The sequence below is a fragment of the Fringilla coelebs genome (genome assembly GCF_963513975.1).
Source record: "Fringilla coelebs genome assembly, chromosome: 6".
NCBI classification, from domain to species: Eukaryota; Metazoa; Chordata; class Aves; order Passeriformes; family Fringillidae; genus Fringilla; species Fringilla coelebs.
In genome coordinates, this window is record NC_140034.1 from 36173404 (window position 1) to 36295299 (window position 121896).

The 121896-nt window shown below is 37.6% G+C and overlaps 4 protein-coding genes across 6 annotated transcripts; 2 read left to right on the plus strand and 2 right to left on the minus strand.

The window, feature by feature from the left end:
- The first annotated feature begins 10267 nt into the window (after positions 1-10267).
- PTGR2 (prostaglandin reductase 2) lies at positions 10268-27453 on the plus strand. 2 transcript variants are annotated; one of them, XM_084208373.1, is made up of 10 exons: positions 10268-10303; positions 15254-15322; positions 16505-16623; positions 17664-17855; positions 18768-18938; positions 19883-20092; positions 20498-20619; positions 21823-21910; positions 22647-22686; positions 23934-27453. In XM_084208373.1, exons 2-10 carry the CDS (start codon positions 15286-15288, stop codon positions 23996-23998), a joined length of 1044 nt encoding a protein of 347 aa, XP_084064499.1. In that variant the 5' UTR covers positions 10268-10303; positions 15254-15285; the 3' UTR covers positions 23999-27453. The 2 variants fall into 2 exon arrangements, with proteins under 2 accessions (XP_084064499.1, XP_084064500.1); XM_084208374.1 differs by lacking the exons at positions 10268-10303; positions 15254-15322; positions 16505-16623 and adding an exon at positions 16937-16979.
- A 146-nt stretch (positions 27454-27599) lies between these two features.
- TMEM62 (transmembrane protein 62) lies at positions 27600-47900 on the minus strand. Its single transcript, XM_084208372.1, has 14 exons — positions 47505-47900; positions 43600-43711; positions 42577-42714; positions 41487-41532; positions 40132-40273; positions 39809-39933; positions 39553-39675; positions 38547-38702; positions 36914-37073; positions 35218-35331; positions 34171-34255; positions 32546-32650; positions 31692-31810; positions 27600-30793 (listed from the first exon to the last, which is right to left on the minus strand). Exons 1-14 carry the CDS (start codon positions 47664-47666, stop codon positions 30467-30469), a joined length of 1914 nt encoding a protein of 637 aa, XP_084064498.1. The 5' UTR covers positions 47667-47900; the 3' UTR covers positions 27600-30466.
- Positions 47901-50592: 2692 nt separating this feature from the next.
- On the plus strand, positions 50593-110772 carry UBR1 (ubiquitin protein ligase E3 component n-recognin 1). Of its 2 annotated transcripts, none has more exons than XM_084207031.1 (47): positions 50593-50749; positions 62118-62374; positions 63647-63725; positions 65046-65156; positions 66480-66610; positions 67617-67758; positions 68296-68358; positions 68655-68778; positions 70459-70566; positions 71016-71104; positions 71811-71909; positions 72596-72753; positions 73739-73838; positions 74112-74240; positions 74485-74665; positions 75534-75595; positions 75811-75921; positions 76906-76971; positions 77082-77183; positions 77784-77847; positions 78259-78383; positions 79303-79355; positions 80347-80449; positions 80976-81024; positions 82559-82713; positions 83617-83716; positions 85368-85477; positions 86126-86215; positions 87767-87954; positions 88071-88276; positions 90565-90658; positions 92962-93114; positions 93551-93648; positions 94225-94318; positions 95717-95865; positions 98196-98251; positions 98558-98654; positions 99866-99933; positions 100769-100919; positions 101759-101846; positions 102523-102656; positions 103850-103958; positions 106028-106084; positions 106561-106638; positions 107295-107465; positions 107606-107707; positions 108145-110772. In XM_084207031.1, exons 1-47 carry the CDS (start codon positions 50669-50671, stop codon positions 108284-108286), a joined length of 5277 nt encoding a protein of 1758 aa, XP_084063157.1. In that variant the 5' UTR covers positions 50593-50668; the 3' UTR covers positions 108287-110772. The 2 variants fall into 2 exon arrangements, with proteins under 2 accessions (XP_084063157.1, XP_084063156.1); XM_084207030.1 differs by having other exon boundaries at positions 50618-50749; positions 67620-67758.
- Positions 110773-115391: 4619 nt separating this feature from the next.
- On the minus strand, positions 115392-121626 carry LOC311155478 (photoreceptor outer segment membrane glycoprotein 2; the record flags this gene model as incomplete). Its single annotated transcript, XM_084208703.1, has 3 exons — positions 115392-115658; positions 117079-117325; positions 121046-121626. The coding sequence occupies 3 exons, from the start codon at positions 121624-121626 to the stop codon at positions 115392-115394; spliced, it is 1095 nt and encodes a 364-aa protein (XP_084064829.1).
- Positions 121627-121896: the final 270 nt, after the last annotated feature.

Sequence of the window (121896 nt, forward strand, 5' to 3'; positions counted from 1 at the left end):
CATTTGCTAACACCAGGTTCCGTTGCTAGCCCATGGTACTCTCTCATGAGGATTCATCCCTATTCCATCACATAAATAAATTACAGAACAGCAAAGGAACATACGCCACACTGGGAGACACCAACATGTATAAATAAGACATATGTGACAGGCAGGTACCAAATACAGAGGATAATCTGCAACCACATAATTACCCACCTTGATGACCTTATCTGTCCCTCTACTCCTTAATCCTTCTTTTCTGTCACTCCATGCTTGCCTCTGCTGGCTGTTTGCATTGGTACAAGCCAGGCTGCAGCTTCTTCTGTCATCACCATTACACTGTAGCATTTTTGCAGTTTTTATTCTTCTCAGATTCACAAGCAAGTTGCATCATTCTGATTTCCATACCTGGAATCCAGTAGTATTTTGGCAGTCCTCCATGATTCCTTCCAATAGCAAGTTGTGACCTGCAACAACCAGTTGGTCTGTTTATCTCTGTGATCTCTGAATATTTCTTATTTTTTGCATAAAGTACACTGCATATTCTATTACAAGGAAAATTAATTCAGTTACTCTCTTTATGTTTATTAGTACAAATCTCATGATGGAGTTTGTTCTTTTTTTCCTCACCTTATTCTTTTTTAATACAAAATTTACAGAGTTTTTTTCTTGTCAATGGGTACCTTAAAAGGCTTGTACTCGTAGTACAATATACAACAATTTTTTTCCATTTCTACATAGGGCATAAATCACAATTTCATAGCAACAGCCCTACTTAGAATGTGGTATTCCAAGGCAGAAATGCTTCCCAAGTACAGATGTGGTTATGTGATGCATATGGTCCACTGAGCATTTGAGTGTTATTTATGTTTTCTGTTAGCCAACAGAAACACAGATCCTCATGGCTGCCACAGGACTGCCAGCCTGAAAGAAATGCATCGATTCCAACAGGAGGCAATGAAGTTTTTTTTATCAGTGCATCCCCGACATTTTGCAAGTACTCTCAGAACCCTCCCCTCCTACACATTAAGGAGGATGTTTCCTCCCTTGCAAATGCTGCTCCTCCCTCATCTTCCCCCACGCCCACTGCTGCAGAGATTTCTCCAGCTCCTTGAAGCCACAGTGCACTGAGAATGCAAAGGGTATTATCTGGAGGAGGCTAATGTAACCAAGATCTATAGTAGAAGCTCTAGGAATACACATGATCCATGAAGGCAACCATGGGGATAGTGTTCAAATACCAAGCTTGAGTATTCTCTGCTGGATTTACCATAGTGTCTGTTTATATGTACTTGTTAGTTTCTGTACTCTTTCCTCATACGTACGAAAGAGGCATCCTCCAATAGCACTACTGCTTCAAGCAATAAAAAAAAATCAATCACTGTCTTTTTCTCAGCAGAATCTCTTCCCCACAAGAAGTGTTTTGAATATGTTGTCTTTTTTGTGCTATGAACAAGAAACAGCAGAAATCCACTGTGCTCAAGGCAGGGAATAGCAAATCCACTGTGCACTAACAATCACCATAGAATCATGACACTGGGCTTCACACATCAATGTACATCACAGAAAAGATGGAGTAAACTTCCAGAGTTTCTCAAGAATGAAGTGGTTCAGGAAATTTGCATCCAAAAACTGCAGGAGGAAAAAAACTGCCAAACTAAGAAAAAAACCAAAACAACCCTTCCCAAAAAACCACACAAAACACCAACCACAGAGACAACCCCCAAACCTCCTCTTATCTTGAAACTATGAATAGTGAGAAAAATTACCAAGTTATAGGGTCATTATTCTTAACATCTGTAACACTAAGAAAACAAATGTTACTGCTGTTCATTTCAGGCAACTACAACAGTTGGATGTTTGGGGTGTTTTTCCTTTTGGTGGAAGATTAGTGGAAGCTCTTGAAAAGATGTATATTGGCTGAGGAGCAGAAGACATCAGAAGTTCAAAGCAACACAGAAGACAACAAAGAGAACTTCATAACAACAAAACTGTCACAATTCAATATGAAATCTGATTTTCTAATTGCAGAGTGAAGCTTTACTGTGCAGGAAGCACACACAGAAATTGATATGGCCATAAAAAATTAGGTAATGGAGTTAAACAGAAGCATATTTCTGAGAGCATTGTTATTAAAAATTACAGCTCTCTCCTACTGCATGCACTTCAGTCTTAGATTCATCAGCTCTCATTCAAATATTGCCAGCAGACCCTCAGCTACAATTCTGCCAGTTTGTTCCAGAGAACAGCATCCAGACTTCATTTCTCTGACATCCAAACAAAATTCTGTCAGGTCATTTCAGCCTCCAAATTGTAGTGCTTGAAACAATGAGTAAAGGCTACTTGTAGGAATAATTCCACAAGTTCCCTTGGACAAGTTCACCTCTCACAAGCTCCTTGATTTGTAGACCTGGTATCTCCATCTAGTCATGTATTGCTATAATTAAAATACTCAACATTTTTGTCAGAACTAAGATATAGCCTATTTATTCCTGTCAATTATCATACATGATTATATTTAAAATTAATGTGACTTGCAGTGCTCGCAAAGCCAGTATCCATTAAGTGATTTAGAGGTGTGTGCTGTAAGTACTATCTTGCATGGCACAGCACAGAAAGCTGCACAAAAAAAAACCAGAAGGAAAAGCATCCAAACAAGCTCTCATTTCCTCAATAGATGTAGAAACAATGTCCTCGAAATGCCTTGAGAGACTGTCATGCAGGAATGGCAGAAAGCCTCTTTACTGCCTACCAGCTATTCTGGGTAAGGCACAGAACGCAGTTATAATCTGAAGCCAGTTTTGCTGAGCTGCCTCCGCCCTTCCAGTTACCAGTTGTTGATCACTCTCTAAAAGACAACCCTCACAGTTGTCCTGCAGCTGTTTAGCAGAATGAGAAGAGTTGTTGTCTAAGTTTCACATGTTCAATAAAATACTTTATCACCCATGATAAGAAGGGCAAGTACAGTCTCCTAGAATACAGTAGCTGGCACCGTTAATTCTGTCCAGGCCAGTTGTGCTTACTGATCCCTCTTCTTTTCCTGAGAGGAAACAGCTGAATGTCTCTGTAAATGCTCATTCCTAGGCCAGAAGAATACAACAGCTGATTTACTGATATCATAGGCATTAATAATTGACTGATAACAACCAAGTGCTGTAAATTTCCAGAATGTTCACATACTGAATGGATGAGAAGCTTTCTACTAATATCCAGCAGCCCTGAAACAAGCCCTACACAAAGCTCCAAAAATATGCCTTTGGTTATCTTGAGACTTTGCAAATCTACATAGTTCTCTTTGACAAACCAGTACTTGCTTTTCAGAAATAGCACTGCAGAAACATGATGCTAGTGCAAGAAAAGTTCCTTCAGAAGCACCTTCCTCCTCATTCATTTTCCTCCTTGTTTACACCTACATTTATTCTCCTTTCATCAGCTTGCATCTTTATCTACATCCCAAATTTGTTTTTCCACAGTTAGGTTGGAACTCACAACATGGATTTTTCAATTCTATTTGATCAAGGATTAGCATACCAAGGAGTCTTACAAGGAAGCTACACTACATATACTGTGTATTACTTCCCACAGCCCTATAGAAAACCCTCATATGAACAATTTTTTTTCTGATTTTAGAAGACCCATTTATTTTTATGTTTCTATAAGCTATTAGCATTGGTTCTTCCAGCATTAGGGCGCATTAATTAAAAACACAGAGCAGTTTTCCAATTAACTTGAATTTCAGTTTTGAACAGGAATACAAATACTATGAAGTGATCTGTTAATATTAGGATTTCACTATGCAGCCCAGACTGCCACCCACTGCTGCCACTTGGTCTGATGCAGCAATCAGTAGCATTTTCAACAAATGGTGCTCATATGTTTTCTGTCATTGATACAGACAGAAACACTTGTCTTGACCATTTGCTGTCAGCAATTTGAAAGTAAAGAAATTTACCCTAGCACAATTCAAGTTTGATAGTGCAAGGATCATTTTGTGTTCTGAATGAGTCATTTGAGCTTCTGTGATCACATTTCTTCCTTTACCACATTTTTCAGGATGGTCTAGTATGTTAGAATCTCACATAATGCAGCTTTAGTTTATAACAAACTCAGTTCTTTCTAAATGACAAATTTCATTTTCTTTTCACTAAATATTGCAAATTTCCATGCACATAGGTTGTGAAACAAATAAAAATAAGGGATAACTTGCATTTAATAACTTTTTTCCAAATTTGGCAGTACATTTTAAACAAACTGGAGAATCCAGCAGTAAGAAGAAATACTTACAAGCTTATCAGTATTCTTTATTTAAAAACCCTTCAATCTTTCCTGTTTTGAATTACAATTTTGCACTACAAGGCATATACAACAACTACAGGCCATAACAACAACATTCTAATTTTAACTTTTCAATGCTGATATTTGATACTACATTGGGAAAATTCAAGGTCTTTTTGTTGTGAAACAGACATCTTAGAGTACGACAGAGACAACAGAGAAACCATACTTATATTAATATTCACTGGTTGCAGATTTCAGAAAGAGTACTAGTAGAACCTTTTTTTTTTTTTTTTTAATGTGTAACTGGGAGATATCATTAAATGGAAACGGCACACAAGGCAATAAAGAAAGAAACCTCCTACACAGACGTAGGATGCTTATCTAGCAGTGTGGTTCTAAAATAGAAGTTCTTAATTTCCCCAAGTGTGCAGCAGTAGAAAATGAAAGATGTGATTCTGACATGATGCTGCACAGCAACAAGATAATTTTCATCTACATAACGCTTGGATCATTTATAAAAATTAAATAAGTAGTTACACAAAAATAGTTTAAGTTGCAGTTTAAGAAACTGTAACTATCAAAATAAAGACAACAGGAAGATCATTCTCTTCAGCAAACACTTCAGTATTTTGTTTCTTCCCTTAAGGATGAAGAATAGGCTCAGACAGATAAGGAACCAAAATCATGAATAAAAGTTTATGATGATCAAATAGTAATAATCAGTATCAGATTAAACTGATAACACATTGTACTCACTTTTTATGGTATTAGAAGTTTTTCTAAATGGTTAAAGTTTTACCAAATGGTTATAGATCAGGCCCAACATTCATGGGAAATACTTTTGAACCTGTGTTTTCTTTAGAGAACTCAAATCTCAAGGTGTGTTATTGTAATATGATATTTTTCTTTATTTACAGAAGAAGTTTTTTACTTTAAAATGAATGTGATTCTTCAAGATGTGTCTTACAGATAGTCTTCTGTGTAAAACTATGTCAAAATCAGTAGTTTTGACTAGCAAAGTATGTTTATAGAGCAAAGCTTCCTTACCATCACAAAAATTGTTAATGACAGAGCAAATCCAAATCCTTCCTATATCCTTTGTCCTGTCAGAACCCAGATGAAGGTTTTGAAATAATGACAAAGATGGGTTGAGACATTTCCAAACATGAAACATCAGAAAACTGAGTTACAATTAAAAATAGCAATTGTTTCTTATCTGTATACTTACCTGTACAGATGAAGCCCACTTTGTGGTTAGGCAGCAATTAGCATCAGAAGGCATTAGTGTCATATGACATCTTAGTGTCACCTGCAAAACTTTCCCACCAATATCCCTGCCTCAAGCTAATGCTCAGTCCATAAGTGATACATTGTGGAGTTTGTTTCTTTTCACGAAAGAGGTCCTGCATAAATAAAACTTGCAAAAGCAGAATTAACTCAGAAGTGGATGGCATAACTTGAGTTGGATAATAATTTGCTCTCTCCAGCTGTCTACCCTTCCTAAAATCTTCAGCCAACAGGGAGTTGAGCTGGTCACAAATCACCTTTAAACTGGCTCCACAGCATGGAATGTCACTCTGACATGAAGTCAGCTGAAGAGCTCAGTTCAATCTCAGCAGCTGTCTCAAGCTAAAATTTTTCTATTCGTGTATTGCATCACTTGCACTGATTCAGAGTCACTGCCAGCAGCTGTGTAATGACTCAAGGTGTTACTGTCCTCTCCTGAAGCTATTGCATCCACAGTTTTGCTGCCAGAACAAATCATCTGCAAACTCCTAAGCTATTTCATGCAAAGGTACATGGATTAGCTCAAGTTACACTCAACAGCACTTCATGCTGGTGGCTGACATTGCATCAAGTGAACAGGGGAGGTTTCACATTGTCTGGTCTCCTGGCTCAGCAACAAGGGCAAGAAACTTAACTGAAGTCTAGTAAACTAGTAGTTTAAAAAAACAGAAACATCTAATCTACCAGAGATGACTTGGCAATAATTTTTCTTATGCAGCCTGAAATGGTGCTTTAGAATTTGTAGGATAAGCAAACTGGTTTTGTTACCCAAGAATATGGGGTTCAACTGAGTTCTTCCACAAGGCCTCTTTATCAGTGGAGAAACACACCTTTTCTCAAAATACCTCACTTCCCTGAAGAATAGATTAAAAATGTTTCTCTTACTTTCTGTACCCTTTGAAAAATGCTTGTCCCCAGCAGAAGATGACATCTTACTTTCCTACCATATAAGAGAAATACTACGTCAAAAATAAAGATTTAAATTGTGCTGAGCATTTCTATTCACAGATTCCATGAAGGATGTTCCTTGAGAGATCTCATAGACAACTTTGCTCCCTACACATGCAGACTAAAGAATCTGCTGTCACTTTGAGCTCATGCACACCCCAGGAAATTTTTACAGCCAAAACACACCTGCATTTCAGTTATGTAAGCAACATCTGCATTATTCATCTAGAGAGATTTAAAGACTACTTTTTATGGTGACATTAATTAAAAATAATAAAGAAAATGCACATATCTGCCAAGAATGAGCTACCCATGAACATGGCAATGTGTAAGAGGAGAATTATTATGGCCTATACTCATAAATATGACCCATGAGCCCAGCAAATCCTGGAATTAAGATGACTTTGTACTTTAAAAACATCTAAGCCTCACAGTGTAGGCAGAATATGTAAGTTTGTTGGTTCTATATTAAGAGCAGGTAAACATGAACAAACAGGTGGTATGGAGTCAGACATAGTCAGTTAATCTTAAAGGATGGGGGAAAAGAAGAAAGCCTCCAGACTTTGCTTTTTGAGTTCTATTTTAACTATTAGTTTTGGCTTCACTGAAATTGATGGCAATATGATATTAACCACTCTTAACAAGACAGCTGTTTCGCTTTTACACTTTGTCCAAGCTCACATGTGATTTTGGGAGCCAATGACTTTTTATCTACCAGCGTCTTTCCTCCCTCCTCTTTGTTTTAAAAGGATTAGATGGGAATATTTTTATCTCACCATATGGTGAGATAAAGAAATGTTTTTTTCTTTCTCAAATTTGCCTGAAGTTGGTCAGAGGATACCCTGAGGATCTGTTCAGTGATGTAAGGCTCCCCTGAATGACATTCCCTATTTGGGTAGGCAGCAGTGATTTGTTGTCCAAGACCACAACCATCCTCCATTTCATCTCTGCCCCATCTCTGACTGACTTTAAAATTATCACATCAATGTTCATTTAGACTTGTTTATAAGTGGTAGCAGCTGTTAATATCTCTTCTCTAACAACTATTGCACAATGGCCGGCTTGCATAGACGGTTTTGTTTCACATGTGGGGTGACTTTGTGCAGCTTAGTTGAGTCTGAGATGAATCAAGCTAAACCCCAAAAAAGCATTTTTAGGGTGGAAAAATAACCACAAGCCAAGTCAGTGCAGAATAGCTCTTGCACTTTAAATTCACACCTAAGTTTATTTTACAATAGCTTCACTTAACAAGTACTTAACAAAAGAGACAGGGAGGGGTGTGTGTGTGTGCATGACCATAAAGGTTAAACAGTAAACTACAGATGATTGCTGCAACTATCTCCACGCCACCCTGTGCCAGGCAAGTGAAAACAGGGTTGTACAGAGATTTTGAAATACTATTTTACGTGTTTGGGTTAAGGGTCTTAAGGTTTTCTTCGTACTTTTATCAAACACCAGAAGTTGTGTTGCCATTATATAATACGGGTGTAAAAATATATGTACATGTGCCAATATACAACATATTTTTGTCTTTCCCCACTTTCCTTTCAATTATTACTACTCATTGAGATACACAACTTCTAAATGAACAGAAAGTTCTCCAGTAATACATTTCATAATATTTTCCTATTTGCTCATGTAGTGACCTGTGACATTATTTTCTAAATGAATTATTTTTGTAATTGTGCTGCTCTTTTCTTGCACAAGTAGGAGGCAAGTCAGTGCTCATTCTTTTGAATGTAGGCCTCCTACACACAAGATGTGCCCATTTGAAACTCTAAAGATGATTTCAACCCTGATGACTTGCTTTCAGTGCATTACACCTGCAATCAGTGCACCTGTAATGCAGTCAGATGATACAAGTTGGGGAAAAAAGCATATGGAAGTATAAATCCCCTTATTAACATACTTAGTTTTTCCCCCTCTAGACTATTCCAGTTCCAATGATGTCATTTCAACTAATGTGAAATGCAAAGTTTTGTATATTATGGTGGAGCAAATATAAATCATTCACTTAAAACTATATTACAGTGCTATGGGTCAAGCTATGACAGAAAGGTTTTGCCTCACTTTATGTGAGAGGCAGAGTACAAAGTCATCAGCATCATCAGTCTGGAAGAGTTTTTCCAGGCTGAAGCAGTCACTTCAGGCTCCACAGTAATTGCCACCAACTCAGTGGCCACTTTACAGACCTGTCTGTCCTTACAGCACAGTGAATCACTACAATACAGGGCAAGTACACAGAGTAGTCATGTCAGGCCATACCAGGACCTAAGCCTCATCCCAGGAAAGCTCTGGGTCTTGCTACAACATGTTTTTTAAGGAAAAAAAACATCTTCATCTGTATTCAAGCACAGAAATAGCAAATATATTGTAAATATATTATATTGCACACAACAGCAGCTTCAGTGGAATTTTAGGAATAGCTATCAAACAACCCTGTATTGAAGCGATGAACAAAATCTCATCCACTGGAACATGAGAGGAGCAAACATCTCCCACTGTTACATGAAGAAACTGTGTCCTCATAAATACCTTATCCTGTAGGGGGATATAATATAAGAAAGTAAAGATAGTGTAGAAAATAATCTTACCCCGAAGGAGTTGCAGCTGGGCCAATTAGCAAAGATTAGGAACAGGCCTGACTTGAACAGGCCACAGCTCTAACCAGTGAGAAGAAGAGTGCTATAAAAGAGTGGGCTGGCTGGCTGAGAAGGGAGCTGGAGTCAGCTGGCCACTTTGGGAAGACGAAAGAGTTGGTGCTCTGAGGAGCTGCCCACAAGAAACCCCAAGAAGGTATGAAACTTTTGTGATTAGGAGACAACAGTATGGAACCCCTGCAATAAGAGGACAACATTCTCCCGGTACCTCAGCTTGATAAGGCCAAGTGCCAAATCCTGTACTTGGATAACAGCAACTCCATGCAGCACTGCAGGCCTGGGGAAGAGTGACTGGAAAGCTGCCTGGAGGAAAAGGACCTGGGGATAACTGGTTGAGTGGAAAGACAGCAGCCACTGTGTGCCCAGCTGGCCAGGGAGGACAGTGGCATCCTGGTGTGTATCAGCAACAGCGTGGCCAGCAGGACCAGGACAGGGATTGTTCCCCCACGCTCAGCACTGGCAATATTGCACCTTGAGTCCTGTGCCCAGTTTTGGGCCCGTCACAACGAAAAGGACATTGAGGGGCTGGAGCAGATCCAGAGAAGGGCAATGGAGGTGGTGAAGGGTCTGGAGCAGAGGTGTGATGTGTGGCTGAGGGAGCTGGGGGAGTTTATCCTGAGGAAAAGCAGACTTGGGGTGGGGGGATAACCTTATTGCTCTCTACAATTACCTGGAAGGAGATTGTCGCCGGGTGGGGATTGGTCTCTTGTCCCAGGCAGCCAGCAACAGGGCAAGAGGAGATGGCCTCAAGCTATATCAGAAGAGGTTCAGGCTGAACATTATGAAGAACTTCTTCACTGAATGGTTTATTAAGCATTAACTGGACTCTGGCTGCCTGGGGAAAGGGTGGACTTGCATTTTCTGGAGGCATTCAATGAACTGTATGTGGCACTAAATGTCCTGTCTAGTAGACAGGGTGTTCAGTGAAAGGTTGGTCTCGATGCTCTTGGAGGCCTTTTCCAACCTTAATGATCCCGCGTGATTATGCGATTCGGAGGACATCCTGCCGCGGCCCCTCACACCGCCACGGCCGGGCTCGGCCCATCGCCGCTTTAAGGGCGGCCCTCCCCGCCGTTTCCCTGTTTAAGGTCGGCGCGCGTGCGCGGGGCGGGGCCGGGCGGTCTGTGGGGCGCTCGGGTCGGCTCAAGGTGAGCGGGGGCTGCGGGCTCTGAGGGGGTGCCGGGGGCGAGCCGCGCTTCGGCCTGGGGGGCGGGGGCTTGCTAGAGCTCGTACTCTCCTTCCCAGGAGTTGTATCCTTAGGGAATAGCACCTCCTCCCTGCAGGACAGGCGGGGGCACAGGTGTGGAAGAGGTTGGAAGAGGCTGCTGTCATTGCCCGGTCCCTGGCACGCGAGCTGGAATCGAGCTTTCCTGAGCCCCCTGATCAAAGCGCACCCCGGGGCGGTGGAGGCATTGCTGAGGAGAGGAGCGGAGCCCACCGCAGCCCCGGAGCACCCTGCAGGACTGAGCCCTCTGCGCTGACACTCTGGGTTCTCTCCTGGGCTGCTCTGTCTGCGGCTTCCGAATCTGGTAATGACCCGCCTGCAAGGCTCTCTCCAGGGACTCTTCCACCTCTGGCAGCACTGCTTGCTAACTTGGTCTTTGGGCCTGCCTGGCAACCTGGATAGTCACTAGGCTCTCTGAGACGGCTCTCACGTGGGAGCCTGCGAACTGCATTATAGGCTCCTCAAAAAACCCAACTGGTGATGCTCCTGCTGTCCTGGGAGCAATCTGCATTCCTTATGTGAAATTCTTCCAAGAAGGAATAGGCCTTTTATATATAGACCATATACAGATATGGCATTTTAAACAGTTTTCAGCAACTCTAACACAGTGCAACTACTTTGTGGAAAAAATAAAGTTCAAAAAAGTTCTAAAAAGCTTTCTAGTTCTAAAAGCTATTAGGTTTTTTTGGCACCTGAATCTGAAAAAGTAAAGTTTATACAGTCCTATTGTAGGTAGATATTAATGAGTATCCTTACTGGAACTTTTGATTTGTAAGTCAGTGAAATCTGATAAAAAGCTGAAAGATATTAGGCTTCTTGGGGATATAAAAAAAGAGATGGCTGGATCAAGATCCTGTTGTCTTTTTTTATCTGCTTCTTTCTTGGAGGAAAGATTGGAGCCTGCCCTCAACACTTACAGTGTATGAGAAAATCCACATGAAGAAAACACTATGGGAGAGACTTCTTATCAGAGAATACAGTGATGAGACATGGAACATTAGGAAACCTAAATTCATTGGTTCCGTTCATGAAAGTACTTAGCTTTTTATGGCATGTGTTTTTCTCCATTCATGGCAGTTGGTATTGATTCTGCCTTGCCATTAATTAACATTCATCAAATGTAGGGATCTTTAGTGGGGCTGGTGGAAACTTTGGTGCTTGATCTGTTATGTTTGCTTTTCCATTTCCATTTAGCTTGCCTTGCCAGTTACAGTTGTCTCCTCTTGTTTTTTCACCAGTCATTCCCACCTCAGTTTGCTTGGTTGTCTCATTCATTGTTCCCACTTTCTTCAGTTCTCTCTCCCCATTCTGTTTCGCTCTTCTCTGCATTACGTCTGGCCATTAAGTTGCTATTCTTGTCATGTTTCTCTCTTCTTAATGATTCCTAGTCCCTGTTCTTCCCATCTTTTCTTCCTGCATGTTCCTTATTCAGAGTCATTCTTGAAGTTTCTTTCCTTGAGTTTCCTTTGAGGATCCTTACTCCAGCCATTTTGACATCACAGTTTCAGAGGACTTCTAAATCTTTTTCTCTGCTTAGATTGCCTGTCTTCTTCCTCCTTGCTGCCTGGGCCTGGTACAGGACTACCTGTTTTTCCTTTTGCTTTTTAACTAGACTGCATCTGGCATGGGCTGTTATGACTTGGAAGCAGGTGACTTGTTTTGGCAAGAGTATAGGCAACTGAAAACTCTGCCTTGTGGGCAGTCACAGAAACAAGAAGTTCTGGGAACCAAGCCCAGGGCAAACAAACTGGAGCATTTTAGCACTGAAATTTATTTAACTTTTTAAAAGGAGTTGTCACGTGTCTCTGAAACAGTGGGGAAAGAAAGGCAAGGGGAGACAGAGATAAGAGTAAAACTGGGCTGAAACATACTTGAGACTCCCCTGAAGGTGCTGCTGTTGTGCTGCCTAATGCTCCTGATCTACTCATAGGGTGGATCAGGTGATTGGCATAGCACAATGATGTTAAAATTTGGAATTTTTTACTCTATTTGATTTAAAGAGTCAAACCAACTCAGATTGGTTTTGTTTGGAAAAGCTAAAAAATAATTGTGTTGTCTTTTTTAAAAATAGTCAAGAACATCCTGCACACTGGCACTATGTGTGTATTGAAAAGAATTGTGTGTATGGTACAAATCCCTTTTATTTCACTTTTTGAAGAAAATCTGTTCTCTTTTTCCAAAAGTTCTCTTCACTGTACAGTGCCAGAAGATGGTGCCTCTACTTATTTTCTTTACTCACTTCTATATTGTTTGCAATGTGAGGAAAGTTTGATTCTTATTGTGTTACGGTGTAACTGTGACCATTTGCTTGTGTAATGGTGTTGCTGACTGCCACTGTAGGTGCAGTCTTGTTTAGAAGTAAATGTCCATCTGCAGTGTTGTATTTGCTGTGGCAGCTGTCACAGAATTAGTGACAATTCAGTTGCCAGTTTCACTTTTTTGTCCTCCCACTCACAGTATCTGGAAGATCTTAAAATTGAATCAGTACATGGGCTCCTCAAACAAAAGCTGTGAAAACAAACTGGGAAATAAACAGTGGTTTTGTTCCTTCAAAATGTCATTCAAAGAAGTCGTCTAAACTTACATTGGATAATGTTTCTACTCACATCTATCTATGCTGCTCTGTATTGTTTTGTCCTCCTTTTAGTATGTTAATGTTGTGGATTTTTTTTCTTTATATAACTGGGTTTTTTCCCCCTCTGTATAATCACAGAAAGCAGGTATTTCAGGAGCATGTTAGTCACAATAAAAATGATCTTCATCCTCTTGTTCAGACTGGGGGTTTGTGCTTGCATAATACACATATTTCGTTTTAGGCTAACAAAAATGGAGTCGGCAGTTTTGACAGCGGACTGCTCTGTAAGGCATGAGCTGTTCAGCAATTCTGCCTGCTCTGTGTGGTTTAAAAACAGAGGCTCAAACCCTCAGCCTCATGGGTGTTGCTACTATATATTGATGAGTGATGTGCCCAGATTTCATGTCAGATGCTGTTGGTTTATATTCACTGCATTGTTAACTCATTATTTCTGTGCAGAGCAGTTTGATTAGTGGTTTTAAACTTCAGCTGAGTTGCAAACGTGTGTAAATCATTTACTAGAGCAGGCTTGTCCTTTTCAACTGCGCTGCGCACATCTGACAGTTTATGAAATGCTCCTTGTATTAGCAGAAATTCTCAGATGCTAAATCAATTGCTCTGGGAATAACAATTGTACTACTTGAATGTAATTTTGTTGGGCAGATCTTATCAGGAAGAATTTGGAGTTTTGTTCTGAAAAATATTCTGTAAAATAAATACAGAGATATGTGCCCATGGTCTCACAGGAAGTCTATAGCTGAGTATAGTGTTGAACCTAACATCAGCCAAACTTTCTCTTAGGCCATCCTTCCTGTTAGGGTTTTACATTATTTATGTTCTAGAGATTGTATCAGTTGTGTGGGTATAAAGATGGCTTTCTATTTCACTTTTCAATTGTTAAGTCCTTAATTTTCAATGCTCATTTTTGTTTATAAACAGTAAGTAGTAATCTCATCAAAGTGTGGAGGTTTTTCCTTTTGTTGTAGACTGTTGTTTTACACTGTTTTGTCCAAAGAACTCTGCAGGTCACTTGTTTTTCAGCATTTTGTGATGCTGTAAAGACACATTTGAGATTCATTCCTTGTAGTGTCCTTAGGTGTTGAAATACTGGAAAAAAATTCACATTTCCCAAATAAGTAGCTTTTCAAGTGCAAACACAATAAAATGTTAAAGCTTGATCTGTTTCTTTAACAAGATACTTGTGTTTTGAGTCAGTTTTTGAGTGTGTTTTTGAGGGGAGGGATGGCTAGGGATGTGCACCTTTTCTCCTAATAACTTTAGTTGTTTTGTAGCATTCCCGACTGTAGTTCTTGATAGTTTGTGAGTGCTGTTATGTAAGCACTGTAGAGTACAGACAGAAGGTTCTGTATTTTGCAGTGTTCAAAAACAAAGATGTTGGATAAGTGGTGATGAAGTACTCTTTCTAGGCTCATCTTTTAGGTTTGCTCCAATTTGCTGTTCTTGTCAGCAAAATAAGCATTATGACAAAGATGTTAGCTATCGTGTTTCATTCTTTAATGTCCTTTGTATGGAGGTTGGTTATTTATGGCTCTTGGCTGAAAATAGTAGTCGCATTTTCATTCTGTATTAGATATGAAAGCATGTGAGACACTGTTTTTTCTCCTGTTAAATCAGGGTAATTTCCTCTTAATAACTTTGTGTCTCACAGGTGCAAAATCACAGATTTGCAATCCTCTTTTAAAGCTATTGAAATTCAAGGAGAAATCTTTCTGTAGAACAGATTGAGTGATGATCTCATTCTTTCTCATCTCTGGGCGCTGCTAATAGAAAGAATTTGCTTTTTCTTACAAAATATCTTACACAACAATATCTTTTTATCATGTACCTGCAGACTGCTATTCTGGTGTGCCTGCCTGCCTTTTATTGAGCAGCACCTGACTTTGTGTGCAAAGCTGCCTCTGTGTCGGATAGGTGGAAACAGGGTGTTCTCAGACAGCACAGGACAGCTAATTAGACCCTTCTCCTGCCTGGTAAGGGTGGTGATGGTCCTACAAGAAGCATGGTGCATTACAGTTTTCCTTCTTTCCAGTAGGTGTTACTGTGACATTGTATCAGGGCGTTAATAAGATAAACAGGGAAACTTCTTATTCACGTGTTTGTGTATTTTATGCTTGAGGTTGATTTATATGATTCTTTATCTCTTCCTTGGGCATGGATGCTGAAGTTGGGGAAGTCTGCATTTCAGCCCCAGTTTCCAAATTACTGAGCACTTTGCCTCATATTCTTTTTTCAAGAAAATGTGTATTTCAGGCCTTCAAACAACATTTTCTTTTGTAGAAATCCAGTGTGAAATTGCTGCAAAAGCAGAGATGATTATACAAAGAGTAGTGCTGAATTCACGGCCTGGTATGTATTTATCTCCTCTAAAAAAGCAATATGTTTGTTCTGATTGCCTAATGCTCCAAGATTGTGGGGGTAGAAATAGACACTAATTTGAGATAGTGATATTTATATATCTTAATATTGTATGCAGCAATAAAGTTTAAATAAAGTGCATTTATTTTTATATAAATTTATCATTTTCCATTAATATAAAGAAATATGTTTTTAATAAATTTGTCTGCATTTATTAATAAATGTAAACTGTATTAATATAGATGCATTTCTATTAAATATATAACATATATTCAAACTGCATTTTTTAGTCTGTATATGCGGATTTCTAAACTGCTGTGTGAGAAAAAAGGGTTAACATGCAGTATATGAGAACTCTCAGTGTAGAGGCTGAAAGTGAAGAAATATTAGGGCACTTGACTTTTTAGTTCTCACATTTATTCTTTTGGCATTGTGAGAGATATCTAAAATATTTTGTTACTCTTAAGTTTTGTTTCCTTGTAGTAAATATTGAATCTTTTGCTCTTCTCATGTTTCATAGTGTTTGTTTTTATGTTTACACTGTTGAGGTTTTGTTTACTCTCTTGTTTACACATTTGCCTTGTTATGGATCAGCACAGTATTTTGAGTAGTGAGTTCATAAATCTGGTGTAGAAGACATTAAGTTTTGGAGGGAATATTGTATGCTGCTTAATGCTAAAATAGTTTTAAGTGTTAAGAACTATTGTGTTACCTGCAATTAAGTCTTTCAAATGGTGCAGCAGGAGCCAGCTCTAGCTGTGCAGTCACTCTGACCTAAAATAGGCAAGGCTGTCTGGCTGTCTCAGTGCTAGTAGTTCCAGTTCTCTGATTGATCTGCTGCACGTGGTACCAACCTGAAGATGAAGCCTCCAGTTCTGGGGTCCTTGCTGCAATTTTATGGGTGTTTCTGGGAAGCTTTAATGTAAGGAAGTCTCTGTGAAGGGATGCCCTTGTAGAATGTGCATGGGCAGTGGCTGCAGTCTGTATTCCCTCACTCTTACTTGAGTCAAAAGAGGCAGAAAGGTGAGAGTAGTTGGTTGGAGTTTTACACCGGAGTAAATATATAACCTAATTTATTCTAAAAAAGACTACCTTAAAAAAAGGCCTAGCCCTATTGATTAAGGAAAGTTCTATATGGATTCATTTATTTGTTTAATTCTAATATAACTCTAGGTAAGAATGGAGTGCCAGTGGCTGAAAACTTCCGACTGGAGCAAAGTACAATAGCAGATACAGTCCAAGCGGGACAAGTGCGTGTTAAAACTCTCTATCTCTCAGTGGACCCCTACATGGTAGGTGATGGACTTAGAGCTAAGCCAGAAATTGTTCTTTTAAGTACCTTCAAATCTGTACCTGTCAGGGTGGTTAACACCAAATTTACCAATTACAAAAAAAATGTATATCTAGTATAACTTAGTAATCGTATTCATTCTGATGGAGTTATATTGGGAAGGAATTTGGCATTAATATGCTTGGGATATATATAGGAATATGACTTTATTGACTAGGAAGAGGCTGTAAGCCATTATAGATTTGTTAATATCAATTTTTTTAATGAACTTGGCTTTTTTTGTATTTTTTTTTCCAGTCATGCAAAATTACAGAAATCATGTGGTTGAGAGAATTGTGGGTTGAAATGGAAGTGAAGGTAGAAGAACCAGACAGATACGGTCTGTAAAAGTTTGCTATAGAGAGAATTCTGATCATTTATTCCCTCCGTAGATGGTGACAGTAGGAAAAAAACAGTCTAGATTTCAAGAAAGTACATTTAGCTTGAGACAAGTTTAAGAATCTTGAAATACAGGCTGTAGCTACATGGGAAACTGCAAAGAAATTACGCCCCATTATCAAGATGTTGCATTAAACAGATCTTTGTCAGGGATGGTCTACATATATTTGAGTGCTCTTCAGTGCACAGGCATAGACTTAAATGACTCACAGGCATTCTTTTTCAATCCTTCATTTCTAGGATTCCTTCAGTTGAGGAATGGCATTTGTAGGGTTCTCATCAGACCTGAGCCAGTCATTGTCAGTCAGACCTGAGCCAGTCATTGTCAGTCGTGCTGGTGCCTTTGAGCCAATGTTTGTGGAATGTGTTGGCTTTGGTAACGCTGCTGGAAGAGATCAGGATGGTCCATTCTTCTTTTGTACTGAGCAAACAAGGAGAAAGAGGGATCTAAGAAAAGATTATGAATACTTGGGGCTTATTGAGAGATTTTTTGAGTAGTACTTTGTGTTTGAAGTTCAGAACGCATCTTCATCCCCCACCCAGCTTGAGCTAGTAAACAAATTGTGTTCCACCAGAGCCTTTTATTAAAGCCTTGTCTTTCAGCGTTGCCGAATGAATGAGGACACGGGCTCGGATTACCTGCAGCCCTGGCAGCTGTCAGAAGTCGCTGACGGTGGGGGCATCGGGCTAGTGGAGGAGAGCCAGCACCATAACCTCGCTAAAGGAGACTTTGTAACTTCCTTCACTTGGCCCTGGCAGACAGTTGCAATTCTTGATGGAGACTCAGTACAAAAGGTAATTGAAATACAAAGCCCAGGGTTGTGACTGTTTTTTTCCTAAACCCTTTTTTTTTTTAGCCCCAAACATATTTTTTTTTTTTTCCCCCAAATAGCTTCTAATGACACTATTTTTTTGTGCAAAAGAAACATACTTATTGAAGCAATCGGCTCTCAAAAGGCAGGTCAACTCATAGGTGCCAAGAGTTATATAAATTTATTTTTTAATAGCAATTTTGCTGGTTAATAGACAGGCCAATATTATTTTAATTGTTGTTGTTTAAAAAGAAATTTCTCTGAAGCTGCTCCGATAAATAATTTGCTTAATTATTTTAATTCTAATGAACTTTTTGTTCATGAGAGTGTAACTGTAAGACATGAAAGACTTTAGATATATTTAATCTATTTTTCTAACTTATGTTAATAAAAGCTTTTACCTCAGGTTTTACATTCACATAAGAAAGGGTATTCAATATTAAGTTGAAAGTGCATTAGGGATATTTTGTTGATTGTTCTCTTGTAACAGAATATTACTGTGGTTTGAGAGTTTATACTTTCCAATAAACTCCTTCTTTTAGGACTCTTTGTTACTGATCTGCAAACACCATATTTGATAAAATGGTGCATTTTTCTCCTTTTATGCTGGCATAGAGGTAGTTCACCATTGTTGGAAACTTATCTCCCAACTGTTTTTTAACACTTCCATAATTTAATATTTGCGAGTTACTTTATGTAAAAACTTTTTCTAAAACCACAGAGACATAACACTTTTGTGCAGACTTGTTGTTAGAGTAGAGCTAGAGATAGCTCACCCTTACCAGTTTTACCTTGCCTGGTAAATATCCTGAATTAGTTTTCTACCCTCAGGCAATCAAAGAGCAGAACCTCACTTTAGAAACAAATGACCTCCTACCTACTTTCTGTTCCCTAGCTGGTGCCACAGCTTGTAAATGGACGCCTTTCCTACTTTCTGGGTGCAGCTGGCATCACGGGACTGACGGCCCTGTTGGGGATCAGGGAGAAGGGACATGTGGCTGCAGGTGCAAATCAGACCATGGTGGTGAGCGGAGCGGCCGGTGCCTGCGGCTCTTTGGCTGGCCAGGTAGGTGCAGGCTTGGGGCATACAAACATGCTCTGTTAGCGAGTTTTCTCTTCTGAAACATGCTGGTTATTAAATATACAGATAAAATCTTTGTAAACGTGAGCAGGTATAATCCTGTGGGAATGGCCAGTTTCACAGATTTGGCACACACTCTCACTCTGAAAGACTTGACATGTGAAACTCAAGTTTCATGAAATAGGGAGAGGAGAACACAGATGGTGGTGATTACTTGTTGCTAGCACAGGTAAAATAGATGGTGTATATATACATGTATTTATTATATGTTTATATGGTAGCATGCCATCCCAACACTGTATTGACTGGAGACTTTCATTTTTTTCTCTATTAGAAAATAGTAATGTGGTGAACCCTTTGTGTTGTGTTCCATGACATCCTTTGTGTTTTGAGATTTACAGTCCTTTTATCCTCCTCCGCTTTGCGGAACCTGTTTGCAGTGTGTATGTGTATATCTACAAGTATCTCTCTAGATATATATATACAAACAAAATTGAAATTAAGCAAACTTTAGACCTACTGATAAAGAGAAGCTATGAAGAAACAATGCATGAGCAAATCTATGAAGGTTGTATTTAAATCAATTATTGTCTAATTTTTTTTTCCTTTTATTAGTTGTGTTAAGGTACTTGGCAGATGGTAGTTTTGGCAGTCATTGTTGATTCCACAAACGTAGTCTTCTGCAGTCAGTTGGTTTGAAAAGATGGCAAATTGTACCTGCCCTGTGTGTAGTTGTGAAGAGGGAGTGACAAGAAGCAGATGTGTCACATGAGATGGGAGTGTTTGCTGCCTAGGGTTTAGTCAGATGGGAATAATAGGACCCCCTTTCTTGCACTGGAACTTTTATGCAGATGAATGATCTAATTCGTCTTTGGGGGTTTCGGTTGGTTTGCTTATGTTTTTGTTTTTTTTAAACTGTGTGCCTGCAGATTGGCCGTCTGGAGGGCTGCTCTAGAGTGGTGGGGATTGCTGGCACAGATGAAAAGTGCTCCATTTTGGTCCAAGAAATGGGGTTTGATGCTGCTATCAATTACAAGAAGGGGGATGTGGCAAAACAGCTACGTGAACTCTGCCCAGGTGGTGTGGATGTTTACTTTGACAATGTTGGTGGTGACATCAGTGATACAGTTATAAGTCAGGTGATTATTCCAGCCGTCAGGTTTTTTCTAGTCATTCTCCAATGTCTGCATGCCCAGCTTTCAATTAATTAATACTGGAGTCCAGCCTGTAATACAGCACAGCTTTCCACTTCAGTGATTGGCTTCAGGTGCTGATTCTGGGGGCCCACAGTAAGATAACAATTTCCTATATTCTTTCTATTAAGTGCCTTTTTAAATTACACTAGGCTGTATAGCAGTTATTTACCCACTATTGCCTTGCATTTTTACCTATTTTAATGTTGTCAGAGGTTGAATGCGACTGCATGCAATTCTCCCGCTCTTACAGGCTAGTGAAAATTTTGCAATAACATCTATTGCATCTGAAAAATTTAGTTTCTGAGGCTGAGGAATGCTATTTTTCTCCCTTTATGCTCTCCCAAACAGATGAATCAGAACAGCCATATCATCCTGTGTGGACAGATTTCTCAGTATAACAAAGACGTGCCTTATCCCCCTCCACTGCCTCCTGACATAGAAAAAATACAGAAAGAAAGGAACATCACAAGGTACATTTCTCCCCCAGAACTTGTGACCAGGTTCCAGGTAGATTATTCATATGGTCTTTGGAAGATAGTCTGTAATCTGCAGTAGCTACTTGTAATTGGAACAGAATGTTGCCGTGCCTAAAATAGAAAATATAATCATGGTATCAGTAGATCCTTTCTCTTACATTTGTCTTTATCAGCATAAAAAAAAATAGGAAAGGATGTTTTTATATAGAATCAGATGTCAGTCGCTACATTTTGTTTGAGGTTGCTTGATTCAGTCCTTTAATCCTTGAGAATTCTTTAGTACAAGGGAAGGTCTTGCCATAGTTCTGTTCTCAGATGTTTTGCAAAGTGCCTTCTCTCAAAATGTTGTAGTTCAGGCATAAGGATGCAGCTGATGCAGTGATTTCATTGAAATTACATTTTTAGTATTTGGGGGTTTATTATGTGTGTGTGACAGATATATATGGGTAGAACATTTTTATTATGTTCTGACTCTGTGAATTGTTGAATTTCCTCTTATGGTTCAGATGGAGCTAAGGCAGAGATTAGGAGGAGAGTCTTAGATTTTTCAGTCATTGCATTTCAGGACATTTGGGAGATTTCTGTGCAAATCAATTGATCTCTCGTAATTAAAATCTTTCCTAGTCCCTCTTACTGTTGTCTGCCCTTTTAAAAAATGGATAAAATTAGTAAAGTACACCACACATAGTAGAATGCAGTGGAGAATCTAGTCAGTATGTCCCTACAAGTAATTATCATTTTTAATGATAATTTCCATTTCTCAATTGCTATGGAAAGCCATGACAGCAGGATATGCAGAGTTGTGGGGAACCTGAAAGTTAAGTTATTCTCACCATCTGGTTGCAGGTTCACTAATTATTCTCCCTACACCTGAAAAAAAGAAAAAGGTAAAAAGTAATTGGAATTTGCTCATATCATTTTATGGTTATTTACTTATTCTGGTGATATTACTTTACTACTCAATTTTTATTACTCTCTTTTCTGATACTTGAAGAAAATTTCCTAAGACTGATGTTACTGTCAAGCTCCCACTGCAGGAAGTTGTCACAACAAACTGGCAAGGCCCTGAGCTACATTTCTTTATGATTTGTGCTCATAACCCTTCAATTTCAGGCTGTTTTCTGAAAAGATTTTTAAAGATTATCAAGGACATTGATCAAAGTTTCTTAGACCAAAGCTCATTATTTTCTTTCACAGGGAAAGATTCTTGGTGTTGAACTACATGGACAAACAAGAAGCTAGTGTATTACAGCTCTGCCAGTGGATCCAAGAGGGTAAACTGAAGGTGAGAGCTTCCAGGTTTTATCGATGGCCTTTGACACTATCTCCTGCTACAAGAGCACTAATTTCTTTGTCTCTGGCTCTCTTACTGTGCCTCAGGATTGAACTGACCTTTTAAAAAATGTGTAAGTATAATTGAAAGATTATTAGGTAGTGCTGTTTTAAAAGGTACTTGCTGAGAATGGTCTGACTGTAGTATGACTGACTTCTCTGATTACATGCTGCTCATGTCTGTATTCTTTATTTCAGAAGAGGGTGCAAGTGCTTTTTTACTTAAAGATTCAGACTTTCAACAAAATTCAAAAAAAGTACTTTCAAATACCTGATGAGTTGGGTCCTGAATGCTTTTGAGGATCTTGTTAGAAGTTTTACTTCAAGCTTTATAAATCGCCATTTATTACTTTGTAATGAGTATGTGCTTAACTGTGCCTTCCCTGTGAGGTTTGTCTGAATTACTTTTTGCTTCTTCAAGTGATCAGTAATTTTCCTGGGAAGATACCAAGACATGAAATTTTGGTAGGGGCAGGGATCTGATTGAAGAATTAACCCACCTGCAAATTTATGAGAAAATATTCACGCCTTTCTTGATGAAAGAATCTGGTCCAAACAGAGTCCTGTCTGTTACAGCAAGAGAAGTCTTTAGATTTTGGTGGCTTCTTTGGCAGTTTCTTAGCATGTTTCTAAAAAATGTGAAATCCTCTTCTCTGCAGAAAACTGAAAGGACTTGTTTGCATTCACAGGTCAGAGAGACTGTGGTAGAAGGCTTAGCAAACATCGGTGGTAAGATATTTACATCATTTATGAAGAATGACCTGATTATATACAATGGCATTAGAAGTTAGCTACCTCCTTTGTTTAATTTGTCAGTTTAGATTTTTGTATTTTATAAAAACATTATTTTTGTTAGAATAACTTTTTCACTAATTATTAGAATGTTTCGTAAGAGAATTATTGTATATCTAAAAATAATTTAATATAATAATAATTTAATATAAATTTAGATTTTATTGTTGTTGTTTTTAGTACTGAGGGGAATTTATTCTTAGACTGCTATCTTAGCAGCTGGTGATAATCATCCTGATCTTAGAAGTTTAAATGCTGCCCCTTTCTTTGAATTTGTGTGTAAGGAAATGCTTTCTAAAAATCCTTGAATTTATACTTCAAAAATACAATATCTAACACAAGTTATTGGATTTGAAAAAAAAAAAATTAAAATATACAGAAGAAAGGGTAAAGCATCTTACTAAAGAAAGTAAAAATTAATTTATTTTAATAGAACAAAGTGTTCTGTAGTGTGTTCAAAGTATCTGTAACAAAGGAAATACAAAAATGAAGGGGGTCTGGTGACATGAACCATGTGAGGTGTTTTAGAAATGTGTCCCCTTCAAGGAAGAGGGAAGAGTGTGATTTAGTCCTTTTAGCCATTATTCCCACAAGATTGAAAACTAGTACAATTAAGTGATAACTAAATCTCATAGATTTCAATTTATTCTAGTCATTGCTAATTCCTCCTTACTGGTATACATCTGTATTTTGAAGTAACTTGGTCAAATATATCAGTCATATATCATACTTTCATACTTTGTTTACTCAAAGATACATTCTTTTGTACCAGCTTTTCCTACTACTGTACAATATTTATAAACATTTTCTTTCATAAATGTTTGTGTGACCCACAGCATTTGTGAGCTGTCCAATCATGTCTTCTCTTTCCTGTTTGTGTGACATATCACAAAAGCAGCAAATGTAGTCTTTAACTTGTATAGCATCAAACAGTTGCTTACAGATAATTCTTTTTAAATTACACAAAGCTGCCCTTAGTAGTTTATGACAGGCTAGCTTTTTTTTTTTAATCCCCTTCTTAATTTAACACATAATTAAAGATAAATATGATTAGGTCCAAAGTGGTGTCTCTCCTTTTTTGGGAGCTGCTTAATACATTTGCTTCTACCATTTTTGGTTTCTTTTTTAGAAGCTACTTGGCTTGTTTTGCTTGGCATTAACTTATTTCATTATTTCTCTTTAAGCTGCTTTCCAGTCCATGATGAATGGAGGCAATATTGGAAAACAGATCGTCTCCATTTCGAAGTAAAAGTATTGGTTCGAGAAAAATAATTGCATTCTGTCTCTAAGGGTGGGCAAGTTTTTACTTATACTAATTTCCTCTTCTTAAATAAATCATGAAGTTGTTCTGTCTGTACTGAAAGCAGAGATTTTGGGATGCTAATAAATTAAATTGAACTGGAAATAGCAATGCAATAATTGATACTCAAAATGAGTAATAGGTTCTTGACATGATTTTGACAGTTGCCACCTACAGCTGCAAATATTTCATGGGTGTGGTTTAAAAAGAACATCCTGTGTTGTCCCAAGCACAGGAACATCACCTGGTTGGTGTTTGACAGCACTTCACACACCAAGGTGGCGAATTCCTATTTCTTTATTGCATTCTGTACAACTAGGAAATTGGGAGGCAACTGACAAAAGTCTGGCTCATCACCATCAAAACTTTACGCTATTTGCACATTTTAGCAAACAAAGCCACCAGCAGTCATTGGTTACAATTGATCTAGCTTTTTCATTAATTAGTACTCAGACCCTTATTTGCCAGTTATATCTCTTGCTTTTCATGCTAATTATTCCACATGTGCACTTCTCCCCATTCCATTTGGGGATCTGTTTTAACTTGGTGGTCAGGGCTTGGTAGTTTTGATCTCCCCTGCCAGGATTACCTTTCCCACAGTTACTGCTCAGTCCTGCTGACTTCACTCCAAGGGCTCTCATCCAGACAGCCCAATTATTTTGGGATTGTGTTCCCTTTTCCTTAAAACAGAGGATTAGCCATGCCTACAAGTTTCACCATGCAATTGCTTAATCATAACTGCCTAGCTATAGGTACTGATTAACAACAAAAGGACCTGCAAATTTTGATTCAAATCTTGAGGAAGTAAATATCACAATATTTGCTGAAGAGCTACTCCAGAGTGAGCTCATCTCTGGCACTGAGAGTTGACATACCTTCATGAGTAATTGTCCTCTAGACAGTTATTTTCACAACTGGAACAAAATATGATAAAATTATAATATTCCCAGCACTATTATTTTTATAGGAATTGCTTAGTAATCCACTTAAGTCAGCAGTCTATTAAGAGCTGTGATGTGAGGGGTGATTCAGAGTGAGATCATGCTGAGATACTGATTCCTGACCATAATAAAGGCAGCTTGATTGCAGTAGCATTCTGGTAGTTAGGTAAGCTCTGGAGGGCAGTACAGGCTCTAGCAGCAATAGTCAAAATGGCTTTAAGAAAGAGATGGGGACAGTCAAAGTAAATCTCACCCTCATAACCCCAGTTTGCTATTCTCACAGAGGTATTCCTTTACTTGTGAATCCTGGTTCATGTCACCTCTTAAGAATAAAAAGCCAAAAGGAGAAGATTCTTTAAATTAGGTGAAATCACTTATAAAAATTACTGATTTTTTTCATCTTGTCCTAATTTCTTGAGATTTGTAATAGTGTGGTTCTTCAGCTGTCATATATTTTGTATTGTGAGAGGTGTCATTTAACAAAGGGTAACAAATAACTGGTAAGAAAAAATCCAGTATGCTTTGGAGGTTGCTTCTCATGGTAGTTAGTCCACGTGCCCAGTCTTTCACTTCTTTTGGGTTGATGGGTTTCTTGAGTTGGTGGTTGTGATCTCCCCATGTCAGAATTACCTTTATCCAGTCAGAGCCAATTTCAGCACAGTTGCTGAGTTGTCTTTATTAGTTTCTTCCAGATGTCCTTGTGGCCTATAAACTCTGCATTCTTTTTGTCCTCTGTCAGTAGTAAGTTCTTCCCAAGCTTTGCTAACCTCCCACTATGCCTGAGATCAAGTGTGCCAAGCCCTAAACTTTTAAGAGGCCAGCAAGTACTTTGTCTTTAACACCTGGGCATCACTTAGAGCTTGCTTGTTAGCTGCTTCCTGCTTTGTGCGTTGTATCTTCTTTCTTGTTAATTAGGCTTGAAAATATATAAATATCAAATAACATCCTTTCTTAAGAGAATTTTTACATAATTCATACTTTACAACAATAAGGCAAGACCTGTAACTCCTGGGCAAATGGTTAATTGTTTCTGTCTCTTGAGATGTCAGCATCATAATCAGTCTCTTCTCTTTTATCTAATTGTCTTAGTTTTTCCCTTTATTGCATTCCATGTTTTTTAGGTCAAGCTGTTCTCCTTTTCCCAAAACAGACCCATACATCTGTTTCTTATCCCCATTAACACAGCTGGTGGTGTTCCTCAAACAGGATTCAGTACCTGCAGTGTAAAGCCAGTCTCTAGCCTAGAGCCAAGATATTTGGTTTATTTCATGTTTGGGTACTAGGTATTAATTCCACAAAGCCATCTTGGAACGCATGCATTTGCCTCTCTATCTAATACATATTCATTTTTACTCATAATTGACTAGTATCATATTAGCTAACTAGGTCTGCATGTGCATAACTGCTCATCTTTTGAGTCAGTGGGTTTCTTGAGTTCCTAGTCATGAGCTTGCACTTCCAGAATTACTTTTTCTCTAAGGACACCATTTCTGAGCCAAAGCAGTTCACCATCTTGTTTATCTTTTGATTTAAGATGGGCCCCTTAGAACCTATTGGCTGGGGTCTTGTTTCTTTGTTCCTCTACTGATCTCTTTAGGTCATCTTGACTTTCTGGCATAATCCAAGAATTTTTCCATGTACACAGAACAGCAGCTCCTGTAACTCACAAAGCACTGGCACAATTTCTAGGAAACAAGTACATCTTTTATTCAAAAAGGTATCAAGGGAAGAGTCATACAAGCACTGACTAATAGTTGCTCATGCTCAATTACTGATGCCTATGACAAATTCCTAATGCACATGTGCAAATCTGGCTCCAGTTCTTTATATTATCATTTACACAGACACATTTTGGGGGGGGGTGGGGGGATGTCTCTCAGTATTACAGTAATCAAAAGTAATTCTAAGTTACATTTTCCTTCTATCAGCTAACAAGTTGCTATATAACCTTATATTCTGTTACAGTTTCTGCTTGAGCCTCTTTGAAAAATTTCTTCTTAACTAAATAAGGATTTATAGTATTCTGTTCCTGGGGCCTCTTCACATAGCATTCTATTTCTGAGGACTCTTCCCTGCTCTTTCTCCAGCCCCCATTGTTATGGTTTCAAAACTGACTTACAGCTGCAAGGGGCTTTTTATGAACATTTATGCATTTCTATCTTCATGTGACGTCATGACCACAGTAAGGAAGTTCAGCTGCAATCTTTATAAATAAGCATTTGCAAAGTATAATAAAATGTAAGCAGTATTGGGCAGAGACACCTTTTTTCCTTATTTTTGGTTAAGCCAATCTTCTGCTTTGTGTTTATTAGTATTGCTGTTGTCTGCCCTATATTTCATTTTCTTCCCTTCTGCTTTCTTCCCTTCCATTTTCATCCCTTGCCTGGTTTTTTTTTTGGTTGGTTTGGTTTTTTTTAGCGCTAAACTGTATAGTTAAATGTCAGGATTTCATGCAAAATGTCACCAACACCATGAAAAGACCTTTCCTGCTCAGACATAAATGTTTCTTACTGCAGTTTATGGTAGTGAAGAGACCTAAGGCAGATGCCTTTCAAATAGCTTAATCTCTTCATTCACTATTTTAATGCATTGATTGTGGAAGAAGAAAGTGCTGGATTACTTAGTCCTGTTTCTAACATTGCTCTTTTCTTTTGCTATACAACTCTTCTCTCTACTGGCTTCTCTTCACAGTGCAAAATGTTTATGTAATCCACAAATAGATTGTTAGGGGAGAAAAGATCACAGATGGCATTATCCCACAACTAGAAATGGTAGCAGCAGCTAGAGTAAGCTTCAAACTGAGAAAATACTTTGTGAGACAACTCAGAACTCCTTAGGAAAAGCACAGAAGGAAGCAGAAATGAGACCTGATGTTTTAGCCACACTAACACAGAATTTTGCAACCAGAAGTATAGATTCAAAGTAGTAAGATAAAAAGTAGTGAAGTTCAGTTTTAGTACTGGACTCTGGTCTGGGTAGAGTGATGATAAGAGTGCTGTATGTGTAATGAACCCTATTCTCTGCAAGATAGCCAGGAGGAACCAAGAAGCAAGGCTCCAGCAAAGAGAAGTGAGAAAAAGATGATTCCATTAAATCTGCAAAATTTGTGTGAAGCAGAGGAGGATGGCTCTATAAATCCAGTAAACAAGGAGATAACACAGGAACAACTGCCTGATAAGGCCAAGGAAGAAGTCTTCTTGACTTTTCTGCTAACCTTTAGTCATTAGAATAGTAAAATATAATCCCATCAGCCACTTTCTCCTAGAGCATGGATGGCAAAAAGAGTAGTGTGCCTTTAAATGAAGGCAAGAAAATGTATAGCCAATGACTGCAGGGGGGGCGCTGCTGTTCCAGGGGTTGGGATATATAAAACTGGTACTGGCACTGCCCATGTGCTGGCTCTGTCACCTGCTCTGCACACACAGGAAATGCACCTCTCAACTCTCTGTCCATCGGCTTCCTGCACAGCTGGTGAGAGAACCCATAGCAGTCTTGGTGACACAGCCACGGAGCTGCATGGTGCTGCTCTCCCGGCAGCAGTCAGTCAGATGGGACAGGTCTTCAGTGTGCACTGACACCTTGATCAGGGACCCCAAAGAAACCTCTCCAGTGCTGGGGTGCTGCAATGCCCCAGAGAGGTGTTTGGGGAAGCAAAAGGGGGTTGTGTGTCAGCTTTCCTGGACCCCCAGAATTTTCTAGATTGCTAAGTGCAATTTTGTTCCTCTTCTTAAAAAAAAAGAAAATCAGCCTCCCCACAAGCCATGCATGAATGCTCAGTATGGGGGCTTAATCAGTCAGTGGGTTCAAGTGTGTGCAGTGCAGAGACTATTGGAGAGGCCAGCCTAAGGGTAAAAGGGTTGGGTAACATATTTAACAATGGGAGTAAGTCAAAATATATGAAGTACATTCTTGCCACTTCTTGTTCTCTCTAATCACATAAAAGCAATTTAATTGTGAAATTTTATTATCAATTTTTCAGTATTGTATCTCACAAATAAATTTTGCACCATCTCCGATTTTTTAACAGTTTTGTAAAGCAAACTTTTGTAGCAATAAATTACATTCTTTATTCTCTTAACGGTGTATTTAATTAATGTAAATGAGTGCTCTTTCTTTTTCCTATTACATTGAAAACATTACATTATTAGTATTACATTACTATTTTCCTATATAATTGAGGAACAGAAATTAAGGAAAAGGAAAACTGTTGCCTGATCGAAATAACAAAAGTCCTTGTTGTAGTGAATATTTTCTTCAATTTATTTTCCTGTGTTCTTCTACAGTCACTGCTGGTTTTTTCTAAAGGGACCATAAATAAATTAGCCCTCTTTTTTCTGGATAAGCCATAAATAAGTTATTATAAAATTACCTAAAGTATTTTAAATGTTCCACTCACAGCTGGTCTTTTGTGAAGCAACACAGTGTTCTTTACAGATCAAGGCACCTCAGCTTTCTTGGCTCTGGATCATTGCATTCTTCATTATTGTAACTAACTGTTCTATAATTTCTGAACTTCGAAAAAAATTAAAACAAAGAAACTAGTTTTCTTAGGTCACTCTTTGGTGCATTTGGCTGAGAGCCAGAAACACAGCTAAAACCCAGAAAAACAGAAATTACAGACTTTATAGATATCAAACCATAGTATTCCTACAGCCTCTCCCATCCTGAGGATATTGTCTCCGTTCTTTGCTTTGAAGCTGAAAACCCAAGCACCACTGAGAATTCAGTGTCCTTTCACCAGTCATGGGTGGGAGGAGTGGCAGCCTTAGTAGTGGAAAATAAAACTCCTTCCTTCCAGAGAGTGAGCCTGTTAGTTAGCCAGCACTCCCAGGGCAAGAGCTATAGGCTACAGCTCAGGTAAACATGAACACAAATACATACACACACCTTGCAGCCTATAATCTGCTTGTATACAGTATTATGAACTGAAAACATGTATGGGCATAAACTCTGACGGTGAAGGCCACTACAGCACCTTTGCAATCACTATTACTTCATAAAGACTAGTCTTGTAAAAACACATGTCAACCCTGAAATAAAAATCAAAGAATCACAAATCCAGAAGCTCAACAAGTCCTATGCTCATATTTTGCAGCATTGTAAAAATCAATAATTAATTAGAAGTATTTTTCTATTCACAGTAGTAAAAGGCAAACATTTCCATTTGTGATCCATATGGACATATCTATCTCAGTATCACTAAAAAAACCTCATTGATGAGATTATTCCACAGTTGACTGTATTGATGTATAATACATAACTGTATTATATAACATGTATGATACAGTATGGTGTATAATACAAGGAAAGTGTGTATAACATATTGTACATTTACTATTTAATTCAGTTCTGCAGCAGTGCAGGTGCAGCTTTGGGTGTTACCACCTAATGGTTGGGGTGTATGGAATTCCAGCATCACAAAATGATGAGGTGGTACCTTGAAAGTTTTTAAGACAGAATTTGGAGTACTTATACTTCAGGAGCTTTGACAGTTTTTTATCTCTATTATGTAAGTTCTGAGCTCTGATGATTTCAGTGTCCAGGTTTTATAAATGAGAGCTGCGGTCAGTACCACCAGCCATGTTCTCATTGGGGACAGGAAGAAGGCCAAGGTGCCGTATGTTCGCTGCAGGAAATAGCAGGAATAGACCTGCCAGGCCAGGAGCAGAGCCATTGCCAGGTGAACCAGCACAGCCACGAGGCGTCGGGCGTGACACACGTGGGAACGGAAGCTGTGGCCCTGGCATCGCAGCAGCAGGCACCAGCACAGATAGGCCATCAATGGCAGGTTGAAAAACATCATCTGAAAGGAAGAGCAAAGAAAAATAAGACAATAAGCAAGCGAAGGGTTCTGGGTAACATCTATGAAGGCTTAAAAACATATGCACAGATAAAGCTGTCCCATTCTAAGGGCTGAGTACAATTCCCAGAGATGGAATCTCAGAATGCACCTCCACGACTCTGCAGCTGATAGAGCTGGGTCTGCCTGTGCCTGAGTCCCAGGCCAAGCATTCCTGCCCATTCCCTTGCACTAAGAGGCACTAACACGCATCTGACAGTTCCTGGAACTGATTCAGGGAGCCAGACGTGGCAAAAAATTACCATGGCAAAACCAACATGGTCTGTATGTCAGTTTAACTCTGACCCAGCCCACTGCAGTGCCACACTGCTACAACGGAGACACCATGAAGAAGGAGGCAATGCTGGTTTGATCCTCTAATCTTAAATAACCAGGAATGACTCTTTGTCTTTCAGATTAATGGGGAAACCACTCCTGGGAAAACTGGACTCATGTGTGCTTAGAGAGTGACACCTACTGATCTGAAGGGTTATTAACACTGCAAAGGCTGCCCTGGCCACTCAGGTTTTTGCTTAATTACATTGTGTGACCCAAGAGCAAAACCAGAAAATTTACTGAAAATTTAGAGCTATAAATCTGTAGAGATGGCCTCTAATCCAGACATCCAGGGAGTCCGAAACAACATTTTATTAGAGAAAAAGAGAAGTTTGTGAAAATAATGCACAACCTCCTTCCTTTCTTTAAATCTGCAGAAAGGTAAGAAAGACCAGTTATAGTCAGGCATGGTCACTAATCTCTCTACTTCCAAGACTCCTTACTTTAAATCCATTTTAAAATAGATGGAAAAAAGTCCCTGCAGAAAAAAGTGCTGGTTTTTAGCCTTTATTTTGTATATACTCACCTGTAAAATCCCAACCACAAATGTCATACTGCCCTGTAAGAAGGAACCACCAACAAACACTCCGAAAGAAAAACAGGCCCCCATCTGGCCATCTATCAGTTCACCTACAAACCATGGTCCTGCAAGAGAGGAAACCAAACATCATCATCAGGAAACAGAACAGAGACACAGCCCTTTCCCACAGGGCCCTTTGTACCCTGAGACTTCCCTATTGCTTGTCCAGAGTAATCAGCCTCATGTTTTCATATTCAGCAAACAGCAGTCTGGTGTGAAAATACCACAGTATGACAGGGGGCTGTGCCATGCAATGAAAATACTTTTGGATTAGTCTCTGTGACAATTTTCAACACCACACATAGTATCTTCCTTATGAGAGAAGTGAAAAGGGTAGCTATTTCCTGGAATTACAGTAAGATATATGAAAAATGTGGTCACAAACAATTCCAGCCAGGCTCAGCATAGAAATCAAAATAGGCAGGCTGCCCTGTGTTATGCATACTACACAGACTAACAAGAAAATAATTATTTCAGTAACATGTTATCAGAAGAGAATAAACTCAGATTGTTAGCTCTGATGCTAACAATCAAAAAGTGAAAACCAAAGTGAATTTAAAAATACTCACTTTGCTTTCAGAGTAATTTAACAATCTAATTAATTCAGGGCTTTTAAGTTAGGCTCTTACAAATAAATCTTTAGTCTCCTTGGACATTAACTTTTAAAGTTCCACATAGATTTTGTAACTTAAGTAGATTTTCCCCCTTCTCCAATATGTTAGAATTCTTAATTTTCATCAGGATCGAATGTGTAATTTCAAAATACCAATTTATGTCCTTCAGTACTCTAGGCTACTTACCCAGAATGGTGTATAAATTCAGAACCAGAATTGAGTAATAGAAGGTGTTTGTTTTACTGAAGACATGAAGAGAATATGAAGTCAGAGTAAGTAATCCCGGCTTTCCTAAACAGAGACAACATTTAAGAAAAATATGCTTAATTCAGTTTGCAACACCTCCCCAGATATATATGTATGTATAATACTGGTCTTTCTGAAACAAATCTGCACATTATTTACTCATTCTTTTAAATAAGGAATATGAAAATAATACTTGGTACGTCTACAGAAAAATGCAGAGGAATGCATTACTATTACTGTGATAACTGAAAGTAAAGAACCAATAAATATAACAATCTAAATCAAAAACAGCAGAGGAACCTGCCATTCTAAAGGAATACACTTACTGTATGTAAATAATACTGAACGACCATTCTATACCCAGAAAATGAAGTTAGCTAGAATGAAAAACATGGAGAAAGTATGTATTAAATTAAAAGTAAGAGAATCAAAACAGTAACTCTGCAAACCCAGAAAGGTGGGTCAGCATGGACTAGATTTGTTGGATTTCCTTTGATTAAATCTACTTTAATGAGATCTGATAGCAACTCAAAATTAAGGCTCGGCATTAAAATGACATTATTCTGACAAGTGTGTGGTATTAGCAGAAAAAAGCAGTAGTAGCTTTCTAACTGAAGCAGACAATTCACAGATCAAGAGAAGCTTCCTAAAAGGTTAGCTTGTACACTTACACCTATTATTCTCACAAAGAATCCCGAGAAGGCAAGCTTGATCTTTGGAAATCAACAGCTCTAACTTTGTTCATTAAGTTGTCAAACATTTATCATGGTCCACATGGACCTAGCTGACCACAGAGTCAGCTTTTTTAAAATTTAGCTGCTGAGTTCCATAAAGGCAACTGAAAATTTGATTCTTTTCTATGTAAGCAGTTGCTGTAGTTACCTCAGGATGCTACACAATTAGGAGTATAAAGGAAGGTACAAACACTGACATGAATAGGAAGGGAGGTGGCTTCCAGAAAAATCTCATTAATAAGGTGTGGTTCAAATGATTGTTTAAAGGATAAATGCCATGAGCTTAATAGTAATAATTTTAATTTACTAGATGTATCACAAACAAAGTATAAAGTTATGACAGAAACGGCCTTAATATTATTTTGAGAAAGACCCAATTCTGTTCATGTTCTTTGCAAAAGTTAACAAATACTGTCTTTGCAAAAGGAAATCTGTTTCTCCACTCAGGCGAGAGAGAATTCTGTGACAACTGTAGTGAAACAAACACACATACAGAACAAATACAAAACAAAACATTCCCTATGTATTGGATTCTTCAGTGAGAAAATTAAAATGAAACCCTGGACGTCAATCAACTTAATTTTTGTTTAAACAAAGATACCTGCTCAAGTTTCTAGTTTACTTTATTTGATATATTGGAGGTTTTCCAGGTTCCCTTAAAAGTGAAACAGCAGCTTCTGAGAAACCAATCAAACCCCACAGAAGCAGATGTAAAATGCATATGGTGACTAACAGCACAGTTACTTACATATTGTTAGCACACAGGTCAACAGTAAAAAGTTTAGGGGAAAACAGAACTACTAAAAACCACAGGTGAAGATCAGTTGATACCTTTGAGTGCTGGCTTTTGGAGGTGTCGGAAAACAACAAGCAAGGTAATCTGAATCAGCACAGTCAGTCCAAAGAGCAGTCGAGCCTGAAAAGACAGTTTTGACTATAAGCCAGCCCTAGAATAATTGCAGCCTTGGAGCATGCCCTACAGTCGCCGATAGAATGGTACTAAGATTCTCTTTGAAACACATATTCAAAGCTTGTTGGTGTCATTAAACTGAAGAGTAAAAAAGGAAACTTAAGAATTTCTAAGTTCTAGGATTTGCATTGTACTGACTTGAATTCTGCTCAACGTCTGAAAGCAATAGACCCGAATCTTTAAGAAACAGTTTGTAAACACATCCATTGAAAAAGTGTAGTTACACTTCCAAGTGTAACTACATTGTCTAAGCACTGTTCTGAGGAGAAATGGAGTTCAAGACATGGTGTAGAATGTGTGACTGATTAACAAACCTAAGATAATAACTTTGAGCCAATTATGATGAGAACTACAGTCGTGGACTTTCTTATGTAATTCTAGAAGTGCACCTAGACTACTAAGACATGACATCCTCCTTTGCATGTACTGAGCTGTAACACATGTGGATATGACCTGGAACGTACTAAGTCGATGGGGATTTTGCCCTCCAGTTCAGCTAGTTATAATGTCAGCAGCTGACAGTGAGAATATTTGCAGCACTCTTTCCAGAAAACATATTGCAACAGTTCACAGTGAATTTCTCTTCAGTCTAATGTTTCCTTTTTCTGCTATCTCCAGTAGCTCTTTTTCAATTTCTTGCTTGCACAAAATGTGTGTACACTTATGTCCAAAAATGGATAATTTGGACTAAATCCAGGACGTCAACTTTTTTTATAAACCATTGTTGGACATTTGTGGTTGAAGTGTGCAACTTGAGAAACTTTAAGTGTTTTGGAATTCCAAAAGAGTCATATCTGGAAAAAGTAAACTGCATTCAAGTCTACGAATTCCTTCAGGAATTACGAAAATGCCTACTGCAGATTGGAAAACCAATATGGAGTAACAGCTGTTTTGCTGAAAGTACTTACTAGAACATAGTGGTCAGTGAGAAGAATAACAGATGGCCAAAAGTCAAATCTAAGAGATAGGTTTTCTTCCATACCAAATAAATGGCCCCGTGTGCCAATTCTTCCTGAAGCATCCTAGATTGACATAAGATGAGAGCAATTACATAGCAGTGGTACAAAAAACTGTTAAGTTCCTAATTATCATTGCAGCTTTTCTAGAAAGATATAATTGATGTATGCTTCTCTGGCACGCTGCTGTATTAAATTCTACCTACAAAGGGTTACTTAAAGTCAATTCTGCAGTTTCAAGTAAATTAGTGGTTATAAAATCATAATCTGCAAGTGCTACATATGAAGAAGGGCCTGTCAACGATTCAGCAATTTAGGGAAGACTGTGACTGTTTACTGCCCCTCCCCACAATTGTTTTCTGAAAGTTCAATTCTAGGTAATAGTAAAATATTTTCAAATTTTGTTGTGCTTCATTTCTGGCGTATTGCCATAAACCCATATACATAAACAAACATTTGTTTATTGTTTATTGTCATTTATTCAACAGTTTGAGCACAGTGTTCCATATATGGCCTGGTAAGCACTCAGTAGAGCAGGACAGTGATTTGTCTTCGCTGGTGATGCCCTTGTGGATGCAACCCAGCATCCAGTAGATTTTCTCTTCTGCACCAGCACACTGTTCATTCATACTGAGCTTGTGGTCCACCAGGACACTCAAGTCCCTTTTCACAGACCTGCTCCCCAACCAGGCAGATCACAGCCTGTGCTGCACTCCTGGATTATGTTTTCCCAGGTGCAAGTCCTTACACTTTTCCTTTATGAACTTCATCATATTCTTCTTGGCCCAAAATTTCCCCTTGGTAATCTGTGTTGGCTCTTCCCAGTCATGTACTTCATCTGACTTGAGAAAGCCCCCCACAAGGATTTATTTCCTAATTTTCCCAGGGACTGAAATAAGACTAAGGGGCCTATAATTTCCTGGGTCCTCCCTTAAGCCCTCCTTATAGACAAGAGAGTCATTAGCCTTCTGCCAGTCTTCTGGGATGCCCCATGATCTCCACAACTTCTCCAAGACTATGGAGAGTGGCCTCACAAAGATGTCAACCAGGTCTCTCAACACTCTGGAGTGGAAACTGTCACGGGCCATTGATCTGTAGGATCAAGCTCCTGTGCCAGGTCTCACTCCAACTCTTCTTTCATTGACAGTGGGTCTCTGTTTGCATCAATCAACCTTGATCCTTGTTTCCAAAACCTGAGGCTCAACACTGCTAGTACAGACAGAGGTGAAGAAAGTGTTGAGAACCTCTGCCTTGTCAGAGCAGTTGGTGACTAATTCACTTCTGCTGTTTAACAACTGGCCAGTATTTTCCTTCTGTTTCTGCTTGTTTATACACCTTTAGAACCCTTTATTGTAATTTTTGACATCTCTGGCCAATTTCAATTCAAGTTTGCACTTTTGTCATGTCTTATTTTACTTCTTATGAAAAATAATATTTCTTTCTTTATTCCAGTTACTTTATGAATATTTTGGTGCTTAGCAGTCAATATTTACTCCTTTATTAAATCCTTTGGGTTTTGCAATCAGACAAATATGAAAGTAAGTTTGTTATCATGTATTTTGTTCCTAGTTATGTGAGGCAGGATGGTGATAGAGAAGCCATGACAAGAAAAAAAAATTATTATAAAGAATGCCAACAGGTACCTTACCTGGACAGTCACATCTATGTGATGGAACCCTTCACTGTAGTTTTGTGGGCTCCACTTCAGCACATAGAGAGGTCCAGATACCTGATGTGCATTCCCCAGGTGAACTCCATCTATGTAGACTTTGACAGAGATAATGACAGAAGGAGAGAATGCCAGAATTCTAAGGAGTAAATAAAGAGCAAAAGAAACAGATTTGTTACTGGACTTGCAGGTATATCATTACTTCCTTAACAAAAAGTCCCTAAAGGTTAGGCTGCATTGTAGTAAAGAGTTAAAAAGATTTAGAAATTATAACAGTGAAATATCTGTAGGCTAATGGTAACATGGTAGGTTTTTCCTACAGTTAAAGAAAAAGTAGTTCTGTATGGTACTACACAAAAGAACAGGATAGAAAACTGGCTGTGGAACAGACAAAAAGGTGGCGCAGAAGTTGTAAGGCCTTGGCAGAAATAATTTTAGAACTCTTGCTTGCTAACACAAGTGGGATGCATCCTCCAGCACACATAGACACATAACCAAACACTTGTAGATGGTTTCATAAAAATTGCCAGGCTCTCTCTCTCTAAAGTCCTTTGTTGTTGGGAGTGGGGCTTTTTCCCTCCTTTTTTTTCCCTCTTTTTTTTTTTTTGCTAGTCAGAATACAACCTCTCAGAGTTTGTCACTGCATTTAGGACAAATGGAGTGGAATGCAAGACTGATATTACTGATCTCAGATACCAACAAATGTATTGTCACTTGGCAGTGGGGTTATATTCATAGAAACAGTGATACTAATACAGACTCAAAATATTGCACATGCAATTCCTTTCATTTCTGGTAATATGAATGGCATTACAGAGCATGTTTTAGCCAAATGAACGTGTTTCATACAGTTATGGTGAATAATTCTACCAGTTCATACATTTCATATAATCATAAGAATGTTCAGATAAGGTTCTGAATAGGAAACTGGTAAGTAATTAGGACATCTAGTAGGATACTGCTCGCTAACTAAAAAGTATGACAAACTTCTTTTTATTGTAACCCTGTGTATGCAGTGTTTCAAGCAGATTAGTCTTACAGTAAATATAAAATGCTGAAAAGGGCCTAAAAATCTGAAATATAAACGTAAAAATTAAATGGATAAGGTAAAAATGGAAAGATGGATAGATTTAAAATGAATATGAAAATTGGCAGATGCTTCTCATGTTTTAGTATATTAAGGATGTAGAATTGAAAAGACAAAGCTAAGAAGTCTGAAGTGAATAGAGAAAAGATATAGAAAAATACACAGACAAAATCCTGAAATTAGCAGAGTTGATGTGAACATGTGAGATAAATAACACAGATTATATAATAATCCATGCATACTGATTACATATGAATCTACTTTAATTATATATTAATTGATCAGCTTTGGTTACATAAAGTTCATTTGACCTCAGGGGAAATAACTCCATAAATAAAACAAACATGAATTACTACTACCCAACCTTTTTCTCACAGATATGATACAAAGCAAGCTCTCAGGAACAATCTCCCAGAGAAAAGTGAATTCTGAGAACAGTAGACACACATTTAAAAAAAAGGTTTTGTGTGTGTATATATATACAAATATAATTAAATATTGTGAAGTCAAGACATTACAGGGTACCTGATATGAGTGGAATAAAGAATTCTGACTAGTGGTTCATGAGTAGAACTGCTGTAAAGGAAGGATTTGGGATTGGTGATGAGAACTACAGGCCACTCTCCAAAGTTAAGATCTGCAAAGCTGAGGAGGTCATGATCAAATGCGAGGATCCTGTATCTGTAATGAAAGGAAAAAACTATTGTTAATACAAACTGCTTTGTGAACAGCTGATTTCCATGCTTCTTAAGTTCCTAAAGAACCTGGCTTTATTTTCCAATTATTCTCTTCTGTAGTTGATCTTATATTTTTCAACTCTGCTACATTAACTGTACAGTTGCTTACCTCTGATGAGGTTAATTTTTATTATAAATCATGGAAGAAGTACTCAAAGTTCCAAGTGTGAAGATCTATGGAATTTTGCACATGAATCAGGCCGATGAACATTACATTAAAGAACTCAAATATAATGTACATTTCCACAGTGTCAGTGTAGGTACTCTAGTTCAGGACAATGACCCCAGTGTGCTCTTCCCCTGTATTCATACCAGTACCTTTCTTTGGATTACTGCAGAATAAAAGCTAATATACTACTATAGCACATAGCATCAGACACTTTTTGATATGCAAGTAAGGTGGACGTTTCTTAGGTGGACTATTTCTGTGTCAAGAATTCTAACAGCTACTGCAGAGCATGTGTATTTTGAAGTAGTGATGCTGAATTTTACTACAATTTATTTGTCTACATTTGAATACTAAACAAACTATCTGGATTCACATTTAGATGTTCCCTTTATAGTTTTTAAATATCAAGAATTAATTTTAAAAATTTAATTTATTAGCACACTGTTGATATGGGGGAAAATCCCAAACATACATACACACAAGACCTTTTTTTCAAAAGCACTAATCATAATAACCAGTCAGGCTGATCTCAAATTGTTTCAAATGCACCACACAGCATAAAAGGGAATCACAGTACAGCAAGGTAGGTTACATATAATAATTTGCTCATATGGGCTTTTCTTACCTCCTATTATCCATCCAGTCTCCCAATTCAAGTTCCAGAGTGCCACCACGGTGTTGACTGTGCAAGACTGGCATCAGCCCACCCATTGTATGGAGATGTCCACATAAATAGGCTGTGGCAGAACTAATAAGAATTGTGATTATTTGGATGGGAAGGAAATACCACTGCAGAAAACCTGGAAAGTGAGAGATGAGCATGTGAAGACAGGCAAGAAATGTACTTCATGCTGAAAACACAGAGGGTAAGAAGATCTTACCTCATTAGCTTTCGTATTCCAGGGGATGGGGAGATGATGGTTGAGGTGGGGTAGTGGCCAAACCAGATAGTATGGTTGCTGTGTAGACTTTCTGTTGCCATCAAAGACAGCTCTGCCATTTGATTCTGAAACAGGCAGGTGACAAATTCATTTACCTAAATACATGTCTCACATGCATTATAACTTAAAAATGTAAACACTCTTACAGATGAACACAAATCTTTCAAACAATTTTTCTATATTTAAAAAACCCCAAACCTCCAAATAAACCACTACCGAAATAAAACAGCCAGCAAAATGGAATGCAAAGACTTATACAATACCATGTTTAAAATCCCAAAAAAGTTATAGGGTCTCTTAGGGCCTGGGCTGAGTGTGGCATCCACGCAGATGAATGAATAGTTCCCAAAAGAGGTAGTGTGGATGTAATGGAAAGAGCCATCTTTACGCCAGGCAGAGTATTTCCTAAGAAAATAAGATGGAAATACTGCTGTTAGGAAAGCTTGTAGCCATGACAAACATACATTGCTTTCTCTCTTTCCATTGACAACAGCTAATTTCACTATTTCTGATTTACAAAACTGAAGTGCTTTTGATACTTTATGCTAGATGGGAATTGTCCATACATGCCACGGGCAAAGACATGACATTTCAACTAACAGTACCATCTAAATTGCTCTATTAAGGATTAAATTCTGTAACTAAAATGATTGTGAGTTAATCTGAGAATCACTAAAATTCATTAAGTTAGGTTGGTTTTTCTAAAAAAAAATTCTTTTGGGGTTTTGGAGTGGGCATTTTGTGTACATTTGGGGTTTTTAAAGTTGTTTTAGTTCTGTTTTACTCCCTGCATGATTTGTGGAAGCTAAAACATTCCTGAATTCAGATGATGAGTATAATTTGAGCACAGCCATCCAGAAATCAGTTCATGTCCCTGTTCCTCCACCAATCAGAACAATAAAATTGCCAGAAAGGTTGACCTGAATAGAATACAGGCCAATATATTAAGACCAAGTTTTCAATACTTCTAATGCTATAAAAATCCTTTAAAAATATTTTTTTAAGTTAGCATTATCTTTATGAACATCATCAACTTCAATAAAATTTCTTCATTTAGTCCCACTTTGAGTATGTGTAACAGTTGATTGATCCTCTGCTAATGTTGTGAACATACAATAGGAACCTATGTTTTTGTGTAAAAATATTGTATTTCAATACAACCCATTGCCCTCTTTAATTTTAATGCATAATGAACACCAGAATGTGGTGTTGAATAACTGTTCTTGCTAGCTTCTATTTTTATTTCTGCAAACAATTTTTATAATTTTATTATTTTAAAATATATTAATATTTTTATATATTGAAAATACAACTCCCTTTCACTCTTCCATCTTCTCTCTCCTAGAGTGTGACTGAAAATTTTGTAGACATTGGAAGTATTTATTTATTTAGCACACTCAATTACAAAACATAGAAAGGTAAGAGATAAGAAATCTGCACAGAGAATTCTCTATTTTCTCAATCAGTTCTGCTCTACTAACTGACAATGAAAAAAAAAAAGGGAATAACAGATGTGATCCTGGGCTATAGGAAAGTCAGTGATAAAGCACCTATGTGATAACTTGTTTAGTGAATTTGACCTCGAATATAGCTGCATCTGTATGGTAAATAAAAGTACCTGTAATAATTCTGAACGCTATCCAGGCGTGGAATGTTGAATGAATCTGTAAGGGAGTAAAAAAGGAAATAAGGAAACTTGCAGATCACATTGATCATTGGACCCTGTATCTAACTAGGTGTAATGTTGAGATAAAGCAGTCTCAGCAGGTGCTGAAGAGCTACTTTTTAAAAAATGCATGATTGACAAGCAGACTAACTGTGCAGAGGAAACATTATATACTCAGTGCAGTTAAATGGCAATAGTTTTCTCATTCAAGTTTCAATTCAAAGATAAAGGCATTGTGGGAATATAAATTGTCATTTAGCAGCCAAAAACGAAACCTGTCTCCATTTTGACCACAGAACTTTTCAAGAGCTTTTTTGGACTGGGTGCATGCTCTGTAAGTAAGACTTAACTCTTTCATGGAAAATAAAGTAGTCATAACATCTCATCTAGAGAATAGTGTGTGTAGAACAGACATCAGCTTGGGGAGGTCTGTGCTGCAACAGCTCCACTTCTGCATTAATGCTGCTAACAGAAGCCTAATAGGAAAATGAGTATATATGACAAAGCATGCACTTTTTCCCCCGCAGGGCAGCTTCCTGTACAGACTGTTGACACAGCCTACATGACTGTCAGCTTGTGTTTAAATGTTTACAGTGTGGCAACAGCTGATGGATCTAAACTCTCGTAACTCCCTTCTATTCAAAAGAAACCAGATTTCCTTTAGCTGCTGGACATGTGACACCTGTTAAACTTTAACCTGTAAGGGGAAGTCTATGAAAAGTAAATTGAAACCATTTCTTCAGTATGGTAAGATTCCAGTTCGCCCCTACGTTAAATAATGTGGTATATAAAATAATGATGTGGAAACTAACATCTGAAGTCATGTTCTACCACTTGTCAGGTAAAAGACTCTTACTTCTCTGGTACTAAAACTCACTCCAGTAAGAGCTTGTAAACAAAGTGTGTCCTCAGTAGACATGTGGATGGCAAGGCCTCCTCCTGATTCATGAATACTAACACACTAGTGAGTACTAACACTTTACCTCTATATTCTGTGATCTGCAATCACAGGAAAGACAGAAATGTTTCATTTTCTTCTTACCATGATTCCCTTTGATGTCTATCCACTTGGTTTTTTCCATGACCCTTGATCTCTTCAGGATGGACTGGTAAGTTTTCCACTCATCTTCTACCTGCTCAGATCCCAGTTTATCTCTTGTCTTAGCATCTGTCAGATCACCTGAGAGCGTACAAAGGTGAGCTATAACTAGAGGCCTACACAGCTTATACAAATACTGTAACTAGACAAGCATGCCATCCCTGCCTGTAAGTCTAAGTGGCTGCAGGCCTGGGTGCAATCTGCATATTTCTGTATCTGGTCCACATGATCAGGGTAAACACCTTCTAATGCAGATGCAGCAGCCTCATCAGACATCTATTGACCACATCACTGCAGCACTTTCACTAATTAGGTAAGCAACTCTCTGTAGAAACAAAACTCCAGGTCTAGCCTTAAGATTCTAAAGCCTTGCATACAGTAACAGCTCCAAGTCTTTTCGATTTTCTTGTCAAAACTTAAACTACTTCAATAGCAAGCTGTCAAATGAAGTGGCAAGGCTTATTTCACCTCTCTTGGTATGACATGTTCAAGTGGAAACCAGCAATAAAATCTTACATTAATTCACAGGTGAATTTCATACAAATAAGCAGGGATTGTTCTGAGAGAGGAACTGTATCCTAATGGCTAATCCCAGACATTGCTTACTTCTGTAATTTCAAACACAAAGAATGTACAATCATGACCAGGACAAGAGGGAAGGTGGCTGCTACCAAGGGCTAAGATGCAGCAACACCTATTGGGAAAACAATAGCTATTTTGTGTGATTGTGTCTGTTACATATAGAACACACTAAACTCACTGAAGAAACTGAACGCTGAAGAAAAGAATAATTCCCTTGTTGAGAAGTTATTCTTTTCAGCTTCTAGCAATCTCCCTTCAGTTGCAATTCAATTTCTATTGATTAAGATATGTTTAAAGTTCTCTCTTGACATCCTAGAATTTTGCCTATTTGCTGCTCCTTTGACAGTACACTCAACAGGAAATTCACACTTTTCAATTGCTTACCTGTTGCTAGAACAAGTGCTGGCTGAATTACATCAATTGCTTCAGAACAGAATTTTTCAAAGTCAGGCGCTCGTTTGGGATCCCGAAATTTGCTGATATGAATATCTGACACCTGCAAAAGAGAAGAGTGAAACACTGGCCCAAGTAGAGGGTTATTGCTACCCAGGCTGTTCTGCAAAGCAAGTATATATAAGAATGCAACATAAGAGCAGTCACAGTGATTCCTGTCAGTGTAAGGGATACAGGGAGAAACAGAAGTTCTCTGGGGGAGAAGGAAAGCAGAACAAGCAAATGATATTGCAACTCTAACCGCTAAAATCACATCAAGAAAATTTCCTTAAAACTAAGAGCATACAAAATATGAGGAAATACTTAGGTATCCACAGTAAATTGTGATGACTGCAAGTGGCCTGTTGCCTTTCAAATTCTGGGAGTTTCTGTGCAATACAGTGGTTTTGCTGCAAGTAAGAATACAAAGTAGCTCTGCAAAGCAATAGGTTAAAGCTACCTAGAACTTGAAATGTACTGAAAATTTATTTTGTACCTGGTGTGACATTTCCAGTAGCTGAGTGGAAGGATTTTTAACATTCTATCCAAGCATTTTAATGGATCAAACAAGTGTGTTTATATCCCATTCCATGTGCCTTCAAGGCAAAGATCGCCTAAGAAATTATGATATGACTTGTATGTAACTGTAAAAGATGCTGGTTCATTTCTGAATCAATCAAAGCCCTCACATCAGAAGAGCAGTTTAGGCAGAATAAGAAAGGTAATATTTTTCTATTTTTTTACATTGTGGCTTTTCAGTACTGTACAAAAAAAACCCCCAAAAACCCCTTGTGTGAATGGCTTCAACTCCACTTTCCATTCTACTTCAGTCAATTAATTTATTAATTGTCCTTCTTGGTTTGAACAAATGATGTTTGATGCTCAAAAAGTAGTAAGCAAATAGTCATCTGACAATATCACTTGGAAAGTAAAATATTAACTTTTACATTCAGTTTAATAAACCTGTTCTTGTAGAGCTTGTAGTTTTTGAAAAATCCAGATAAAATATCCTGGAGAAAAATTATTTACTTCTACTTATTCAGTCATCTGTATACGAAGAAAATATTACCTGAATACAGTTTTTTAATTCTGCTTAGGAAAACTCCCCATTCAGAATGACACGGAATTTTTGCCTAGATCAGAATTGCATGCTAAAAAAGGCAAACCCTTTTAGATATAATTTTATCTTCACTTTCATTGATGCATTCAAACTAGTGTGAGGCAAAGAGCACAGCAAAACTACCTCGATACATCAAAACTCATTTAATCACTGACAAAGATAAAACTTGTTTTGCTTCTTTTCAGCCTGTGGATTTGCAATTAATTTATCTCAGCAATCAAACAGATGAAATCAAAACTTCTACAGTTTTCATTCTTGAGAAAAAACAGTCTTACAAAAAGCCTTACTCATGCTCTTCCAGTAACTACAGCAAATGTAGATTTCCAACCTTACAGCAGCGAGTGGTTTGGAAGCCTAATTTCCTACAATGACCTTCCCACTTTTCTTCCCCATGAGTTTCAGATTTTTAAAAGGGTTCACTTTGTAATTTCTAAGAGTTACAGTGTCCTGGAACTTCTGAGAGCTGGGACTAAGTTTCTTTCATCACTAACAGCCATGACATATGAAGATCTCAGAAGTGGAACATCTTCCTTTTTTTTTTTTTTGTGTTTTTAATTTTAAATTTATTTCAGATGATCTCCCAATAAAAAGACAGTGGGCAAGATAAAAAGCTTGAAATGCTCTTATTTACTTTCCAAAATGTAGGTGAAAGCCCATTTACTGCTCTTTCCCTTCCCTCTGACTAACGTGGATACTTGGCCTCTCATTGCATCATAGGCAGTTACTTTCATTAAAATGAGTTGGAAGAGATTTAGGGGTGAGGAGAAATCACCGTCAGCATTCCTTATCTAGCAAAGATGTGGTTCAGGAGAGGAACGTGTTATTGAGGGAGAATTACAAGGTCTAGAGCAAAAGTAGAATGCTTTCAGCTGACAAACGGGAGAAATAATTATATGCTTATCAAGTACTGAACTAGAGTGTCTCTTTGGCAGTGGCTAAGAAAGGAAATTCTGCTACAATAAAGATGGATGAGCCATTAATAGAAGATTAAAGTAGAAAGACTGTGATTTAGTTCCTTTAAGAAGAGAGTCCTGCGTATGGGAAGAAAAACAAGGCAGGAACTGCTGGGGGCAGAACTGACCATTTTGAGCTCTGTTCAGTGACCTAGGCTAGACCTATGGAATCACCAGGGAGCCTGAAGCCTGGTTCCCATAACATCATCAGGCACAAGGCTGGATTTGATGCTCGATTAGTTTCCAAGTTAGGTCAATGATAAAGCAGCTGTTAAAGGGCACGTCTGAAAGAGAACATAACCACTTGAAAATAAAGCCAAGTCTCAAATTAGCTGTGCTGTGACCTATCCTTGGGAGAACTCCCCTTGAAGTGACACAACCAGAGAAAACACAGCAAGAGAAACGTGGGCCTGTGCATGCTGCTTGTCAGTATAGCTCTGCAGCTGCTATATGCTGCTGTATCTGACCCTTCACACAAGACAGCAGCTCAGGACAGGGGCTTTCCTTAAATTATTTCAAGCATATCTCTTGATACTTGTACTCTGCAGTAAAAATAAGCCTTAAGTCACTTAAGGAAAAATTATTGAAAAAAAATTACACCACCAATTAGAGAGAACCAAAGGACCAAATATATGCCAGCTTGTCCACTAAGAGCACTGCCTGCAGCTAATAAAGTCAGGCAAAGTGTTCTTGAGATTGAGAATGAAAACAAAACAGTAGAAGCAGCTATTTGTTAGAAGGAAATGCACAGCAATCCCTGAGACATGTCAGCCACAGATTAACTATGAATACATAAACATCTTTGTGGCTAGTTCTACACTAAGTGCTTTGGGAATGCTCTGGGGAGAAGAGTCAGAAGAGGCCACAGAAGTCCTAAGACATGACAGTTTGCTTCCAGGACTATGCCAGGTCAACCTCGATTTTATGTTTAACCTGGAAACAAAGCTGTGTACATTCAACCTTCTGAATACTGGCACTGTACCTTCTACTGCTATACATCAGTAAAGCTATTCTCTCAGCCACACAGCTTTTCTGAGGTTTTGGATGGGGAAAGGGACAGGCAGAGCCTGCACTTCTCCCCAGGATATTAGATAATATCACATCAGGTAATGATGCAATATATAGGGTAGTGTAATAATTAGGTGATTTTTAATTACCCGCTTCCACTACACACATCTGTGCGATAAGGAAACTTCTCTGTGCGACCATCGAGGAGCCGCTCTGGCAGTCGCTCACACCAGCTGGGACCGAGGCCCCTTCACAGCTACACCCCTCACACTCACAGTCAGACCAGGTTGCCTTGCCAGCTCAGCCCCAGGTTTCCCATAGCAGGGTCTCAGACTTCGGGATCATTAAAATAATTTAATCTTGGTGCAGTAATTAACAAAATAACAGTGTGACTTGGGTACCTCTGAGAAGGTGCCCCAAAGAAAGGAATCCCCGAGCTTTTATACCCTCACAGTCTGAGAGCAGGCAAGTCTGGGGGTCATGGGCTCCTGCCGTCTCTGAGTGTCCGGTCCCCAGGCCGGGCCACAGATCCCCGGGCCGTGTGCCCTTCGCTGTGCAAAGGGTTTGGCAGGTCCCGGCCTTTCCCCTCAGGCTCCCGCCCCCCAGAGCTCAGGCTGCAGCTCGCCCTGCAGCTGCACATCGAGCTGCCGCCACTGAACATATTCTTCAACGCGACCTTTCGGACAGCCTGGCCAAACGCCTGTAACCCGGGCTTGGCTGTGCGCCTCCGCCGTGCCCGCGGCTCGGCCGCCCCTCGGCCGCCCGGCCCCGCTCACCTGCACGACCCAGAGCAGGCTGGCGGCGGCCGCCCCGGGCGCGGGCTGCGGGGCCCAGCGGCGGCGCTGCCCCGGGGCCGGTGGCGCTCCCGGCGGCCCGTACCAGTCCAGCAGCAGCGCCACGGCCGCCGCCGCCAGCAGCCCCGCCGCCAGCCCCAGCATCCTGCACCGCGCCGCCACCGCGCTCGCCCCGGGCGAGCCCTGCGCCGCCAGCCCCGGCACTTCCGCGTCCACCTCTCCGGCGGCCGGGCCGCCCCGCGCTCGGCCGCGCTTGGCTCGGAGGACCGATGCCAGCGGGGCCGGGGGTGGGCGCTCCCCTTGTGCTGGAGGTTTTATCCGGCGAGGCCGGGGAATCCCGGCTCTCCCCCCCGCTGCCTGGGCCCTGAGCGCTCCCGCTTTCCCCTCCAGCCGCAGGGGTGCCTGGAAATGCCTAGGTCAAAGCAGAACGAAACCCAGGCGTACGAAGAGATCCGTATCTCATCCTGCTTCCTTACAAATACAGCACGTAACTTTCGCTTTTTCTCCTGACGGTATTATAATTCTACCTGCTCGGAAATCTAGGCAGTTGACCTCTTTTGCTCCTGACAGAAGTCTTTTTATGGTATTTTGAATATTTTTTTATATATATGTACACACACCATTTTAAACCTTTCTATAGCAACTGCACAGTTTCATAATTGCTATGTTATTCTTTGCTCTCAACCGAGTTTACTAAGTGCTGTCCATTTACTGTAGAGATTTTTTCCTCCCATCTTAAGTATGAGTTTAGGTGAAAAAGCTTCTGTCACTTCACATCACTCTTTGTTATTGAACATAATATTCTCAACTTCAGGTATTAGAAGTTTCTAATTCAGTATTGTTCAATTGTAATTATATTTTCTCATATAATTTGTCATGGGACAAATATTTAATTTTTAGCATTGATAATGATTAGCATTTCTTGATCAAGAAAAAACATTTTTCAGATCAATTAGACTGCATTAATATAAGACACGTCTTTTTAGATGTTCTTCATAATTTAGTTACTCTTTTGCAGGACTTCATGTATGTTTGGTTTGGTTTTTTTCAGCTGCCTTTCATCTTGCTTGTGTACTCCTTCCTCCAAAAAAACACCCTGAAGAAATGTTTCTAAATAAACATCAATCAGCAGTCCTGGTAATCTTCAGGAGTAATCTTGAAAACTGGGGTTTGCTCACTGTCTTCCATTTATTTTAGCTTCACCATTTTATTTTAGCTCTAGCAAGGCTGTCAAGCATTTTGCCTGTATTAAAATTGATCTGAATTAGTGTTTTGCTCTTCTTCTTTCCTTTATTACTGTAGTATCCATGGAGATCTTGGTGTTTTGTGCTATTTCTGCCTGGGCAATAGTGCCAACTTGTTTTTTTAAAAGGTTTGCTAACACTTTCTTTGCTGTCTCTCAGCGCATGTAGGTTCCATTTTTTTTTAATAATAATTTAAAAAAATACATCTAGCAGTAAGTCTTGTTCAATTAAAGCAATTTATTTACATTAGCATAACTTCTAAAAGTCGCACAGTAAAGCAAACCCACACTGATAGTTAGCTAAAAGAGGTGGCCAGGCGAGCTGCTTGCCTTGCGGCTCGGGGGGCTGCAGGGAGCCCTCCTGCTGCCTGACTGGGTTTGTTGCTGTCCTGGAATTCTGCCTTGCTTCTCTTGCTTGACTACCTTGGAAGCTGGATTATACAATCGCTAGTGTTGATGCCAAAACAGGTGGAGGACTCCAGTAATTACAGTCCAAACTTGGTTGTTGCAAACAACACTTCTGGTTAGCGGGCAGCTGTGCTACTGAAAAGAACTGGGTACAGATCAGCAATACAGACAGAACAAGATGAAATTGTTAATTGTCTCATGGCAAAATTCACTTTGTATTTTTTACACGTCATACTTAAACCTGTCTCAGTGATGGTGATTTTAAGTGACAGATTTCAGTAATATAAAAAAGTCTGCAGGACTTCTTAATATGAAGAAGACTGGTAGCTATGGCAGAGGAACTACATTCAGGTGTTCTGAAGACATAAGAACTTTGAGAGTACCTGTGTCTGTGTGCAGTGCATAACAATTATTGAATGTACCTGGAAAGGTTACCTGTAAACTTTATCCCATCCATACTGATAACTGAAGAAAGTCGAAAAGCTGCTTGCAGGCTTGAAACAGGAAGACTACAGTGGGAGGAGGCAGTCTTCCCTATATCCAAGATATCAGGCATTCGATATGGACCTCAAGATCCAATGTTATGGCTATTTGTCTATTTCCTCAGCTTTAGGAGGGTGCAAACACAGGGAATTGTGCAACTGGACTGCAGCAATCTGGAAAACTTCCAGCAATGCATAGGCTGTGTTTGTCACGCATCAATCAAGATCCTAATGCCCTAATCTGCCAAATCTGCTAAGCGCCCAGAACAGTTATGATATGCTGTTGGAAGGAGGTGTGGAGGAAGAATTTTGATCTTGGAGATCTTTTGGTCTTTAGGCATTTGCTTAAAGCTACTGTTGCCTCCTGCACCAAATTAATAAAATTTTCCCTTTGCTTAGCCCATATGGGAGCCACACGGAAGTGGTGTGACTTTGCACCTGTGTAGATGAAATTACTTGTGCTAATATCTTGCTAGCAATAAGACGAGGGGATATAGTCCCCTGCACCACGGGAGGTTTACATTAAACATTAGGAAGAATTTTTTCACCGAAACAGTGATTAAACATTGGAATGGGCTGCCCAGGGAGGTGGAGTCAGTGTCTAAGGAAAGATTGGACGTGACACCCAGTGCGATGGGCTGTATGATGAGGTGGTGTTCGGTCGTAACTTGGACTCGATGATCTCAGAGGTCTTTTCCAACCTAATTGATTCCGTGATTCCGTGACTCCGTGATGCAGGGCGAAGTGAACACCCAGACGGTGCAGTTTAAGTGCCTGCCCAGGCACTCCATCCGCGTAGCTCAGCGCCCAGCACCCACAGGAGCTTCGCGTGGCGGCCGTTCGAGAGGCCCCGGGCCGGGCCTTGCTGCGGCCTCCCGCAGGGGGCGCTGCCCCCTGCGCACGGCGGCGGCTGCGCGCGGGGCGGGCCCTGGGCTGCGGGCGCAGCGCCCGGTGACGGCGGCGGCTCCTTCCGGGCCGTGACGGCGCCGCCGGCCGCGTCCCTCGCTCTCAAAATGGCGGACGGAGGCGACAGAGGTCCCGCGGCGGGAGCGGCGGGCGGCCGGGCCCCCGCGCAGGCCCCGGAGCGAGCTACGGTGAGGCTGCAGACCGGTGCCGCGCCGCGGTTCCCTTTGCCCGCCCTCGGGCGCAGCCCGTGCCCTCCCCGCGCTGCCGCCCCGCCGCTCGGCCGAGCAGGGCTGGCTCTCCGCGGCGGCTGAGTGGCGCCGTGGAGGGCCGGGACGCGCCGCTCTGCACCCGCCGTAGCCAGCGGGAGGCGGCGGCTCCAGCCGGGACGCGGCCTGGGCGCTGGGGCCGGAGCGGGCGGCCCGGTCCCGGTGCCCCCGTGCCGGCGGCGGACGCGGCTGCGCGCCCGCTCCCGGCGGCCTGCGCTGGCTGCGGCTCCGGGGCTCGCCGCCTCTGCCCCGGGAGCGGGGAGCCGGCCCTGCCCCAGGCCCGGCGAGCCGCTGTCAGGGGCCCACGAGGGCGCCGTTTGTCTCAGCTCCCCGCAGCATCTCTCAGCCCCTGTCCTGGGTCTTCAGTTGCACTTAATGACGGAATGGCATGAGATCAAACTTAGGAAAGCTTCAGAGACTGTCCTTTAAACATTGTAGTGTATATGCTCATTTTAACCTTAGTCCTTTAGCTTCTTAATTAAAGGTGACTCCGCTGTGGAACAAAAAAGGCTGAATAACAAATTACTGTTCTGCAGAGTGTGTGGAGCAGCAAATAGTATAGTTTAGAAAGAACATAGGAACAAGTTGTTTGTTGAACAGAAATATTGTTTCTTTTTTCATTCTGCAAAATAATTATCTATGGATTTAGTATTTTGTTATTGAACACAATTTGGTGTTGACCCTGTCTAGTGGTAGCATGTAAGTGCCTTCTGTGGTTTCCTCCACAAACTTGTGTAGTGATTGCTATATTTGAAACACTTTATTAGGAGGAGTTTAAAACCCAAAGGCTGACAACTTAAGAAGGGAAGGCAGATGGATGTGTATGAGGCACTTTACATTTTATGTTCTATTTTCTGTAACAGTCTGCACACATGGTATAGTTTTGAAATTGTTGACTGCTGGCGTTTAAAAGTTGGGTGCTGGCAAGCTTGTAGAATAGCTACTTTTTACATGATGCTACACACCACCAATAAAAGTAGAAAGCTGTTTACTTGTGGAACTTGTCTTGCATGTGGCAGCACTAAGCCAGCAACCATTATTCCTTGTACCCTTCTCAGAATTTTAAGTATCTGCAAATCATTAGAACTGGCCCTTTAGTCACAGACTTCATTCTTAAGTGCTTTATATTTCTGTAACTGAAACAGTGCTATGTGTGGATTTATTATTTTTTTTTTAATCAGGAACAAATTGATTTTAAGCTGGGAAAAATGTGATTTGATTGCATAGTGTCAAAAATTGCAGCCCAAGACAGGCGATTTCTTAAGCTTGTGAGCTGTGCCTGAAGTCAGTGGTACTGAGGGTAGTAGAGGCAATCAGCAGCAAAGCAGTGCAATCAACTTTTCATTAATTGGGGACATCAGAGGCTGAGTTAGCCTAAGCAATCCATACAGCTGGTAATAGTGGTATTGTAAAAAACTAGGAGAGAGTTGTTGAAGAGATCCTTAGCTGCTCAAAGGTGATGCTGGTGCACTAACCTGTCTTAATTTTTATGTGATTTCGACCAATTGAAAGTGTCTGGACCAGAATTATCATTATTCCAAGGAAGGTACTTGGCCATCCAGACCATGTTGCCTGCCATACATCCAAGCAAGCTACAGGGATTTTGACTGGGAACAGGGGTTGAGATAGGTATGTTATAAAAAGGGAGAAGAAGAGCCTGAGACAGGTTGTGTCTGACAGCATTTGTGATGTCAGATAGCAAACCTGGCTATAGTGATGCTAGAGACAGCTGTAATCTGGAAGCAGTACCCTCAGTTTATTGCTGTCCTAAAGATGGTACTAAGTTGGATATCCTTCCTGACTTGTGCTTTCACTGTGCAGAACTGTTTTGAAAGTCACTGTGGTGCTGGAATTGGAAAGTTGTGTGGAGTGGAAAGAACTGGTTAAATAGGGTGAGCTTTGGCCTCACTGACCTTGTCAAATCTGTCTCAATGTCTGAGCAGTCAGACAAACTCTGGCTCCTCTGTTCGTCTCTGGCTTTGGGTGCCATTGGCTGTAGTGCAGCACCACGTCTGGCTGTAAGCCTTCCCAGAGTGCCGGGTGCATGATGCAGGATTACCTGAATGATCCTGCAGGAGCCAGTCTGATTTTGGAATGGATGGTGATGACTCAGGTAATAAGCTCTTCTGCACCCAGCCTGAGTCAGTGGTGTCTTCTCTGCATTTATCTCCAGCACTTCAGGCTGGGTGACTGTGGTTGAAAATACTTCACTTGGTGTTTCACTGCATTAGTTGGAAGTCAGGTCCTGTCTGGGCTTCTACTTCTCCATAGTGGCTGTATTGCTTTCTGAGCTGCCGTGGAGGAGAATGGGCTGAATTTAATGCTGATTAAGTAGTAAACCTTGTCTACCAAACTTGGGCTTACTTTCTTTCCTTTCCCAACAGCATCCACAGTTTGGATGGCTGATGGGCTGGACTTGGCTTGTCCAGTAGTTGGCTAGCAGGCATTGCTGGTGGCCTGACAAAAGCCTGCTTTGCAAGCTGGATCCTGCCCTTGGTTGGTTGTCCATTTGTATTCTAAACAAATTCTGGTTTGACTCCTGTCTGCTCTTGTGTCTGCTACTTGGCCTTGATATTAAGGTATTTGACAGATTTTAAATTTACACTAAATCTTCAAATTTTTATGTATGTGTACCTTCTCAGTAATATTTGTGAAGAAAAGGTTTTTTTTTTTAAAGGTTCTTTCTTTTGCTGTCAGAACTCCTAACAAAAGCTGAGATGTAAGCAGTGCACAAGAAGAGAAAAGCTTTTAATTATTAGGATATTTCCTTTAAAGACAGGAAAATGACAAATTTCAGTTTCATAATGTAAAGCACGATACAGGCATTTTTGCATTTTAATGTATTTCAGATTCTTTTGTGTCATTCAGTGTTGTTACATAGTTGAGAAAATGTATATGAGGAGTCCTGCTACTGTGGATGTGTCCTAATCAAGTAATAATGTGGAGGGGATATTCATATTCATGTGCAGGTTGTTTCTTGAAATTAGTGAAATCTGAGTCAGGTCTCTTATTTGGAGTTGCAGTGTCTTCTAAACTGAATTGATCTGCTTAGACCAGATGACATGTCCATATAATTTTACTTTGTTTAGCTAAATTTGTTTAAAACTTCGTTTCAGGTAAGCCATCATATCCTTTAGTGTATCTAGGCCCTGAAATGCACATGGTCAAAGCTGCTGTATTTAGAACAGTGAAACATATTGGCAGAACAGTGTTTACTGTACACTTGTGTCAGTGTCCAAGAAATGGGAGCTGTGAAAGTTGCAGCAGGTAACTGGAGCATGGCCCAAGTCCTGTTTGCATCCCTGTATATTTACTGAAGTGCTTTCGCATTGTTACAGCATCTGGTAGTGCTGTGGTTTTTTCTTTCCTGTCTACTTATACTTAGTGGTAATGTTTGTGGCTTTTGTTAGTGCAGGGGTGGACTGATTGTAAGGGTGCTATCTGTTATCTTTGCTCGAGTCCACATGGAGTGCGCAACATATGGTTGCTCTAGTCCTATTACAGTATTGCAGTTGTGAGAGGTATGTGGCTTCAGGAGAAAGCAGTGGATATTCCTGATAGCATGTAACTGTTTTAGTGTCCCTTAGATGTCACAGCAGCAGAGAAGTTAGGGATAAACAGGTTGGATTTGATGTATAAGGGAAGGTGTTTGAGGGATGCTGAGTGAGTGCTAAATATGGATAGAATCACCAGAATATTTCTGCACATTCCTTCACTGCAGAATTAGACTGTGTACAGTGGATCTTAAAATTGATGATAATTGGAAAATTAGGTACGTGTGAATACACAGGGAATTGAAAAAAATAGCAATGGTGTTGTTTTCCACCTCTCTGCACCCTCATCCTTCCATTAATGAATTATTTTGTAAATATTCACTGTAGTTATGTGTTTTGAAATGCATCCTGGTGCTTGCCAAGACACTTCATGGATGTTGTGTTCCTTCAAATGTAGGAGACCACAGTATGGATGTAAAGGATCAAAAAAAGAATAAAAGTATTTCCTTTGTTTCTCTAGAAACAAGCAAAAAAAAAAATCTGTCAAATAAATAGTCAGAACTTAAAAATCAATTTCAGAGTCTCACAGAATATAAGTAACTCTTCCAAGATGATTTTGCTATTTTTATAGGGAGAATAACTTTTCCCCCAAAATAAGTATTTTGCACATTGTTTTGGTTTACTGTGTGGTACTAAATTTTTTCTTCCTCTAGTGTTAATTGTATGTTGCTATCTACCAAATGCAGGTTTCACCAAGAAATTTGGAATATGAAAAGATGATTAGATTGCATGCCTCAAAGACTTCAAAATTAGTTCCAGAATTCCTGACCATTTTTCCTGTTGAACCTACTTAGTAGTAGTATCCTGCTAATTTTGCAGCATATTTAGGCTGGAGTCTCCTCTTGGTAGGGAGGTGCAGTCGAGATACCTCCAGCATGGTGGAGAAGCTACAGGCCATGATTTGACTCCAGTTATCTCCTTGGGCAGCAGATTGCTTTCAGGCGCTTACTCCCATGACTGCAGCTGTGCTCTTGTGGTTTTGGAGGCGCCTGTGATTCAAAAGTGACCTTCAGCTCCAAGAAGTTGAGCAGCTTAAGTCTGTGTGTTGTTTACTCTGAAGAAGAGGTTAGTTTTAGCTGTCCAGCAGCTGAAACAGTAACAGATGGTGTTGCTTGTCCTTCTCTGGTGGTCACCCATTTGGTTCAGCTCAATTGGTAGCCATTGGTGACTGCTGGAATCGGGGTATGTTGTGCTCTAAACAAAGCTTTAGTAGTCTGTGCTGGTTTTGAGTCTCGTTCAAGTGGGCTAACACCTGCATCATTGAAGCATCTTTTGACATGAATTGGCACCCTGCTTTGGCTCAGGGGCCAAAGTTAAATGACTGAAGAGATCAAAAAGTTCTTTTATGTCTTCCGGTCAAAGCTGATGTTTTGTTAGGACAATGTTAGACAGTCTTGAATGTTACCCGTGTTGTGCCAAGGGAAAAGAGCTTTTGAAACTTAAAACTTTCTTCTTTTAGTGTAATTACTGATATCTAAAGCAGATTGGATACTAAAGTTTGGTAGTATGGTTTGGTTTTTTTAGCTGTGTTATTTAAAGGAGCTGCCAGATGCATCAGAAAACAGATATTTTGTATTTGAGTTTTAAACAGTAATTTTTACAGCTTAGATTCTTTACTAAAACATTGGTTGTGCTTTCTTGGAGAATGTGACGCACCATAATTCCTGTTACAAATGGGACAAAAAAATAAATTAAGTTTCCATTTTAACTCCCTGATTTGTGCCCTTCCAGAGATAGAATTTATACTCCTAAAAAAGAAAAAAAAAGCTTGATTTTAGGCAGGGAAGAAAAAATGTTAATTTCTAGTGTTTATTTTTGAAGCCTCCTCTTTGTGGAATATATATGTTTGAGGCTGAAATAGATTGCCTTGTCTTCATGTTGTTTTTACTAAAAATAATGCCTAGGTGTTCTCTACTCTAGTTGGATCTTATTTTCAGTGCATTAGAAAACAGGTAATTTTAAACCAAAGTAATAACAAGGAAAAATGGAGCCAAAATTTTGAAAGCAGAACCCTTATATGAAAATGTTAGTTCAAGAATCCTTGAACTTTCCTTTTCAAAGAAATTTTAAGTATTCTGCCTACTTATCAAAGAACTTGTGTATATTTATCCTTTTAAAATGTCATATGTTTCCTCAATTAGTTAGACAATATCAGAATAAAAGTTTTCTGAGATGCTGTTCTGCTAATCTCTGTTTAACTTGTTCAAGTGTTTTGTGCCTTAAAGTAAAGCTGCCTTTTGCACTTGGTATTTATGTCAAATGGCACCTGCTTGAAATCAGTAAGCCCCCAGCATTTTAAATATTTACTTTTAAAAGCCTGCTTTTTTAGCTGATTTGACAGGCAGCTGGTATTGTCATCTTGTGCCTGACAGATTTTTGCTATGCATAACAAAGTATTTGACTATTCCTTTTAACTGGGATGCTGGACCAGGTACATGTTTTAGTTCATGCTCCTGCTAGTTTGTTCCTTCATAGTTTGTTGTTTAATGTTCATAAATATTAATGTTCCTTTTCACTGATTAGATTAATGTATAGATCTAAATATAGTCTTGAAATTTAGGCAAGCCCTTTTGCACTAAAAGATCAGCTTGTCAATCAGTGCAGTTAAAGTACAGCTGCTTTTTATAATATTGCCTCATGCAAGCTGTTATTTGGAAAAGGCTTCAGAGTTCTAAGAGAACTGTGTTTAGAAGGAAGATCAAAAATTGTCATGGAAGCAACAGCTACTGAATTAGTGTACATAATAAACCTCTGCAAAGATAAGGAAATTCTGTCACAGTGGCGAGAAATCTCATTTGATGCTTGCTCTGCAGGTGAAAAGTGAATTGAGAATGTTGTTAGATTTCCCCCCCTTTTTTTCTTATACACTTATTTCTCTCTTGTTCCTGTTATTATTTGTAGTATTAATAAATGAAATGTGTTTGTGAAAGCCAAAATTGGATATGGATATATTTGCTATATCAATGACAGATATTTTGTGTATTTTATAGTAGTATTTGTAGGCAGATAAAATTTCTCAACCTCTGACCTTTTGGCATGAGGCTTATTTAAAGGGTTTGGAAAGAGCCACAAACTGTCCTTTTACATGTAGGACAAATATGCATATTTGGTTGAAATTGACATTTGGGAAAATCTCTATGTGGTTACATGGGAAGAAATATTAGTTTGAGCCCATAGAGGAGACTATGTTTCCCATGCAAGACAAGAAATTGTTTCCAATGGTTTGCTTTCAAGTGGTATTGTGAAGCAGTGCTTCTGTCACAGTATTCTTCTGAGGAATCAATAAAGATGACAAATTACTGCTTTTGTTGTAATGCACAAATCAAATGTGGTGGACAAAATGGTTTGTGTATCTGCTCTTTTGACAAAACACTTGAGAAACACAGCTTTGCAACTCTGCCTGCCTCCCTTTTTCTTCCTCTTTCATGCAGTTTGAGAATTATCTAATCTTAAAAAAAGTGACTATGACAGGAATGTATGATTGCAAAAAGGAAAAGAGATGGGTCTGGAACAGAGGTTAGAGGTATAAAGTATAAAAGCAGAGCTAGGAGACAATGTGTATCTTTGATGTACACTGTTCACTAGTGTCAGGTTCTTGAGTATCACCTTAGCCTGCTGTTTCAATATCTGTGAATGCCCACCAACATGGTGTGGTTGTTACTTTCCCTCTGCAGAAAAGGTTCTGGTGTGCTGCTGCAATGAGAGCTCCCTTAGGTCATTGTGGTCACTGTTTGTGGGGGTTTTATTTCAAGGCCATATGTATGTCCACATGGGCCATTTGGTGACGTGGCTGTTTCTTTGGCAAACTTTAGTTGAAAGTGAGAAAATGACCAAGAAGCCCATTGAAAGAACTCTACTAAGGTCACTAATACAAATATTTAAAAGCTGAGCAATTTCAGAATTCAGATTTTAGATGAAGCTCTAATGTGCTCTAAATGTGAAGGTGGTTCTTTTTCCTAAAATCACTAGTTTTAAGTTTAGAGTCCAAAACTATTTTCCAGTGGGATAGTGTCAGTTGGAGTAGAGTGTATTCAGCCAGCTTCCTCTGGGCTTTCCTCTGTTAGTTTAGAGCATACGGGCCTCTCTGAGTAGGGTCTGAGTGCCTGGGGGGCTGTGGAGAGCTGACTGATAGTATTATTTTGGTTACATGGTAATGTTTCTTCCTTAATTGTTCTGTTTTGTGGCTTCTGTCTCTTTCAGTACTGTATTTCAGATTTACTCTTGAGTGGAATCAAATCTGGAAAATAACTTCTCTCTAGAGCTTACTAGTAGCGGAAATTACAAGATTAATAGAGATTGATGAAGAAACAATACTTTTCCTTACTAAGCATTTGAATTACACAGTGATTGAGGCGCCTCTGCAGGTCATTGTTCCAGCAGGGTCACCTAGAACAGCTTTCCCGGGACCATGCCACCTGGCTTTTGAATATGTCAAAGGATGGCATTTCCACAGCCTCTTGGGGCTGCCTATGCCAGGGCTGGGCAGAACGGTGCAGTGTGAGCCCCATCTCAGCTTGTGACTGTTTTGTGCATCAATTTGGCTTTCCTGACTTCCAGCTTGTCCTGTCAATAAAAACAAAAAGCCTATTAATTCATATGTTTTTTAATATCTCTAGCAATTGAGCACTTGACATGTATGAGCTCAGGTAAGGGAGTGAGTGAGCAGAGGGAAAGTGGGATTTCTGAAACTGTTGAGTTTCAATATGTGGGCACAAAGGGACAAAGCTAGGTTTGAAGAGTCAAATTTAATCTAGGAGGGGGCGTTTTCTTTGGCAGATTTTGTAATGTTAGAAGTTTTGAAATTACATATGTAATTTTATACATTTGAACATAATATAGTAAAAAGATTTTGATGAAAGGAATCAATTATTTCTCATAGGAGGCACAGAGGGTATGTGTTAGGTCTGAAGTTTAGCCTGGTGCCGCTTTTAGAAATAAGAGAAATATGTTCTTGTTTCTTTTGTGAGTATAATGGGTGTTTCATGGGTGAGCTTATATTTTAGTGTTTTTACCAGAAGGCAGACAGCCTGCTTGAGAAAGTTCTCTTGCTTCCCTTGTTCCCTCTTCTTTCCTACTTCCTGTCCTCTCTTCTTGGAACAACATTTAAATAGAATTAAAAGCTTTGCACAAGAATGCTTGAAATGCTTGTGAGTTTGACTGTGTGAGAACCCATTTTACACTTCTGGCAGATATTCAGGAGAGCTTAGCCCTGTGTTTCTTGAAGCTATGATGGTGCTCTGGGCCAACAAAGCAGAAGGTAATCTTGCACCATCTCCTGGGAACCTGGGTCATTGAGATAGAAGGGGACAGATTTGGATTCTCTTGTGCTCTGTAAACAGAGTGTGCCACAGGGCCACATCCCACCCTCCTGCATTTAAAAAATACAGTGACCACATTGGGAGGGGAATTTGATGAAGGCATGATGCAGTATAGGTAAGATAAAACAAAAACTAGTTACAGGAGGAAACGTGTTTAAGTAGAAACACTAAATTATGAAGTTTAATTATGATAGGAATAATTCACTTCCGCTCATTTAAGTCAGACGCATAAAAAAAGAAACACATGATCAAATAATTAAGTTTTCAGCTACCTCTTACAATTGAAAAATCTTTCTCAGAGCCGTCAGCTGTGATATTTTTGTTTTTTCAGTGTTAATATGAAAGTATCTGATAAATTTGGATTTAATTTCTAGTTCTTTGTTGCAATTTAGTGTCTTTATGCCCTGGGTAGGCATCACTTTTATTTAATGAAAGTATTGCTAGGTAGTTGAACATTTTGAATGAGGTAATTAAAATAAAAATGCACCTATTTAATTAGTTTTATTTTCTTTTTGTTCCTCAGCTCTGAATATATGACAATAAATACATACCTATATATTTGAGTGCCTGTATGTATACAGATTGCATATATATTACGTATGTGTGTTTGCTACAGCTTTTATGACCAATACAGTAATTTCAATGGTGCTTACTGCTCGAGTGAAATTCTGGAACAAAACCAGATTTATTTGTTAGCTTTGGAATTAAAATAACTGTTTGCTTTCAATTCATGGATGGGTCTTCATTTTCAGATAATAAGGGATAGGTTTGAATGCTTTGTGGTTCAAGGAATGAACAGGAAGACTGATCAAGCTGCTGCACTTACAAACTTAGAATATTCTAATATGATTGTGGGCAAATCTGCTATTCTGCTTGACCACATTATCCATGGCTTATCTTTTCCATAAGCTTCTGCCGTGCATTTTCACCATGATAAATGAGGTAATGGGCTACCTAAGGGTAATGCTGAAGAAGATTAATGGCCAAATAAATAAATAAAGGATTGAAGATTTTTTTGTTTTTCACATAAAAAGTTAAATAGTCTGCTTCTTTGAGTCTTCTTTCAGTCTGAACCCTTTTGTGGTTGCTTTGCTTGTTCCCTACTTGCTGGCCTGGAGAAAATACCCTTTTAGAGCTTTATGAAGTTACATGTGTATTATTATTCTTGCACTCATCTTCAATCTTCTGTGCAGTGTTGGGCCCCACAATATAAGAAGGATGGAAACTTCTTGGAGGGCAGCAAGGATGGCCAAGGGCCTAGAAGGGGAGGCTGTATGAAGAGTGGCTGGGGTCACTTGGTCTGTTCAGCCTGGAAGAGACTGAGGGGAGACCTCATTGCAATCTGCAACTTCCTTGTGAGGGGAGGAGGAGGGGCAGACACTGATCTCTTCTTTGTGGTGACCTGTGACAAGACCTGAGGGAACAGCATGGGATTGCATCAGGAGAGATTTGGATTGCATATTAGGAAAAAGTTTTTCCCCCAAAGGGTGGCTGGGCACTGGAGCAGGCTTCCTGGAGAAGTGGTTGTGGCTCCAGTCTTGCCAGAGTTCAAGAAGCATTTGGACAGTGCTCTTAGGCACATGGTGTGGTTCTTGGGACTGTCCTGTTTTGGACTTAAAGATCTTTGTGAGTCTATTCCAACTTAGGATATTCTGTGATATCTGGATTTTAACCAAGGTTGTGTTTGAAAGGATGTTGTCTTTTAGAGCCTTTACTGATTTGCAGTAGAGAAAACCAAAAGTTATTTCTAAATCATGGGAATAATATGAAAAAAAGAAAATTTGAATTGAAAGACAGAAATAGGACAATTGGAGAGAACTGTTTGGAGAAGTAAAGATGTTGGAAGTGAAGTTATGGACTAAGAACCTCAAGTCAAAACACAAGTACTTTCATTAATTGTCATACAAAAAAGAAATTGCATTTTAGCCTGGTTTCCCAATGACACTAAGCTTGTATCATCATTTGGGCTCTTTCTTCCTCAGCAGCTATTGATCTCTGATGATCAGTTCAACAAGGCTTTCAGAAGACCATTAAATTGGTACATGTTTTGTGACTATCAGCAGGCAAAGGAATGAATCCCAAACTTTTCCATTTGTCAGCAGCTGAACAGACATCAAACTTTGTGTATTGGTTGGCCTGTGGGAAAGACTGTTAGATGAAAATTATTTTGTGTGTGGGTTTCTCTACAGTAACATTGCACTTACCTTAGAGTGTTTTAGTGGAAGACTTCAAAGGAGCACAGGTGGTGGAAAATAGCAGAGAAATCATTGGAAATCCAAGGTTTATTGGATTTTATTTCTCAAAGAACTGACTTTGGATGTAGGAAAGAATTCTGAATTCACAATAGAAGTGTGTAATCCTATTTTCTGTATATTTACTTATTTGTTTGTTTATCCATGGGTGTTCTTTTTATTGCAGTGGTGTGATGAAAGATTCGACTTCCAAGCTACATTCTTACAGTGCTTGGCAAAACATGTGCCAAATATTTACTCAGCTGAAATGGACCCCTTGGTGGAGAAACAAGAAGAAATGGTCCAGGCAGCAATATTGTACCCCCTGGAATGTTATTTGTTTGGGGAAGACCCAGATATATTCCTGGAGAAACTACAGCAGAGTGGAACCTCCCAGCTCTGTGGAAAGGTGTTCAAAGGAGGGGAGACAACATACTCTTGCAGGTGAGGATGTGTTGTCATCAGTGTTCCCATCTGAGGTAATGCAGCAAAGTGCTTTAATAAAATCAGTTGTGCTGCTAACTAGTCATTGCTTGTGTCATGGGACTTCTTTGCTTAACTGATGCTGGCATTTGTTTCCCATTTCAAACCACTTTGGAGTGAGGAAAATTGCATAGGGAAAGAAGGCTCTGGCAGAGAAATGGGGAAGGAAATGCAAAGGTTACTAAAAGTACTGAAAGCTGTTGGTTAAAAGTCTTGGATGATAACGTATGAATGTGGAGTCTGTACCTGAATTGAGGGATACAGTACTCACCTTTCAAAGTCTGAAACAGAATCCAGTGTTTCTGAGCATCATCAGTCCTTTGCTTTGGCAATAGCTGTGTGGCCAATGGTAATTTTTTCACTTTTTTTTCTCATCTTGCAGTATATTAAAGGTGGCAGCTCATTGATTTGATAGAATTAATTTTATTAATTTCTGTTAATACAAATGCATATAGAGTATCATGAATAAAAGCCTAAGAAACTTAACTAGAAATACTGAGAGAATATTATTAAGGATGAAAAGCACTATCAGCAAAAAAATCCATCCTTTAGAATTTAGGAAGCGTCAAAATACAAGCTCTCAATAAATTTTGAGTTTCACTGTAAAGTTTTAATCAGTCACATACTCTTCAGCCTTTTCTAGGAATCAGCTAGTGTTGTGTATGGAAGGAGAATGGTCTTGGAAGAAGTCCTGCTGTGTGTACTGAAAGTGTATAGTGAGTAGGTTAGCTGTACAAAGGAAAAAACAGGACAAGGCAGTTTAGTGCTGCTAGAATAAGAGTAATTCTCTTCCTACCTCTCCAGAGTTCATGTATGGTAGTAGGCAAAAAGACAAAGCTAAATATCTGAGTTGGTCTCTTATATTTTTGAGTTGCAGTCTTGCAAAAATGTGGTAGTATTTATACAAGGTACTATATTGTACTACTCAACTGAAACTAGGTATCTGTTTGATTTAGGCTTCTAAAATGCTAAAAATAAAAGATACTCTGCAGTTTCAAAATCTGATGTCTTGAATTTCAGATCTAGCAGGCACTTGTGTCTTCTTTTTACTTTGATTCAGTAGATTTATGGTAATAAATGAATGTTACTGAAGTATTAAATTATTGTAATGATGATTATCATTTGAAGGTTTGGAAGGAAGCTATTTCTGTAATCAGGATTACCATGAGCAACATACTCTTTTGTGCATTAAAGTTGTTTTAGGAAGTTTTCCACTTACTGTTTTTGTTGCAGAGACTGTGCAGTTGATCCAACTTGTGTGCTCTGTATTGACTGCTTCCAGAATAGCATTCACAAGAACCACCGGTACAAGGTTGGAAAATCTTCTTTTAAGATTTTACTTGTAGCTTTAGAGAAGTTCGTTTGAGGCTTTAATAAACTGCATGTAAACCATTAGTAATTTTATTATTTAGAAAATAAATTCTGGGATTTATTAATTACTTAATCTCTCTCTTGTGTTTCTAGCTATGTAAAACTTCTTCTAAGAACAGCAATTTGCTAATTGAAGAAACAAAAGAGAAAGGAGTGTTTATTAATGTATATAGTGTTAATCTCTTTGGCAATTTCATGGAAGTGTAGGTCAGAGCAAAGAGCTGTGACTGAAAATGGCAGTTGCATCCTAAGTCCCAGTCAGTTCTGTTGGGATATAAGCAAGGTGAAAACCCAGGGAAAGCAGACTGTAATGATTACAGAGCACTTTGGAACCACAGCTGGGCTGAGAAGCTGTTGTCATTTCCGTGTTTTTCAGTAAATTCTTGTGGCAGAACATCAGCTATGAAAATAGGTAGTTAGATGGGAGCAGATTTGTAGCATTTTCATCTAAAGAATACACAATGTGCTCTTTATAGATGCATAGAATAATTTATGTTGGAAGGGAGCTAAGGGGGTTACACAGTCCGGCCTCCTGCTCAAAGCACATCTAATTAGATCAGGTTATTTTAAAATGTTTCAGGTAAATAACAGATTTTTGAATGTCTTTTTATTGGGTCAGAGTTTTTTAGAATTATTACAAGATTGGGGATTTGGAGGAAGCTAAGGATAATTGTTTTTGCCTGAGTTTTGTCTGAACTTTTTGCCAAAGTGGAGGCTCAGAATTTGTACACTTCTGAAAGTGCAATGCTAAGTTAAAGTTATAAAAATGTGTTTAGAGGCTGATTGTGTAATCGTTTCTTTGGTTAGAAGTAGAAGTACTACTAAATGTCTGTTTAATATGCACATTGTTTTTTTTATATTATTTTCTAGCTTGGTGAAGTAATTTTAAAGAAGACATAAAAAAGCTGTGCTATTATTTTGTGAATAAACCCAGAAATATTTTGCCATTTATGAAACAGTCATCAGTCATAGGCTTTTTCACTTACTTTAAAGTTAAATTTATTTAGGACTTACATACCTTTCTGTAGCAGCAGCTCTATTTCCTTCTTTATTTTCTGCTCAAAATGTTTATCTTTTACCTCCCTTCTCCTCTGGTAAGTTTCCTTTAATCTAAAAAAATGTGGTGAGTCCATTGGTTATGCAGTGACTCTTCTGTGTTTAGGTAGATGTTTATATTTGTGTTTGATTTAAATAGTTCACATTGCTCTTCTCCTCTTCTTTTTATGGCATATTTCATGACTGAAATACATGGTTTTTCCAGATGCATAGTTCCACTGGAGGTGGATTTTGTGACTGTGGGGATACAGAGGCGTGGAAGGCTGGACCGCTGTGTACTAAACATGAGCCTGGAGCATCAAGTTCTCCAAAAGAAGTAAGAATATTATTTAAAGTGAAATTAAACATTTTGTAAATGTTGCCTTCTTATTTTAAAATAAGCGCTTATTCCTGTATTTGAATGTATACGTATTGTATAACTCGTGTAACAGGTTTAGTCAAATTGAATCAGGATTTCCTTGGTTAAGGTGTTTGGGATCAAACATGTGTATTAGTCATCCTTTGGTTTTTTTGCTTTTTGTTTGGAGGCACTTTCATCTACCTGTCTTGTGTGCTTGAGTCTTTCATTTGGAATTGAAATTGCAGTCTCTTGTTCTTTTCTTTGCTAAGTATATTAGTTCTGATTTACAAATAATTGGTTTCCCAGCAGTTAGCAAATGTTTAGAAGTTTGATTTTAATGTTTTCTGCGTTACTGCCTTGCTGAACAATTGCATTTGTCAGTTAGTTCCAGTGTGTGATCTGTCACTATGAATAAAAAAACTGTTCTGTGCCCTGAAACTAACCTTTTATGCTAGGTTGTCTCATGGTTGTTGTACCTCGTAAAGGAGCATATTAACAAAAAATATGCCATCCTACAAGGAATTCTTAAAGAGAATGTAGGAAAATCAGCTGCTTCAGGTAAAATTTGGGGTTTTTTCAGAGTCCTTCATTCTGAGATAATCAGGATGAAAAACCTCAGCATTTGTCATTGCAAGCAGACCCCAAATCCCTGATGGTTTTGTAGCAAGCATGCTGTTATTTATGTTCTGGTCAAAAAGTACAAGAATGGAAAAGCACTGGCCTTACAGAAAAATGAGACAAAGTTTTCCTTCAATTTTTTGTCCTTCTTATTGAAAAAAGTTAATGGATTTCGGAGATAAAAATGGTTAAAGCTGCAATAAGGAGTATTTTGTTTACCAGTTGGAGCTTGTTGCTTGGTCTGCGCTGCAAACTTTTAATATCTGTGGGAATGCAGAGAGCTGTTAAGCAGCTCTTTTGAATGCAGAAAGCTGTTAAACAGCTTTTTTGAATGCAAGTTTAAAAAAAAAGGGAAGCTAACACATTTGATGAGGCCTTTCATAGTCTAGGCCTAGATAAAACATGGATGTGTGAAGAAAGGTGTATGAAACTGTTGGAATACTGCTGAGAGCCCTTGGGATGAAATAACTTTGAAAAGAAGAAATTAGGTGAGGTTAATTTGCTTGAAAATAGTGAAAAAGATAATTTCCTGATTATAGTACAAGTATGTATATATAACTTACAGTATATGTGTACATATTATAGCATAATTTCCTATAATATTTTAATAAGGTACTCTACCAACCCCCTTTTAATTTTTTTAGGTTCTTTTCCATGTTAATATTATCTCATGTTTTACAGAATTCTGAATGTCAGTTGAATGAAGAAATTATGGAGCATTCTAGAAGAGTGTTTCCCTCGGTGATAAAATACATTGTAGATATGCTTATCTGGGAGGAAGAGAAGGAACTGCCTGTGGAGCTCACCACTAGGTAGGGAGTGTTTCCAACTTTCTTTTCAATTCATTAGCAACTTGGGTTATAATGTTGCCTGAAATAGTCTCGTACTCATGCAGACATTAGTGCTGAAATCCCTGTAAACAGCACTGTGGCATATTTGACCTAGAGTTGTGAAGAGAAAAGCTTTTGATACTGCATGGGAAAAGTAGTGTGTGACTGGCCTCCATCAGTCACTGAAGGGAAGTGCTCCTGAGGCAGCCTGATCTACAGTGAAATGGCAGGTCTTAGTGCATAGGGGAGGAAACGTCAGGAGTGGAGAGACCCACCAGGTGCCGTTGGCTGTCTTGGGAGACACTGATGGGGTGCTAAGGGGCAGAGGAGCAGAACTGAGCTGGGCAGGGGAGCAGAACAGATTTTCAAGCAAGTTTTTCACAGTGCTTGAGAGAAGGATGTGGACAAACCTATTAGCAAGGTCTGTTGCATTAGGACAAGGGCTAATGGTTTAAAACTCAAGGAGGTTAGATTTAGAATAAATACAAGAAGAAATTTTTTACAATGAGGGTGGTGAAACACTGGAACTGGTTGTCCAGAGGGTTGGTGGATGCGCTATCCCTGAAGACATTCAAGGTCGTGTTGGATGGGGCTCTGAGCAACCTGATCTAGTTGAACATGTCCCTGTTCATTGCAGGGGGGCTGGACTAGATGAACTTTAAAGGTCCCCTCCAACTCAAACCATTCCATGATTCTGTGAAAATGGAAAAAGGCTGTGTATCGCATTAATAATAAATGGGTTCATAAAACAGCAGAGAAAGGAAATTATATGAGAATATCAAATAACTTCAAAACTTCTCTTTTGTGCTTGGTACATAATTTCTATGGCTTTTTCTGGCATAGATGGTGGGGTCTGTCATTAGCATGAAGAATATGCTTGTTTACTTGAATAACTTTCTTTTTATTGTATTTGGCATACTTCTCAAGCTATCAGTTAAACTGTATTTGCAATTTGACTTTTATTTGTATGACGTTACCTTTTTCCTAGCAGAGAGAAGGTAGACAGCTACTACTGTGTCCTTTTCAATGATGAACACCATTCTTATGATCATGTCATCTACAGCCTGCAAAGGGCACTTGGCTGTGAACTTGGTGAAGCCCAGTTGCATACAACTGCCATAGATAAAGAGGTTAGTGCATTTGGGATATCAGAGTCACCTTCTAATCATTAAGAGTTACTACTACAGTCATTTGTTTATAGAATCTTTGTTTCTTTGCTGGAGCTTGAGGAAAGAAAGGCACATGGCTGAGCAACTCTTAGTCAGCACTTGTTCCTCAGGTATGGTTTAGGAAGCACACATCTCTGGTTATACTCTGCTATTTCATGTACTTTGTGCCAGGAGGAAAGCTGATATGGTTTGTATTGAAGGTATTCTGCAGAAATCTCTATGATCTGTTTTAATGTGTTACATGAATTTTCCTTATTTAATAATAAGATACCCAGACTTTACTTGGTCGTTGTGTTGTTAATTTGGATAATTAAATTTTTAATTTTTTTCCTACAGACAATTATGTTAATTATTATTTGCTTCATGGTGTTTAATAGCATTGTGAGCGATGTTAGGCCCTGTTTTTTCTATTATGTATTAAAAACATAGCAAGGATCAGACTTGTGATGCTTTGGGTTTGCTTTGTATTGGTCTCATACTCAGTATTTTCTTAAACAGGGTCGTAGAGCTGTTAAGGCAGGACATTATGCCTCTTGTCAGGAAGCAAAAGAAGAAATTAAGGTAACTTCCTAAAGCAATTTTCACAAAAACACACCCCATACCACCTAATTAGTATTAATATGGAGCACTTATTTGTCTGCCATACCGTCTTTAGCTTAGTACTTCCATGTTTTTATAATTTGCCTGTGAACTTTTTGGAATTGAATTTACAGCACCACATTTGAGATAGATATCTTCAGAAATAAATGATCAAACTGTTTTCTTTGTTTTGCTTGGGAGTGATGGTGGGGAGTGAAAATAAATAATGAAATAATGGTTTTTTATTTTATATGTACTAATATTTACCTGACTCCTAGAGGCATTCTGAAAATGTTTCTCAACGACCTCTTCACGTGGAGGTTCTGCATGCTGATGTTATGGCACACCAGAAGTTTGCCTTGCGCCTTGGCTCTTGGCTGAACAAACTCATGAGCTATTCAAGTAAGCATTACTGGGTTTTGTTACAATAATGCCATGCCAGTATTCAAATGAATTAGGCAGTGCTGTATATGATATTCCCTTAATTAAAGTACTTTGTTCTTTCTAATTAGAAAATCAATAGTGCAGTAGCGTGGGTAATGATATCCGTCAGCAAGTTACTTTTCTGCTGTACTTTTCTGTTCCTTCTTGTTGAAATAAATGTGTTTGTTTCCCTGATGGAGCAATATCTCAAAGTTCTGTTATTCCCACTTTCAGCATCACACACAGTGTGTGAGTCCTTTACTTAAAAGCTTCCCTCTTCAATGCTGGTGGAAAGCCACAGAGTATCTCTGTCAGTGGAAACATACATCCTCTGCTTACATCAATTTCTGCTTCAGATTTGATAGCTGTAATTCATTAGAATGAATAAAAGAAGCATATTAAAATCTTAATTAAAAATATTTTCCAGTACTGGAAGGTCTATTTGAAGCTTTCATACATTGTGCTGGTGTTTGATGCTTATGGTTTTAAAGATTTCTGAATCAATGTACTTTTGATTTGTTACTATTTTTTTCATACCTGTATCTTGCCACACTAAAGCCATTATAAAATTTCTTCACAAAGTACACATATGCATATTTAAGCTCTCCTTACTTCTTATCCTCCTTCTTGATAGATAAATCTGGTGGTCTGCTTTAGCCCCTTTGTAAGCTTTAATAAAGTGAATTACTTAGTTTTTCTGAATGCTTGCTTGAAATACACAGATCAGAACTGTACTTTTTTTGTAATTCTTTACAGCATTTTACAAGTTGTAGTGTTCTGTTCTTTTCAAGTTTGTATTTTTGCCAATGGTATTTTCATGCTATTCTGAATTCTTCAGACAGTTCTTTCAGTTGGTACAAATTTTTTGAGTGTGGATTATTTCAAAGTTTCTAGTGAAAGTTGGATGTTTATCCAGGTAAGTTAACAGATACTTTTTGTGTTTTAGGAGAGTCTTTAAGTACAAAGATTCAAGTCAAACATTCCTGTCCTTCTAGATTATATACACAGAGGCTCTAAGAGCCTGATGTTCCATGCTCAGCTGAAACCTTTGTATAGTCTGGCGGTTCCTGTTCTTTTCATGCTTTTGTTTCAAGTGGTAGAACATGGATCAAGAAACATTTAATAATGTTTATTTCCAGTTTGTCAGGAATTTGATTCATGACTCTTCACTTTACCTTTTCAAATTTGTAACATAAGGCCTCATTTTGGAATGTTAAAAACCCGAGGTTGACTGCGATATGTTGATCCCTAAAACTGCTTCAAGTACTGTGTTTGCTGATAGGTGCAAGAAAATGCAAAAGAATTTTTGAAATCCTACAAAAGACTGACTTTCAAGGCCTGGGGCAGTGACCAGCAGAAACTTCCCTAGTCCTGAGCATTTCTGTGCTGGCATAGTAAAGGCTTCTTGTGGATCTGCTTTGCAAAGCTCTCTAAAGTATTTTCATTTTAAAATACTCTTCTGCATCACAGGATTTATTAAATTAGGTAGGCAAGAATTACAGGAAGAAAGTAGTGAGGCAAAGGGTATGTTCATTGACTTACTTAAGTGCCTTCTTTTTTACTTCTTTTAAGTAATAGAATTATGTAATTCTAATTTTCTTGTGTCATATAATTTAATTATAAGCATTCTTGTACAAATGAGTAGTTTTATCTCTACAGGTGACTTTCGCCAGATCTTTTGTCAAATATGTCTCAAGGAAGAAGCTGGATCTGAAAAGCCCTGCTTTATAAGCAAGTTGATGCTATGGGATGCAAGGCTTCATAAAGGTTTGTGTATCCATGTTGCTATAAACTAAAGATTTGTCAAATAAATTTTTCACATGTGTAACATATAGATAAATGTGGGTGCTATGCATTTAGAATTACAGTTCTTAATGTTTTTTTTATTACAGTTTTTATACAGCCTTCATTTTTAGAGCTGAGCTAATTTATATTTGGGATATATATTTGCCACCTCAATTTGTCCTGCTTTATGTATCTTGAAAAATCTTTTTGCAAAATGCAATCTGACACTGAGTGACTTGATTACTTATGTTTTAAATACATACCAAACGTCCAAACTCCCCAAAAAATTAATAACTTCGTGTTATGCTTCATAACCATTTCAAGACTTTTAATGATTTTTTAATTATAGTTTAATAATTGGTTCCCGTTTTTCCACAAAAAGCTGCATCTTAGTACAACAAAGTGACGTGCATTGTATTGGCTCTTCGCAGGGGCGAGGAAGGTTCTTCATGAACTTATCTTCAGTAGTTTTTTCATGGAAATGGAGTACAAAAAACTTTTTGCTGTGGAATTTGTGAAGGTAAATGGTTTAATTTTTATGCTATGGATTTGTACTAGCTTTATGAAATTTCCCCCCAGACTGAAAATTGTTTCAGTATAGATAATGAATTTTAAACAAGTAGAACCTCAGTAACTGTCTCAGCCTTTATTGGAGTGCAGTTAATTAATTCCCATGTCACTGGTTTGTTCTTTAGACTCATGTAGGGATATGCTTGTTTGAATGACATATTCTTATTATTCTGTTTATATTTTGAAATGCCAGATGAACTGCAACTGAAATTGGCCTTTCTTTTTGGAAATTCAGTATAATAATTAAGAAATATACGAAATATAAAACAAAGTGTGTTTTCTTTTAGGGTGAGACGTTTTAATTCTGATAAAGATGATTGATACTTTTTGATTTTCTCTGGACTGAAACAAAGCAAACAAAGACTTGCATTACCTTGCACATGTGTTACAGACAGTTGAACAACTATCTGTGCAGCTCACTGCAAGAAATAATTCTGATTCCAATCTGACAAATCAGTTAAATTTGTGCTTATCTTCAGTATTAAGGCAGTGGGGGCCATATTAACTTGCTTTGGTGCATTGAGGATATTGTGCTGTTTTTGTTGGAGCTGGTTCTATTAGGTGGGAGAGACACACTGAGATGTAATTCTTGTGAATATAAAAGTAAATGTTTTTGCTAACATTTGTTTAATGTCCCCAATACTCTCTTTTTCCAGTATTACAAGGCATTGCAAAAGGAATACATCAGTGATGATCATGACAGAGTTCTCTCTGTGACAGCACTCTCAGTTCAGATGTTCACTGTACCTACTCTGGTATGTACAACTTGGCTCTGCTGGAGGTGTAAAATAAGTCTGAGAATTGCTAGGAGTGCCGCCTTTGCAGATTGTTGTATTTGGCAGGGAGTTTTTATGCATTGCTGAGTTGAATATGAATGATTTCGAGATGTATGAAAGCCACTATGAAAGCAGGAGCTTGAGTTGATGTGAAAATTCATTACAGAACATAGAGGGAATGCAAATAAGTATAAGTTCCTGACACATTGTACTCTGCATTAATTTTGTGTATTTATTTACTGCTCACATTTACTTGTCTATGTGACTTTCAAAACAGGGCGAGGGGGTAAAAAATGGTTAAATGCCTTCTTGTGGGGGTGAAATATGTGGAGGAAGTATTTCTATAAGTTTTAAAGTTTACATGTTTCTTGGCTGTAGTAGTAATGTAAAAATTCTTTTCTACATTATCTTTCTAGGGAAAAACCAGCATAACCATTATATAGACGGTGGTCAGAATTGAACAAACATATGTAGTTGTTAACAAACTTTGTAGTTGATAGCAGTTGTGTTCCTATGCAATAAGTACTGTGGGAGTTTTTTTATCTTGGGCTCTTTGCAAATGTTTAAAAGAATTTTTAATCAGGAAGATTGGATTCAAAGGAAAAATATTTTGATGATAACATTAACAAAAACAGGAAGAAAAAAACTTCACTTTGTTCTTGCAGGCCCGACATCTTATTGAAGAGCAAAGTGTAATCTCCACCATTACAGAAACACTCCTAGAAGTGCTTCCAGAGTACCTAGACAAAAATGACAAGTTCAACTTCCAAGGCTACAGTCAGGACAAACTGAACCGGGTATATTCAGTAATATATGACCTCAGGTAAGTGTAAGGCTGAGAAGCTAGAGCAGCTCAAAAATATTGGTAGCATGATGAGGTGTTTCAGTTCAGAGTCTGATGATAAAACTGCTTCAAAATCAAACCCAAACCCCTCAAAAAACATTCATGATACCTTAATGTTTTCTTTTTCAATGGAAACTTAAAATTTTGAAATACCAGAATTACATTCTATGAAAACATTTTTTTGATTGTCAATTATCTAATTGCATATAATATTTACATTAATAAATAAAATGTATCTACTATAAGACAGTATGGGAGATTTGTCTCCCATTTGCTGTTGTTCTGGGAAAGCTGTGTAATCCTTATCTGCATAGGGTTTTCTGCTTTTACTGGTACCAAATTGCTCTAATAAACTGAGTAATGTTTTGAGTAATGGGAGTTATTACATAATATAACTGAGTAATGGGAATTATTATATACAGAAGTTAAACTATTTGGGTCTCACACTAAACTTTTGAGAACCCTGTAGTTAAACATATAAACATTTTCTAATACTTGTGACTTCTACTACTAGAGTAAAGGTAAAGGGAAGAGTCTACCCTTGCATTTCCCTCCTTTGAGTTCACTTTGGGGTGGTTTTGGCTTTGTTGTTTGGTTTTTTTTGTTTGTTTTTTTGGTGCTTTTTTGGTTTGGTTTCTTTTTTTCCGGGGTGGGGGGGGGGTGGGGGGGTGGTGGTGGTGGTGGTGGTGTTTCCGTCCTTGTTACTCTGTTTTTTACACCCTAAACACCTTGGAGTTTTAAAAAAATCTGTTAATTTCCAAAGATGGAGTCACACCAAGGTATTAGTAGTTCTAGTATTTGGGGGAATTTTCTGAGTACGTTAAGATGGGGAGGGTGATGAAGTTTGATTATGTAATTGAGGGTATTAAAACAATTGAAAACAATTGTATTTCAAGAACTCTTGAAATACAAACATAAGAGAAGTCTGAGCAAAGTGTGATCATGGTTTTTTTTGGGGGGACAGGTATATCTTAGTCAGCAAACCTACAGTATGGACAGACCGTCTGAGGGAACGTTTTTTAGAAGGATTTGTTTCTTTCCTGAGGATTCTAACTTGCATGCAGGTACAATACATTTATATAGTTTCTTTCTAATATTCTGTTATAAAGAGATTATAGCTCCTCTTTTTTCCCATAATATTATAATGGATGTAAACAGGCAATTACAGTGTTAAATTCTTCAGTCCCTGTTTTGGGTGGGTGAAGAAGACATGTTTATACAAGTAATACTCATCAAATTTAGTTACATGCGTTTTACTTTTGACTGTGGAATTTTCTGTTATGTTAAGCCTGTGATCACTGATTTAGACAGAGTATTTTGTGGGATTTCCATTTCAGGGAATGGAGGAGATAAAAAGACAGATTGGGCAGCACATTGAGGTGGACCCTGACTGGGAAGCAGCTATTGCCATTCAAATGCAGCTCAAGAACATTCTTTTGATGTTCCAGGAGTGGTGTGCCTGTGATGTAAGTATGTGAATTTTCTGGGATTCTTGCATGCATGCCTTTTGTGAATCTTCCTGACAGCTTTTGAAATAGCTTTTACAAAATATATAGACAAAAAAAAATATATATGCACACACACACACACACACATATATATATAGTTCTCCACAAAAAAAATTGGTCTGAAAGAATTAATCTGGGCGTGACAAAGAGAGAAAGGAAAGCATGCAGGATTTTTTTATTCTGCATGTATTTTAAATTCTAGGAAGAGCTGCTGCTCAGGTCCTACAGAGAATGCCATAAAGCTGTGATGTGCTGCAGCACAAATGGCCGCTCTCGGGAGAAGACAGTATTTCACTTATGTGGCCATACCCTGGAGAGCAGACCTTACAGAGTTTCTGCAGATCCTGTCAGCATACATTTGCCACTGTCTAGGACTCTTGCTGGTAAGTGATGTATTTTGATTGCTGTTTAAACCATGCTTGTCATCCATCTCTATTTCTTTACTCCAGAAAACATTTGGATTAAGTGCTTCACAGATAAGTTGCTTTCCGACTTTGTGACATTCTCATGATCAGGAAGACGTGTTCCCCATATGTCCCACTAAGAGAGTTTTTCTCAAAACAACATTACTATGGAGATTGGAGCATGTCTTTTAAAATGGAAGAGGGAGAAGTCAGTCAAGAAGGAAAAAAATTCCTTGTTAATGAGATCCTTAGTTTTCTCTGAAGTGTTTCTGGTTCTATCACCTTAATTTAAATGAATGTCCATTATTATTTATCTTGAATTTAGTTTCCAGCCATATATGTCTTAGGATAGTTAAAATGCTCCTCCTGAAAGATGTATTTTACACAATTCCAGGACAGGCTTCCAGTCAGAATACAATCACTGCTTTCTATAGAATACAAATGAAATCATGTGCTATTATTAAGCTGTAGATTCTTTATCACATCATTTGATACCAAGATGCCATCTGTTAAGCCTTGTAGTCTTGAAATTCATTTACTACTGATACATAATTCAAATGTGAAATAAAAATTTTATTTATTATATAGCATCTCAATTTGGATGTGTTCATTCATTTAGTATAAATTTATTCATAAAATAATGGTTTGTAAGCCTAGTAAGAACTGTTGTGATAATGTAATAGATCTTCTCTTAAAAAAAGGAAAGTATGAAGTCTTTCCTAAACAAACATGGACTTTTTTTCTGTAATTTCCTGATTTTTAGATGATTTAGCTAACATTTAGAAGGGGTTGGAGAACCTTCACTGATTTTCATTTATTTTCTGATTTTTCTTCCTTGGTTTTGTAGGCCTTCATGTACGATTAAGCAAGACTGGAGCCATCTCAAGATTGCACGAGTTTGTTTCTCCTGTAAGATACTTCTTTTTTTTCCCCAAATGCTTTTGTGATTTATACTCTGGAAAGAAAAAAGCCTCAAGCTATATCCTCTAACCTTCATGGCACACATGCAAGCTGTCAATATATCTTTTTCATTAGGACTTACTTACACTTTTAAAATAAATCACTGGCAGATTTATTCTGAGGTGTTTTTTTTGTTTGTTTGTTTTTCCAATTTTAAATTCTAGGAAGAATTTCAAGTGGAGCTGCTAGTAGAGTATCCTTTGCGGTGTCTTGTCCTGGTTGCACAGGTTGCTGCAGAGATGTGGAGGAGGAATGGGCTGTCCCTGATAAGCCAGGTACTCTGCAGTGTTCAGTGCTGAGCTGATCCTATTAGTGTTTGCAAAGGTTGCTCAGTAATGCTGCCAGGGGTTCATCCAGTGCAGAAAGGTCATGGGAGTAAATAGAAAGTTTCTAGGTGGAAATTTAGGTTACATGGTTTTATTTCTATCTTCAGCAGTGGCTTACCTCCCTGTCTTAGATGAGTATTTTCATCTCTGTTATGACTCTTTTTTCCTGCTCTGTGAAATGGTATAATGCTGCTGATACCTACTTGTAAGCTACTTTTAGATCTCATAATCACTGCGAAAGTACTTGTTAGTACTCTTGCTTATAACATAAAAAGTTAGAACTTCCTCATTGTGTATGGAATTATTATATACAGAAGTTTATTTTAGTCTCACACTAAACTTTTGAGAACCCTATAGCTAAACATATAAACATTTTCTCATGCTTGTGAGTTCTATTACAAGAGTAAAGGTAAAGGGAAGAGTCTACCCTTGCATTTGCCTCCTTTGGGTTCACTTTGGAGTGGTTTTGGTTTTGTTGTTTGGGTTTTTTTGGTTTTTTTCTGTTTGTTTTTTTGGTGCTTTTTTGTTTTGGTTTGGTTTCTTTTTTTGGGGGAGGGTTGGTTTCCTTTGATGGCAGAAATTCTCTGCTAACCTTGCACAGGACCCTTTGATGAAATCAAAGTAAATCTTAGTAAACCCCTGCAGAATTGACTTTCTGATAACTGGGGTAGGAGGAGGAGGATGTTTTGACTTAACTCCAATGGCTGCTACTGAATTATGTCCTCTTGGAAAGGGGTGTGAAGTATGCCATAGACTTTTTCTGGATAGGTGGAAAAACATTTTTCACTTCCATTAAAGTACATATTTATTTTGAAAGAAACGTGTACTTTACTTGATAAAGGTGCGGTACATTTTGAAAAGCCTTGGAGATTGACTGATGCACATTTGGTAGTGCATTGCTTTATATCTCTATTTTGTTTTCCTGTTTCTTAGGTATTCTATTATCAAGATGTTAAATGCAGAGAAGAGATGTATGACAAAGACATCATCATGCTCCAGGTATAATGTTCTGAATCACTGTGTAGTTGTCATTTTTTTAAAAATCCACTTTAATTTGCATGATTTTGAAATAGCAAGGGATGTTCATATTAATTTGGCTTTTTTGATAGATAGGTGCATCTCTTATGGATCCAAACCAGTTTCTCCTGCTGATACTGCAAAGATATGAGCTTGCTGATGCTTTCAAAAAGATCAAACCCACCAAAGATCAGGTAAGTAGCAAATTTTTGTCTTTAATTTGTCAGCTTTGAGTATATGAAACATCATTAAGGAAAACTAGCTACTGTTGATAACTGCATTTTTAAGGCCACATTAGAAGTCAGTAAACAAAGTAAAGCTTGTGGTAAGGTAAATACTTTGTATTTGGAATTTGTAGAGGCTTCCTCAAAATTAGCAAGCAAGTTTTGCCCCTTTTAGACCTGTATTTTATAGGGCATCCACCAAAATCCATGTAAATGACTTTCCTCTAGCATTTCTATGTCTCTTAAGCCGTGTTACATGCTTTTATATTGGTTGGGAGTTTCTTGCATTGTTATGCTAATTCTTGTGGCTTGAACTTTGATATAACCTTTCATTTGGGGTACTTTTTTTAGCTGTTTCTTTTCTTGCACGTGAATCTTGCACTTTAGTTGCTGTATAATGGCTCCTCTACCAGAGCAGGCATTTTTTCCAGCCTGTTAGAATGGAAATTTCTTCCTAGAGTGCAGTGTTTCAGCAATGTAATAGATATGAAGGCTGAGCTTAGTGTCATTTGATGGATGGATTTTTCTGCGCTTTTTTGTTTTTTAACCTGATTTCTCTCATTTTTGCAGGATTTGATTAAGCAATATAATGTTTTAATAGAAGAAATGCTACAGATTCTCATCTATGTTGTGGGTAAGTTTCATTTCTGTCTGTTGTTGTAGTAATGGATTATTGCTTTGACAGAGCAGGCTTGATGATTGTCCTAAATATAGAGAGGATACTGAAGAGCACCTCTTTTAAATAGATGATTCAGTAACACAAGTATTTGTGAGCAGGAAACAATAGGAGTTGGACAGTGAAAAAAGCTGTTAGATAACTTCATAACTGGCATTAAAGCAGATTATGAAGAGAGTCCATCTTGACCCATTTTCTTAGGAATCTAGGCTAAGAATCATTTTTACTCAGACACTTGGGACAGGCCTCTGAGAAATGCAAGCTTATACAGTGAAACATCCCAGCAATATCATTATCATGGTGCAAAATTTGATTTCACTTTATACCTGTCATATCTGCCATTCTTCTCCTTTTGGTTTATTCTTACAGGGGAAAGATATGTGCCTGGAATCAGTAATGTGACAAAAGAAGATGTAATAATGAGAGAAATCATCCACCTGTTATGTATTGAACCAATGGCTCACAGTGCAATTACCAAGTCCTTGCCTGAAAATGTGAGTCCTGATTTATTTACTTTTTTCCTTTTTTTACTTATTCTGTGTCTGTTTTCTTTAGCTTTCATATCTTTATATGGAAGCTTTTCTAAAACAAAGCTTAAATGTTGGTTTGAGAATTGCAAAATGGCATGACAAAGGAGCTTACACACCTTACTGATGTAAAGGTAAATGTCATAGATTCAGGTATGGGCTGATCTGAAAAGACTTGAATGGCAATTCTGCTTTTTGATTAAGAGGTGAATTTTTTTAGAATATTCAGCTGTAGTTCTCCTAGGTTCAAAAAGAAACATTGTGAAATTTTCTGGTTTGACCCTGTAAGATGAGGGAGCTGGATTCCATTCTGGCCTGTGTACCACTGATAAATTTAACCCTGTAATTTTGATGACTTAAACCTGTGTAGATCCATTTGAAGTCAAGTGTTGTACATGTCCACTTGAAAACAAATATTTCCTTGCCATTCCATTACAGCTGTTCAAGATTGAAGCAAAGGCGAGGGATGTGGACTAGATTTTAGAGTTTGTGCAAGTGTTCAGGGCCAGCAATCAGTGCAAAAAACCCTAAATTTTTGTTGCAAATGAAATAACTTTAAATGTTATCATAGTGCCCATACTCAATGTTTAAAATATCTAAACCTCTTTTTTTCCCTTCGTTAAGGTTGGGTAAACATTGACCTGTTTCTAGAGATCAGCTCTGTTATTAATGAAGTTCTACATTATTAAGTGAAAGTATTATGTATCTTTGATACTTCCTTGGAATTTGCCAGTTATGAATATCTGCTTTCTGATTAACAGCGGGCAAAAGATAATAGTTTGTGAATTAAGGAATTATCTAAATTTGTCTATTTTTGTTACACATAGCATAATACTGAAGATATTTGAATCATTATATGTTTATCCCAAACTAAATTTTTTACCAGGAGAACAATGAAACTGGCTTGGAGAATGTAATTGATAAAGTGGCTACATTCAAGTAAGTTCTTTATTTTGTTTTATAAATAGCTTGAATGTGAAATAAAATTTCTTAGATATGTTTGGGTTAAACAATATGAACAACAGTCTCTGTTCAGCTAATATTTTGCTATCTTGAAATAAATATATTTGCAAATATGCTTAGGAAAGAACAGTGTGTGCAATATCCTACACTGCTGCTGTTTCATTCCCTTTGCCACCCTCTTTCCTCAACTTCAGTTTGAGGAGTCTCGGAAGTTCAGTAATCTCAAATCCTAGCGGGGGAATCTTTGAAAGTTCATTTTTTTTCTAAGATGGAAAGTTAAGAAGTCATCACACCTTTGACAATCACTTTCTGGTAGCTGTTATGTTACTTAGTTGCTAATTTTCTGGAACTTACCCTTTTTTCTGGAAATTAATTTTATATATATATATATATATATGTGTGTGTGTGTGTATGCAAATATAGAACAATAGATTGTAGTTGAAAAAAACCAGTTCAAACATCTGCTATTTTTGTGAGAAAAATGTCTTTTTTTTAGTATACCTTACTTTAAATTTCATGTTGCTTGCTTGTTCATGTTCAGTTAGGAGCAGCTGTAGGTGTACCTCGGAATCTTACTTTAGGAATTATATTAACAGTTCAAAAAATCTCACTGGCTGGAAAGCAGCGAGTATTACTTGTTTTATACTTTTGTAAAGAAAGAATTTAATTTTATGCAGTAACATTCAGTGTCTGAAATTCTAAGCCATACAGTTAAAAAGCATTTTCAGAGGCTATGCAGTGTGCTTTAGATGGTAGCTACTAGAAGTATTTTGCTGCTGAATTGTTTACTCCTGTAAATCCTGTATTGAAACTTTAAGAGTCATAACTGTGCTCACTCTCTGCTTTTAATAAGTTACTGAGTTGCCATTACAATTCCTGCTTCTTTAGGAAGCAAGTTGTGTTTGCCTTCAAAGATGTGCTGAATGTATATTATTAATCTGTATATCATGAAATATTTCTCTGTAAGGAAACCGGGTGTCTCTGGTCATGGAGTTTATGAACTGAAAGATGAATGTTTGAAGGAATTCAATATGTTCTTTTATCACTACACTAAGACCCAGCACAGCAAGGTAAGCAGTGTAAGATTCACTCTGAAAGGTTAAAAAAATAGTACATACTTACCAATGTTTAAAGAATTTTGCTGAATTAATGCAATCTAAAGAAATTGGTTCAGTAAAGTGTATCTGCAGCTACCTTTGAAATGAAATGTTCCACAAAGTTAAAATTTTCAACACAAATTTACACGGTGTGGTTTGCATTAGTGTTTCCTTTTTGGCACCTTGTATATCTACTCTTTTACCTCTCTATGCTGAGATCAAAATGCGGTAAGAATTACCTTTGGACTGGGAACCCCCAAATTTTGATTTTGTAACTCTTACTGAGGAAACAAATATGTCCAATTATTTATCTTTACTACAAATTTAAGTGCAAAATGTAATATTGTTTAACGTGTTTCAGACCAAATTCTAGTTCACAACCAGGCATTTACTATGTATCTCACCATATTTCTAGCATAGGATTTCTCATAATTTCATTAATCTTATTATTGTGTACTTCTATAGAGGTGCTGATACAACAACACTCCTTTTTCTGTAGGCTGAACATACACAAAAGAAAAGAAGAAAACAAGAAAACAGGGATGAAGGTAAAATTCTAAAAGTGATGATTCAGTAAATGTGCTGATTTGGTAGTATATGTAGTTGTGTATATGTACTGAGCTGTGGAAGATGTCTTGTGACTTCACAGTGGATAGGTGAGTTCATATTAAATTTGTTGTGATTTGCAGTAGTTGTCATTAATTAGCACCTGGCAATTCTTTTGTTTTTTTTTCTTTATCACGGACAGGAATTCTGGAATTTTTAGTTTAATTTCCATTTAGTGAAATAAACATGGCACAGTACCTATTGACCTATTGACCCATGAACTCAGAGGTTTTATGGTGGAGTAACTAGAAGGCAGAAGTTAGTGTTTTTTGTGAGCAGTTTCTTTAGCACAATATTGAGACATAATAGTGGCATGTAGAGAAGGTTGCCAGAGGAAATAATGCTCATAACAATTCTTTAATATGAGAATGAGACTTAAGGTTTAGAAAGAATTTTTTATAAGCTATGAATACGTAAAACAGTGAACCCTCATGTTTCTGTCGTAGCACAGATGTTATTTCCCTTTTGAGTTTACTTTTACCCATTCAAATCACAAGCATTAATTGAGTTGATTTGAGGAAGACTTGATAAGCTGAACAAATAAGTACAATGAACAATTTAATAAACTCAACTTTGCCCCTTCCCGTTTTGCTCTGGCAGCTTAAAATGTTAGCGGGGAATTATTTTGTGGAAATTAAAAAAAATATGGTTATTTAGATGTAATTGTCAGAGACTCATGTAATTGGACAGTATGGTTCCAAAATACCAAGATATCTGTTGACACTGATTTGTGTTCTCCTGAGGCTCTGTTTATTGTTGCAGGTACTTCCTGTGTATTCTTTTATGTGGCTGTGTTGTCTTTGTCAGTAACTTCATTCAGCCTAAATTGTCTAAAGAATGATGGTTTCAGAAACACTGCATTCACAGGGGTCCTCTGAAAAGAAAGTCTGGAAATAGGCATCCAGGTGCCTAAAGACTGGAGTCTGTGGTTCCTGGTAGGGAAAGGCTGTGGCATTAAATGAGGTGCTATTAGTAGATGCCAAGATTCCACATCAGAGTTCCAATATTAGCTCAGCAAATGTACATAACCAGAAATTACTGGAATGCCAGTAGCAGAAAAAAATTTAGAGCTCCACATATGTGACATTGTAGTGTGGGACTCTACAGTCTGGAAGCTCCACCTCTCAGTTTTGTTTAACTACTTGAAAACCTTTTATCTGATGCAAAGCACAAACTGTATGTTTTAATAGTGAGACATAAATAAGGCAGTTCAGAGTGTTAAAAATTTACATTTACAGATGTAATTAATACTTGTGATTGATTAACTTAGCTTGCAGGTGTTATTTATATAAGAACTTAATAAAAGTACTTAGTTTTGCCAAAGATGAACATTGACTTAGGCACGCAATTGTGTTTGAGCATGGTTTTACTCATTTAAAGGTCCAGTTTTTCTTTTACTGGAATTAATATGTTTGTGCTCTCTACTTCTGGGTGGATGTCAGTTCATTGATATGTTTACTCATCTCTTTTTTCTAGCATTGCCACCACCTCCTCCTCCAGACTTCAGTCCTGCATTCAGCAACGTGGTGAGGATTCTGAACTGCGATGTTATGATGCACATCCTGCGCACCCTTCTGCAGAGGGCAGTGGAACTGGAAACTCACTTGTGGACTGAGGCAATGATCCAAATGGTATGGTTAGCCTTGGTTGTCTTCTGATGGTTGTTCCTGTGCTGACTGCTTATGGGAAGACCAAAATATATAAAGATTAACTTGGAATGGTTTTGTCCCCAAACCTGTTTTTATAAATCTTACTGGCAAAGTAGATATTTTTATTATTAATTATCTATCTCTGCTGTAAAATAGAAACATGATACATAACAGTATTAAAGTTTTCTATTTTACTTTCGTCCCTGTGTTGCCTCATTACTGAAGCTGTTTCAATATGTAATTCTCCCTGCCTCATATTTTTACTGAAACTTAGCAAGTAACTGTTTGATAATTGGAATTCCTTCATTTTTTGAGCTGCAGTGTCTCCAAATACATAAATGTCTTTGGGGCCTCAGTCATGAAATAATAGAATATTTGTAAGTATTTAAACATTTAATTTTACTGCAGTGGCTTGAGTCTTTTAAAACATTGTTGAAATGTTCTTTGGAGGCGTTTTGTTGTTTGTTTGTTTTGGTGGGGTTGTTTTTTTAATATTTATAGAATTAGGACCTGAAATTATAGACAGTCTGAATTAATCAGTTTTGTTAGAGTGTATAGATTGTTTAATTGCCTTGCCAATCCTGCTAATCTTTGGATTATGGAATTAGCCAAATACAGATTTTGTATCAGCAGAAGGACCAGATTTCACATATTACTAATATAAAAGCATGTGCAAGCTGATGAATTTTAGTGCAACTAATATGCAGTAAATTTACATTGCGTTTTTTTAATTTCACCTTCCATGTATGATCTCTGCATTTTCATGTCTTTTATCATTATATAATCGATATATAATACAGAACTGTATTAAACATCCTAATTTTTTATGCCAGTTTTCAGTATCTTAAACATTGAATGAGACTTACTTTTTTTCTCTTTTTTCAGGTGCTTCATCTCCTTTCTTTAGGGTTACTAGAAGAGAAGCAGCAGTTACAGAAGTCTCCTGAAGAAGAAGTAACATTTGATTTTTATCACAAAGCAACACGTATGTTTCATTTTCTTTAAACCACAGAGTAAATTAGACTAACTTAATCTTGTAAGGACTTAAATAAACTAAAACAAATTATTCAGTGATTTAGTCAGAAAGGTTTTATTTTATGCTATAATTAAAGCCTGGTAATTTAACTTTTTTTTTAATAATTAAAAAACCAGGTTTGGACTAGCTTCTTCTGTTCCCATTTGCCAGGTGGGTTGAAAAATGTGCTTCTCTTCCTGGGAAAGAAATGAAAACTAGTTCTAGTGTTACATAACTGAAAATGGTTTTTCCTTCACAAGAACAGCATTGAAATGGAAACTAAGAACTCTTTGAAAAATGGCAGTGGATTTAAGTGAATTGTGTCCATCTTTGGCTCTCTTGAGCTGTACAATTACTGCTTTACCTGCAAGTTAGTCTTTTCCTATGGTAATGAAAATAGAAACAGAACTTAGTGGCTGTGGCAGGTACCCTTTTCTTTTTCAAATCTCTATTGCACATTTCTTAATACTACGTTCATGACTACTTGTGTGGGAGTTGCAATCTGTATTTTCTAAATAATCTTCCGTCTCCTCTGGAGTTTCTGCTTCACTGTGTAAAAATAAATTTAAAAATTCCATTATCAAGCTAAACATAACTGTCACTTGTGAGATGCAACAGAGATAAGAATTGTGAAGTAAAATCAAGAATCATAGAATTGTTCGTATTGGAAACAACCTCTAAGATCATTAAGGTCAAATTTTAAGTCAGCACTGCCAAGTGTACCACTAAACCACGTTCCTAAACGTCATATCCATGTATCTTTCAAATACCTTCTACAAGAATAAATACATAAAACTACTGAAGTCCCTTTATTTAGTTTTTTAAAAATGTTGTGTTTAGAAAACACTCCCAATGCACTTTATTTTTTAATTTTTTTCTTACTGTTGGGAAAAAGTATCGTCACCCTGAAAGTGTTTCCATTTAAGAAGCTTCATGTCAACTATAGGAATACAATAAAAGTAATAATTATACCTGAGATGCTAGAGAATGCTTTGCTAGCTTTAGTTTTGCAAAACCAGAAAAAACAAAACCCCATTTACATGAAAGGGATGCAAAAATAATCAGTATTTTTTAACAAAGCTCTTATCGAGACACGATTAATTAAAAGACAGTTACTAAAAATGTAAAACTAATTTTATATGGTAAGTGCTGCAAAAGAAATATTATTGAAGAGAATGGTCTCTATTTTAAAGCATTCTTGTGTTAGAGAAGAGCCTAGAATACTCTCACCAAGTTGTGAGGAAGGAGATAATTGCTGTAATTATGATAGCTTTTGTGATTAGAAGTAAACATGTACACGCTAAGCTGTTAGCAAGCACAGGTAAGCTCTAAAGAGCTTTACTGCTTCCCCCTGAAGTGAAAGGTGATTCTTTTTTAAGCAGACATTAAACAAAGATTTTCTCAAGCAGAAATAATTGATCTACAAGGGGACAAATTATACTGTATATAACTGGAATAAACAGATGAAACTATACCAGAAATGGAACTACACACTTTGTGTTCATGTATGTGTATTATATAATTAGCAATATTTTAAGGCATGTCCATGGCTGTAAGTACATAAAAATGTTAGGCTTTTTTTTTTCCCTGAAGGCCCTTTTCTATTTTTCACTTTGTAAAGGAATGGGAAGCTCAGCCATGAATGCTGTGAATGTCTTAATGCTTCTGGAGAAATTGAAGAGAGTTCCCCAGTTAGAAGCACAGAAGGACACAGTCAATTGGATACTGCAGGTACACAAAGGAGAGATAAGTACAATCTGATTTCAGTTGTCTAAAAAGCTAATATGAAAGATGTTATGATTCCTACATACAATTCCTACATATAATCCATTTACAGCTGCAGTGATTTCTTCAGAAGTTTAATCTGTTGCAGCATGGTACTTGCTACTTGTACTATGAAAGTATTGGATCAATTTTTGCTTGGGTAACTCATTCCAGTAATGACATTTTTACACATATTCCTCATATATCTGTTGCACAATAACAGCAAATAATGAATAAGGTGGTGTTCTGGGAGTGCACATAGAGTCTTGGGTGTTTCTGTTATTTAGGAGTTTTGAGTGGTTTAATCCATTTGAAAATCTGAAAATAATGTGAAACAAGATACCAAGAATTTTCATCCTGTATATCATAGAGTGGATTGAGTTGGAAGGGACCTTAAAAGTGAGATAGCTCAAACCTCCTGCCATGGGTAGGGACACCTTCCAATAGAGCTGATTGCCTACAGCCTTATCCAACCTGGACTTGAACACTTCCAGCATCCACAAATTCTCTGGGCAGCCTGTTGCAGTGCTTATATATTGTAACATTGGAATTGTGTTAATTTACATTGTTATAAGAGCTGCATTTTATTTTTAACATCTAAGTCTCTGTTTTTAGATGTTTGACATGGTGAAGAGATTGAGAGAAAAGTCTAGTTTGGCAACAGTAGGAGCTACATCAGGCTCAGAAGCTACAAAAGTTGATGAGGTAATGATAACAATAAAGCTTCAGTAGAAGCCTTGTATTTAATGCTTTGAATAGCAGTAATTTGTCTAAATTTATTGTTGCCTAAAATGATGATTTTTTCAAAACTGATTTCTGATATGTTGTCTACAGCTGGGATTTAATTTCCAAGAATAATATTTTTAGTAAGTGAAGTTTGTGCTAAATGTGTTTCATGGAATTATTAGCAGCTATTGTGAGTTTTGGCTGTACTTCTGAGTTAAGTGAAACAATTGACGGTGCTGAAGGAAGTCATTTGTGCTCATCTTTCTATTTCTTGTCTTTGTGAATTGACCACCTTTTCTTTATACTGTCACTGCACAATAATTAGAAATACAAATCCACTTTAGATGATGTCTTGTCATTTATGTTATCTGTCAAGAGGTTAATGTCCTTTGCCCTGATTGTATAGAGGCATGAGCCTTAAGTAATTACTCTGACTGTCAGTCTCTTTGCCCTTCCCTCAAAATAACTTCTGAATCTAGTGGTCAAATGACCCAATGAAATGGAGATTTTGAAGATGACTTCAGTCCTAGTGAGTGGCTGTGTTTTCAACTGGCATTCAAACAGAAAAGAAGAATCTAATTGCCCTTAGGCAGTAGGTGAAGACAGACCAGTTTGCTCTTGGACGTTTTGTTTGCTGCCAAGCAATCTCTTGGCTGGTCATTGCATGCCTAGTTCTAAACTTACCACACAGCATATGCTGTGTTTCTTTTTTGAGGCAGGTGTCATAGGAGATTTGGTAAGGTATCAAACAAAATACAGAGGTCCGTAAGAAATTAATCTCTTGTAGTTCTACTTGTGGAGCAAGTTGTTTCATTTCCTGGAGAAGTGATGGTACTGTGAATGGAAACCTTGTGTATAATGTTGAATTTGTCTCTTAAGTAATTGGATGGAAAGAGTTAGGTTCTGTATGTTTTAATAAAGTCTACTTGTGTTTTTAGAATTCTGCATTTCTAAAGCATAGAAATACTTTGTTTATGGTTTTTGAAAATATGATACAAGAGTAAATGTTGGAAGAACAATAGCTTTCCAATGTACCATAAAGAATAATGAAAATACAATACACAGATGCATAAAATACTGAGACATTTGTTGTGTCATAGATAGGCAGTTCAATATAAAATTTTCTTCAATTTTTGTAAGGGAGATACTGAATATTTAGTAGGGTTTCACTTATGGGGAGAATAACAAAACTCTGGAGAAAACTTTGATGTACATCTCACTAAAATTTCTTAAAAACAGACAAGTACCTAATTGAAATGACTCAGGGATTTTTGTTCTTATCTTTGGGCTGGGGATTGTAGTAGTGACCTTTTGCAGATCACAAAAGTCCAGTCTTACTTAATGAACTGTCAACATGTAAAGATTTGGGTTCTATTTTTTTTTATTTCAGGTAGCAGTTAACTTTTTTTCCTCATTAAAGTGTTGTCAGTTAAGGAATTTGATGTGGTTAGAATGCCTATAATGGGGAAAGAGTCTTCTTATTTTTGATGTTCTTAGTTGCCTATGATTTCTTTATTCTTTTACTGTAAGACACAGAGCACTCAGGATAAAGAGAAAGCTGAACGGAAGAGAAAGGCGGAAGCAGCGAGGTTGCACCGTCAGAAGATAATGGCCCAGATGTCTGCCTTGCAGAGGAATTTCATTGAAACCCACAAGCTCCTGTATGAAAACACACTGGAGGTCCAGGGGAAAGATGATGCTATTATGGAAGAAGAAAGGTAAGAGAAAACATACATACTTGTAGTCTATGACCTTGTTAGATGTCAGGAAGAAGTCAGTTCATTTAGGAAATCCAGCTGGTTATTTTATATCTGTGTCACTTCTGGTCTTGCAGCACCTCTTCAGCAATTGATTACTCCAGAATTGCTTTGGGTCCCAAACGAGGTCCATCTGTCATTGAGAAGGAAGTTTTGACCTGTATTCTTTGTCAGGAAGAGCAGGAAGTAAAGTTGGAAAGTGCTGCCATGGTATTATCTGCCTGTGTGCAGAAGTCAACTGCCTTAACTCAGAATAGGAGCAGAATTCTTGGACTCTCAGGAGGTATGAGATTTTTCTTCTCTTATACTACAATCAGTTCTGTACCTGGAGCTCAAAGTCCTTCAACCAGCTAAACTCTTGTTTGGTCAGGTTGCTAAATGGCTTACTGCACTTAAGAAAAATGGGTGCAAACTTCTAAGTTGCTTTACAATTCAAGTAAAACTTAAATGAGAAGTATATGAAGATTTAAGTTTGTTGGTGAAGGAAATCAGAAAATGCTTTGATCTCACAAGATTTAATAAAACATGTAGATTTAGTGGGAGTAGTTAGTTTGGAGAAAAGCTAAGACTCTTCACAGTTCCTGTTTATTCAAGTACAGGTGTAAATTTTCCCAGTATGGAGGAAATAACTGAACGCTATCAGGGGCCAACATGCCAACCTGAAAAGGGTTAGGGTGTTTATTTTCATTTGGGTATTTTTTCCCCTTGTATGTCCAGGAAATAATAAAAACAACAATATAAAGAATGATAAAAATCTAAGCAAGGATCGTATGATATCATCTGATGAGTGAACAAAAAATTGAATACAAGAAAGTTAGGCAATCACAAGAGTTACATTTCTATAATAGCATATTGATAGCAGAGAACACAAAGCCCAGCAGAATTTCTTTTGTAAGTAGTAGCTGACTAAACATGATGGAAATTTTGGTCTGTTACTTAAGGGAAAGAAGAAAATAAATACAAGGATATGAGAGAACCTAAGCACTCACTGACATTTTTGTTCTCTTTTTGAAAAAAGAAGTTAATAAGATTTCAAGAAAGATGCTGTCACAACTTGTAGTTTAAATTCCTTCTTATTTTCAGATGTGAGGGTGGCTTTTTGTGGTTTCTGGTCAGCTTATAGAGCAAAATGGATGTTATGTCCTATTTTTTTATTGACACTACTATGTAGAAAATAGCTTTAAGTTACGTTTGTGCAGTTCATTATTCCTGCTTTAGTTCAGAAGTAAACTCTTGATTGTTACCAGAGGCAAGATCCTAATTTTTTTTTCATCTTTCTCTATGGTATTACCCTATTTTTTATCATGCTTAGGAACCTTTTCCAAGTTGTTTCACTAATAGGATATTTTGTGTTTTCTCCTCTGGGCCATTAAAAAGTACTGAATTTTCCTAGGCCTAGGACAAACTCCTACAGAATCCTGCTTTATCCATTTTTCTTTATCAGCAAACTACTGGTATTGGCATTTTTGAGCCAGTTGTATAGAATTTTTATCTAAGTCATATACTAATTGCCTTTCCTTTTTCTGTGGTACTCTGAAGTACAGATGAAGTCCTATGCTCTTGTGGTCAGATACACTTGTGTATTTTCTGTAGTGGCATGTTGGGCTATTGAAATAATTGAAAAAAGAAGGGAATGGAGTTCCTTTTTCTGAAGCTGTTTTGGGCATTGTTTATATGGTCCTCTGCTGATCACCAGTTACAAGGAGTCCTGTAAGAAGTTTTTTCTTTCAAGATCTAAATAAATGTAAAAATGCTTGTTCCTCCAGCAGAAGTGCAGATAGTGGCAATTCAGTGTTATGCCATGGTTTAGTTTCTTATTTCAGTCTCCATTTAACTTAGGGCCACTTCAGCTGCTGTCAAACAGTACTATTTTCAGTAATTTAGGTTCTTTTTTTTTCTTTCATTTTGTTAGATACAAGTGTATTTGTTAAAAATCATGAGCAGTCCCCCAGATGAGGCAGGAGGACTGCTGTTGTTCAGTATTATCTAGATATCTTTAAAGTGAAAGTGGGATCCCACTTTGGGTGCATATACAATACAGACATCAGTATATTCTCAAAATGTTTGTTGTTTAGAATTGTGTATTATTAGTAAAAGACTTGATTTTTTTTTTATTCGGCTGTGCTTTTTGTGTCAGTGTTTTGAAAATACATGGGATTAGTTGGAGTAATTATTCATTCAACTTGTCCTTAGTAGTTTCATTTTCATTTAAAAATAGAGTAAGAAAGACATTAAAAGCTTCAGTGACAGTGAATCCAGCCACAGATCTGTTCCAGTACAGAAGCACCCTTTTTTCTTTCTAACCAATTTGAATGTTATCTTGAATTGAATGGCATCTTTTTCTTTATATGGAGAACCTTCAGTAGTTTAAATGGGTATTTCTTGTCATTGCTCTGCTTCATGATTGGTCTGGAAAAGTTAGCCAAGTGAAGCTTTAATGTGACTGTGCAAACTCTAGGAAAATAAGATCTGAAGGTTCATGTTCTGTGTGTATTGTTGCTCATTTCTGTTTGTATTGATGGGAAGTTATGTTACTGTTCATTCAATAATTTTTCTGCTGTGTGTTTCTAGATACACAAGATCCTCTCTTCATGCACCCTGACTTACCTTGTGGGACCCATACAGGGAGCTGTGGTCATGTAATGCATGCAGCCTGCTGGCAGAAGTAAGGATGGGTCTTTGCTGCCTTTTAATGGTTTTTAATTAATCTATTTTCAAAATCACTTTAAGAGTACACTGAAAACAAAGTACAGTAAGGGGATACTTAATTAAGGTATCAAAACTAATTGTATTTGTCTAAAAATGAAATATGAAACAAGGTGTTTTGGTTTGATGAAGATAATAATCATCAAAAGTTTTAGGTCTTTCTATGACCCATAGAAGAATTTCTAAGGACTTATTAATTTATGCAAATATAAACAATGGAGTAAAATTGGCCAAGAATAAGAAACCATATTGAGTAGGTTTACTTTTAGCAACAATACTCTGAAAGTCTGTCTCTAGGTCAATACTTAAAGGGTGAAACTGATCTATTCCACTGAGTGTTTAGAAGAGATTCTGGCATCTAGAATAGAATATGAGTGGTTAAATCTTGTGACTCCTCCCATATCAGTGAAGAAACTCTTAATGAAAAGTAAAGGTGAAGAATTGATGCAATTGTTATAGACTTTATTGGATTTCTGTTGTTTGGGGGACCAACAATTCAGACCAAGTGTTTTGGATTTGAATGCAACCTGGACATTAAAAGACCAGGATTCCTAGCTTGTAGGATACAATCATCCTACATTTTGCTCCACATTGGTCTGGCAAGTCTAAACTATATAAGCAGTGTGAGATAATAATAGAAATAATCCCACTGAAGTATTATCAACAGATAAGGGGTGGGTCATGCAATCACCAGCTAATCTTGTAATTGTCACTTTATACATATGACATACCTTATAAACACTCTCTTGAGGTTTGTTGTTTGTACTTGTGCCATTTTACTTTAAAAAAACTTACTGACCTTCTGGTGTTTATCATTCACTTTTTACATTTTGTATGTGTGTATAATGCTGTTTTTTACAATAAAACAGCAGTACAGAATAGGTGCACACACTTAAAATTGAACCCAAGTATGTTCCTTGAGTATAATACATCTGCTCTTGGCAGATCCATCTACATCTGGATAGGTCTAAGTTGTGCAACACTGGAGCTCAGTTCCTTTGCTCTTTTTAAGAAAAGATGACTTGCTGTATGGGTAAATGGGATTAAAATGAACAACAGGCTCTTCACATATGGTGTGGCACAGAAGGTTTGAGTATGGTCTTTTATTTAGTACATAACAGACATTCTAGCTTACTAATATTCCTCCAAACTATGCCTGCCATACCTTTCTATGTGCAGCCTACACGTGCTGGAAATCCTCTAAAACAGAATAAGTCGAAATGAGTGGAGTATCCTTGTAGTTACCATGTATGAGGAGGAGGAGTTGCTTGCAAAAACATAGTTGTGTGAATGTGGGGAAAATTAATGTATGGGTTTTCATTTATAACAGAATACTTCCCTAAATATTCTGTATTCATTAGAACTTCTGCAGGTGCCCCCTGCACATACCCCTTCTCTTCTCACATCAATGCAATTTTATTTTATTTAAGATATATGGTTTAAAGAAAAAAAAAATCTAGTTATTACCTTGGTGTGGAAGTTAGATAATTTCTTATTTCTCTCTAAGATCCTACTTACTCTGTCTGAACATTAGGACTGAATTTGTATCCAGAGAAGATTTAAATATTTGATCTTTTTTTCCCATAAATCCCATTAGTGAGACAATGACATTTGAAGGCTTACTTGCATCCACTGAGGGGACAAAAATTATAATGAAACATCTAAAAAGATCAACAAATAAGTTGCTTCTTATTTCCTTTTCTGTTTAAAATAGTTGAAATGTGATATTCTAATATATATTATTCTCTCTTCCTTTTAAAAGAAGGCTGCAGTTCCACTGTCTGGTCATGATACTTAGTAATTGCAACGAATAGCTGATTAATCATTCATGAAATGTTACCAGTAGTCTTTCCTAAAATTAAATAACCAGATGTTCAATACATGTTTCAAATTTACTGTAGTGAGTTGCATATGAGAGTTGTTAGATACAGTGTTTCATTATGTTGAAGATAAGAGGGAAGAGTAGAAAAATGTAAGGACTGTTTGTCTGCAAAATCTTAGTGAAATTTATAGGGACAATATAAGCGAGGAAAACTTGCCATTTTCCCATTAGTGATACACCATGCATTTTTGCATCAATTCATCTGTGTGCTCAAAGGTTTTATTATTTTCCCATCCAAGCATGTAGCAGAGTTACAAATCAAAGGAAAAGACTCCTTTGTTGGCTTGGATAAGTGTTTGCTGTATAATTACGCTTTGAACCTTTGTGTTCGTGTTGCATTTGGGCCATTCCGCTTTCTCATTTCCTTTTTAATGTTGTAGGTACTTTGAAGCAATGCAGCTGAACTTCCGACAACGTCTGCATGTTGAGCAGATATTTGACTTGGAGAATGGCGAATATCTTTGTCCCCTTTGCAAATCTCTTTGCAATACGGTGATTCCTGTCGTTCCACTGCAGGCTCAAAAAATAAACAGGTGAAAATACCAGATTGGTTAACCTCTAATAAAAAAAAAAAAAAAAAAAAAAGAAAGGAATTATTACTTTGGGGCTGGTCAGCTTTTCAAATTTTTGGAAAGAAAACTTAAAAAAAAATCTCATCTGTATAAAATACTGCATATCTCCTTATTGATTGTTTAGCCAAATATACTTCTTTTGGCAGTAAATATTTTATTTTTTATAAAAAATTTTTGGGTTACCTATTCTTTGGAGCTGAAATCAAAAGAGAAAGTACCTAGACCTGGTATTTAGCCTTACACTCCATTTTGTACTGGTTGCTCAAAATTTCTGAAGCCAGTAAAACTGAGCAAATACTGAGTTAATGCATTTGGATCTATTTGTGTCCTCTGCTTTTTAAGTTAAGGTGGTACTTTGAGTGTTAAAGTAAAACCTGCTTTCTATTTTTCTTTTCAGTGAGGATGCAGAGGCAATTGCTCAAATCCTGTCCCTAGCTAGGTGGCTGGAGATTGTCACAGTCAGGATATCAGGATACAATGTGAAAAATGCTAAAGGTTTGTTATCCTAATTTTTAAGCTATTCTGTGGGATAGATGTCAGTGCATGTTTTAACTACTACCAGCAGAAAACTTCAAATAAAGAATGTTTGGCTGTCAGTCAAGACAGTATCAAATAAAGCTGGCGATAAAAGTTATTGCCCTTTCTGAGTTGATCTCTTGATTTCAGTGCCTTCAGCAATTTTCTGGCTTTTGTTAAATTATTTCCATCTTTCCTGTAGAAAAAAAATTAGGCGTACATGGAGAGGATGCCAACAGACTAATGCTCATGGTTAATAAACTTTTCTATGGACTGTGACGTAGTAAAAAAGAGAACAATTAAATCATAAAGAACAAAATGAAAGTAGGTATGAGTATTTAGAAAACAGGAGGCACAGAGAGTCTACTGTTTTGGGGAATAGAGGCAAATGTTACTTAAAGGAGTAATCATGGAATATAGTCTGGCTGGTGAGGTGTTTGCAATTATTTTCAAATCAGTTTCAAATAAAAAGACTACTCCCTTTTTTTCAACTACTTTAAAAACTGTAACAACTTCTTTGTTTTTTAATGTGGATGTATTTTTTTTTTCTGTTAGGAGAGAAACAAAGTTATCCACGCTTTTCCGACATGGGAACGGAGAACTCAGCTTTGGAATTCCATTCCATCCTTAGTTTTGGAGTTCAGTCCTCGTAAGTGTTACTAGCAGTGTGCTATATTAATTTTCCCTTCAATATCCCAGGTATGCTTCAGAATGTGTATTGAAGGAAAGACACAATTTGTTTGGTATGACTAGAGGCTTACTTATTCTTTTCCATAAGCATTCACTGAATATTGAATTTGTGAGGAGCTAGGTGGACCTTTTGGTCAAATCCAGTCTGGTACTTATGGTCTTGGTACAAAGCTAGAAGCCTGGAATCTTCTAATCTACAATTCCAGTGATTTGGGTTATTCACTGTGCCTCTAGGCATGTTATTTATTGTTTGTCTGCCATAATTTTTCTCCTATGTGTCTGTTTTGGGCATAGATTTCAGGTGGTTTTGGACACGATAATGGAATGTGGATCGCTTAGAGTGATGCGGCTCTTGTCTGGTTCTGTTTCTATTCTAGTGTAAATTAAACTCAATGCCAACATTGAGTTTGAGACAGCAATTAGTGACCATGTTCCACATTACTAATTGTAACACTAAGCATGTTCAATTCCAGTGGGAAAAAGCATTTGCCCACTAAAACAGAATGAATGGGTCCATGGTTTTCAAGTGAGCTCAGCTGTCTCTTATCTTTTTTTAGGTCATGCTGTAAGTAGTCTGCTGCTTCAGACTGACATCAAAGTTATGCAAAATACCCATGTGTATCTTTTATTTGTAGAAAAGTAAAAAAATCTTCTGTTGTCAGAAAGTTGAATGAAATTTTTTCTTGGTAACTGATCTTGATGGGAAAGATTCTGTAGTTTAAAGTTAAGCAGTGTTGTTTGCGTGTGAACCTGGCTGAACCCCAGATTTTGTGATACAATTGTTTTGTCCATAAAGATATGGAGAATTAATATGAATGTCATATATTTCTGTTACAAAGCTCTATGTATGATTTGGGGAAAAACCCACAAGCCATTAAAACTGCTAAACACTTGTTTACATAAAACTACATAAACTAATCTGATGTAATTTGGAAAGAGCTTAAGTGCTAAAAAATGTGTTTAAAAACACCCTTGACATGTCTTCTATTTTTAGCACCTTACTATTTTCACTTTAGGACTTTAAGATTACTGTTTCTTACAATGTTTATTTTCATTGTATTTTACTTTAAAACGTTTGCATTTTTCTAATGTGAATTATAATATCATACACAGAAATATCTTCCAGCCTGGCAGCTCTTAGTCTCTCAATCTGTAAAGCCTTTTTGTCAAAGTCCTTGGTTTACTACTGAAAATTAGGGATTTTTTTTCTGTCCAGACAAAGGGTCTTTGTTCTCAATATTTCTTTCATAAATAACTGTCCCGGTTTGGACTTAGGCTCTGATAGTGATTGATTAACCATTAAGTAATTAACATTATTAGTAATTGAGACTGATATTTTCTCATCTTGGTTTTGCAGAGCCAAGTACTCAAACAGTATCAAAGAGATGCTTATTCTCTTTGCCACCACCATTTACAGAGTTGGGCTCAAAGTTGCCCCAAATGAAGCTGATTCCCGGATTCCTATGATGACCTGGAGCACTTGTGCTTTTACCATCCAGTGTATAGGTAAAGCATAATTTCAGTTTATTCCTTCTCATTAATTGCAAATGTTACAATTGCTTGATTGTTTAATTTTATACAATGTGATTGTACAAATAATAGTTCTACATAAGTACAAGCCATATGTAATAGTATTGCAAATGACATGTAATTGCATATATAATAACAGAATTATTATCTATAAACCAATATAAATAGTAGAATGTTTTTCTTAGATAGTAGCTCATGAAATATGGTATGGAATGCCAACATTGAGTTTAATTTGGGACAGCAGTTAGTGATCATGTTCCACATTACTAACTGTAACATTAAGCATGTTCAATTAATATTTTCAAGTTGCCAAAGATCATTGACCTGCAGGCATCTCCTATGCTAAATATCTAATAGCTGTGAAATAGTACTCTGTCTCATTATGTGGTTTTGTCTGTATTCTTAAAAAAAATTCATGGGATTTGTAGAAGAAAGTCTCTTGTATTCTGAAACTGCTAAGTAGGTACCTGGTAGAAAAAGAAACAAACAAAACAAAAAACAACACCAAAAAAACTACCAAACATTCTCTGCTATGAATCTCTGAAGGCAAAAAAATTACCAGAAAAAATGATTTCATTGTTTGGGATAATGTACCTATATATCTCATTTAATTTCTTACTACATTCACAGTTAAGTTTGTGGAATGAACATGAAGCTGTGGATAAATCTGTAGATGCTTCCAGGCAGGGAAAAAGGCAAATTCTAGGTCTAAAATGCATGATGAAAGGATTGAGAACGTAATTGTACACATCCATACATGTGATTTGACAACTATACCAAGTACTTATTTCTTGATGAAGATGTTGAAGTACAAGTTTAGTCTACCTTGAATCTCTAGTGGAGTATCAGGAGTTCAGAAGGTTTTTAGGTGGATTTGGAATATTCTGATAAGGAAGAAATAGTCACAGAACTGATTGCATCTTTAGTGATGGATCTATATTTTCAGATAGGTTGAGAAAATACTGGAGGCCACCCACTTTATTAACATTACTGTATTAGTGTTGTGCAGGTTGGTTTTGTTTGATATATGAAAAAGGATAGTGGTGGCTGTCAAGGAGGAATTAGCCAGCAAGTACATAAATGCAATAACTGCTATCACAGGTCTGATATTGATGGCCTGTGTTAGTCAAAGAAAATTCAGGTACTCTTGAGGAGAAGAGTATAAAGCCAGTGGGACCACTGTGACAGTTTGACTTGGCCACACCACTTCCTTGGAATCATTTTTGTTTGCAAGTGGAACAGACTTCTGTGCAATTGTAAAGCAAAACTGCCTGCATAGCTTCAGTATGCTGGTCTAGAGTCTAGTTATAGTGCATTGTTGAAACTATTTATTGGGCATATAGCCAGGCTGCCTAGACAACTTCAGAGGAACCTCTAGAGGAGCTTCAAAGCATCATTGACCCAAGGGATGTGAATTGGTGTCATTGCCAAAAGCCGGACTCCTGAAAAAAGAAACAAACTCAAAACCTGCCGAAACCAAAACCCCACAACAAAGAGCCTCCAAACCAATATCTCCCAATTAAATAAAATTTTAAAAATTTAAAGTATACTGTTTCATCTCTGGAAAGTGACTGAAGTACAAAACCATTTGAACGGATACCTTTTCTACTCAGTTGAGTTAATTTGATTTCTTTTTTTTTTTTATTGGCTTATTTTTTCCTGATTATTCCTTCAGAAACAAAGCACTCAGGGAGCAAAGATGAGCTGTATTCCAACTTGGGAGTTTTGTTTTCAAAGTATTTCTGTTAAACTGCAGTCAAATGCAGTAGTGCAAATTTTGCCAGGTTACCAAGGCAAGTTGTGGCTGCCCCAACCTTGGCAATGTTCAAGGCCAGGTTGGCTGAGGCCTTAAGCAGCATGTTCTAGTGAGGGTGTCCCTGCCCATGGCAGGGCAGTGGGAATTAGATGATCTTTAAGGGTCCATTTCAGCCCCTTAACATTTTATGATAAATATGAGGGTAAGATGGCTGCGTAGCATCTCTGTAGATGTCACTTGGTGGTTTGAGCATTGCATAAGGGTAACTGAAAATAAATCTGAATCCATAGAATGAATGTTTTATCATCATTAATGTGAAGCAACATTCCTTTAAATCCTTAGTTTGCAAAGTCCGAACACTGAAAATTTTAAAATAGCTTATTGGAATAATTTATCTTGGAAATGATCAGTGTCATTTAAGACAGATCTCTTTTTTCCAAGAGAATTCTGTTATAACAATGAGGTTGAGCTTTAAAAAGGAGTATATATAGTAACAATATTAGGTTGTGTAGAAAAAAACAACTTAATTTATTCTGTGTTTAATTTTAAGAAAACCTCTTGGAAACAGAGGGCAAGCCTTTATTTGGATCCCTACAAAATAGACAGGTATGGATGAGTAAGATATGCAATGTATTTTAAACAAAAAAGTTTATTTATGATATGCATGCATCTATAAACCTGTTGAAACTGCTAACATCAAGATCATGCTCTGTTTAGGGATATCTCTCAATGTTTGGATTCATAGCATAAAGAGCACTTTGAAAGAATATGTCTGCTTATATATGGATGTTCATATTAAATTAATTTATAAATGTCTTTTATGTTTGTGTAGAAGTAGCTGTGTTTTACAGTTCTATATCACTCTTATATTTAGTCTTTTTTCCCATTCAACCCTTTTCTCTTGCACTCTAGCACAGTGGCCTTAAAGCATTAGTGCAGTTTGCAGCTGCTCAGAGAACAACATCCCCACAGCTACTGATTCAAAAACATCTGATTCGTCTTCTAGGAGGTACTGTGGTCCTTTTATTTACTGCCTTTTGTGTTGTGGAAGTTTCTATTCCTAAGTGGTACCCAGGTTAGCACAGCATGGAAGCAAGGGTTGGAGTACTTGACAGCAGTGCTCACCTCAGTTGCCTGAAATCATGGGGTGTAGATGGAACTCACCCCAGATTACCCAGACCTGCAGATATTCAAGTCTGGAACAGAGGGGTACCAACTGTTTCTGGCAATGTTCAGAATTACTCAAATTCTCTTCTAAACAGGTGAATAAAGCCACAAAGTAGGTATTTCTTAATTGTGAGACCTCATGTTAGCATGGAGAAGAGAAGGCTCTGGGGAGGCTTCATTGCAGCTTCCAGTATCTATGAGGGCTTATAAAAAGGAGGGAAAGGGACCTTTTAGAGAGATAGATAGGGGCAGGACATAAGAGGAGTGGTTTTAAACTGAGAAAAGGTAGGTTTAGATGAATTATTAGACAGAAATTCTGTACTGAGGGGGTGGTGGGGCACTGAAACAGGCTGCTCAAAGAAGTGGTTACCCCATCCCTGGAAGTGTTAAAGGTCAGATTGGAGGGAGCTCTGAGCAACCTGACTTAGTGAGTCACATTCCTGCCTTTGGCAGGGGAGATGGAACTGGATCATCTTTAAGCTCCTTTTCAATGCAAACCACTCTATAATTCTGTAACTTTCAGTACTTTCAAAAGGCTGCTTAAAGCCTACCTTAAGATATTTCATTCCCAGGGAGAGCTAGTTTGAGGCATGTAGCTTCCCCCATGTTTCTTATTGATTGGGCTAGTATGGTGACCTTTGTGAATCCCACTCTCTGATTTGCTTTCTGTTAGATAAGATTCTTAGGTGTGGTTCTTAGGCTTTTGTATTGGGCAAGGTTGTGAGGCATCTAGTATTGAGGTGCCTAAGGACCTTCACCCTTAACACTTTGTGTGATTTATTAGAGCTAGAGAAATAAAGACTTATGTCTCAGAATTTTGAAGATACATTAATTAAAATTGTCAGCTATTTGGGCATGTGGAAATAGCTAAACATGCACAATCAAATCAGTGGTAATCTGTTAATTAAATAGATCCTTACTTTAGAGATCTGGACCTTTGTTTGATGAAATCACAGAAATTATTGAGGCTCTAAAATCAGATTCTGATACTACAGTTCAATCCAGAAGAGGAAAATACATGCTAAATGTTTAACTGTTACTTTTATTTTGTAGTTCTCCTACCAAACTTTAAAGGGGAGAACACCCCATCACTCTTAGAAGTAGATATGTTCCACATTTTGGTAAGCAGGTTCATTTTATTCTTCATATTAATACTTTCTTTTGAATATAAATTTTTGTGTACTGTACTCTGTAAATAGTATCTGTTCACTTACATGAGTCAAATGATTATACATGAGGAACAATCAAGTGATTGCATATGACTGCTGTGTTTACTTTTAGTTCTGCTAACTTTCAAATTTTTGCTGTCTTGTTCTTATTAAATTTCCTTCTTGCAATCTCAATCTTTTTTACCACTTCCATTGTTATTAAGCAATATAAAATAAACTTAAAAAATGCACTCAGTTTCTTTCCCTCACCTTCCCTTCATCTCAATAAGTATCTCATACTCTGATTCCTCCACATTGACTCTCCTTACCTTCTGTATTTTTCTTAGCTTCCTCTTTCTCTTCTGAATACAAATCTGTATTATAGATTTTTCTGCCATTCAAAAAATCCAAAGCAAGCAGAAAACAGCCAACAAATCAAACTCACCAAATCTGTCTTGCCCTGGCTGTCCTTCTATCTAATGCTTGATCTCATTTCCCACTTTTTTCAATGTGCTTTGTCTTGTGTCAAAAAACAGAAATTAAGCTTTTTAGCTTTAGCTTGGGCACAGTATATCTCAAAACTGACAATTACCATTCAACTCTGAGTTTTCTATGTGCCCTAGTGCTCAAATGGTTAATACTTTTCAGTGAGTTTTTGCCACACTTTGATTTAAAAGTAGCAAGATAGATTAACGTACTAAGAATACAGAAATAAAATACAAATGTATAGTGAGAGTATAATTGCTATCCTTCTATCTATTACCAATTTTTTGGCACTTTAATATTTGCCTATTCCTTTTCACTGTAGGTGGGAGCTGTATTATCCTTTCCATCTTTATACTGGGAAGATGCTGTAGACTTGCAACCTTCATCAATTAGTTCAGCCTATAACCACCTCTACCTCTTCCATCTGACGACACTGGCACACATAATGCAAATTGTCATCTCTTCAGCAACAGGTAGATGTGTATTTGTGTTGCATTTTTCTGGCATTTTTGCATAGTTTCTTAAAAATAATGGATTTATACCATTAGTGTCTTCCAGGTATAAATGTCCTCATAAGAAGTGACACTTAGGCCTAGGTAGTAATAACTCTTTTCTGGTAAAAATGAAGTAGTGTTACATCAAGTTCAGAGCATTTTATTATATCACTTCTGTGTGCTTAGGCTAAGAAAACAAAATAGTTATTGATATATCAGTACTTGCTCCAGTCAGTCATTTCAGAGGGGTAACTTTCCCTTCATCACTCCTTGTAAGAGAATCAAATTTCTGCCAGCATCACTGAGCTGCACAGTGATAATCAATATGGATTTGGGAAATAAAATTTTCCTTGCCCTTCAACTTAGTAAATACCCAGATCTGAAACACAGAATCCTGTAAACCGATAGGAGAGAATTTAATTTTTCTCTCTATTTCATGACATAGTTAAAAATTGCCTGTAGACTTTCTAGCTAGTACTTTGTTTTTTCTTCATTATGATAGGAATTTAAAATATCTAGACATTTTAAAAAAATTTCTGTAGCTTAAGCTATGTAGGACAACTTCAAAAGTTCATGGGAAGGCAGCAGTTCTTTACTGAGCATAAGCAGTGAAGGTGTAATCCTGATTCTTCCTTACAGCATTAAGTCTTAGGAGAACATTTTTAAGACAGAAAACAGCAAATAGAAAAGAATTAAGCAAATTAAAGTGGAATTAATTCTGTAATGCAATTGAATAATAAAAAAGGTTTTAGTATTTGTAATAGAGAAGTGTGTCATGATGTAGTGCATTTACAGTGGACTCTTCTTTTTGTATGCAGAATCCCCTACTGCTCACTCATCTGACAATAGTGAGGAGGCACAATCTGCACAGTCTTTCTGTAGAGAGGTTTGCCAGTACACCAGTGGGTAAGTAATAGTTCAATTGTAGTGTTAAATTTTCTTGGAAGGACAGCAATCCACAAGATTGACCAGGACAACACAGAAGATGGGAAAAAATTACTCATTTTGTATGGGGAGTTAGCACACGGCCTTGTGCTTTCTTTCCATGCTCCTGAGCGCTGAAACTGGCGAAAGAAATGCTCTTAGTTAAAGTGGCTACTTTTTATGGACAGCAGAGTGAATCATTAGCCTGAGGATGAAAAAATACCTGTATCCATTGTGGAGAGAAATACATCCAACTGCAGTATTTATTTTTCTTTGCTTTGATTATTTTGGTTTAGATCTCTTGTGTTATAAATGGAACCCAGAAAGAAGGAAATGGTCCTTCTACAAAAGGGGCATAAGTATAAAGCTGAACATTATTGCTTATTTGAGTGTTAGTGCCCATTTTCGAGACTTTTTTGACAGGTACAGCTGTCTGCTTTGAAGATTTCGTGCAAGTGTGGTTCATAAACTCAGTACACGTTCCTTGGGATAAGGGGAAGTTGGAAGTTAAGTACTGGTGGCTGTGTTTCACAGAATTTGGAGTACATGAGGGTTGCTTCTACACAGCTACCATTCAACAATGCTAGCTAAAATATGATAGTGCTAGAATGATTTACACTATGAACTGCTGCAGCTTTTTCTCATTTGTGTTTTGCAGTTGTTTTAGTCAGGATATTCCAGGCTGGCTTGTGTGGGATTGTGTTAAAAAAGGCATCATGCCTTACCTTCGTTGTGCTGCTTTGTTTTTTCATTATTTGCTGGGAGTTTCTCCACCTGAGGAGCTACTACAAGGTAAATATGAGAAAACAAATGTATCACTGTCTTGAAAGAATTTTTAAATGTTCACAATAATTTAACAATAGTCAATACTTGAAAGTAAGACTTGGAAAGTAAAGGAATTACTAATTCGTAGAGGAAGGGACAGGCATGTGAAGCTGTGTTGTCCTGACCTGCATAAAAGAGCATTACTTCTGAGTAGATGCAAATATGTGAATTGTCAGTGATGTATTGATAGTAAGTTCTTGTTGATATAGGTTCAGCGATGTAAAGATGATTTCAGGAATGTAGGTTACATCACCTGAGAAATTGCCTGAAATGTATTTTAAAAGCCCAGTGTTTTTGTGTAGTGCTAATATTGGTAAATGCTGAAGATACAGGGATTGAGCCAAGCAGACCCAAAAAGGTACAAAGCATATGATAAAACTTATGCCTCTTCCTTGAAGGATCCTAATGCATTATTGATACTAACCCCAAAAATAAATATTTTGTTATGTGTCAAGATGCAGTGAAACACAGAATCACCAACTATTTGGAAAGAAGGGCAGTAATTTTTATGAATAACTGAGACAAAATATAACACCTGTAATATAAACAAAACCACAAAATTGATTTATATAAACTGTGAATGAAATTTTAATTTTATTAGAGTATGCAAGTCAAAATCTCTGCACATTGGGATATGCTGTTATCCTTACTAGGCGTCTGGATCATTGATTCTGTAGGGAGGAGTCTTTCTGGTGAACCAACAATGTAATTTTCTGTAGCAGAGACAATAAATGACCGCCCAGCAAACTATAAAATTAGCCCAATTTTTTGTAATATTAGCACTGACCTGATTACAGCAAAATTTAATATCATTGAGGACTATTGTAAGGATAGTGAAAAACTAAAATGCAAGTACAGAAATCTACTGCACTTGTGTGACACATTATGCAGTAATTTAAGCAAGGAATTTTGTTATTCCAGTAATTTATGCATTAAAAAATACCTAATAATATATATCAAATTTCTTTAAACAGGTCCTCAGCTAATCCAAGTTATTGTAGCTGTGGTTAAGTTGGCAGAATAATATCCAGTTGTACTATGTAGGAGCTATGATGAAGTTGTAGGATACAGTGGAAAAGGGATCAGGAAATTTCTAGTTTTGAATGAATTACTCAGCAGTGCTGAAACACTTAAGCACTCATTCGTGTTTTCTTTTGCAGTTTCTGAAGAAGGGCAATTCAAGGCACTTTGTAGTTACCTCTCTCTACCTACAAATTTGTTCCTGCTCTTCCATGAATATTGGGACACAGTAAATCCACTGCTTCAAAGGTAGTAACTGGGACTGGACAGGCCATGTACTTCTGTTGTGGTGGCCCTGTGGGAATTCTAGACCAAAACTGTTAATGAATGACTGAGCTCAAATTCATACTGAAGCTTAAACGTTTTGTACAGGTACACTGAATCTCTTAAAGCACTTCAGAAACATAAAGCACTCTCTATTTTATGATAATTCCAATATTAAATAATTATTGTTGAAAGGACTAGTGCTTGCAGACCTATATGAAACCATTCAGACAGAAGTTATTTTAAACCTTTGCTTGTTTGATATAGCACTCAGTGTTCATTGGCTGATTTTTAATCTGTCTACAGCAAAAGTGCTGATTACACGAGCTATAAAATGAGAATTTGGAAAATCATGTAGCTGGCAGGGTGAGGCTTTGGATTATTTCTTCTCAGCATTTGCAAAATAGACTGGTGAATATTAAAATTGGCTTAATGGTTAAAAGGTACAATTTGAGCATTATGTACATTGCCATGTGCAGTCACGGAATCATAGAATGTTAGAGGGTTGGGAGGGACCTTAAAGATCATCTGGATCCAACCTCCCTGCCATGGGCAGGGACACCTTCCTCTAAACCAGGCTGCTCCATGCCTTATTCAGCCTGGCCTTGAACACTTCCAGGGTTGAGGCATCCACAGCTGCTCTGGGCAACCTGTTCCAGTATCTTACCATCCTCAGAGGAAAGAATTTCTTACGAGTTTCTAACCTAAATTTCTCCTCTTTCAGTTTGTGAAAGTAGCAGTAAAGAAAACATTCTTTCTTTAGCAGTAAAGAAAGAATTGGTTAAATTCTGCATTCAAAACCTCAAATTAAATATACAGCCACACCGTACCTCATCCCCAGTTAAGACTAAACCAGCTGTATTGTGTTGGAGAATCTGTATTTAACGTGACCATTTGAGCACCTGGTGGCAGTAATGTTTATTCCTGGTTCTTGGCAGAATTCTGACTCACAGTAGGTTTTACTGCATTGTTGTTTGGTTGGGTTTTTTAATCTCTACTTGTTTTAACCTTTGTGGTCTGGATTTCTTCAATTTAGGGACATTTTAAACTGTTGATTTCCAACAGTCCATATAGCTGACCTAAACAGTTCCCTACATACAGTTTTATTATGATCAATTCCATTTCTAGTATATATTGTTACTTCTAAATTTATAGATTCATTTTTACAAGTAAACTATTTAATAAGTTTGTCTTACTTGTTCTTACATATTTGCTTGAAGACATAGAAGTATTTCTCAGAGAATACAAATGTGATGCCTGTGAACATGGAGAAGGATCACTAGAAGCAGGATTAACAAATAGTTACAGTGCTACAGAAAAAGAGGTTTCAAGTAGGAGGCTGCATATTTAACATAATAGTAACAGTTGCCAAATCATCATGCAGGTTCCCATATGTTTTTTCACAGAATCTTATTTCAGAAGACTGAATTTGGTGATTGTTGAGAAATGTGTTAAATGAAGCATACTAGATTGACCATCTGCTGCAGTTCTTTCTCCCTTCTTTTTTTTTTTTTAAAGACATCTTAAACATACCAGTTCCTCTCTTCAGTAACTGGCCAGTGCCTGCCATTGTTTTGTTAGACATGTTTGGCCATTCTAAGCAATTATGTAGTAAACCATGGTAAAACAGCCATTAGGTGATGGTTATTTAATAAAAGCAGCAGATGTTTTTCTATTAGAGTGCACAATATTTATTTAATGCTGTATCTTCTAGCGCATGTATTTCAAAAGGTTCTGTGTATTGTAGCCCACACTGAGTATGTCTGAAGACTGCTTGCATTGTTGAACTCTGTGTAAATCTATTGGTTTTATGTGCATGATGGTATTTTTAAGTCTTTTTTCACATAGGTTTTTCCTCCTGTATTGCAAAACATTCTCCTGAAGAAAACTATTTAAAAACACCCCTGTTTTTTTCTTGAAAATTTTTAGGTAGAACTGTCAATGCTTTTTGTCAGTGTTTTGTGTATGCTTATCACTTAGTAATTTAGTTTAATGAACCTAAATGTATATTTTTAACAAATGCTGTCATCTGCAAATTTGTTTGTTTGAAATAGGTGGTGTGCTGATCCAGTGGTGTTAAGTTGTTTGAAAGGGAAAAGCATTGCAATAAGGTAAGCTTATTGTTGTTGTTTTCTTCTGGTTTTTACTTAAAACACTTGAAAGAATGAAATGCTTATTGTGGGCAAGTCAGAGACTTCATGTTTTGTTCCTTCTGCTCTACTGCTAGAAGTACATTTCTCTTTAAATGTCTTGTTTATTATTCCTTATACATTGAGTCTTTATTGAGATTGTACAACACTGTTTATCTGTCCTGCTCTAGGAAAGAACAAAAGCTAACTGAAATAGGAAGTGCCTTCATACATGTAGGTTATATGTGAAATTTAAGTTCAGCACCTTTTCCGAAATACAGAAATGTTGAAGCTCCCTTGTGGAGCATCTCATTTGGGATTTCAGGACTGAAGAATTGCTCTAGAATTGTGGACTTCTGCAGAAATTACCAAAAGCTAAGCAGGGATTTGTGGTTATTTAGTCCTTTGTTTGCTTTGATCTTTATTATTCTCATAATACTTCTATTCCACTTACCCAGGTATCCTAGGAAAAGAAATCATTTAATAGAGCTTCCTGAAGACTACAGTTGCCTTCTGAATCAAGCCTCTCAGTTTAGGTAAGATGTGGCATGTTTTCTTAGGTGTTTTGTCACTTTTAGTGAATTTTATATTCTTGCAGTTACTGTAACTGGTATTGAATACAGAATACGGAAATTATTTTGTAGTGAAGGCATTGTTATGGTTATACTGACCAATACTAGCACCTGTTCATTTTAAATGTGAAGCACAACAGCTTGCTAAATGAAGTCATTTGTGTTTGATAAGACAGCATATAAAATTTTTATAGCTTAGTCTGCTGGTCATTTTTCTTCTGTGGAATGTGCATTTGGTTTGGCCATAAGCCTGAAAATTATTTTTGAACTGGACACAACAAGCCCAGATGATGGCACTGTTTTATGCCAAGAAGAGTGAATCATAGGATAACTGAGGTCAGAAGGGACTTCTGTTGATCGTCTAGTTCAACCTCCTACTCAAAGCAGATATCTTGCAGATAATTATTTTCAAACAGTGTGAAAATACAACATAAGAAGGCAGATATGTTATGTGATTGTGATATAATACGTCTTAGGTTTTTGTTTGATTGTGATTTGGGGTTTTTAATTGGTTGGATAGGTCTTTTTGGAGGTTTTTTTTTAAGGAACATTAACCTTCAGTTAACATTTCTTTTGAAGTTTTGATTTCTACTGTGACATGCTGGTTACGCTTCTTTTAGATGCCCACGGTCTTCTGATGATGAGCAAAAGCACCCGGTGTTGTGTTTATTCTGCGGGGCAATGTTGTGTTCCCAGAACACTTGCTGTCAGGAGCTGGTGAATGGGGAGGAGCTGGGAGCCTGTACTTCTCATGCTCTTCACTGTGGAGCTGGAGTCTGCATGTTTCTCAAGTAAGTAGCCAGACTTCACAACATTGTCAAAGCATTTGATTTTTTTTGTCTGAGGTAACTTCGACATAAATTATAGCTCATCAGAAAGGGAAGAGCCTGCATGGAGTTGTATTTTAAATGCAGCTATTCTTTTCTTTAAGAATCAGGGAATGCAAAGTTGTCCTCATTGAAGGTAAAACCAGGGGCTGCTTATATCCTGCGCCCTACTTGGATGAATATGGAGAAACAGATCCAGGTCTAAAGTAAGTAAATGCTTGACTTCCTACCTTTCCATTTTTATATCTCTTTCCTTCTTATACTCATTGGACAACAGATTCTTCTGGCTAGCGTGTACAGCACTGTATGTGATGCGTGTCTTGGCCTGGGGAACTGATGGCAGTTTCCAGTCAGAAATGGGTATTTATAATGAGAAAATGCATTTTTTTGGTACTGTTAAACTTTCTTGTCTCAAGAATGCTTTGTATGCATTTCACCAGAAACATGTGAGAACTGCCATTGCTGAAATGTCATCATAGAAATTGCAGTTATTGCTTGTCACAAGTAGAGATATTTTTACATTTCCAATAGACTTGTTTGGAATTTAATTAGTATTTAATTAGTCTAGCGTTAATGTTAGCCTATTAATTGGACAGTTGCTGTTCTGATATGCTTACTGGTTATTCTCTTTTCCTCTCTGAAGAAGAGGCAATCCCCTGCACTTATGTCAGGAGCGTTACCGGAAGCTCCATCTGCTGTGGCAGCAGCACTGCATCATAGAAGAGATTGCCAGGAGCCAAGAAACAAATCAGATCTTCTTCGGATTCAACTGGCAGCTGCTCTGAGTCTCTTGATTTTACTGAAAACTCTGACCTGTGGCAATGCTTTGGAAAAGGAAAGGAAGGTGGCAGTAAAAAGTCTACTCAAGTGGTTTCTGTAGTTCAGACAATTAATTGATGGATTCTCTAGGTTGGATGTATCACTGATGCATTGAAACGGAAACTCATATCATATATTTTCCTCTTCTTTCAAAAACAAAAAAAAAGAAAATCAGATTCTGTATTATTACTGAACCAGAAATACTTCCATTTTTTTCACATGTTTGGATTGTTTTACATGTTTTCATGAGGACAGTTCCCAAATGCTGTGTTTCAGAGCACACACCACATTTGTCTCTTCCATGCCTTGAGAACATACCTAAATGGTGTTGCCAAGGAAAAGCCTCCTTTACTTTCTTCCTGGGTTCTTTTCCCAAGCTTAGTGAAGCTTTAAATAGATCAAGATCATATTGAAGTGGAAGTGGTGCCAGGTCTTTAGTCACCTGCAGCAACAGGTACAATAAAAAACAAGTTTTACAGAAAAAACATTCAGATATACCATGGGATTTAATGAAGAGTTTTCATTGATGATGAATGAAAACTCATTCTTTAAATGAGAAGTGTGGATTAGAAGGTGTATGGAGGGATTACCATCTTGCTTGTTCCATCAAAAAATTAAGTCTGTGCTTTTTGCATTGCCAGAGCTGCACTTTATCTAATGAATTTATCCTCCATTAATGTATATCATAAGAGTTCTGGGGCTTCACCATTTGCCTAGGTTGTGGTTAGTTTTACTTCTTTTACAGTTTGTCTTCTGAGACCTTCCCCAAGAATCAAAAGTGAAAATACTGCAGGTATGTAATTGTGGTGTAGCTTTGTAAGCTGTACAAGAGCCCGAGACCTCAGTGGAGTAAACAGCCTTCAGAGCTATCACTGGACTTAAATCAGGGCCCAAAACCAGCCAGTTTTAGAATCAGAAATAAGTTTGCCCTTATCTAAGGGATTTTCCACTCGGTATCCTCTGTCACTGTTGTTTGGAGCATGTTGTGGAGTCTGCATAAATGAAATTGTGCGTTTTGGGAGGCATGTTCAGTGGTTCAATGCCAGGTAGAGGAGAAAAGGGAAGAAAAGGTGGCTAAATCTGTCTCTTTGCCCTTCAGTAGTGACTAGCACATTGTGATTGAACTCTCTCTCAACGATATGCGATTGTGCTTCAGTTCTAAATGTTTGTTGTTCTGTTTTCTGAATTTCAGCCATAATATACATGAGGGAATTTGTAATGTGATGGGTAAAAACTTTCACATGGAAATGACCTCCCGGGAAAGTTTGAAGTTGTCACTACCCTCCATTTCCCTGCCCCTTTGCTATTTGTGGATTCTTTTGTGCCATTGTAATCAGGCTTTCAAGGTAATCAAGGGGAGGTTTTCAAATTAATGTCTGAGTGTTTTCTTATGATTTCTGTTTTGTTTTCTTTTCTCACAATTACATGCAAGATAGTAGAATCACAATTAATGATTTAGATTTAAATACCATTCTTCTGGGGTTTTTAAAAATGTTTTCTGCTTACGTGTGTATGAGTGCACTGAACAGCACCATAACTAATCTAAGTATGGAATACCAATGATTTCAAATATTGTTCTGGTTTCAAATACTTTTTAAAAACTTTTGCTGTAATCCTTCCCCAGTGATAAAAAAAGTTGGCTTTGATATATTTTCCAGGTATTCTCTTTCTTGAAATTAAGACCATTCTCCTTATTTTGATTCTGTCAGATTTTAAACCTGAATATTAAACTCTTAGAAGACAAACGTTAATGCTGTTAGTCTTCTCTAAAACATGTTTGAAACCCATACTGAGTTTAGAACAGTTGTCATGAAAACTTGCATGCACTGGTGATTTTTGTATCATCAAAACACTGCTTACAAACAAAAAGATTGAATTAAGACTGGCAAATGCCTCATTGATACCAAACCTGTATTCTCTTACTGTTTCCCTCTGATATTTGCATATTCAGTTATCTTGCACTTCACTGATACAAAGTTTCCATTATCCAATATACAGTGAGATCACTTTATTTTGTTTTCTGTCTGAACTGTAGTATACAAGGACAGGAGCTGGTAAGAGCAGGTGAGCTCCTTTAAAGCTCTGGAAATCTCTTTGTAGCTCAAGAAGCGGGAGAGGAAAGTTGAGTCTTTCTGTACGTTTGCACATACTAATTTAGCAAATGGGCTCCCCTGTAATTCACTGACTAGCGTGGTCATCTTTCATTTCATAAATTACTATGCAGTTTTGTTCACTGTGAGTATAATCTGTATTTAGTGACTGCAAGATGCTTATGCCACTTATTTCTGTTCCATCCAAGCTGACAGAAGTTATTTGATAATGCACATACTGGTATCTTAAATTGCAAAAATGTAAATTTGAAACTTGTATAATGTTCTTGTGCTTTTGAAATAAAATATCTTGTATATGTATATTTAAAAAAAAAGGAAATAAAGTAACTTCTCATAGATTATTCAGTTTTTATTTGGAGGCCTTGATACCTCACAGTTCATTTTACATGAGTGTTATAGTGGTGTCTGTCAGTATGGGAAAGGAAAAGAGCTGGAAAATGGTTGGTAAGCTATCAGTTTTCCATGTAGGCTGTATCTTGGTTGTATTATAAGGAATGGTAGCATGCCTTTTCTCATGTAAATATAGACTCCACTTGAAACTTGTCCTAGTATTTTACAGATGCAAATTCCTGCAGTGTCTACATAAATTTCTAAAAGAAGTTTAAAGTGCAGAATTTAATATTTATATGCCCTGAAACTGATCTAGTTGAGTGCTTCTGGTTTTGTGTCTTCTTGAAGAACTGGCTCTACTGTTTGGCAGATACTTAGCCTCTAGAAAGGGAAGCTTTGTGGTGTTGGTCTCATGTGCTGTGTGATACATACTTAAAAAAAAAAAAGTGGTTTATTACAGACCTAAGCAAAAGTCAAGACATCTTTTACATCGATATGGCCAGTACTTCTTGCTCTTTATGTTACAGGCTGCTGGTTGTCAGCATGTTCTCACTGCTTTGGGCACCATTTGGGTGTTAATGATGTTGTTCTTTATGCTTATTCTCAGTAAATGGTTTTTAAGAGCTGAATTCCTGAAAACGTAAAAGGTTGAGGTAGATAGATTGAAGTCTATTATCAAAAATGTTCTGAAGAAAATTAGAACAAGAATCCTGTTAATTAAGGGAAAAAAGAAAAGAAACCACAGCACTGTTTATTTTGTAATAAAAATCTCAATGTACAAAGTTATATAGAGGAATATTTTCACCATTATATGCTCTGCATTATGGCTGAAGTCCACTTATTTTCTAGACAACAGTCTTGAATAATCTCTAATGTAAGCTATTCAGATTCACAGTACATCTATGTTGTTACTTTGATTCTTCTAACCTATCACTTGACAAGGTGTTCAAAGATGTTTTATCAAAAATAGAAGTAGTTTCATATCTGTGGCGCAATTTCCTTTCTTTGTTTTTATCAGTATTTTTCCCGTAGGTTAAATTGGAAGGTTAATACAGGAAAAAATGGCTAATAATGAAAATCCACTTCCTTACACGTGTCTGAAATCTAGTTACTTCTAATCCTAGCTGCATTTCTCTGAAGTTGCATTCAGTACAGACAAAATTGTTCATGAAAGTGAAGTTATGTAAAGGAAATTTGCACTGAAGGAGAGCAAGCTGAAATTCCAAGAGGTGATATATATATGATTTTGTGTAATGGTGAGTAAGAGATCAGGTACAGAGTTAAACATGAGACATTACAATGGGACTTGACTTATTGCTGTTCATGAGATCAATGTCAAAAAAGGAGTATAGCTTGTGCTGCATAAGTACAGGTTGTCAAACAACTTAGAGTCCATCCGACTTAATTTTAGGTTTCCAGGCTTTATGCTTGAGTGAATGAGCTGCAGCAAAATGTTGTGAAGCACAAAGTGGGGAATGTGGGTTTCATGATCATTTGAAGTCCTTGCTGTATTTGTGAAGATGTGTGGTTAGCCTTTTCCAGAAGACTGTAGAACCTTATATCTCCTCCTTAATTGTGCTTGGATTTTAATATTGGCCTCTTTGGATACAAGAATTGAGATGCTCATCCCAAGGTACCAGTTCTTTCTTGAACTGTGTTCATTTTAACAAAATCCTTAATGTGCTGTGTTTTGTTTCTGTTTTTTCTCTGTGATCAACATAGAGCAAGTGTTTTCAGTGGCAATGAGCGAGCTTTAAAGGAAGAGCATTGTACATGCAATTTCTAAAGAAACTGTCATTGTGCCTTCACCAGAACGTCAACATTATAGTGTTTATTTTATTTTTGAAATTAAGAACTTGATGAAGAAGACAGTTTTGTGCATAGGTGAGTTCCTTACTCTGGAATTTTCTGTATTGTTATAAATTTTGGCTGGATTAGGCATTAGTAACAAATAGGATAAGAAGTGTCCCCTGAATCGTATTTATTTCTGTATCTGAGCAGATGCCCTGGCTTAAAGGCTTGGCTCACTAATGCCATCTCTGTCTTTATGAATTACGGAGAATTAAAGATAGAGTCTGTGCTGCTGCCTGAGTTTGTTTCCTTGAGCCAGTGCCTCTGGTGTTAAATACTGCAGGAAACCCAAACTATCATGACAGGAACTATAAAGGAAGCTGGATGTGTAGGGTGTAGCACTTCCATCTTCTGAGGAAATCAATAAATACAAAGCAAAGAAGAAAGCATTTATTAGCAGAAGTAAATTTTATCCTGATACTGTGAAATGAGTGTATATATATCCCTTTTGTAATATATCCCTTTTGGTGGAGACTCTGAATGCCTAGACAGGATAAAAATTAGCAATCTAATGACTAAGTGATTACTGTAATTGGTCAGACAAGGATTGTTGCCTGTGAGATGTATGCTAAAAGTAAGCTAATTTCAAAACTAATCACATTCCACTGCTGCAGTTTGGGGCAGTAAGCTGAGAGACAAAGGTTAATGTGCTAAATGCTGATTAGTCTATTATGGTAAAATGTGTTTTCTTCATATGCAAGTATGTGTGGGGGCCAGAGCAAATTGTATAGCTGGATACTTACACCTCTGCTCTTTGTGGTAATGTGTTACAGCTGCTGCTGAATGGCATTATTTTGTCTTGACAGAGATGCTGAGGCTGGATCATCAGTTCACTCTTCCTTCCAAATCTGTTTTTTTCAGAGCAGATTCTTGACAAACCCATTAACTAGAAAGCTATCAAAAGAGTAAGCTCACAGTTCTTATAATTCTACAAGCTTTAGTTATTGAGGTCTAGGACTGTTTTACCAAAAATAGAATAAAATTGTCTTGAGGAAGTGATTGCTATTGACTGACACAGGTGGCACTTGGCGTACTTATCTGAAAAAAAGTACACTGCATTTTAAAGAAAAACCTGCAAAATCTGATTAGTTTGCAATACAAGGAGTGTCTTTTTCTTGATCTCTCTAGGAACTACAACTTTCTGCATTCATTCTTTTACCAGCAGCTCTATAATTAGCTTATACAGGCTGGAAGTACTTCTGGTGCTCAGAAAGGGCTGAAGGAATTACACACCAGTTAAGTTTTAATCACCCACTGGGCAAAGTGATTGCAATGAAGACAAGAAGTAGGCATACAGGTAAGTGCAGTGCAAAGGGTAGAATTAACAATTCTTGTAGAAAGAAGTCCCAGCTTATAAATCTAGTTCTTTGAAGGGGTTTTAACATACTTAAGTGTAGGCCTGTTGTGTTAGGCAGTGAAGGAATTCCAGTTGAAATTATGGTCATGTACATAGCCTGCTGGAATTGCACTACAGATTATTACATTGCACAATTTATTTGCAGTATATCCTTATAGTATAATTTTTGCTTTTTCTCATGGGATACAACAGTATTTAGGTAAAGAAATTTTTACTGTTATTTTGCACAGTTTCAAAAGCAGGAATTTAAATGTTTAAAATATTTCAGTGATAAAATTTCTTTTACCTGGTTATCCAAAGAATGCACTCACAGCAGTAACATGTAAAATATTTCATTTGGTCTTTCCACCTTTGTTTTTTATTGGTACTTTTTTCCTGCTGACCATTAATGATCAGTTACAGTCATAGGGGCATCCTGTAACTACAGGTGTTTTGTGCATTGAAAGCTTTCACTCCATGCATTGACAAAGCTCCTGAGCACTGTAGCAGGGGTGTGAGCTGTCAGTCTGTCTGCCTTCATTGATTACAAATAACCTCTTACCTTCCCACTCCTGGATCAGTGTGCTAAGTACTTTTGAAACCAGAAGCTTTCAAGCATCTAGGATCATCAGTGTTTCTTTCCTAGGAAGTATCTACTTGTTTTTAAACGTGTGCTATCACATGCTAGTTGGAAGTTTAAATATCCCTGCACGAGCTGGCAGTTTTCTTAAGCAGAGAACTCCTTTCAGCTGTACCCTCTGACTTTCAGGGAAGTGGGGCAACTAGCTTTATCTAAACTATTGGAGGGGAAAATAAAAAGGTACTTCAGACATTTTGGGAAAAACAACTGAAATACTTTTGTGGTAACTTTTATTGCCTTCCCCTGAATTTCACATACATGGCAGATTATTGTAGGCTGTAATATATGTATATTTTTGTTAAAATTTCCCCTTTCCTGACTTGCATCAGCAGAATCTTCATTTCAGTTTTTCTCTTCTTTTTTATAAATAAGCTTTTTATCCAGTGTAATAATTTCTTTTGGGATTTCCCTGCTCCAGGGATTTTAATAGGTGTAATGACATCTTTGGTACCTATTCAACTAATCTATGTATTCGTACATGTAGACCTACCCTGTCTGAAATACTTGCTTGTGCATAATGCTTATTCTGATGCATTCAGACCATGATAGAAGTCTGTAAGTAAAAGAGAAAAAGTGGGAGAAATTCCAGAAGTTTCTTGCAGTGTTGAGAATCAGGGATTTTACAAGTAGAACACATCCATCCAAAGAAGTATCAACACTTCTGGAGCTGTCACCAGTCTGGTTTGTTCAACTGTTTTACTAGTTTTTCTACTTTTTTTTTCCCCCACCAGATAAAATCTGGTGACTGTAGGACTGTAATAGAACAAAGCTACACTTGTGATGTCATTTCTTGGAAGATTTGCCTACCTAGCTGCCGGGATAGATTTTGTTGTAATATTAGTTTTGTCACAGTCTGTGTTTTGAACATTAATATTGGGGTCATTCATGCCAGAGACAGTGGAGATCTGGTTGGCTTTGCCGAGATTCTTAATGATGTTGATGTTGTATTTGGCAGTTTCCACAAAACTATTTTCTAGTAACCAACCATCTGATTCACCCTCCAGATCTCCTAGCAGAAGGACATTCTTCATGGCTGTCTGTAGGTACCGGACACCAATCAGTACAGAGAGCTGTAAGAAACAGTTAATGGTTAAACAGCTGAAATTGCAGCCTCAGTCCTATCACTCAGTCAGTTTTCTGACTTGTGTATTTACAGGCCTCATAACTGTGTAAAGCAGACTCTTTATCCTAGCAATATGTCCAACCACTTTTCCAGTTAATTACATTTTAAAAGAAAGATAGCAGGGAGAGATGGATTCTCTCTTCATTCTTCAGGTAGCAATCCTCCTTGCATATAAATACCTAGAATTACTTGTGAACCTTGTAGCCTCAGAAACTGCAACTAACTGATGTAGAATGGATGATCAATTAATGGAACCATCAGTTGCTGAGAAAGAAAAAATTGTAGTATGTTAATTTCAGTGGATTTTTTTTTTTCACTGAAAACATTGATTAAATCATTATTTCTTCCAAGGAGGTTTAATCATTCCTGTGTAAGCCATATGTGTCAAACATGCCAAGGCGTGAAAATGAAGGAGGATGGCCTGTAGCAGAGGCTCAAGTCTAAGCTTAGGAAAAAGCCCCAGTTTCATTGTTCTGTTGGAATCAAGATCAGTTTGTTAATATTTAAGGGAACACAGAGAGCTGCCTCACAGCTTTTCACATGCTTCAGGTTATTTCTGGCACCACAAGCCCTCCTAGAACTGCCTGAGGACTGTTGTGAACTACTTAAATTACAATGTTTATTTTTATGTAATAAATAGAGCAATAGTCAGAAAACTAAAACATACTAAAAAGGTAAGAAAACTGTATTGAAGCCTGTGCCATTGGGGAGTCCTTTACTTGCAGATGACAACATCCAGAGAACTCTTCTTTACAGACGTCAGCAGGAGCACTGCAGATTTGCAGGCATGTAGCTTGCTGTGATGTGCTTATTTTGATTGCATAACCAGCAGCCCAGTCTACTTCTAAAATGATGATATGCCATGACTGCAAGTACTGTCTATATGGTGAAACTATGTAATATAAAAAGGAGGCTTTGAGATATTAATAAAATGCTCCATTTTAATTATAAACAAAATTAATGCATTGAGCCAAAGACCTACTCATATTTTATATATTTCTTAAAACTGACTTAAAACAACACTCAAACCTTCTTACCAAATTTCCTTGCAGTTGTGTCACTGTATGTATCATCCTGTATCTGATCCTATAAATGCATCAGGGAAGGGAATATGCTGTATTCTGTTGAAAAACCTCTGTAAGTTATATACATGGTTTCTGATAGTTCTCATCCTCAAAAAGATTTCCTTCTACTCTGTGGACTTTGGAAAATTGTCTTTTCTAAAAGAAATCCTGCAACATTCCTGAAGTGCTTCTGGACCTTATACTGGATGCTGAGCACTTCTCATGTGTCACACCATCGTGCTTTCCATCCTGGAGAGACAGAAGACTGATTAATCTGATAGAGACCATTTTTGTAAGACTTACCTCAAACAACCAAATAAGCAATGCTGCAATGCCAATGGATCTCATGATACCAGTGTAGTAGTCCAGCAGGGCCTGTCTGCACCCCTTCATCCAGATGTTGAGCTCCTCTGTGAGGAAATCGTAGTTGTAGTGAGCGCTGTTGTTTGTCAGCTGGTACTGGATGCAGGGCCGTGGGGAGCTGGGGTTGCAGCAGCTGAAGGGGACTCCATCCACCAAGAACTTCCCATCAACATTGCTATTCAGACGGCTGCAACAGGATAAAGTCTGGGCATTACAAACCTGGTGACAGCAGCAGGCAGTGCCTGTGATTTTAGAGAATGGAGTAACACAACTCTGCTGCAATGTAGGCTCCTCCAACATAACAAAAGGAAAATGAGGATATTTAACTGGAAAAGTTGTTTACTGCAGGAACACTGAATATTGGATTTGCTGTATTTAAGTGTGGTGTAGGAGATGTTGCCTTTTTTAGGTATCTTTTTGCTGAATACTAAAGACAATTTTTGCACTTGTTTATCTTTGTGGAATTCTAATGGAAGTTATATACTTGGAAATCCTGTGTTTCACTACTTCTGGATTAATTTTTCAACATAATCATTCCATGAGAGGGATCCTAATACAAGAACAACTTTGTATGCTACAGGAACCACTGGAAGTCGTCTGCTGGTCTTTTGCCACTGTACCCATTGCAACGGCTGGTCCAGCACATGTTTTGAGATTAATTCACAAGGGAGTTTCTACTTCTTGTAACTTCACTTTCTGTAACTTTAAGAAATGTTTTTATTGCTAAAAATACTCCTTTCCCTCCTCTATACGATCAGGAGGCAAACAAGTGGTGAAAGAAGAAACATAAAGAGGAATAGGAAAAAAAATCATAGGATGGGAAGAGAGCACAGTCTCAAATTAACCAAGATTTTCTGGAAGATAAATGAATCCTTGGCATCTGTTTTCTTCAGAGAAAGAGATTTTCCAGAAAGTGGACAGTATCTAAGATGCTGAGAGACACTCTCACACCTTGAGGAAGCAACCTCTGAGCATGTATCTATTTTTATGCTTGGTGGAAAAGGCTGATTTCCTGATACAGCCCCATGGGTAAAAACCATGTTCTGGTTTATCAAGTCCAGGCCATTAAGGGGATTCATGATAGATACTTTTCACTTAGATATACAGCATTTATTATTTACCAATAGTAAATTTTCTAGAATTTTCTAAAACTTACTCATTTATTAATGTTTGCAAATATTTTTCTGTTCCAGTACAGCTGATCTAAATGAGGTGGAAGGAAATCATTACCAGAAGCTCATTAGGTAAACAGAACGAGCAGAAACACTGTGGTCCATTCTTGATCTGGAATTTGGGACTTTCAAATCAATAAATATAACCTTCAAATGTCACATAACCTGCTAGGAAGCTCAGTATTTGTGTCAGTGCTGTGATGGCAGAAATACTGGTTTTATTTTATTGCTGTGAGCCCACAAAATACAGCCTCCTTTTTTATTTCTTGTCCTTTTCTTCCTCTTTTTAATTTGGGTTGTAGTGTTTTTTTGTTTTACTTAAAATTCTCTCAAAAACATTTTCATCAAAGATCTTTCCAGGTAAACCAGGAAGTTCACCTGCCATTTCCCACTCCCATTAGAAGTGGGATAGGCATGAAGTTTTCTCCATTTTCAAGTCTAGCTTTTCATTTTGTTGCCGTCATACCCTTGGTGATGGCAACAGAATGGAATCAATGCAAAAGAGTCCAAATAATCCACTGAAAATAGACTGAAGAGTGTGAGCCATGTTGTGGCCACAGGCAAAACCAAGCCCTGGAAGGGAAGGGAGCCACTGAGGCACAAACCAGAAAGCTCCAGTGTGGGAGGGGAAGAGAAAGCTCACAGAGGAGAGGAAGACTGGCACATTATGAAAGGGAAGATCTTACCTGGGATGGCAAAATGTTTCTGGGTATTATATGTATATATTTAATGACCCCAGCATAGTACAGCATTTAAGATGGCTGAAATACAATCTGTTAAACTGGGTCTTAAGCTGTTCTTTTGATTCTAAGCATCAATTACACCACTTTCTTTTGTTCTGGGAGTATTATAAAGAGGAATCCTCTTTCTACTGCCAACAGTAGCAGTTTTCAGACTTGGGTTATATCCTTCTGCCGCTGTGTTTCCTCTACTAGTGGCAAATTAAAAAATTTTAAAATTATTTCATTTATATCTTGGTACTGTTAGAAGGAAGACCTCAGCAAAAGAATTGGTGGAGCAACACACTGCTATTTGCTATTGCAATTCAAAGTGATGGTATTGTAAAGCAAAAATTTGCTTTTGAGCAAAGATTCTTTTTACCCAACCAAAGCAATAGTAGCATTGTACTGCTGTAACCTCATGTTCCTACTATTCCCACTGACTGTTTCCATGCCTTGTTAAATTGTGGTGTTGGAAATAGAGCTGTAGAAGAGGGTTTTGCAGGAAGGTGAAAAATTCGGTTTTGCAAAGGTTACATCTGAGTTCACTGTATGTCAGATCTCACCTGCTTTGCCTCTTGATCTACAAACTACTGACACAGAGTACAAGTTGAAACCAAGAAAGATTTGATTCCTTCTCCATCCTCTCAGAACATTACCAGCTGGGCTTTGCTTCCAATGATTTCATATTGAATGTTTCACTACCAGATTTTTGGAAGTCATGGTATAGTTTTGTTACACAGCACCAACTTAGATTCTGCCAGTCAAGATAAAATTAAGCAATCTATCTACAGCAAAAGAAATTTACAAATTACTTTCCTCACACACATTTCACTGCCACCTTCTGCCTAAATGGGGCAAAAGCTAACTGACAGTGTATTCTCAAAACAATGGCAGAGCACAGATGAGCCTGCAGAAGAAAACAGCTTAATTAAAACCTTGGGTAAAACATTACTGTTTCTGCCTCTCTCACAGAAATAAAAGGAAGTATATTTTACTTTTGACCTCACACTAAGCTACTATTCTTAAATTCCTGGGGATCATCTTTGTTATCATGTCACTTTTCAGCATACACCCAAGAGTTGAAACAGCTCTGGTCAGTCTGTTCTGTGTGACACTTTCTAACTTCTCTCTTGAGAATGCCTGTTTTGCTTTATTTCTACAGACAAGTGTCTTCTGTATGCTGATGCCCTCTTGTTTGTATTCTCCTAGGTTCTGCCCTCTGGTATATTTGCAGCTCTCTATGTTTTGCTATGATGGCAGTTTCAAATTGCAAATTCTGTAAAATTAAGACCTTTGGCCTCTGTTTCTCTGGCTTTATTGTCACTGATTTTTGAGTTCAACAAAATGCAGCATTTACATTTGCCAGTCAAGCTCTTTCGATTTGTCTTTCTTGGGAATACAAAGCTACTACTCTCTTGTCAGTGAAGACCTTTTTCAGTTCTAGAAGAATTATTACAGACTGGATTATCTACTTTTCTATGTTTTAATTTTTACCTTCTCTGTAAGTATTACCACTCTTCTTTTTGAGCATATAATTTCACAGTTGCTACATCATGTGAAGCACCACCAGCAGAAGGAAATGGGGGATTTCTGCTTTTTATGCAATGTATGTGGTGTTTGGCAGTTTCTCACATGTGAACATACAGATTTGAACCTTGGGATTGCAAAGGCTAATACCTTGAAGAAGAGGGGTCTTTCAGTGCTTAGAATTGACTGTGCATTGCACTGATAGTACAATCCTTTTTTTCTTACTGTTATCAGCTCACTATAAATAGAATTAAAATTTTGAGGTGGCTAATTCACCACACTGAAAAAGGAAATGCATCTCCACTTTGCCTAGCATCCCTAAAGGCTTAGCAAAAGGCAACTTTTGATTGCGCATGTATTTAGCACATTTTGTGAGTGACCTAGTCATTCTACATTTTTTAAAATTAAGATACAAAGGTCCAGAAAAAAGGGCTTTCCAGTCTCAGACTTTTTCTTCTAGAATTTTTTGTTATGACTGATACTTACTCCAGAACCTCCTTGGAGGCCATATTCAAATACCGAGGAGATACCCACTGAATTTCAAACCAGTCTCTAAAGCCATTGTTTCCACAGCAACGGAATCCGATTTGTAACAAATCCACTGTTTTCTTTAAGAAACATCGCCCAGGTATGTCTGTGTCTTTATAGAATTTAATGGCATCTCTCAGTCCCAGATAGAGAGACTCTTCCAACTCATTCCTCATGGTATAGCACATGAGAGCACCCACCAGGATGCAGAAGGTGAAACAGAAGGTACATACGATGTATGGCAGCATTACTAGTTTCCAGCGAGAGAACTTGTTTGCATCTGAGCAGTCATAGCAGATTTTGCCTCCCAGAAAGTTGATGATGCATGCTATGACCCCTACAGAGATCAGCATGTTGGGGACAGAGTTAATGTCCCCTTTTGCCATCACTTCATTGCGCTTCTTGATCTCTATTTTCAGAAAGAGGCCAAGACTGAAGAGAATGATCCCGCTCACTACAGAAACCCAGTTGAGGATCCATAAGATCTGAGCCAATTTGTCCCGCTTGGTTTTGGTGAATTTGACTTTGAGGACAGCCATAGTCAGACACGCATTAGGAAAAGAAGCGTAGGTCAAGGGAAGCTCATAAGCTGATTAGGAGCATGGATCCAAGGCGTGCAGTAGAAATCTGAAGAAGGAGGAGAGAGATTACTGTCTGTTTGACCAGGTATTTATAGAGCCTACAAAAGAACTTCCTGTACAGCCTCATGCACTCTGAGTCCTGCCAAAGGAATGCCCCAGTGAAATTTATTGCTTAAATTTTGTAACAATGTGAATCACTTAAACAAAATTCTAAGGACACACTAGAGA

What these genes read in the sequence shown, in the direction of transcription:
- PTGR2 (XM_084208373.1), top strand. Translation starts at nt 15,286, where the DNA reads ATGATTATACAAAGAGTAGTGCTGAATTCACGGCCTG. An exon ending in GCGGCTCTTTGGCTGGCCAG is followed by an intron (nt 18,939 to 19,882) that starts GTAGGTGCAGGC and finishes GTGTGCCTGCAG; the next exon opens with ATTGGCCGTCTGGAGGGCTG. An exon ending in AAAGAAAGGAACATCACAAG is followed by an intron (nt 20,620 to 21,822) that starts GTACATTTCTCC and finishes TTTCTTTCACAG; the next exon opens with GGAAAGATTCTTGGTGTTGA.
- TMEM62 (XM_084208372.1), bottom strand. Translation starts at nt 47,666, where the DNA reads ATGCTGGGGCTGGCGGCGGGGCTGCTGGCGGCGGCGGCCGTGGCGCTG. An exon ending in GACTGGATGGATAATAGGAG is followed by an intron (nt 38,703 to 39,552) that starts GTAAGAAAAGCC and finishes CTTTCATTACAG; the next exon opens with ATACAGGATCCTCGCATTTG. An exon ending in TCACTGACCACTATGTTCTA is followed by an intron (nt 34,256 to 35,217) that starts GTAAGTACTTTC and finishes CTGTCTTTTCAG; the next exon opens with GCTCGACTGCTCTTTGGACT.
- UBR1 (XM_084207031.1), top strand. Translation starts at nt 50,669, where the DNA reads ATGGCGGACGGAGGCGACAGAGGTCCCGCGGCGGGAGCGGCGGGCGGC. An exon ending in CTAAGACCCAGCACAGCAAG is followed by an intron (nt 80,450 to 80,975) that starts GTAAGCAGTGTA and finishes CTTTTTCTGTAG; the next exon opens with GCTGAACATACACAAAAGAA. An exon ending in TTTTACCATCCAGTGTATAG is followed by an intron (nt 95,866 to 98,195) that starts GTAAAGCATAAT and finishes TTTAATTTTAAG; the next exon opens with AAAACCTCTTGGAAACAGAG.